The following is a 144,179-nucleotide window of genomic DNA, read 5'->3' as shown; positions in this document are numbered from 1 at the left end:
ATATAAGACATGTCTTATAATATGAGAAACACGGTACCTATTTATCTACTTGCACTGGTGTGCTTTCGAACTGCTATGTTGGCAGGAGCTGGGACAGAGCAATGGGAGCTCACCCCATTGTGTGGATTCAAACTGCCAACCTTGCGATGAGCAAGCCCAAGAGGCTCAGTGGTATAGACCATAGCGCCACCCATGTCCTGATAAGACTGGAGGGGTTGGTATAATCAGCAACTCATCCATTCTTAAGGTCTGGATCGAGAGCTCTTTATTGCTTGGGGAGTAAGGGGGGGCAGTGAGACTTGCATCATTTTATTCAGCACTCTCCTCATCTGCCAACTCAACAAAATGGTTACTTGCTTCCTCTGGAGTTCAAAGTGAGGAAGGTTTGCTGGTGTAGGGAAACAAATCGGGTCATATGCATTGAGGGAGAAGACATCCCTATTCCTGTCTGATGTGTACAGCAGCTTGAAATGCAGTGTGAAGGAAATGACCTTGGTGCGTCTTTAGCTGTTAATGTATTTAGCCTAACTCACCACTGACACTCCTCCAGCTCCAGGACAGAATTAAACTATTTTGTGTTTCCCTTTTTTTCTGTATGTAACATCCATTACGATTCTATCTATGCATATTTACTCATATTGTCCCATTACGGTCAATAGGGCTTACTTCCGAGTAGATGTATCAGTCCTCATTTTAGAATGGTTTTCTGCTGACAAAAATTTAGGCAGGCCGATTTCAGTTTGTGCCTGTGTCTGTAACACCCCAGGGCCAAACTGATATCTTTTCGAGAACCATCAAGGCCAGCATGCAACTCTCTGAGGCCCACAGACTTCTTCAAAAGATAAGCACACGCAGGTATGTCAGAAATCAGAACAACAGAGATGCAGCGAACACTGTTAATCAGAGAAATACTATTTTGGGACTGCGGTGACAGGCCAGACAAGTCCCACTCTCTTAACAGTCAGGAGAAATTCAGCAAACATAGAAGTTTTTGTTTTGTTTTAAAAGCACTCTGCTCAAACTCAGACTTCTTTAAAAGGCTGAAGAGGTTTTATCTTGTTGCATAGTTTCTTTTTCCCCCATTTTGATCGCTTGCATTTCCTTATCCTAACCCAAATGGAAATGCCAGACTCTCTCCACGAGCCCTGCCCTGACTGGAAGCAGAAGTTTAATGGAGCTGCTCTTGTCGAATGTTGCAAAGCTAAACATTTCAGATGTCTCAGATAAACTCCAGCCACAGCAAAGTAGTTAAGAATGTACATAATTCTTTTTTAAAAAAAAAAAAAAACCGTGAATGGTTCCTTTGACAGGGGGAACTCCTCAGGTGCTTAAATGTACACATGTGACTAAGTGCTTTGCTGGATCATGGCCCAAAACACCAGACTTTTTGAGGTTGATGCCAGCTCTATTTCAAATGACAGGATAGTTAGTCCCTTGATTATCAAAGGCAATGTGTACATATATGTGCAAGTCCTTCAGCACCAAACAGCCAGGCTTCTGCTATCCACCAGATTGCATGACTGCAATGGGGTTCCCAGATGTTCTCTGCATAAAAACAAGCTGACTTATGCCAGGAGAAAAACTACTGCAGGACTCTGTCCAACCTTATTTTGCAAAGGCTGTGCTGGGAAAGAGAGAGGGGGTTGCGCCTCAAAACCTTTCCATGCAAAATAATGAAGTTTCACAACAAATCTTCCTCCACCACCAGAAAGGAAAATACTTACATCTCACTTCCAAATTCAAATGGCCAGAATCCAAAGAACCATGCAAATAGTTCCATGATCTGCTTGCTTTTCTCACAACACAGTTTCTCACAGGTTCATGCAAGGCCCATGCAGAGCTTGTCTGAGGCCCAGGGGAGGTGCCTTGTCCATGAGATGCAACACCAGGGCACCGGCACCTAATCTAATCTGACACTACAAGGTATTATGCAGTAACTCAGGTCCAGATTTTCCCATCAAAGCCTTGCAGTGTGTACAGACAGGCAGGGTCATTTTACCCATTAAGTTCCCAGGCCCCTAGCAAGCCCCACCCCCAAGCTAGCTTCTCACTTCCCCCCTTCTGAGGTCCACAGTATGTGCACTCAACTCCCCCCCCAAGTGTGGTTCATGCCACCACAAGAAGGCAAAAAAGCTGGATGACTGCTGACAAGGAACAGCTTACTGAGGTCTAGGCTATCTCTCTCTCCCACTTTTCCTGGGACTCCGCTATACAGCTGCAAATAAAACATTTTAACTGTGTTGTAAAGTGCAGTATACAAATGTAGCACCAGATGGCAACAGTGAGCTATGTCAAATTCAATGTATTTTTCAAAACATTTTAAAGCATTTTCACAGTGTTTTTTTATGTGTGTGTAGATTCCACCCTGGTTTGTTTCTGGAGTGTTAATAATGCAATTGCACTTAAAAAAAGGAGGAGGAGGAAAAAATATAGGTGCCTCTCCCTCATTTGGGGCCATGTGGAATTATTATTGTTCAATCCCACTTACAACTGATAATGGACCACAAACATCTCAGCAACATGAAAAGGCTCTCGTCTGCAAGAAGGCCTAGCGTGGGAAGCTGCCATAGCCCTGTGTGATTGCTTGGCCAGTCACACCTAGTCTTAACCAACCCCCCCCCCCCCAAATGCCTGAATTTGTAATCTGGACTGAGCCAAACCATTCAGATTAGCATCAGTAAAGAGTTTAGGCATAGGCTTATTAGATAGAGCGGTATGGTATTGCATGTCTGTCTCCTGCCTTTTACTCTTTGCTCACCAATTCCGCCATGGCTCCAAGCCCATGGTTCTAACTGGAAGTCTGTCAGCTGCTCAAGTGTCTCTCATGCACCCCAAGGCTTTCTCCAATTGATGCAGATCTCCAACAATGCTTGAAAATGTTCCTGAAACCACATTCCGTTTCTAGCCTGAAACAAATCACCAATGTCCCAATCTGCTAAATCATTTAGAGATTAATTGTGCTAGTTAATATGTCTCCTGTGCTTTGCAAGCATTGTTTTGTTTTGTTTTTAACTGGTCAGATTTTCAGACTAGAATTCCATGGCCTTGATTGAGGAATGTGCATAAAATGTCAGACTTAAGGGGAAATGATCAAAAGGATCTCTAAGCTTAAACATTAAGGCAGGCATCCCCAAACTGCGGCCCTCCAGATGTTTTGGCCTACAACTCCCATGATCCCTAGCTAACAGGACCAGTGGTCAGGGATGATGGGAATTGTAGTCCAAAACATCTGGAGGGCCGAAGTTTGGGGATGCCTGCATTAAGGTAACTCTTCCTGCATTGCAGGGCGTTGGACTAGATGATCCTCAGGAGCCCTTCCAGTGCTACAATCTGATTCCCCCAAAGATAACATCCTTTCAAATAATAGGCAGAGTAATCCAAAGAATAGGTTGGCTTCTGGCTTGTGCAAAACAATCATTCTACGGTATGTGGCACTTGAAATCAAGTGCCGAAACTTCCTTTGCATCTTTTTACGTCTAAGTTGCAGATCCCTGGCATGCTAATGTACTTGAAACCAGGATCATGGTGATATTAGAACAGCCAGGCACGTGGCAAAAGTTGTCTCCTGCCTCCTGTCCCCATTCCCCATCTTGTAACACCTGCCTCCTTTAGCACCCTTAACTCCACAGTCCCCAAGGAGCAGCAAGCACTTCTTTTCTTTTCTGAAACCCTGTTCTACTAAAAAATTTATTTAAAAATGTCAATTGCCCAAGCTTACTATTATCTAGAATCCAGGTGCGCATGTCTTCCCTGTACAGAGGGAGCAGTATTCCCATGTATTGAAGAAAGAAAAACTTTATTTCTTCTCTGCCCAGAGGCAAGAAAATGTGAAGCTGACTTGTGCAGGGCCTTCCTCGCTCCAGCTGCATAGTATCTCTTTTCATTGGAGGCATTGCTGCTTTCTGAGACAGCAAGGCGAGGAGCTGCTGCCTTTCAAAACAGGAACATGGACACTACGGCACTGTTTAGTCCTGAAATGCTGTTTATTAGATAAATAGAATGCTGTTTATTAGACAAACATGACATTTAAATAGCAAGGAGGAAACCACAAAGGTTAGTTGTATTTTTTTTTACCACAACTTTGTCATTTATATTTCTTTGTCATTTATATTTCTTCTTCTTTTTTTAAAGGGTAGGGAGTTTGATTTTTTTCACACTGAAAATGAGCGCAGCTGTAATCCACTGAGCCAGTTATGTATATAATATTATTAGTTTTCAGGATAATTGAAGTTCTGTACAAAAGAAAAATGGCACACTCTACGCCAGGCATCCCCAAACTTCGGCCCTCCAGATGTTTTGGACTACAATTCCCATCATCCCTGACCACTGGTCCTGTTAGCTAGGGATCATGGGAGTTGTAGGCCAAAACATCTGGAGGGCCGCAGTTTGGGGTGCCTGCTCTACGCAAACATCTTTTTGCGGATTAGCCTATAGACAAGAAGGATACGGTAGAGAAACATACATTTCTCCCATTTTTCATAATACTGTACTGTATATCATATACATTAATTCAGTACAAATTAGGGGAGGGGGTATTACAAGATGTGTTCCTCACTTCCTTGCAAGTTTGTGACATGTATGTAACTGAAACTGAAGCAAATAACAAAACCTAAAGTTCCCTAGTCCAAGACAATGTGTTCCAGTCAATTACCATTTCAGTGGTACCTCGGGTTACAGACGCTTCAGGTTACAGACTCCGCTAACCCAGAAATAGTACCTCAGGTTAAGAACTTTCCTTCAGGGTGAGAACAGAAATCGCGCTCCAGCGGTGCGGCAGCAGCAGGAGGCCCTATTAGCTAAAGTGGTACCTCAGGTTAAGAACAGTTTCAGGTTAAGAACAGACCTCCAGAACAAATTAAGTTCTTAACCCGAGGTACCACTGTAATGCTATTATAGCCAAAGAAAAGCTTTATTTTATTTCTTAGCTTTATATACTACCTTTTTGCCAAGGCACCCAAAATGCTTTGAGAACAGACCTCTCATATTGCTGTCTATTAGCATAGAGAGCAAAGTTAAAGCAAATTGAGAAAAAATGAGTCCCATTTGCATAGTCCTCTCATTCATTTTAACCCATGACACCATTTCTTTATTAGGGAAAGTTGCCAAACCTTCTGGAACCTATTCTCCAGGAATAGTATTTTATTTCACCCCCTAAAAATTGCAATAGTAGTCCTGACTGCAAAGAGCAGGTGAGAAATCAATTCCTTTCCGAGCAACTCCATTTGCTGCTCCCAAAATAAATTAAGGCTGACCCAGTAGTGTAGTTTCTTTTAACTTCCTCACTTCCTAATATATGTCCTTTCAAATAACAGTCTTCCTGTTCCAGTTCTGCCTCTGCACTGCTGTTGACAACGGTCTCTCTGCTGCACCTTTGTATGATGTATAGAAGGACAGAGATCAGCTACAGGCCAAAATATAAATATCAGCCATTAAGTAAAAAAATATATGTTGTCCCCCTTCCTACTCCTGGGTTGAATTCGATTTCTATATTGCGTGCAAGTTTTGGCGTTCAAGAAAAATGGATTTGATAAAATTGCCTACATGAGTAAAAAAAGGCAATAATTTTGTAAGGTATCCCAGCTTTTATTTTTCTTCTCTTTACCTGTAGCATAGCCTCCTGAGAACAGCAGGTGGTATCTATACAGTTCCCAGCAGTCTCTATAAGAGAACTTGCATGGGATGTGGGTGGCACTGTGGTCTAAACCCTGCAACAGGGTGAGCTCCTGTTGCTCGGTCCCTGCTCCTGCCAACCTAGCAGTTCGAAAGCACGTCAAAGTGCAACTAGATAAATAGGTACCGCTACAGCGGGAAGGTAAACAGCATTTCCGTGTGCTGCTCTGGTTCGCCAGAAGCGGCTTTGTCATGCTGGCCACATGACCCGGAAGCTGTACGCCGGTTCCCTCGGCCAATAACGCGAGATGAGCACCACAACCCCAGAGTCGGTCACAACTGGACCTAATGGTCGGGGTCCCTTTACCTTTACCTTCATAAGGAAGTAAAGGATGCAAGGAAGAAGCATGGAGAAGTTAAGAAGGAAATGGATATCAGAACAGGAATAAAGAATAAAATATATGTCTAAATATATTTTATTCTTAGGCAAACCCCAAAGAGACACAATGATTTGGGGTCAGTGATGGGATCCTGGAACATTGTTAACAACACAGCTCATTCGGATCTTTTTAACCCACAGCCCCTTGTATGAATGGAGATGACCTAGATAAGGAGGGTGGTGTTTTATTTTTACATTTATATCCCATTTTTCCTCCAAAGACGCTAAGGTGGTTGTTACACTAGGGTCATTTTGTTCTCATGTGATTGTGATTTAGGATATATTGTTTCAGCAGATGGCATCAAGCTGTGCCCCAACACAGTAGTAAAGGTAAAGGGACCCCTGACCATTAGGTCCAGTCGTGACCGACTCTGGGGTTGTGGCGTTTATCTCGCATTATTGGCCAAGGGAGCCAGCGTACAGCTTCCAGGTCATGTGGCCAGCATGACAAAGCCGCTTCTGGCAAACCAGAGCAGCACACGGAAACGCTGTTTACCTTCCCGCTGTAGCAGTACCTATTTATCTACTTGCACTTTGACGTGCTTTCGAACTGCTACGTTGGCAGGAGCTGGGACCAAGCAATGGGAGCTCACCCCGTCGCAGGGATTCGAACAGCCGACCTTCTGATCGGCAAGCCCTAGGCTCTGTGCATGTATAGTTGCAGTGCTTGTATAGTTACAGTGGTAACTATCTTAGATGTTCCAAAACCTAAGAATGTGGATATCTTGTGGATATCTTTTGAAATTTGTTCCAGGTTATGCAGATATCTCCGAACCACTTTGTTTGCTAACTGCAAAACGCATTTCATTAAGCAACAGCTTTTCAACCTCTGAAAGCCATATTTACCAAGAGTCCTTGTCTGGATTATTATAACCTTGATGCATCAACTTTTGTGGGGATTAATGTCAGTCCTGTTGAACGACTCTTGTCAACAGACTCCACAAGATGGTTCTCAAAAACTAGTGGTCACTTTCTGCTCCAGAGAGGTGGCATTCCACAGTCGAACATGATATTCACACTAAATTTTCTGGGCCCTGTGACCAAGCTGAAGTGGATTGTCTTTCTTCTAGATACAGTCATGGGCAGTACCAAGATGAAATGGGGGGGGGTGAACATGCTGATACCAAACATTTAGAGCCAGTGCAAGACATGACATTGCTTGAGGTGAGGGGCTCCACCGCTACCCCTTTCTCCTCCTCATCTTCCTACAGGTCCTTCTGCTCTTCCCGTGCTTACTTGAAGAGGAGGAGGAGGAGGAGGAGGAGGAGGAGGAGGAGGAGGAGGAGGAGGAGGACTTGACATCCCGCCTTTCACTCCCCTTAAGGAGTCTCAAAGCGGTTCACAATCTTCTTTCCCTTCCTCCCCCACAACAAACACTCTGTGAGGTGAGTGAGGCTGAGAGACTTCAGAGAAGTGTGACTAGCCCAAGGTCACCCAGCAGCTGCATGTGGAAGAGCGGGGAAGCGAACCTGGTTCACCAGATGATGAGTCCACTGCTCTTACCCACTACACCATGCTGATTATTATTTTTTGCTAATGTGGCAGGTGGCAGTACTGGTGGCCTCTGCTTCTGCCTTTCGCTCTTCTCTACCTCTCTTGGGAAGCAGAAACTTCCTCAGAGCAAGGCATTCTGGGTGAGGTGCTGCCTCCATTACTACTAATCTGCAGTGGCTAGAAGTTAACATTTAAATAAAGTTAACAGTTTAAACAAATTTTTGGAGGCTGCTTTGACTTCAGGTGCCTTGTACAAATCCTGCTTCACCTTAGACCAAGCCCAGAATTCCCCACCCCTCCAAGGCACTCTGCTTTTCAGCTCATGATTAATCCAAAACTGCTGTGCACTCCCAATTTGTTGCTGTTTGTTTTAATCTAAGCAAGGGATGTAGTGGAGGCATTCATAAGTGAATGTGGAGGCCCCTGCTTTTGGAAGTCGTTTCTTTTCTTAAACAGAACAAAACGCAATGCAACTTTGAGACATTGTACAAAGCAAATAGGTTGTAAGTATTCAAAAAGGGAAGAGAAGAAACTGGAGACAGTGAGAAGTAATAATTTTGCCAAGCACTAAGACTCTTTTGAAGAAACGTGACACAAACTATAAACTGAAATCCAAAAGGGCAATTGAAATTATTGATTTCCACACCCTATTTTAAAGTGTATCCCCTAAACAGGACTTGCGGTGGATTTACTTTAAAGCAAATAGGAGTTCACAACAGCAGAAACCACTCAGAAATCTGATCTATTAAACAGACTTTCCAGTATATTCTACTGGAGCATCTTGGTGCTCTCTCTCTCTCTCTCTCTCTCTCTCTCTCTCTCTCTCTCTCTCTCTCTCTCTCTCTCTGTGTGTGTGTGTGTGTGTGTGTGTGTGTATTCTTAGCTATCTTGATTTTAATAAGATTTCATTTAATCTAACATCGCATACACCACATAAACTCTGGCTCCAAAAGAACTAGCACTTATATTAAAAAGAACTCTTTGTTGTTGCAATATTATATAGATCATATTTTTGGACTTGTTCATTGAGAAAGATATATTACACTGGCAGCAGGACAAAAAAACATTAGCATGTCGTCCATGGAATAAACCTTTTGCCAACTGAATTTTATCCAGGAAAAATCACACTGTTTAAACGTGAAACATATTGGGAAATTGGTTTTGAGCTATTGGCTTATAAGTCCCTCATCAATCAAGGTCATCTTGAAACTACTTAATTCTGTGACATTAATTCTGAAGTGCCTCAGGAGTTAACAAACAAAGGAAATTGGTCTTCTATAGAGAGTGATCTCACAGATGTAATACCATGATATATTATGACAAGGAGGGCTATGGGGTCACAGGTCAGAAGACCAAAGGAAACTCAGATGCATTCTTTAATTAGACATATTTGGGCAGTCTTTCTGTCAAAAGCTATAGCTTTGGTCCATATAAACTGATATCATATCCTTGTGTAGAGCAGAATGACACATTTTGCTTCAACCTTACATCAGTAAAATTTACCTGTGAAAATTCCCATTGAAATTTGCATTGGCTGACTGATTGAACATATAAAACCCACCCTTCACCAAGAGGTCCCAGGTTATACATATGATAATAATTATGTAATAATATTCTACATCAGGGACGTCCAACTCCCAAGAGACTGTGATCTACTCACAGAATGAAAAACTGACAGTGATCTACCCATTTTGGCAGGGGGGTGGGTGGGTGGCTGGTCAAAGTTGTTGAGCTTTTTTTAATTGCCGACCTTTTGGGGGGTGCAGGTCTAAATTGTCAACCTTTTTGTGGGGGTAGCGACAGAAATAGATGAAATAGCATAGTTCATCAATCAATCAAAGATCCACAATACTGTGTATGGCTAATATATCAGTAACATGGCCCCTTCCAAATTCCTATAAAAAGGTGCATTTTCAACACTTGCAAGAAAGACATCAATGATGCTACACAATGCTCAGGACCACAATACCTCAAGGACTGCCTCTTTCCATATGAACCTACCAGGACACTAAAATCATCTTCTGAGGCCCTTCTTCATGTGCTTCCTCCTCAAGAGGTGCGGAAGGTGGCAACACAAGAATAGGTCTTCTTTGTGGTGGCTCCCCGTCTGTGGAATGCTCTCCCCAGGGAAGTTCGCCTGGCGCTTTCATTATATACCTTTAGGCACCAGGCAAAAACGTTCCTTTTTAACCAAATAATTTATTTTAACCAAATAATTTATTATTTGGGCAGAGAATGTGAACGATGTACTTACTGGATGTTAACTGGAGTTGTGTTTTTGCTGCCTAGAATAAGACTGTGTACACACCCTGCATTTTAAGTTCATCTCCCCACCACTGTAGGTTACCGCTCACAGAGCTACAAATCCCAGCACCCTTAAATCCCAGCACCCTTGAAATAACAGCTAAAAATGTAAATTTGTTTGAAAATAATTATGAAAAGAAATGGAAAGAAATAGAAAAAGATTTAGAAAGGTGGAGCAATCTGCATCTGACCCTGTCCGCGAGAATAGCGGCAATCAAAATGACAATATTGCCTAAATTATTGTTCCTATTTCAGATGCTACCAATTATTGATAGGAAGGAATGTTTTGAGAAATGGAGGAAAAGCCTAAGTAAATTTATATGGGGGAAAAAAAAACACCAAGGATACAGTATAGATTATTAACGGACACAAAAGATAGAGGTGGATGGGGAGTACCGGACCTAAAACTTAATCATGATGCTGCGGGCTTGTGCTGGATAAAAGACTGGGTTGAATTGAGAAATAAAGAAATTCTAGATCTAGAGGGTTTCAATAACATGTGGGGCTGGCATAATTATTTATTAGAAGAAAGGAAAGGGGGATATAAAGAAATAACAAATCGTGTTTTTAAGAAATCTTTATTAAAAATATGGGCCCAACACAAAAACATTCTGGAGCCGAAAACGCCCTGGTGGGCATCTCCCATAGAAACGACCATGACGATCAAAGACAGCAGACAAAAAACCTGGCCGACTTACTTAGACATTCTGGAAAAAAATGGAGAACAAATAAAGTTAAAATCATACCAACAGATAAAACAGGAGTGTACAAGCTGGCTACATTATAATCAAATTCAAAGTATTTTCGAAAAACATAAGAAAATTGGCTTTCTGGGGAATAAATCAAAGCTGCAAGAATTATTATTGGGAAACGGGGATAAGGCAATGTCTAAATTATACAATTACCTTCTCGAATGGGAACTTAAGGATGAGGTGGTAAAGGTTACAATGGTGAGATGGGCCCAAGATATAGGAAGGCCCATATATAGTTGCCAATGGGAAAAAATGTGGAAAGAAGGGACGAGATTCACGGCGTGCTCAAGTATAAAAGAAAATATATTAAAGTTGTTTTACAGATGGCACCTAACACCAGCCAAAATTGCGAAAATTTGCAAAAAGAATTCCAACATATGCTGGAAATGTAATAAGGGAATTGGCACCTATTACCACTGCTGGTGGGAATGCGACGAAATTCGGAAGTTTTGGAACAATGTCTATGAAAAATTGAAAAAGATGCTGAAATTAACGTTTGAAAAAAAACCTGAACTATTCCTATTGAATATGGTCCCGAATAATATCCCAGAAGAGAAAAAGAATGTATTGTTGTATGCAATTGTAGCAGCTAGATTACTTATAGCCAGAAATTGGAAAGGAGGGAAAGTACTATCAATCTATGAATGGCAGGAAAAATTAGTAGAGCTTATGAATTTGGCCAAAATGACCGCGGTAATTAGAAACATCCCCAAACAAAAATATATGATTGAATGGAAATGTGTAGAGGAGTATTTTAAAAAAGAAAAATTTAATATCGATTTGGTGATTTGTCTAAATTGAAAAAGAAGCAGGAAATTTTATTAGATATAATGATGTAATTAATGAAATAAAGAGTGAGAAGTAAGTTAAAGCAAGAATAGAGGGAAAGAAAGAAGGAAAGTGATGCATGAATAGTAGGAAGTATTTTTGCTGTATTTTTATTTTCTTTTTTGTGTATTTTATGTATTATAAGTAAGTATTTTAGCTTTATTCTCGTTCCTTTACTACTTAAGTCTTATTTGAAATACCGAAATTATGGTTTGAGTCAAGGTTCGGGTTAAGTTAGGTTATATTATGTTATATTATGTTAATTTCTTTATTTTGTTAATTTTGCTAATTTGTTATTTGTTATTTTGCCAATTTATTTATTGATTTGTTAATTTGCTAATTGTTTATTTGATTTTGCCTTGTCTATTTTGTATCGTTTGTATAATTGAAATAAAGTTTAACTTTTAAATAAAAAAATATTATTATTTGGGCAGAGAATGTGAACGATGTACTTACTGGATGTTAACTGGAGTTGTGTTTTTGCTGCCTAGAATAAGACTGTGTACACACCCTGCATTTTAAGTTCATCTCCCCACCACTGTAGGTTACCGCTCACAGAGCTACAAATCCCAGCACCCTTAACATGCTCTAGTTACAAGGATTTTTGTTGGGGAAATGTGCTTCCAAAGAACTTTGAAGGTATGCTGTGTATGGTATGACCATGGGCTGTAAATGTGTCTTTGTGTGTGTATGTGTGTGTGTGTTGCAAAGTTTCTTCAGTGTGAGATATTGAGCTGAAATGGAGTATGGCCCTGTTTGGGTGAGAAATAGTGAAGCTGCACGGGAGTGATGATGTTAGTGTTTGTATGGTAGGGTGTTGCCCTAGATCAGGCATCCCCAAACTTCGGCCCTCCAGATGTTTTGGACTACAATTCCCATCTTCCCCAACCACTGGTCCTGTTAGCTAGGGATCATGGGAGTTGTAGGCCAAAACATCTGGAGGGCCGCAGTTTGGGGATGCCTGCCCTAGATGGTGGTGGGTGAATGAGTTAGTTGTAAATTTTGTTTCATGCTGCTGGGTGGTTTTTATTTTGGGGGTTTTTTTTTGTAGACAAGACAAAAGCTTTGCGACAAATGGTTGGCTGGGGGAATTAGCTGTTATCCACGTATGGTTGGCAAGTATGCTTGAGAGTGACGTCTGTATGTGGAAAATTGCTAAATATGCATGTGGGAGATGTTATTGGGGTGGGGAAAGTGTGGGCGCAGCTTCTACTCAGTGCTTTTGTTTAGCTGCTCAGTTGCTCAGTTGATGATGCTGTATATGTACTTTCACATTTGCTTTTATTTGTAATGTTTTTTTTATATTATACACATACACTCTCATGGTATAGAAATGATGCAAGTAAAGGTCCATAGAGTTAAAGCTATGGTTTTCCCAGTAGTGCTGTATGGAAGTGAGAGCTGGACCATAAAGAAGGCTGTCTGATCGCCGAAGAATTGATGCTTTTGAATTATGGTGCTGGAGGAGACTCTTGAGAGTCCCATGGACTGCAAGAAGATCAAACCTATGCATTCTGAAGAAAATCAGCCCTGAGTGCTCACTGGAAGGACAGATCCTGAAGCTGAGGCTCCAATACTTTGGCCACCTCATGAGAAGAGAAGACTCCCTGGAAAAGACCCTGAGGTTGGCAAAGATGGAGGGCACTAGGAGAAGGGGACGACAGAGGACGAGATGGTTGGACAGTGTTCTCGAAGCTACGAACATGAGTTTGACCAAACTGTGGGAGGCAGTGGAAGGCAGGAGTGCCTGGCGTGCTCTGGTCCATGGGGTCACGAAGAGTCGGACACGACTAAACAACAACAACAAATAAGCAAATAGATTGTTGTGCTATTAAATGTTCAAAAGGATAGTTGTCAGCAAAACTCCCATCATCCTTTGTCACTGGTCAGACTGACTAGGACTGATGGGAACTGGAGTCCAGCATCTGGAAGGCCACTGGTCCCTCACCCCTGTCCTACTGGGACACATAACCAAGTAAAAAAATAAGTTAATTCCTGGCAGTTCCATTATTCAAAGCTAGTGTTTAGCTAGTCTTCTACCACACGAGCAGGAAATCAGCAGAGTCTGAAGTTGAGTAGGGTCAGGAAATGGCAGACACAATGGAGTCTCTCATTGGTTCAAAGCAATTTATCACTGATCATCTTGGCTGTGAGTCCTGGAAGTCCTGCTCCCTGCCTTGCTGGCCTTCTTCTACCTGGCCTAGGAGGGTGGGCGCCTGGCTGACTCCAGCTACAAAAATAGAGGCTGCTGAACAGACCCTTGGGCTGGGGTATTGTTTAGGGCAGGCATGTCCAAAGTCCGTTTCGGGGGCCTAATTCAGCTCCTGTGGCAGTTTATTTCCTGGGGTAAAATTGTAAAAAAAAAAAAAAGCTCAACAACTTCAATCCTAAAAAAAGCTCAACAGCTTTGGTTGGCCCTCACGCATGTTCACTTCATCAAATCTGGCCCTCTTTGAAAAAAGTTTGGGCACACCTGGTTTAGGGTTTTAGCTGCGGGGTGGGGTGTTGTTGCTGTTATTATTGCTTTCATATCTTTGCATCTTTATTTTAGATATTACGATTTATGTGGAAATTTATGTGGTAATTGTTTTAATTTGGTTGTGTACTTTTGGACGTTTTTATTGTTTATAACTACTTCTTAATGTATTTTTTTTTCCATATTGCAGGCTGGCTTGAGCATGCTTTTAACTGTGGGGGAAGTGGCATACAAATAAAAGTATGTATGCATGGCCACGCCAAATGTTCCTTATGGAGAAGAGTAAATATGTGGCTCTTTGTAATTCGTATCAGCTGTCGAAGTTCTACTCATTGAATAAGTTACTCAACTGTCCTGATGCTTGCCCCAAAAGTTTTGGTAAATAACGTATTTCGTCAAATAGTATGATACTTCTGTTTGTCCGATATCTGTATGGTTTGTATGAGTTTATCTTGTTTTCCTTCAATTCTCCTGCCCCTTTTTTTTGTCAGAGATTGCTGGTGTGAATCTCTGCCGGAAAGCCCAAAAGCTCAGTTTTAGGTCCTGCTATCGACTCCAATCTTGACAGCTGGTATGAATCCATTGTGTACTGCTTCCAACAATACACTAGTCATCATTTGTACGTCAAAAGCTCTCAGCACAGTTGAGTGGGCTTTTTGGGCATGTGTCTTCATCATATTATTAAACTTGTGAAAGTTGCAAAGCTGGAACCTTTTGAAACGTGATTGTTGTTCTCACTCCCCTTTACTGTTTGTTTGTTATTTTATTTATTATTGTTGCATTATTACTTATTGTAAAGTATCCTGGAATTTATTTTTACCCTACAGTAAATTTGGCTCTCTAATTCCTTACCATTGTGCAAGATCCCAAGAGCTGAAACACATCAAGCAACAAAATGTATAGGAAACATCGTATTTCTTTACATATATGACTTTTGGGGTGAATGAAGAACTTTTAAGAAATCATTTTTAACACTTTTACCAATATATATATATTTACTAAATATGTTATGGTTTGTTCCCATTATCCATTGACTTTATATGGGGTGTGTGTACATGCACATCATATACATATATACATAAATAAATAAATACATGTATACATACACACTCTGGGAATCTCAGAAATATAGTGAATGCCTAGTGAGTAGAAGACTCTGACCTGTGAGTGAAAGTGAAATACAATATTTCAACATCAGGGCTGGCCCAACTATTAGACAGAGGGAGACAGCTACCTTAGAGAGAAGATGTTTAGAGCTAGCCTGCCTCACTATTAGTCTAGTTCAGCTCTGTATATCGAATGTGTGGTGCCCATTTTGTCCTTCACCTAAGGCAGCAAAATATTTTTGGGCCTTCTGTGCAGCCTGGTTTGGAATGGAAACCTAAAACTACAATTCCCGTCATCACCATTCAGGGAGATCTTGGAAGATGTAGTGAGGCAGGTGAGTGAAACCACACCAGTTGTCCAAAGGCAGTAGGGATGAACAAGCCCTCAGTATTTGGATGCCATTGTTCCCAGATGACTGATAGTTTGGCCCTCCTTCCATGTATTTATAGCAGTGTCGTTTTACGTACTGTAGCTATTGATAGGGCAATGAAGAATCTTGGCATAACAGACCCCCTGGGGTGGGATCTGAAAGACCCCAGGGCTTGCAGATAGCCTAAAGCCACATGGATTACTGCTAGCAACTAGTATCTGGCAACAAATGAGGGAATTGTGTTGTTGTAGGCCTTTTTAGTAAACAATTAGGAGTTGAAAATAGAGAAATGTCACTTCTTCTGTCCAGGATGGCTAAATAGCCAAGTGTAGCATTGTTCCCTTTTCTTAAGAACAACAGACATTCACTGGCAGGAACAATGAAGTTCTGGCACTAGTTCCTCAGTCCTTGCCAGCCGAGACCTCCCTCAGTTCCCTTTAGTACATACAACATTCCTGCGTAAATTGATTTACCAGTTCCCTGGGTAGAGGCTGCACAGTATCTGGCACACAGAGATCATCTTCCGTAATAGTAGAATTTATGGGACTCTTGCAATCCCCCTTTTCTCTCCTGTTTAAATTGTGCTGAGAGGCTCTCTAAACATTTCAGTGGCAATTCTCGTTATAGAATGCTAACACGTTTTCACCATATTGTAAGACTGTAGTAATTCTTCAAGCAAGAGTTATTATTGAACCTTAGAGAAATGGCTTTTATTTCCACTGAGCAATAATGGCAGCTGAAAAAGAAATTGAAAGTCTTTCTTTTTCTTTCAAGGAGAGTAAATTCTACTTGCAGGCCTTACATTATCTACGCCACTCGATCTCAGGACACAAGGGAGAAACGTGCTAAGAGGAAAGCGTGCTTGGCAAATCCACACCGTGATCAATTCCCGCCTGGAAACCAATGTCCCCACTGTGGAAGGATGTGTGGATCCAGAATTGGCCTCCATAGTCACTTACGGACCCATTGTTAAAACCGTGTTTATGGAAGACAATCTTATTCGGATACGAGTGATCGCCAAAGAAGAAGAATCTACGCCAGGCATCCCCAAACTCAGCCCTCCAGATGTTTTGGGACTACAACTCCCATCATCTCTAGCTAACAGGATCAGTGATCAGGGATTATGGGAATAATAGTCCCAAAACACCTGGAGGGCCGAGTTTGGGGGTGCCTGATCTATGACATGTAGGGGGTTGGGTGCAATGTTCTTAGCCCTTAAATTTTACCTCAGGGGGTTGCCCATATTTTGGAGGGCCCATGGGCTCATTTGCAAATGAGATAACCTGTTGTGGGCAACACGCAAATACCACAGCCACACAAATCCTTCCACTATGGCTTCAATCTCTTGGATGGTCAACCTCCACAACAATTAGGCCTCAAAAAGGCCTTCAGTTTTGATGGGGGAGAGAGGTAAACCATTCTCTCCTTAGTCACCATCTTCCATTGCAATTAGACTTGGGGAAAAGGCCTTAATGGTTCAAGCCTAATTGCAGTAGGGAACATTTTTGATGTGGGGGCAAGAGCTAGGAAGGGAAGGGGTATTCTTGCTATCCCAAGCTGCCCCCCCCAAAAAAACACCCCTTCTCCATTGCCCAATGGAACATTTCTTTATAACTCATTGTGGTGATTAATGTTTCCCTCCCAAACTATGACCCCCTTTCAAAAAAACAACCTTGTTCACTAAAATTTTCATCTTTATTTTAGCAGAAAGAGGGGCACGGCTTGGGAATGGGATGTTGCATTTTGCAGAGAAGGAATCCTGTACTCTCTGTCTTTACTTCCTACATAGCATCATGCCTGGCCCTCCCCATTCCTCCATCTTTCTCCTGTTTTCTGTGTTTCTCATAAGCAGGTGCCCAGAGGCTCCAAGGTACTACTGAAAGAGAAAGTCCCCACATCTACGGATGCCTGTGGTTGAATAGTGGCAAGGATGTTATTTGCCTTTTATCCCAACAATACCCAAGGCAAATGTAAAAAAGAACTAGCATGCGCATTCAAAAGAAGCTAGAGCAGTGGTTCCCAATTAGCTAAGTACTGTAGCCCTCCTGTTTTTCAAAAGCCAAGCCACGGACCCCCTGCTTTTGAAAATGTTGATATCTCTCTGGTAGTTTTTGTTATGTGAATGGGGCCATGGAACCCCTGGATGAGTTACAAGGGCCACCTGGGTTCTGCAGACCACCCATTGGGAACCCCTGAGCTAGAGCCTCACATTTTGTGCTGCCGTTATTCAACTGAGAATAATTTAAAGATAAAATAGTTGTATGCTATGCAAAAGATCGCTGGACAAAAAGTCTGCATCTTCCTGCATGGTGCAGGAAGTCATGCCAGTTGATCATAATATCCCCTTTTGGCCTTTGCAATCTAAGAATCTTGTGGCCTTCAGGTCAAACAGCAAAGTATATCTGTTTACAGTATCTCTTTTCCAAAGGCTGCTGAGCCCCAAGGTTTGGCTAATCAGGGACTTACTCTTGTTTGTTTTTTAGCTACTACAGTAATTACTTGGTGGTGTTTGATACTTCTGTTGTTGTTTATGCACTATGCATATAAGAGGGTGGTCTTCTCTCCCAAGAATGTTTTGAGGAATTCATTGCTCTTATGGAGATGTAAAAGAATATTAACAGGTTGCAAAATGTTAATTTTCCAAGAGCACCTTTTAGCACTTGGTGGTGCAATAGCTTATCCCCACTGGGATACAGAAGTTGGGAGTCCTGCTGCTTTTGTTTACTGGTTTTTATGTTGAAAAGGGAAATTTGTCCTCTAGCACTAAAGAGGGGGAGAACAACTTTTTTTCAAAAGCGGGGAAGACAAAGGATGTGAGGGAAAGGAAATGGCAGTGGCTGGTGTTTGCGGGCACAGGTGCTAAACCCCGTCTGTGGTGCCTACCCCTTCTCCACAAAGAATGAGACAAGAGACCAGAGTATGGGTTCAAATTGGGCACAACTTTATGGAGCTTCAGAAGTGGGAAACTTGGCACAGGCCTTGGCAGGTAACCCTCTCAGCCCGTCTGGCTGAGGATATGCAGGCTGATGAGGTGCAGTGAGAGGGGATTGCAAAGCACAAACTTACACAGCATGCCCTTCCACTAACCTTGGCCTGGGAATTTGACCTACATGCTGCCGCTCTAGGGCCAGGGACTCCCGGGTTTGCCCTTTAACGGACCCTGCAAGCGCCACCGCATGGGAAGGGAACATGAATGCACCCCCCCCCAACTTGATGATGGACTAAAGGATACCTTTGCCAAGGCCTAAAACCGCTAAAGTTGTGACGAAATGCTACAGGGAAGGCGAAACCTGACAATGCAGGGGAAATTCCTTCCCGGTTCCGAATACAGCAACCATCTTATGACCGCAGCAGCGCCCGCTGACCTGGAACGCAAAATATTAGTCTGTAAGGGAAAGTATAGTTAACTTGATGACTGCTGACCTAGGATGAAATTAATTGGAGGAAAGAAATTATTTGGGTGGGTGATCCTGGAAGGAAGGAAGACAACCAAGTGAGGCTTGGTTGAAAGGGTGAGCCACTTTTCTTTGGCCTTAGCCCCACCCCTGGCCTGCCGTCCATTGTCCACCCTGGCTAAGGGCGGGTTAAAGGCCAACCCAGGCAGGTGGGAGGCAACTGTCCAGGTGAGCCCCCACTTGGTCCCACAAAACCCGCCCACCTGTAGGGAAGGGAGGGCGGAAATTATTATGTTTTTGTCTGGTGTTAAGAGCACAGTTCTGAATCAACAGACATGGGAATTGCACTTTTAAGAGGTACAGAAGCACTTCCACTAGAGGGGGACTCACCTCAAGAGTTTAAAACAAGGGTAGCATTTTAATTAAATTATATTGGCATGGGCATTTATATTTACTTATATAAAAGTTTATATCCCATTATTTCCAGTCCAAAGGGCACCATACAAAATGAAAATTAAAAGGGGGGAGCTAAAAAGAGCCACTAAACCCCATTTCTCAATGATCTCTGAAAAAGACTAATTGTAACCAGTCTCTGGAAGGAAAACAAGACCAATACAACCAGTTAATCTAATGCAGGCATAGGCAACCTTGGCTCCAGATGTTTTGGAACTACAACTCCCATGATCCCTAGCTAACAGGGCCAGTGGTCAGGGATCATGGGAGCTGTAGTTCCAAAACATCTGGAGAGCCAAGGTTGCCTATGCCTGATCTAATGCAACAATCCCACACATATTTACTCAAAAACAAGGCCTGTCATGTTCAACAGGGCTTACACTCAGGTAAGTGTGCCTAGGATTGCAGCCGTAAGCACTTTTAAACCTGTTTTCAGGGACAGGGAACCGGCTCCCATCCAGATCTGGGTATCTCAAACTTGGGTCTCCAGCTGTTTTTGGACTACAACTCCCACCGTCCCATGTTAGCAAGACCAGTCAGTGGTCAGGGATAATGGGAATTGCAGTCCCAAAACAGCTGGAGACCCAAGCTTGGTAAACCCTGATCTAGATGCTATTGGACTCCAGCTCCCACCAGCCCCAGTCAGTATGGCCAATGGTGAGGGGACTTGTAGTCCAGGAAAATCTGGGGGACCACAGGTTCTTCAGCCCTGGCTAATTTATTGGAAGGTTCTTCAGCCCTGTCTGATTAAACTTTTAGCTGGAAGGTTAAGCATTTCTGTAACTGCCCCCCTAACATGAACAAGACTTTCACCATTAACCTACAACAGTATTAACAGGGGATACACATTGCAAAGAGACGTGTGTATTTACTGTTCCACATGAAGAGCATTTTGGATGGTCAGTCATAAATTGCTCAGAATCAATGCACAGGAGACAGAACTGTGTCTGCTATTTTCTTACCTTACTCAAGCTTCAGATTCTGCCTTTCACTCTACTGATGCGGTAAAAGCAATATCAATAGATAGGATACAAAAGGAAAAAAAGAATGGGGAGGGGAAAGGAAAGGAAAGCAAGCAATTCAGCTTCTGCTCCTTCACTGGCCATTGGATGCATATAATTGCACAGTTAAAGCAAAATTTAAAAAATTCCTTCCAGTAGCTCCTTAGAGACCAACTAAGTTTGTCATTGGTATGAGCTTTCATGTGCATGCACATGAAAGCTCATACCAATGACAAACTTAGCTAGTCTCTAAGTCTAAGGTGCTACTGGAAGGAATTTTTTTATTTTGTTTTGACTATGGCAGACCAACACGGCTACCTACCTATAACTGCTAAAGCAGTTAGCATTGATTGGGCCATATTGGAAGATGTAAGCTTAGTATAAATGAGGTGAAACAAAAAATATTGAAGCATCATTTGGTCACTCATGTCACCCCACATGTGCGAGGCCCCTTCGGGTTACACAGACTGAACTATCATTACTCAGTGCCTTCATCAAGCTGCTCGTGTCTAATTTCCATTTTTATATAATTGCAAGAATTGTGGCATAAAAGCAGATCACCATGGAATCCACTTATGGTCTGCCTTAATTGTCGTTCCTTTTTTTGTGGCATCCACTCCCATCCGAAGAACGGCGAATAAAGAATTTCACGATCTGCCACAATTAATCTGATGAATAATCAATGGCATTCAGTCAATTTGTTTAGCGATGCTGTTTAGCAATCTGCATGGAAACAAAAAAGATTACGATACCCTGTCTAGTTAATAAAGACTTCATTTTCAAGAACATTCAAGATTGCAGCATAAAGCGACAAAAACTAATCAAGGGGGAAATCAATGTTATGGCTTGCAATCCACTTTAAATATGTTTGATTCCAAACTTCTCTGTATGGGTTTTTTATGCAGGTCATTATCCTGCAAAGCAGCCTCATGGAAGCGGATCACACTCTTCTAGATTGTGTGATTTGAGGATTGTGGTCACATAAAATTAATTTTAGGCAAACGTAATGTATAGCAAAAGGGAGGGGGGAAGGTTTTATTGTAGAGTATAAATATTGTTTTGGTGGAAAATGCCTTTCTTCCCCTTTTATGGTGTCTGGAGGCATACTTATACAGTGTGTGAGATATGTGAGGAATGACTTTCCAGTTGAGACAGGTTCAGCGTGATTCCTACTGGCTTCTCCAAAAAAGAAAAGTCGCATTTTCTCTTTTCTCTGCCTACTTAACAACAATGCTCCAACAATTATATTTGCTAGCAAAATATGTTGCACGGGACTATATTACAGAGGATGCTGCTTTATACCAGATCAGCCTATTTGTCCATCCAAACCAAGAGTGGGGAGGTTGTTGGCCATCAGCTTCCATATGGCCAAGCTAGCATGCTCAGTGGTGAGATCATAGAATCGTAGAGCTGGAGGGGACCCAAAGGGTCATCTAGTCCAACCCCCTGCAGTGCAGGAATCTCAGCTAAAGCATCCATGACTGATGGAATCCAACCTCTGCTTAAAAACCTCCAAGGAAGGATAGTCCACAACCTCAAGAGGGAGACTGTTCCACTGTCCAACAGCTCTTAGTGTCAGAAAGTTCTACTTGATGTTTAGTCGGAATCTCCTTTCTTGTAACTTGAAGCCATTGGTTCGAGTCCTACCCTCCAGAGCAGGAGAAAACAAGCTTGTTCCTTCTTCCACGTGATAGCAATCTTCAGATATCTCAAGGGCTATCATATCTCCTCTCAGTCTCTTCTTTTCCAGGCTAAACGTACCCAGCTCCTTCAACCATTCCTCATAAGGCTTGGTTTCATCAGAGATGATGAATAAAGTTGTCTAACAATAGTAATCTGGAGGGCCACATGTCACCCATCCCTGATCTAATCTACCTGCTCAGACAGCGGTCTTCCCCATAACTTGCTACCTGATATATATGCAGTATATATAACTGGAGACACACGGGATTGACCCTGGGACCATCTGCATGCAAACCAGCTGCTCTGCCCCTGAGCTATGTCTCCTCTCTGTAGAACTCTCATAAATATAACAATGGAGGTAACAGCATAAAGTGGGCCTTTAAACATCAAGCGCTACGCTGTGCAATACAGCATCTGTGTTGAATTGATCTCACCTATCACCTATATAGAAAACGATACTTGGCAGTAGGAAAGGACCTCTGTGAATTGTTTTTTGAAGTAAGAGCCTGGCAATAGGGATACAGCTTGACACCAAACCATAAGGAAGCCAGTTTCAATACCAGAGCCCGGCCTCGGAACATGGAAAAGAAAAGATAAAAAGAAAATGAGACAAAGAAGAATGCATCTCCGAGCAAAGGAGATTCCTGAAGATTCCTGCCAAGGGGGAGAAGATTCCCTGCAGCTTTTGCTTGCCATGTGGCTGTTGGAGGCAGAGGAGCCTCTTGGAAAGGGAAGCCAAACATACGTCATACGTACGTATAGGCTACAGATACAGAAATAACAGCCCAGCAGCGGCTTACGAGGATGTGGAGCAATCGTTTTTCTCCTCGTCTCAGAATGAGAGGATACTGGACAACCTATTTGTTTGGGAATCATTTGGATTTGTTTGCAGGGAGCTTAGATGACCTTGCTTCAAAGCAAGGGTTATCCCACACTTTCCAGGCCACTTCCTCATCACTTTTGTTATCGCAAAAAGTTCAGTCTTTGGGGAATGTGGGTTTCCCAATCAACAATAATTGTGCAACTGGAATTTGCTGGTCTGTGATGGAATCCCACCTGAAAACGACGACAGTCTGGAAGTTCCTGAGACTCTAAGCCTTATTTATTTCCCATTGCCTGGAAATAAGTCCCACTGAATCCAATGGTCTCTTATTTCTGAATACATATGTGTAACCTTTCACTGTGGATCTTTAATGCTTTAACATTTGCTTCTGTCTCGAAGATTGCTGTTGCCCTTTCCACCATGAGCACCGGCTACTGAGCTGATTCAGTGCTCTGGTCCTGTGAAACCCCTTCCACAGCAATCCTAAATTGCTTCCAAGTCACCTTAACCCTTTACTTCCATAGTGCAGCATAACTGGAAGCATCAAACAGTATGACTAACTGGAGGCGTGGTACAAAAAAAAGTGGCCGTACTATCCGCTGAGATTGAACGCGATGCCATCTTTTTCTTGAGAGCTTCAAACTTCATGGGACTACATATCTGAATGAGTTAATCCTGTGTGGAGTGCAGTCTAAAAAGGTAAAGGGACCCCTGACCATTAGGTCCAGTCGTGACCGACTCTGGGGTTGCGCGCTCATCTCGCATTATTGGCCAAAGGAGCCGGCGTATAGCTTCCAGGTCATGTGGCCAGCATGACAAAGCCGCTTCTGGTGAACCAGAGCAGCACACGGAAACGCCTTTTACCTTCCTGCTGTAGTGGTTCCTATTCATCTACTTTCAAACTGCTAGGTTGGCAGGAGCTGGGACCGAGCAACGGGAGCTCACCCTGTCACAGGGATTCGAACCGCCGACCTTCTGATCAGCAAGCCCTAGGCTCAGTGGTTTAACCCACAGAGCCACCTGGGTCCCCTTACCAAAGGTAAATTCCACCGAGTCAATGGGGCTCTCTCTCAGGGAAATGGGTATCTTGCGGTGTTTCCCACATATTGCTTCCAGTAAAAAAAATATGGAAGGCATGTTTCCATGTGGAAAACTACGTATATGATATTGTGGGAGTATATTGCATTTATTCTCTAGAAAAAGGGGTTTCCAGCCCCACACCAAACAAATAACCAAATAACACATTTTTTTTTTTAAAAAAAGCAGACAATATACAGGCAACCCCCAATTTGTGTGGGAATTGCATTCTGGGTCATCGTGCACGACACTATTCACAACACTTTTAGTATGCTGTGGGGTTAAATGGAAGGTGAAGGTTTTTCATCATAATGAAATGCATTTTAGATAAAGAAATGTACAACTTAAAAACAGTAGCAAAGAACTATTTTAAGAGCAAGATAATCAAACACCCCAGAGATAAATCTCTCAATATGACTGGAAACAAAAGAACCTGTTCTTGTTTTCTTAAAAACATAAGCATCTAATTTCCTATATTAGCCAAGCCAAGATCAATATGGGCAGAAACAAGTGAAGGAAATAATACAGCAGTGTAGATCTGAAGGTGCCTAGATATTACTGTGATAAGAGTTTCAGAAATGCTTGAACAGACAGCACAAAAGAACAGAGCAAAATCTACATGGCATAAATTAGGAGCAAACAGAGCATAACAGTTCTGATAAGGTTTTCTGCGGTCTTCCTCCTCCTCCCCACCCACCATCTATTTCCCTTACTAGGTAATCCCTGAACCATTTTCATCTAGGGTATGATGTTTCAGGATATTAGCTGAAACTTTCATAATCTTTCAGTTCCGCCCCCCAAAAAATGCTAATTCTAGATCACAGTTATGGATGTTATTGATCTCACTGAATTTCAAATGAAGTGTACACCACCTCTTCCATTAGAAAATCTCAATGGAGGTGAGATTTGCCCAGGTTTATACCCTGTGATTGATAAAAAGTACTCTGCTCTATTTTGATGACCCAGATCCTGCATTTAAAAACTGGGAAACAAAGCATACTCTTCTACTGAAGAAAAGCTGTGCCTGATTGTTTTAATTAGTGCATTCATTTTCTGCATTTAATATACAGGAAGGTTATTAGACTATTATTTTAAATGATTGCACATACTTTTTGTTGTGGCAAACCACATGCAACTATGCTTGTGAGAGAAATCTTATCCATTTCCCCTCAAATCATGTCTGGCCTATTTTTGTCAAGGAAATAAAAAAGCATTCTGCAAATGATGCTAAGAAACTCATTTAAGCTCCATTCCTATACTAACTGAACTGGGTGGGACTTACTTCTGGTTGGAATATTTTTGTAGAATTGTAGAGTCCCTGAGGGTCATCTAGTCCAACCCCCTCCAATTTATACATATTAATGCCCTAACTCATAAGGCAGCTTCCTAGGCTCACTTCTGCGTTACATACATGATGTAGAAAGTGAAGTGAAGAATACATGCAGACTCATAGCTGAAAACTGTGTCGGTTTATTAAGAAGCCAGAGTTGTATACTGCTCATCTTTCCCTGCCCCAATGTTGCAGCAATATATGCCTGAAAAGCTCAGTATAACGTGCATATTGCTCAATTAACCCATCACTTTCCACATGTACAACATTGGTGAATGTTGACCATTAAACCAACTTAGCTGTTGACTGAAAAAATATTGAGCATAGCTTGCAACATTTGAAAATAATTTTGTTTTAGCATATTTATTTATTAACATTTGCGCGGGGGGGGGGTTGTCTTTACTCCACTTCCCTGAATGCAAATTCCATTGACTTCCGTAGGATTTGCTTCCAAGTAAACGGGCGTTACGAGCCATATGCTTCGCGGTTCATAGGAATACAACTGGCAGCACATCAAACGGTGAAATCAAATATTACGGTATCTCGACGCCTTTTTCTGGATGCCAGCGGGTGGGTCCGATATATACTTGTATGCATATTATGGCAGAATCCCAAAAACCTTGTCCACATCTGCGGAGAGATGCCTGGGGCAAATATAGAAACCGAATGGAGCGATCAACTGCCTCCCTCTCCCAAGATTAGTAGGTAGCAATTGTGTGTGGGGGGGGGAGAGAGAGCTAAGTGTCAATTTCATCGGAGGAAATTGGCAACGCCAGCTCTTCCGCCCCTTTCGTAGACGCATATCCATCAAGGGAAGCGTTTGAAACTTTTGCCATGCCTGGGCGAACTTCAATTGGCGTGCAAAAAGCTAATCACCAAATGACACAGTTGGTTAGAGCGTGGTGCTAATAATGCCAAAAGATGCAAGTTCGATTTCCCCTTATGGGACATTCCTGCATTGCAGGAGGGTGGACTAGATGACCCGCAGGTTCCCTTCCATGCTTCTATGGGACGTTGCCCTTTTATAGCGCGCTGCAGCAGTCTTGCGGGGCTCCTCCTCCTTCTCCCTCCCCCAACCCCCAAAACTTTTCCACGCGACACCAGGGGGAAGCGTCGCGTGCGCGCAAAAAAGTCCACCTTTCTCTATTGACGCGATCCACCCAACCGGGTTTTCCGGAGTGCCGACAAAACGAGGCCCTTCGGCGATTGGCTGGCGCGGCCAGCTGCAGCCAATGGACTGCGAGGAAGGCTTTCCTCATGGCAAGCGGGTGCCGGGCGCCGGAGTTCCAGTAGGGGAAGAGGGTCTGCCGCCGAGGGGTTCGCTGTTCGCTCTCTGCTGGCGCGGAGGCTCGACGCTTGCTCGCTCGCCGTCCCCGGAGGCGCCCTTCGCCGCGTTTCCGCTCGACATGCGCGGCTTCGGCGTGCGCTGATTTTCCGCGAGGGGTAGAGCCGCCGAGCGAGGCACCCGGCAGGCGCTGCTGCTGCTGCTGTCTCCAATGTGGGGATCGCCGTCCGGCGTACCGACGAGAGCACCTGGGCGGCTTCGTGGCCGGAGTCCTTCTCGTCGAGGGTGAGTCTGTGCTGCAGCAGAGACAGAACGGGGGGGGGGGGGTCAGGATTTGCTTTCTGTGGTGTGGGGCACTTTCCGTAGAATCCCTCAAAGGAGGTCGCAGGATCGCCGCCGCCCCCCTCCTCCCTCTTAGCATCTCCTGCTACTCTCCAAGAAAAGTCCCCAGAAACTGGTTACTGGAATAGGAAATCTAGCTAAAACAAGCACCCCCTCCCCTCCACAGACATTTAACTTCTACCAGTGATCTTCTTTTCAAATTCCTCAGTGGTAAGTTTTAGTCTGCACTTAATGAGGGACTTAAAACACCCACCCCAATTTACTTAAGAGTAAACCCCACTGTTTGTTTGTTTTTTAAAATGTTTTAATTGAATATTTTCTTGGGTTACAAAAGTACCATCGTCTCTGTTTTCAAATCATAAAGTCTTTTCTACGGATCGGTTATCTTCGATGTGAGACATTAATGTTGTATATAGTATAGGTTTGGGGAGGGAGAGGGGGGGAACCCCACTGTGGACTGCGTCTTGCGTGGAATGTTACTTCGCCTCTTTTATATACGTGCATTTTGATTCGGGCTGGTCAAGGTGAATTATGGAACCGAAACACGGAGTACTACGGTAGTTAACTCTCATTGGGGTAGAATAGCGAAAAGAGTGCTCTCCTTTCCCGGTGTAAGGGATACAGTATTCAGTTCAATCCGCCGTTGCTTCTGTTTGGAAAAGGGTGAGTGCTTTAGGGTTGAACCCCCTAACGCCGCAGACAGTCCACTTTTACTGGGAGTAAGCCCCTTTGAACTCTGTAGAGCCTACTTTTGAGTAAGCACCCATAGAGTTGGATCTGCAAGAAGAAAGGACTATGCGTGCATTGGTGTGTGGGTGTGCAAACCCAGAATTTGGAGAGTTTTTAGCTTGCAGAAGAATCGTGTCCAGAATGGGGCTGGTGCAACTTTTTGCTGTAACTTTCTCAAGTAGGATCTAAAGCAGCTTTTAATTTTTAACGTTGCATGGCTATGCCTTCTTCATCCCCCCCCCCAACCACCACGAAGAAATACAGTATAAGTATCAGAAATGGAACATAGCATTAGGAACTAGCGAAACTATTTTTTATATCAAGGTCAGGGTATGTGTGTAATTAAATCTCTTTGCACTTTTTTATTAAAAAAAGAAGCTATATTTATCTCCTATGCCTATAGCAATAAACTGTTTCGCTGCGATCAAAAGGATGCGTTTAAAGAGCACACAGCCAGTGTGGCAGTTGCTGCGGAATATCTGCCACTTTATATATTTATTTATGCAGTCCATGCAAGGAAAGCTCCCATCTGTCTTCCTAGCAGCGGGCCATGGCTATAGATGGGTGTGAGTTTCAGGGAGTCTGCCTGAATCAGGCTCCAGATGTGTGAGCTCAGCTGTTGTCTGTCACTTGGGTGACAACTGGCTCTCCCCCCCCCCCAGTACAAGCAAGGCTTTGCTTTCTCCATTATCCTCAGTCAAGTGTCAATGTTTCAACTCCCTCCTATTATTTTGTATATACAGGGCAGCCCCGCAGGAGTTCCTTTGGCAATCCCTAACAATATGTCTGGGTCTTGGTTCTTTAAAGTTGTGAAAGGATGGGAGGAAGGTTTTTAACTCTTGAAGGTGAAAACCATCTAAAATTCAGTTTTAAGGTACAGAGTTGGCCTTCGCTACTTTACTTAGAAAGTGCAAAGAACATTAATCTCCCCTCCCCTTTCCAAACAACATTGAGCCTTAGCTTGGAGATCTAAAACTTAAAGCAGTAACCATTTATTTTGGCTGACTTGGCTGGGGGGGGGGCACTCATCTTAAGGTGTATATGTGGCTATGTTTGGGCCTAGCTCAGAAATCTGTCACTGTTCCCACAGCTGGGGGTTAAGGAAAACAAAAATAAAGCTCTTTTTGTACTAGCTTTAGTGTTTTTAAATGCCATCAACTGGGAAGCTTGAAGCACAGTGGGGAAGATTTTACAACTCCTAGCGCAATCTTGATGCAGAAGATTTAAAGGCTCGCCCTGTGTATTTCCCACATACTAAAACAAAAAGGTGACAAAAATAAATGGCTATCATGCCTTTTTCCATAGCTTGAGGTGTGATTGAGAACACTGACCTTTAGCTAGCTGTTTCCCCACCCACTTTGCCTGCAGCAAATTTAGCAGAATCTAGGTTTTTAAGATTCATTTGGCTCTGCCATTTCCCAAGTATTTCAGTTCATGTAGAAGGTTCTGTTTTCAGTTGCTTGCTGGAGGAATCGTTTAGTTTTTATTTATGCTTAAGTTTTAAAAGTAAATACTCCAGCAACAGACATGGATTTTTCCCTGGGTATTTCCCCCAGCAAAAGCTGGTAGAAAGTTAAAAACAATTACAGCTTGATCCTGTGAATGTTTACTTGGAAAAAGTCCCACTGCACTAAAGGGGGGCTCATGACTGTGTAAGCCTAAAGCTTTAATCCTAGGCATCTTTAGTTGGGAATGAGTCCCATCGAACTCTGTAAGACATAAACTTCCAAGTTAACTTTGCTTAGGATCACAATGCAAGTTGTAGATTTTATAATTTGGGAGCCACATGGCTATTTTCTCTTTGTATTAACAGATATTGCAGTTGGGTCAGCCTTAGTTACCTAGGCAAACTTTAACATCAGCTGGGTGGTGGTGGAAACCTTACAGGGTTAATAGCTGAGCTATTAAGATTGAAGTCAGATGTGGCTAAAAGCAACAGGGGAGTCTGGATTTCCCTAATATCCTGTAGTATAACTGAAAAGGTAATTGTATTTTAAAGGTTTTTTAAATAATAATAAAAAAACCACACTGTTTCTATTTAGGACTTTAAAAAAGAAAAGCTGAATGGAACCCCAAAATGCTTTAATGCAGTGGTGAATTGAGAATTAGGTGAAGATGAGATTTTAAAATCATGCAGTATGTGAAGATTTTTGCACAGAAATGAAAGTAATCCCGGAAGTTTCTTGTTTAAATGACAAGGTTTGCCACTATAGAAAACCAGGATGTAGAATTGTTATATCCATGTGAGTAGAAAATGTTATTGGAGACTATTGATAATAAAATGTTTAGTCAAGAACATTATACTTGTCAGAGATGTTGAAATATTTTGTTTCTTGCTACATGGATAACTGAGGTGTACTTCAGCGAAACAAATGCTTCTCCCTCGGTTGTTAAATGTTTGGTCTGTCTCCCCCTATTGTTTGAGAAAATGCATGGGTTAAGTGTGTCTTAACTAAGTACATTGGAATCTCTTATTTGCTCATAACTGGCGTGGGGACTCTGGGGAGTTTTAAGTCTGGGGGAAAGAGGGCCTTGTGGTAATTGTGCCTGAACCTCAGCTCATTGCTGTACACGTGTGCTTGACTGAGCAACAGTCACCAAATGTCACGGGTAACCAACAGGGCTCCTTTCATGTGTTGTGGGATTCCAGCTCCCATCAGCCCCAACCTGCATGGCCAATGGCAAAGGGTGATAGAAGTTGTCATCCAACAGCATCTGTAGGGCACCATGTTTGCTACCCCTGCCATAATCAGTAGGAACAGCTTCATCTGCCAACACATACCCAGCCTTCAGTAGAAAGCTATGGTACTGAAAGTGACTCAAAGGCCTATGCCACATGTAGAACTGCCACCCTGTGCAGTAGGGTCAACATTTTCCAATAGTGGCATGGGAGTCAGCAAAAGAGAAATTCAAACCCCAGCCTGACACGCTGGAGGGGCTTTGGATGTTGTGGAGACATCCCTGCTGCTTGAGGCCCTCTGCCCCAGTGTGCCCATTGAAAGTATGGGCAGGCAGAACTAATGCCAGCTCAACCCCCTGAAATGAGGTCTTCCTGGGGAAGAGGTAGACCTGAACCAGCCAAGGTTCTGCTGAATCCTAAGTCAGTCTAGCTCAGGCATCCCCAAACTTCGGCCCTCCAGATGTTTTGGGCTACAATTCCCATCATCCCTGACCACTGGTCCTGTTAGCTAGGGATCATGGGAGTTGTAGGCCAAAACATCTGGAGGGCCGCGGTTTGGGGGTGCCTGGTCTAGCTACTGGTGATGGGCCCAGTTCTGACATAGCCACTCCAAAATGGAGGGGGATACCTACTATCCTCTGCCTTGACCAGTGTGAGCAGCAGAGCTTTGGGCAGGCATGTCAAACATGCGGCCCTCCAGATGTTTTGGCCTACAACTCCCATGATCCCTAGTTAGCAGGACCAGTGGTTGGGGAAGATGGGAATTGTAGTCCAAAACATCTGGAGGGCCGCATGTTTGACATGCCTGGCTTTGGGTGTAGTGGTGGCTTCTCCAGTTCATTCGACCATGCTGCTCCCCAGCCAGAAGTTGGGTTTGCTATTTCACATTATGCCTATACATACCAATTTGTACCTGACTAACAGCTGTAGCAAGGGGAAAGGAGGTAAGAGGACAGGCTTTGTATGCAAAAGGCAGTAGCATTTTCTGGTTAGGCTGGGGAAAATCCTTGCCTGCAGTCTTAGAGAAGTGGGGGACCTTTAGCCCTCCATAAGTTACTGAACTTCAACTCCCATCAGCCCTAGTAAGCATGGCCAATGGCTAGGTATGATGGGAGTTGTAATTTAGCAATATCTAGAGGACCGAAGATTTCCCAAGCCTACCTGCCCCAGAGAGCTGCTACCATTACAGTAATTGTAGGCAATACTGAGCTAGAAGAACCAGTGGTCCGAAGGAATGTTCTGTGTTTTGGTGAGCATACCTAGTCTCACCATTTGACCAAAATGATTGTAACCTTAAAACTAAACTGTAGATTATGATTATTATTGTTGTTTTTTGCTCTTATTGTGCCTTGATATAAATGAGCCTTTTGTCTGCTCTCAGTTTTGTCTGAAGCAAGTAACTTTGCCTACTATTCAGATTCCTAAACCAGCTGCAGCCTTTGGTTTTTATACTTCTATGTTACTCTGAAGCAGTTGACCATAGTTTCATGTGTCAGATAAAACAGACAGCTACAGTCAGAGGTTTCCTGGTTTAAACACATGCGTAGAGGAAAGGCTTGTCCATGTCTCAGTTTAATAAGCAGAACTATGCTTGTCTGAATGCAACCAAAAACTTGGCTAGTTGCTTCACATCACATTTTCAGGGCCCCTTCACACTAGCAACATACAGCCATTCCAGTTTCTAGATAACATATCAAGGTATATGAGTGTGTGCTTGCCCTTTTCTCACCTTTTATTGTCTTTACTATCTACAGTCTTTGTTTGCTTTTTATCTTAGCCAGACTGACTTATCATTCCCCTCACAGTGATTATTACCTTTTCCTCCTCAGAAGTTGGAATATTCACAGATGTTCTGTGACACTACAACACTATTAAGGCACTAGTGTTTTAAGATGTACTTGTGGCATCATTTTAAGATTAAACTTTGAACAATAAGGCTAATGTGAGCAGTTGCTTTGACGATGGCACCTAGAGGTTCGTTCATGTATAATTTGTCATTGTTTCCAAACAAACTTTTCAGTAGCAAATGTGAGAACGCCTTTCTCCTTGTCTTGTACAGTAGTGGAATTTCTAGTTTAACCATATAATTGAGACATCTGACGTTGTAGCTGCCATGAATATTGTGGGATAGCTGTTGGATATGTGTTCTCTAAATGTGAACAGAATTTAACCATGTGAAACAATTTGTGAAACACTTTTATTTTATGTAAGGACAAGTTCGTTAACTCGGCCAGCTTTAATTGTTCGGTTTAATGTAAAAGGTAACCTGAAGTTACCTGTTTGGGGCATCAGTCTTCTAGGTATACAGAGGTGAGTACCTTCCCCCACTTGCTTATGGGTTTGCCATAACAGGAACTGGAGGGAGGGCATTTCTTTTCTTCATCAAGCTGAAGAATGGTGAGAAGCAACATGTTTTACAACTTATAGCACACTGATGTCATGACATTTCTGGCAGCAAGTACTCAGACTAATCAGATCATTTTCCTCCTTGCCAAAATGACAGTCTTTCCAGATGCGGTTTCCTTCGTTCTTGGTCCATTGTCAAAGGGTATTTCCAGTTCTTGAGATAAATTTCTCAAGGGCCCTGTAATAACTCTAACTTTGTTTTTCTATTACATTCATGTTTAGACTTTGTTCTAACTGAATTAATTATCTTAGGAAGACTCCAGGAACATGGTATGGCCATGCAGTGTGTTTTCATTACAGCTTTTTTTTTTTATCTGCAGAGAGATTTCCCACAATATGCACAATAATTAAGATGCATCAAACACTTAAAGCTGTCTTTAATAATAATAATAATAATAATAATAATAATAATAATATGCTACAAAGGTGCTGTCATTTACCACTTTCTCTTCCCACTTCCCCCTTTCTTCCTTTTTTTTGGGAGACGCAACATTAGCTACAAGTCCTTACAGACTTAAATGTACTTGAACACATTGAAATGTCTGGCCCAAGTGCAACTAACCCTGTTGGATTGTGGCCACAATTTGAATTACTGATGACCAAAGGCAAGATAATACCATAAAGTTAACCTGCAGGATATTTCCCTACAAACTTTGCTGGTTCATAAAAATTATTTTCTTAGGACACTTCTCTCTTGCTGACCAAGCTGTTTAGAGGCTGGCGTTTTCTACCCAGAAGCCCCTCTCCATGCCGACACTGCAAGCAGCAGTGAAGACTTTATGTGCTGTAGTGGTTAAGAGACTGAGCTGCAAATAAGGAAATCCCTGGTTTGGATTTTGCCTCTTCCATATACTCACTAGATGGCCTTTGGCATGGTACCCTCAGTCTCGTATTGGCAATTTAGAAATAATACTAGTTTTACTTACTTTTCAGGGATGTTATAAATTGGATGATCCATATAAAGCACTGTGAACAGTTGAAAATGCAGCTGTTGGCAGGTTACTTTGTCAAAATGAAAGGAGATGCCCCACAGGTTTCCCTGCCACTTCTTATACTGGGATGGAACTTGCAGATTACACTTGGAAACTGAACGGAATCTGTTCCGGAAGTCCATTCAACTTCCAAACGTTCAGAAACCAAAGCGTGGCTTCTGATTGGCTGCAGGAAGCTCCTGCGGCCAATGGGAAACCCCGTTGGATGTTTGAGTTCCAAAGAACGTTCGCAAACCGGAACACACACTCCCTGGTTTTCGGTGTTTGGGAGCAAAACATCCGAGTACCAAGCCGTTTGGGATCCAAGGTACCACTGTATTCCCTGCCCAGACAAAAACAACAACAACAACACATGAAATACCTATGCTTTTCTTCTAAGCTGGTAATGACTCTCCCAACACCTAATTTGAAGTCTTTCAGAAGCTTCTGGAATGATCTTTCTTCGGATGTTAGATGGAATGTCTTCTGGTGCAGGTCTAGCTTCTAACTTAGTGCAGGTCAGGCCAGAGGCAAGATGAAGTCCATTACCTGTCAGTTGGCTATGTCTGCTTGGAATACATGCATTAAATCTTGCCATCAAAGGTATAGAAGCTTTTTGAGCTGTTCTGCTCTGTTCTACCTCACTTTACTGCTCTTCTTTTGGTCTGTAAGCCAGAATGTCTGGGATATGCCCAGGAATGCAAGCAAATCTATGAAGACATTAGCATGCTTACATTGCATTCAGCGGTGTCTTTTTTTTTAGCAAAAAAAAAAGCATGAGCTGCAGATCTCCCACTTTACAGTTGTGGTCTTTGCCTTCAGTAACAACTCTTGTTTTGAACTACTGCCAATTATGCACAATATTGGCAGCATGAAGCAGCTGTGTATTTTAAAAAAAGAAAGCTTCTCTAACAACCTTCTGAGAATGCAATTATGATTGTATTTAATTTGAATAAGGATTCTTGGTTTCCTGTTACTTCCTTCTTTTTTTGGTAAGCAACTTTCCCAATAGCTCCAATAGGCAACATCCAACTTAAAGCCCATTGCTTTCAGTGGGTCCATTATTGAGTATGACATAGTGTTAGATATCACCCATTGCCTTTTAAATCTTACAGAAAATGGCCCCACAATGCCCATTTGCTGTAAGACTTGTTGAAACTCAGGACAGATCTTCCTATGGGCAAAAATATTTTTTTGCCCATAGGAACGCATTAATTGAATTTCAATGCATTCCTATTCCATTCCTATTCAATGCATTTGTCTTGCGAGGTACCACTGTACTGAATTTAGGCAGCATGCCAAACTATGGTTAAGGAAGCTTGGTGTGGTCTGATTTACAACAGACCATGGTTGTGATCTATCAACAAAGCAGAACTGGGTACTGTAATTTGAAATGTGTTTGCAAACCATGGTTTCAGTGACCTCTTCAATGTAGGAAGGAGAGGTAGTACAGCTCGTTTAGATGCATAATTAAGACTTTTTAATTTAGCAGAACCTTTTCAGAACGAAAGTTTAATTGTCTTGTAGCACTGAATTGTAAATTTAACTCTGTTAGTTTTGATGTTGTCTTTGTCCATGGAGTTTTCTTGGCAGGGATACTGGAGTGGCTTGCCAGTTCCTTCTCCAGGTGGCTCATGTTTAGTCAAAACTCTCCACTATGACCTGTCCATCTTGGGTGGCCCTGCATGGCATAGCTCATAGCTTCTCTGAGTTATTCAAGCCCCTTCGCCACGACAAGGCATTGATCCATGAAGTGGGAGGCAGTGCAAGACAGGAGTGCCTGGCGTGCTATGGTCCATGGGGTCACAAAGAGTCGGACATGACTAAATGACTAAACAACAACAACAACAAAAGTTTTGGTGTATCTTTTATATTCTATTTTAGTTACCTGTGCCCCAAGGAACTATAGTTGATAATGGGTATAACTCTAGGGATGGAAGGAAGAGACAAGAGTGTGGAAACATAGCATGGCAGGCATGTAGACTCTAGAGTTTGGCGTTTGCCCTGGCCTTCTATTCCTATTGCCATGAACTTTTTAACCAAATCATCTATAGTTCTGCTAAGATAGTAGACCTCATAGGCTCAGTGAGTCTTCTGGAAAGTTAAGTACCGGTATGTGCTGGATCGCAGTGCTATTTGGAATAGCAGCCAATCCTTCCAACAAGCCAAGCTTCTTGCCTTCTGAGACTTTGATGGGCTTTGGAGGATAAATATCTGAAGTCCAAGAATAGAAACATGAGACAGGCCCTTGCTCAGCACCTGTGATCTGCAGCAGAAGTACCCAGCCAATCTAGTTAGCTTTAGCCAATGCCAGCCCTTCATCTGTTCAAGAGCTTAGCTTCTCTTTGTTTCAGCCAAAAATGCTCAGTATAGCTTATTGGTGCTTTCGATGACCTGCATGTCTAGAACATTTTCATTTTGTTTAATTCGTAAGATTGATTATGGTCCCCTGGTGTTCTGATGGTCAGCCTAGTCAGTACCTGCTGATTCCTAAGATATCTGTAGGGAGTGTTGGATTAAGTGGAGCCTCTTAAGAAGCAATATACTTATTATGCTCAGAAGCAAGAGTGCATGCCTGGGATCCCTTAACGCTGATTAGTTATGCCTTGCCTGTTAAGAGTAGATACTTGGGATCTCTTGCTTTGTAAAATTTGAAACACTTGGTGGACCACAGGGAAACAATTGGTTTTAAAAAAAAACCCAAAGTGGCCCACACACATATGAATGGGTCCTCCTCTTGCCTTCGAAGAAATAATTAATGTGTCTGTGTCGACTTATAATATACATACACTGTACTCATTTCTAAATGGAATTAAGTTTGGCATGAAACCCTGTCTTGTGTTTTTGCAGATGTTTCCTGAAATGTGTGGATTGTGTAATAAAACATAAGAATTTTGGAAGGCTTTCTGTTTCTTTTGTTTGTCATGATTATCTTATGGAGAACTTCATTGTGAGATCTTTCTGCCTGTGTTCAAGGCACAAAGAGAGGCTCTGAAGTGATAAATATAGTTTTCATTTATGGCTGATCACTGAAGTGATTTAGATCTTTGTTTCTTGTGCATGTGGAAGAAAGGAATGATATAATATTGTACATTTGTTTGTTTTAGTAAAATGTAATCCTATAAATTCCTTTGTGCTCTTTCTGTAAGTCTAGACAGCTTGGTGGGCTAAAAGCCAACAAAACGTCCTTGCTCACTGCCCAGTGTGCTTGAAAGAACAAGACAACTGGCCGCCTATGCTGGAAATAAATTCTTTATTTACAAAAGAGGTTAAACCAGAAGCTGCTTTGCTCAGAAGAGTAAAGTCTTAACGGCTAAGAAGTCCAGATCTCAATAGGCTTCACTTGTGCTTTCAAAAGGCTTGTTCTGAGCTCCTGATTTATTGGAGTGGGGAATACTATTGAAGATCAAATGATGTTGCCATTTGATTGATTGACATACTGTTCTAATGCTTTGTGGTAGGTTGTTGAGAAACAATCATGTCTCCAAGCTGGCTCTAACAACTACAATATAGAAATTGCTGCCAACATCCTTGGATCCCGCTACTGACAACTGGGGGGGAAATGGGCAGGGATACTCCTGGAGGAGAAAGGCTGCTCCCAAACACTTCCAGCCTCTTCCTTTTTAAGGTTATGCATTGTAGCTCTGTGAGGGGGTAAAAACTACAGTTCCCAGGATTCTTTTGGGGAAGTAATGCCCTTGAAATGCATGGTGTGCTGCCATTTCAGTGGTTTATAACATTGGATCATTTTTGGTAAAGTCTTTCCGCCTCCACCCTCTTTAGATCAAAGCAGAGCTTTCAGTTGAAACCGTCTAAAGACTGCTAAATACACATCTTGTTGATGAATACTGAGACTAAGCATGGGTAACCTTCTCTAGATTTAGCCAGCATTGTAATCTTCCTCCTCCTCCCCCCACGACAACAAAATGTAATAATATATTTAACAGACACACACAAACAAAATGGACTCTATTACACTTTGGACTTGCATTAATTTGGAATCCTTTTGACATGTTGTGTTACCATTTGGGACTGAGGTTTTGTCAGCACTGTAATTGTTCTTGGCATTATTGTATTTATGGTCTTATGGATTCAGTTGGTAATGAGTAGTGTAAGAGCTGATTATCTAAATTGTGGAGTCAGTCTTTTAGAATTAGCAGTGCTTATCATCTGACGCTCCTTAATGTAACTAGGAGCAGTTTTCTCCTTTTCTGACTTTTCAGAGGCATGTGGTTTAGATAGGATTTTTTCTACTTACGAATTTTTAGTTAGGGTTGCTTCAACTTACGATTTTTTTTCTCCCAATGCATTCCTATGGGATTCGACTTACAATTTTCTTCGACTTACAAATGTGCATTCAGAACGCATTAAATTCGTAAGTAGAGGTACCACTGTAAATGCTTTCTTTATCTGAGCCCAGCTAATAGTGTTGCAGTCAGTCAGTCAGTCACTCAGATAATGTTGCAGTAAACCAGGCATAGGCAAACTCTGCCCTCCAGATGTTTTGAGACTACAATTCCCATCATCCCTGACCACTGGTTCTGTTAGCTGTAGTCCCAAAACTTATGGTGGGCCGAATTTGCCTATGCATACAGTAAACGGTGATAGTGGGGAGCTGAACGTCCCACTTTGCAGCATGCACTGACTACAAATGGTTAGCCGTGCAGGATCTCAAAGTTTAAGTGGAAGGAAGCTTCTTGGTTACAAAGTCCCTCTTTATGCTTGCTTGGAAGATTTTCCTTGTTAAACTAGAGTCCTACAAATGATAACTACACAAGGGATCCTTGGTCAAATTGTACTTCCGGAGCATAGATGTTGCAACCCAACTCAAGGTGTTGTAAGCCTTTATATTAAAGAGGTGATTGAGTGCCAATATCTGTCTCTCTCAAAGAGTTGTATACAGAAATTTCCATTCCTGTCCTGCACCACTGGAAATATGGTTGACCTCCAACTTGTGGAAATCTGCTAACTGGTCACTACCAAGCTGGACCTTGAATAACTCAAGACAGATAACTGCTATGACATAAGTTGTTGAAAAAAGAAAGAACTATTATGCATTGTATTTGTTAGCTGCTTTTCTTACAGAGGTCACTGAAAGTGACTTACCTTAAAACCAGTTTAAAAATCGACAATGAATGCTAACACTCAAGATACAGTAGTTGGCCCCAGAGTTAGACATGTAAAATCCAGGGATATGGACAAGGAGTAAGATCATTTAGTCTTTTATGAAGCCACAGAGAGAGGTGGCTACGGTATGTGAATTAGACTGCCACGATGCACCCATAAAATAGTTAATGTGGGAGCAAGGCCAGCACAAAGCAGTTTATTTGCCTAACAATGTTCTTTTTTGCTCTCCTTTACCATTGCATGTCATGGGGTCGCTAGATGGGTTTCTCATGGTTCAGCTATACCAAGGTTTCCCCAATCTTTGGACTACAACTCCCTTCATCCCTCGCTAGCAGGAGCAGAGTTCAGGGATGATTGCAACTGGAGTCCAAAAACAGCAGGAAGACCAAGTTTGGGAAACCCTGAGCTATACCAATGAGACTAGGTGCATCCTTTTAAAAAAGAACCCTAAAAGTGTTACATTTTTGCATTTACTGTACAGTACATTACAAATCATGCACTCTTGAAGCGACAAATGTATTCATATAATTATGTGTTCAGTGTCTAAACTGTATTGACTTGGCTGTGTATGCGATTCTAACTCTTTACACTGTAACTAGAAAATTCTGGGCTTATAGTTTGCATGAACTCTGCATCCTTTCAAGCTCCAGTTTGGGGATTTTACATTAACAGTATGTGAGTAGTACTTTGTAACTTCTTTTTAAAATGTCATTTTGTTTGTAGGCTTGGCTCTTTAAAGGAGGTTCAACTAATGGTGATGAAGAATTAATCTTCCAGGGGGGGAAACCTGTCTCAATTTGCTGTCTCCATACTGTCGGCCGCCCGCCCTTTCTAGCCACAAGTTTTTCCATAAATGGAAAACTTGTTCTTTTCTCTCTCTTTTTTCAGACTCTCTCTGAATAGTTAATCCTGGGGAAGTGTCTGCTGAACAGCTACATAAAAACCTCAGTATTGCTACAAGTCTTGCTTGGATACTGGTACATGTGTACTTCTTGGCAATATATGGAGGTACTTAATTGGCATCTGTGCTCAAATCACTGACTCTGATTATACAGCAATGCTATAAAAAATATCCACACTAGGTCTGAGTTTGTTTTCCCACCCCCAAACAGTCCCCTTATTCATCAGAAGCAAGCTCTTCACCACTAGCTAGTGGAGTTTTAAAAACAACCACCTCTAAACACGATTCCCAACTGAACTTTTTTCTTATTTGAACAGTTCAAAAAATAACTTTGCCCAATTGGCTAATCTGAATCTTTTGGGGGGGGGGTACATAGAAAGATTTCTCTCAGTCACTTGAAATAAACTGAATCACGCTGGTTCCTGCAGTAGCCAATCAGATGGTCGTGGAAAGACTGCAAGCAAAATCTGAATGCAGCAGCGACTTCCCCACTTGAGATTCTCAACAACTGGTATTCAGAGAGACACTACTGAATTGCATACCATATTCCAGGCAATTATTTCTTGATATGTTATGATTCTATATTAAAAACTATTATTTCACTTGTTTGTAGTTGGGGAAAAAAAGCTTTACTCATTCAGTTCCAAGAGATTAGACCTGTTGCTGCTTGAGTTTTTGCCAATGCAATGTGTTCTCACACTCTAACTTCTTGTGTTGAGAAAAAGCACATGGTTCAGAAATAGATCTAGAAGTAGTTTGTAAGCAGTTGCTTGCTTCATGCAACACCAAACTACAGTGGTACCTCTACTTACGAATAACTCTACTTACAAATGTTTCTACTTACGAATGGAGCTCCGTCCGCCATCTTGGATGCGGTTTAGATAGGATTTTTTCTACTTAGGAATTTTTAGATAGGGTTGCTTCTACTTACGAATATTTTCTCCCAATGCATTCCTATGGGATTCGACTTACAATTTTTTTTGACTTACAAATGTGTGTTCGGAACACATTAAATTCGTAAGTAGAGGTACCACTGTATAGCTTAGCAGAGCGGCAGAGGCATCTCTGAGAGAAACTCTGATCCACTTTGCTTCTCCCCAGTCTTTTTTTTACTCCCATTTTAGAGAAGCCAAGGTTTGGCTTACTGTATCATGCAAACCAGGCTAGTGAGGGGAAATTTCAACTGGAGCCTTTTGCAAAACAGAACTACCGTAACTTTTGCCTTGTGCTGAAGTTTAATACTGTATACCAGTCATTAGCATAATTAGAAATGGGTTATTGGCTGCAGGGTTTATTTTTGTGTGAACTTATCAGATTTCCATGGAAAGGGTATACAGTATTTGGATTATATGGCAAAACCAGGGCTGGCATTTTGATGACAACAATGTCATGTGGGAGCTGCAAAAAAACATGTATTTGCAAGAGCACCAATCCTACCATAAACTTGCCTTGGTCTTTGGTTTGTCCTGTCCCATCACTGTTAGGCTGCCCTTGGAAATGTTTATTCATGAGGAAGTACTTACAGCAATCTCTACATGTGGCCCATTATTTATTTATTTTTTAAAGGTAAAAATGCTGACAGAATTTAGTGCGAAGGGGGAAAAAACCCCTAATTAATAGAGCCGAACTCCTAAAGGCACATGAAAGCTTTGTTTGCCTCTTAGATTTTCCTTTGTTTTACTATAATAGCTTACTAGTTTGCTGTGGAGTAGCCCTGAGTTCATTCTCCAAAGGGAAGAGTATATTCTTCACACATATGCTGTCTGCCACATTTCTTTGGCTCACACTGTGGAGGAAGATCATAAAAGCTTCAGTTTAACTTTTTAAAGTTAAAACCTTGGATTGCCCTCTGTTTGCAGATACATATTTGAAAAGATGAATGCAAGGAAGTGTCTTGCTGTGTTTAAAAATGGCTCTGCTCCCTGAAATCAGTGTAACGCTGTGATTTTTGTCTGTTGCACTGCTTCTTTCTGGTGTTTTTGCCTCGTGCCTTTGTACCTCGTTCTAGCAAGCAGTGTTGGCAACTGAATATGCACACTTGAGAGCAAGCCCAGTGAATTCAGCAGGACTGACTCCTGGGTAAACATTCATAAGATTATGCTGTTAATCTCAGGAATAGCCAGTTTTTGCTTTCCACAACTTGGCTCTCTCCAGATGTAGCCTTAAACATCTGGAGGGCATCAGGTTGGGAAAAACTGTCCTATCTTAATTTTTAAATGGAACACCTCTCTGCTCTGTGCATGCAACAAAGGAAACTGTTGGGAGTGAATATATATGCACTCTCTAATGATGTAACAACTTCTGTCTAAATCTTTCACCCTTCCACATTTGTTTTGCTTTCTTCATGGCATTGGGACCCTGTGAAATTGTGTTTCTGGTTATCTTTGACATTTAAGAAGTTTGAAATGTTTTGGAGGATAAGACTTAAGTTGTCCTGCTGTTGGGGTGGCAGAATGTCTCTGAATACCAGTTGCTGTGAATCACAAGTGGAGAGAATGGTGTTGCCTTTGGTTCCTTTTTGCAGGCCTTGCTAGAGGCATTTAGTTGTCCATTGTGAGAACAAGATGCTGAGTTGGATAGGCCTTTGACCTGATCTAGCAGGGATCTCCTTATGTACTTATGAGTTGAGAACTACTGTTGAATATGCAGCACTGTTTTAATAATAATGTTATGGATGGGGTTCTGGGTGTCCTGGGTGCCGAATAACCACCTCCATACTCGTGAAGGGGGCTTTACTCTAAACATTTTTAAAGCTGATATTTCCTGGAAATCTCTTTGCCCTATGCTCTAATGCAGGCACGTCCAACAGGTAGATCGTGATTTACCAATAGATCACTGGACATCTGTGATAGATCACTGGTAGATCACTGGCTCCCCCCAAAGAAGCTCAACAATTTTGGCTCCCCTGAAGAAAAGCTCAACACTTTTGCCCTGCACCCTCCAAAATGTGGGTTTCCTCCTCCCTAAAAAGCTCAACAACTTTGACCTGAACCCCCCCCAAAAAAACAGGGCTTTCCTTCCTAAACAAAAGCTCAACAACCTTGACCTGAACCCCAAAGGGGGGGGTAGATTACTGCCAATTTTTAACTGTGAGTAGATTGCAGTCTCTTGGGAGTTGGCCACCCCTGCTCTAATGTATTATTTGTATTATTATTTTATTATTTATACCCTGCCCATCTGGCTGGGCTTTCCCAGCCACTCTGGGCGGCTTACATTAAAAATTTCCCAATACAGGGCTGCCTTCAGATGTCTTCTAAAAGTCAGATAGTTGTTTATTTCCTTGACATCTGATGGGAGGGTGTTCCACAGGGCAGGCGCCACTACCGAGAAGGCCCTCTGCCTGGTTCCCTGTAACCTCACTTCTCACAGTGAGAGAACCGCCAGAAGGCTCTCAGAGCTGGCCCTCTGTGTCCAGGCTGAACGATGAGGGTATGGACGCTTCTTCAGGTATACTGGGCCAAGGCCGTTTAGGGCTTTAAAGGTCAGCACCAACACTTTGAATTGTGCTCAGAAACGTACTGGGAGCCAGTGAAGAACCTTTAGGACTAGTGTTATATGGTCTTGGCGGCCAGTCACCAGTCTAGCTGCTGCATTCTGGGTTAGTTGTAGTTTCCGAGTCACCTTCAAAGGTAGCCCCACATAGAGTGCATTGCAGTAGTCCAAGTGGGAGATAACCAGGGCATGCAACACTCTGGCTAGACAGTCTGCAGGCAGGTAGGGTCTCAGCCTGTGTACCAGATGGAGCTGCTACACAGCCACCCTGGACACAGAATTGACCTGCGCCTCCATGGACAGCTGCGAGTCAAAGATGTAGCCATTGATGCTGAGTATTTATGCAATAATTGCATTCTGTTAGGCAAACTGGATGTATAGAAGTGGAAACACAGATGGGGTGGGGAGAATAACCCAGTGAGCATAAGAACATGCTAAAGCTCTTAACTAGCTAGCTAGCAGAAATCTGTTTGAGATGCTTATATAAAAGAAAATGCCTCTTGACAAAGAGAACTGGCTTGTTGCACAGGGGCGACCTTTTTTAAAAAAAATCACATAATGTAAAAAAGGTGGCCTGCCACTTTGATCTTTAGCTTCTTGGACAGGATGTGTAAGTAAATAACTTAAAAGGGGAACAGCCTGCCAATAAGATGATTACATTCCCACATTCATTTTACCTGACATGAAACTGGTGCCTTTTGCAAGCATGCAGATCTTAACAAATTAATTAACGACCTGTTGTCTCTGTGGCATCAGAGTACCGTAGGAAAAAGCAAAGCATAATAACGCTGAATCCAATTTTAATCTCCAGCCAACACAAAAGTGATGGCTGCATTGCTGGTTCTTCTTGGCGCCAAACCAAGTAAGCTTGAACCAAGGAACCTTACAAATGGAATGATCTGTGGGAAGTGTTTTTATGTTTAAAAACCACATTTAATCATCAGTGCGAAAACCCAATCGAGATCAGTAAGGGGGGGAAAGCCAGAGGCAGCAAGAAAACAGATGGAAGGCACTCACTTTGTGACTGGGCCAGGGCCAGTTTTGCTGGTGATTTGGCATTGCTCATGTGTGGATGAGAATCTGTTTAGAAAGTAAGCATAGCTCATTGGCAGAGCATCTACTTTGCATGCAGAGGAGCCCTGGGTTCAACCCCTGGCATCTCCAGATAGGCCTGTCACAGACTGATGTTTGAAATGTTCTGGGGCTGCCGCCAGTGGTTCCAGCTGCTTTTGGACTACAATTCCCATGATCCCTGAGCACTGGTCCTGCCAGCTAGGGATGATAGGAGTTGTAGTCCAAAAGCAGCAGAAAGTCTCAAGGCTGGGAAACACTGGTGTGGACCAAGGCAGCCTCCTTTGTTAGGTAAACATACAAACTGACACCCACCCACCCAAAAAAAGTCTTATTGCTGCCGTTGAAAGGAAGGTTATGTTTTTAAAAATCAGAATAGCAAAGAACTGGGGCCCGTTTGAACAGTTTGTGACAATGCTTCTTTTTATTTAAACAAAAAAATCTGAAGAATTAACTACTTGACTTTGGCTTGACTCAAAGGAGCCCTTCCCAAATGTTAATTGTCTAGAGCCGTTTCCCCACCCCCACCCAAGCTAAACACTGATAATGGGTTAAGGAAAGGCTTCAGGGCTGGGAGTATCCTAGCATCTGTATGCCATGATTTCTGCAAGTCACTGCACTGGGCTTCTTTCTCAGAGCCACAGTTGTGTGCCTAAACTGTGGCCCTCCAGATGTTGTGATTCACATCTGCTATCACCCCTGACCACAGGCTATGTTGGCTGGAGCTGATGGGGAGTTGTCTAAAATATCTGGAGGACACCTGGTTAAAGAAGGCTGCCTTACAAGCTTCCAAGAATACATTTAGATTAATGCTGGGGCAATCGTTTTTTGTATCAAATATATGCGCTCACATGTGCGCTGCAGCACTGAATTTGGTCCAGAAATAAGTTTACTTCTGAGAGTGGTAGGCACCTTCTAATGATTGTATTGGAATTTTGCGAATCTTGGATTATCAAGTTTAATTCCCCCCCCCCCTTTTAACACTTGAGATGAGGTCATAGTGAGAGCTGGCTGCTGTGATGTTCTTTGCTTTGAGAGCTTTGCTTAATTGCAGGGGATAATTAATTTTAAGCTTTGTAGATTAGCGGTTACAAGTGTGTTAGGTTTCTTTTTACCATCCTCGTGGTTGCACAACTATCCAGTAGTTCTGCTACTTAACTGCCATTGCGACTAAAGCTACCAGTGAGATCTTTGACAAAGGGCTGTTACTGTTTGGTTTTTAAAAATAAAGTCAAGGAATGCCTTTGAGGCTGAAGAAAATGCATATATAATTTTATCAAAGTTTTCCTTAAGGGAGGAGGAAAGGGAGTCACTAGATGGCACTCTTAAAACGTGAAGCAATAATGATGACTCCTGGTGTGTGTTTTTTCTCCCTTTCTACTTGAACTAAGAAGAGAACTCTAAAAATTAAAAAGCTCAGTTCAGGGATTTTGTACCTTAAGGAAACAGTTTCAGAACGGATAATAATCAAAGCCCTTGTTCTCCCATGTCCAGTGCCAATAATATTATGGCATGTTTTTAAAGGTGAGGGATGTGAAAATGCAGTGAAGAAATAATCAAAAGCGGATTCCCTAAAAGTATTTGATAAACAAAATATATTGTGCAGGGTGCATTTCAACCCACATTCCTTAGTGTCAAATGTGTTGAAAGCACAACACTTGCTGCATATAGTTTCCCAATTGGACAAAGCGGGTTGTCTGTGTGAAATAATTTTATTAAAAACTTTCTGTAATAGATCCATAATACAACAAGCAACTCTACAAACAGAAACCGTAGGACATCCTTGCCAAACAGATGCGCCTGCCCTCTGGAACGCCATCCCATCAAATGTCAAGGAAATAAATAACTATCTGACTTTTAGAAGACATCTGAAGGCAGCCCTGTTTATCGAAGTTTTTAATGTTTGATGTTTATTGTATTTTTTATATTTTGTTGGAAGCTGCCCAGAGTGGCTGGGGTATAAATAACACGTTTCATTCATTCATTCATTCATTCATTCATTCATTCATGATTGCATTGTCACCTATACAGATAGCCTTCAGTCTTTCAGCTGTGGGCATATGCCTTCTCAGAAAGATTTCTGGGAGCTCAGAGGAATGGGTTCAGACCAGGCATGTCCAAAGTCTGTTTCGGGGGCCTAATCCGGACCACTGGTCGATTTAATCTGCTCCCCCGTGGGAGTATATATCTTGGGGTAAAATCCTTTAAAAAGCTCAACAGTTTGCTTCAATTCTAAAAAAAAAAAGCTCAACAATTTGCTTCAATCCTGGAAAAAACTCAACAACCTTGGTCGGCCCTCACACAAGTTCACTTCATCAAATCTGGCCCTCTTTGAAAAAAGTTTGGGCACACCTGGTTCAGACACTCCCATGGCTTACCTGCAAGATGAATGGGTGTCCAGGGTTTCACAGCTCTGCTTTTGTGCTACTTACCATCTATGGAACCAACAAGGGCGAGTGAGCTTCTCAAGTAGAGCTGGCCTCCCAAGCACATTTTTACAAAGAGAGCAACATTATGGAGTTAGTGCCATGTTGGCATCGAATCGTGACACCCACCCATCCTGCAGCTGATTCCTCCTTGAGAGCTGAACTTGGTTCATGGTAGCTGTGCCGCTAACTTCCTTCTTGGTCCAAACGTGGCGCGTTTCTTTTTTTAACATGGTTTTTCTCAGTGAAAGAAGGTAATGAGCTAATAAAGAGGATAATAGTTTCAGTGCCCCCCCCTTTGCTTTTCTCCAATTTAAAACAATGTTATGTTTATAGCAGAATGCATGGCAGGAGGGTGTGTCTTGGTAACGTACAGGTGGAAATTATTGCCTATGACTTCATCTGCCGCTGCCCAAGGGTATTTCCGAACCCAGCTATGAGGGGAACCAGCTCAATCTGCTTAACTTGGTTTTAACGGCGCCTTCATTTCTGGAATTTGAAGTCTGCACAATATGGCTGTGGGCAGAGTTCTGGAATGTCATCTTCCTCTGCCTTCCCATCATATCTGCCTCTTTTATTGAATAAAATGCCATTGTTCTTTTCAAAGATTCACATACTGATCTTGGGTTGTCCTATCATTCATCTCCTGTTCTGTCCTGAAATCAATAATTGATTTAGCTTGATCCTAGATGTTTATGGGATGTGCCCTTGCCCTTGAACACAAGTGGCTCTTCCTTGCCCCACCCGATCATGGAGAGATGAAATTTTATAAGGGGGTTTCAGTGTAAAAGCTGTTCATGTGAGCACAAGGACTCAAAATTTAATTCGCCTAATACTGAGTTAAACAACAGTAAATTAATACTTTGAAATTTAGCAACTTCCATGTGTGAACAAGGGAGTGTTTATTGCAAACAAATGGAACTAAAACTTGCATCTAATTGAAGTGAGTTCTCTCCCTCTGTATTCTTTTATTTATAATTTTGGTTACTGTATAGTTAAATTGTTGACAGCTGTAAGGCTTGCATTGGTGGGGGCATAATTAAATTACTTGAATCATTACTTTTCCAGATGTAAAAGCTCACTGATGCATCCTTTGCCAAAACTGAGTAACATAATAAAAGTGTGTGTCTGGTTGTTTTTTAAAAAACTGTTGTTGCCTTTCATATTTCCCCAGCACTTACTGTAAGTCCCCCCCCTGCCCATCCTCCCCCTCCTTACTCCCTTCTTTGGTGGCACCTTCATTGTGCTATTAAATGGATATAGGAAAATGTTTCCTAAACCTTTAAATTTCATCCTGCTTGAAGGCATTCTCTTTGCAAAGCCCAATGTTCTTGGAATATAATTTCTTGTATGTCCCAGTGACCTTACTTGGGATTCCTCTACTTGCAGACAGATTACCGCCATCTGCATAACCTCAGATCTCATGCTGAATAGAAGGAAGGTCTGCTTGAAATTCAGTGGGTGAGTTTAGATTCTCTTGAGGCTTCTTTCTGCTATATAAAGCAGCCCTTAGCATAGAAAAAAAGAATGGCCCAAACAAGGTGAAACTCAACCACTGAATTTGTTTCTAAAACAGGGTGCCCTTTCCCTCCTGCAAAAGCAGTGAGCTGGGTTAAAAAAAAATCCTAGGCAAATTAGGCACATTTGTGTAGAATTATTTGCACTGGGAAATTTGCAGTTTGCATTGGAAATTTTTCTAATGCCCTGGGGAGCGAGCCAACTCTTAGTACTGTGGATCCTCTGGATACGAATTTAATTCATTCTGGGGATCTGTGCACACCCCAAACATTTCGTAAGAAGAGACACTGCTTCTGCGCATCCGCGCAGCATGATAGAGCACTTCTGCCACGTTCGCAACCCGAAAGTTACGTTACCCGAGGGTCCACTGTATGTTCATTCTACTTGTAGTTGGTAAGCAAGAGTGTTAAAAAAGTACCCAGTGTTGATATTTTGTTCCAATATGCTACAAGTATTTGACCTGAAATATCTGAGAGGAAAAATTAAAGCACATTTTTAATGGTTTATATTGGAGATAGCCCTTCAGCTTCTTTTGGACTCTATGACTCCCATCAGCCCTAGCCATTATAGCTAAGGGTGATGGGAGTTGGAGTCTAGCAGCATTTTGAAGGAACACATGCTGCTCTCCTCTGTTATAAGCAGTGCAGGATATTGGATGGTGATGACTTAGTGGAGAAAGGAATATATATTTTATAGAGATGCAGGGGAGCAAGAAGCAGAAAAGTCTCATCTCCTTGCTTCATGGTCATGTCAAAAACAACCTTTAACACTTGCTCTGTAAGGAAAGTAGTAAACCATGTCTGTGTCTAAGCCAGACTGTAAAGGAATCAGATTTTTTTTCCCTGAAACAATTGGAGATACTTATGGAAGATCATTGTACAGATTCTGCAGTTTGTTTGTTTTTAATGTGGTAGCATGAAAAGCTTCTGTAGAGGTGGTCTTAGTCCAGAGAGGGCCTCTTCCTCTTAAAATACTTCCTGCATGCTGGCAATTAAAATTTTAAGAGTTGGAACGCCTTAAATTCAATCCAGATTTGCCAATGTATATAAAAACGTTTGCTTTGTTGTTTGTGCACAAGCGATGAGGGCACGTGCAGTCACATATGTTCTGTAAAAGGATAGCACCAGTTCTCTGAATAGTTAGTTACAAGAAACATTAACACTATTTCTAAGTTCATAGCAGAAGCAAAGGATAGACGAGTCAAATAAAATTGAGACGGGTGTGTGTGCGTGTCCATGAAATCACTGTCATTTTTAAATTTAACCTGTATGTAATTTCAGCTGCAGGAAGTATATCTAGAGAGACAGTGCAATTTAGATGGAATTGCTTCTTAAAGTTTTGGCAATACATATGAGAAGCAGTCCCACCTATAAGAAGCTTGTTCTCAAGATAGAATTAGGAGAAATAAAAATGACCCTCATTTCAAGCAAATGTACAGTTTATTGAAGACTCAACATTTTTGGAGATAATAACAACCAAAGAAATGCTTTTGCATAGGCTTCATAAAATAAATCTGGCACAAACTGCCCAGTGTTGAGCACTTTGGAGCGCTGCAGAGTTAGGGGTGGGCTGGGGAGCATAGCACATCCATAATGCCACATGGCTTGCCTTAAAGAATCCTGCAAACTGTAGTTTGCAAAGAGTACTGGGAACTGTGCCTCTGTGGAATGAAACTGTATTTGCCAGGATCCTTTGTGGAAGGTCCATGGGGTCACGAAGAGTCGGACATGACTAAACGACTAACCAACAACATGTGCTTTGAACATGCACTTTAAATGTCTGGTATAGTTATGCGCTAAGTATTTCTTCTTGAAATCAGAGGGGCTACTTTAAGTTAAATGCATTATCACATCTTTCTTTTTTAAAAAAACTACAGCTATGGGATCTCCAATATGAATCCAAATGACCCTTTCCCTTTGTGCTGTTTTGACAAATATCCCCCTCCCTCAAGCTGCTGTTTGCTCTGGAACAGAAACAGGGGCATAGCATGGGGGTGCCAGGGGTGCCATGGTCCTGGGTGTATTCAGACTCCACTTGCCAAATTCTACATCAGTGGGGCGGGCAGGCAGCTTAGCGTGGCCCCGCTTTGTTCCGGTGGGGGTGGGGTCCCTCTAGTGGCATCGGCAGTGAAGGCTGGGACTTCCGGAACGGATTAAGTTTGAGAACCATTTCCATTTGCCAATTCCGTATCTTTATTTATATCCCGGGTACAGTGGTGCCTTGGTTCTCAAGCTTAATCCGTTCCGGAAGTCCAAAACCAAAGCATTCCAAAACCAAGTTGAGCTTTCCCATAGAAAGTAATGCAAAATAGATTAATCCTTTCCAGACTTTTAAAAACAACCCCTAAAACAGCAATTTAAACATGGATTTTACTCTCTAATGAGACCATGGATTCATAAAATGAAAGCAGTAAACAATGTACTGCAGTCACACAATCAATCAATCAGTAGCTGAACTGGGTTCCACACAGTCACGAAAACAAAAACAAAAAGGGCCGCAAAAACAAAAATGCAAAATAAATAGCAAAAACTGACAGACCTCAGCATAACACTCAAAACTGAGCTCGTTCGCCTCCCAATATTTTTTTTTGCAAACCAGAACACTTACTTCCAGGTTTGCAGTGTTTGGGTTCCAAGTTGTTTGAGTACCAAGGCGTTTGAGAACCAAGGTACTTTACTAGGACAAGTCTGCACATAACTACACATTCTTTAGACAACCATATGTTTAGAAAACTAGATGGTTTAAAATGCTGTTAATGCTATGGATTTGGAGAGTGTCATTTGATATGGTATATAGACCTTAAAAAACCCCTTTTACATTAACCTTTTTATGTATTCAAGAAGCCGCCACCCCTTTCCTACCCAACTTCTCAACCTAATTTTGTCTGGCAGTATGACATGCCTTGAGGGACACTGCAAGCTTTCCAAATACTTATACCTATGTAGCAGTTTCACATCTCTGTAAATGCCATTATATGACACATACCTTTGTGAACACATGTCTTGTGTGACATATCTTTTGAGAACACATGCACACAATTAACCAATATGTTTGTTGAACCTTTCAAGAACCGTAATGCATTTTGATTCACATGCTCATTCAAAAGATTCCAGGCAGAGCTCAAGTGTGGCTTTTTGACAGGTTTGCAAGAAGTTAGTGGGATTTTAAATTTTAGCTTTCATTGCTTTTATCCTGAATTTTTCTTTGAACTGGAAGCATTCCACATGTAATTGGGGGAGAAGGATAAAAATACACACGACAAAATACAGCTGGGTAAGGTGCTGAGAGGAAATTCTCCAACTAAAACTAACTCCTGAAAATTGCCTTTCAGGCCAATTAGTTTTTTGGGTTCATTTTTAAATTGCCAATGTGGTACCTCGGTTTATGAACACAATTGGTTCCGGAAGTCTGTTCATAAACTGAAGCGTTCATAAACTGAAGCAAACTTTCCCATTGAAAGTAATGGAAAGTGGATTAATCCGTTCCAGATGGGTCCACGGAGTACTCAACCTGAAGCGTACTTAACCCGAAGCATGGGTGTAATTGGTTCCGGAAGTCTGTTCATAAACTGAAGCATTCATAAACTAAAGCGAACTTTCCCATTGAAAGTAATGGAAAGTGAATTAATCCGTTCCAGATGGGTCCGCGTCGTTCGTAAACCGAAAATTCGTAAGCCGAAAATTCGTAAACCGAGGTGTTCATAAACCGAGGTTCCACTGTACTAACCTTTGAAGCCCTTAAAGTCAGAGGTGCTTGAAGGACAGCCTTCATCCTAATGAACTTGTCTGAACCTTTCAAATGGCAACAAAAAAGCCTACTCTTTGGCCACCTTTAGCGGATACCTGGTTGGTTGGTGCAGTAACTAGAGAAAGCGCTTTTTCAATAGTGCTGCTACAGCTCTTGGATTTTCCTCTTCAGAAACATCAGACAGACTCTCCCCCCACCTTTCACGTGTTTATTCCAGAAAGCATTTTTTTTATTGACCTCCTAATGCTCTTGTACATAAATCATAATATTCTAGATTTACTACTGCTGTTTAGTGACAGAAACTCGCATCCTTCCCCACCAGCACTGCCAATGGCCAAGGGTTATGGGAGTTTTAGCCCAACATATTTGGATAGCAACAGATGGAGATGAAGGCACTTCTGCAGCTGTTTTGTTCAACTGATAACAATAAAAGACTTGGAGCTATTTCAGCTATGCCATTTTTAGTCCACTCTCTGATGACGTAGGTTCATAACCACATTTAGAAGCTTCAGGGAAACTCCAGGTAGAAAGACCTCCCAGTATTGGGAAGCTGACCTCAGTTTTACACCTGTACTTTGGTCAGAATAAAGGTTCACATCATACTTCATGCATGACATCAGACGTAGCTTTATCTTCCATAGCCGCTATTAACATGGGCGTATAGGTTGGAATGAACCATGTGAATTGGCTCTTGGTACAGGAAGCTTGTGATCTGGAGTCTGGACACTTGAAGGTGGATTTATGTTCTTAAATTAAACAAAGATGTGATCTGATCTTAACATCAGTAGGGCAGAGCTATGAGATGTATTAGTATGATAAATGTTTTGTGGTAGCCGAAGACTTTGAGGCAGAATTTGATCGTGGGTGTTGTAATGTCCACGCAAATACATTTCTAGAACTCCTGAAGGTGTATTAGCATGACTCATTCATGCTTGTGTTCAAACCTGCTAGTGTACGCAACCCCGAGCTACATGCAGGAAAGACCAAAGTGTGAGACATCTGCCTTGCAGTAGCAATACCATTTCTGTTAACAGATCAGTGTGAACTTACTTGAGGGAGTTTTAGTGGTTTGTTTAGAGGATGCCACCTTCTAAATTGCCAATAAAAAAAATAGCAATTTAAACTAAAAGTTCCCATTTCCTGAACAAGTCTTCCTGCTAATTGCTTGCGAGAACAATTAAACACATTAGTTTGCAACTTAAGTATGAGCTTTTTATTATCTAGAATCATAGCCCCAAACCAGTTGTCATTCTGTCTGGTTCAAATGCTTTCTCCTCCCTCTCCAAATGATTTCCAGTATTTCCACACTTCCATTTTTTCCAGGTCACTGTCTTCACTTTCCCGTGTGCATAGGGATATAAATTGTTGTCCTGTCCCAGTGGCGGGTGGTGTCCATTGGGACTGGTGGGGCAGAAGACTGGGTGGCAACTGTAGCTGGAACAGATCCCATGACTGGTGGACCCAGCTAATTCTGTTTTTGTCCCCATCCTCCTCTCTGCTGAATTCTACCAAGGCAACACAGGCAAAGAGCAAAAAAGCTGATGGCTGGACTAACTGTAAATACCGTAAGGAGGAAGGCAAGAGCAGACTGAGATTGGTGTGGCAATGCTCCATGCGCATTTGAAAGCTCATACGCACATGTAAAGGTGCTCCTTGTATTGGGAGTTGTGCAGGTGAGTAGTGAATGTGCTATAGCATTTCCATGACACAAGACACTTTCCCCAAAAGTTGTTGTAACAGAAGTGGCTGATAAAGTCAGTCAATAGCTCTGCAAAGGAAATCAACAGAATAATCAGGCAAATAAAGGTTCTGTTTGGAAATAGTCAAATGCTGCAGTTTGTGCAAGAGAAAATGCTACTGGAATTTTCCTGAGGCAATTTTAGCATCTGGAGTTTTACAGAAAGCCTAGTCTTCAGGAAAAAAGGGTAGTAAATCTTAAGGGAAGCATTGTACCTTTTATACTTAATTAAATTTGCATTTCTTAAATAAGTTATTACCATGCTCTTATGCCTTTTTTCCATTTTAAAGCAGCAGAATGGATAAAGAGGAATTATTAAGCAGGCTTGTTTTTATTAAGCTAAGGTGTCATGTGAGCATAAACTAATTGTAAGCAAAGTGTGCATAAAATACTTTTTTGCTACATAACTTTCTGGTTACAAAGACTCCATTGACTATATTTGAGCCTATTGCATTTATGATTTGACCTTCACATTTCCTTAAGAATATTCTCTTAAAACTTTTTACTCGTAGGTAGATTCTCTCCCTCCCTCCTAGTTTATTACCCTTCCAAACCAAAACATGTTTACCGAGGGGAGGGTTTCAAATCACGACCAAACTTACTTCCAAGCAACTGTACTTGAATCAAAGATTCGTGGTGATTCTAAGGCTGTAAAGCTATGGTTTTCCCAGTAGTGATGTATGGAAATGAGAGCTGGACCATAAAGAAGGCTGATCGCCGAAGAATTGATGCTTTTGAATTATGGTGCTGGAGGAGACTCTTGAGAGTCCCATGGACTGCAAGAAGATCAAACCTATCCATTCTGAAGGAAATCAGCCCTGAGTGCTCACTGGAAGGACAGATCCTGAAGCTGAGGCTCCAATACTTTGGCCACCTCATGAGAAGAGAAGACTCCCTGGAAAAGACCCTGATGTTGGGAAAGATGGAGGGCACAAGGAGAAGGGGACGACAGAGGACGAGATGGTTCAACAGCGTTCTCGAAGCTACGAACATGAGTCTGACCAAACTGCGGGTGGCAGTGGAAGACAGGAGTGCCTGGCGTCCTCTGGTCCATGGGGTCACGAAGAGTCGGACAGGACTAAACGACTAAACAACAACATAGAAAGCCGCTGTCAGATTACGGTGCAAGTCTTTCCTGATTTCAGCAATGGTATCAACTGGATACAAATTACAAAGAGGCATGAATTTGCTGCTGCACATGAGCATCTGATGTGGCCAATCATATATTGTTGCTCTGAGCCAATAGGAGGCTGAACTGGTGCCTGCCATTTGCTCAACCTACTCCTAGCTTCAGACTCTGCCGTAGGCCTCCCACTCTTCTCCCTGCTCTTGCGCAAGAAACCTAGTTTGATGTCTTTGGTCATACCAGCTGGGGCTGTTGAGATTTCATCACTAAGCAGTTTTCAAGGGCATTATCGAAGTGCTATCCCCCCCCCAAGTGTTCATTCATGAAAGTATGAGCCGCTGTGTTTTAATTAGCTACTCAGATTCTTCATATGACTTCATAATGTGTGAAAGCTGTTTGTTCTATTTGTGTTATGTGTAATGCAATCTAGAGTTTATGATGTATTCCAATTCACCTCCTCACAGAGAATGTGGTGGGTAGCTGTACTGACTGATGCCATACTAAGTCATTCTCCTATTTCAGTTCTGAGGTGAAACTCTGTACTCTGAGAAGACACAGGGCAGCTGCTTGCATGGACCATTCCATGCATCTTCAAACTGATGGACACTCGATAGGAAGGGTCAAGTGTCTACAGGAGGCAGGAATTGCAAGAACATTCTCTAGGAAGTGATCAGTGGTTTCATGGGAATAGCTTGCACACAAAGTATTTAACATAACCTTGTTTGGCCCTGGATTGGCTCAGTGACATTTGCCCTTGGCACTGGTTTTCTGGTGTATATATTAAAATTCATTAAATGCGCAACAAGGTGAAAGTTGAGTGGCTGCCAAGTACGGTTGAATTCTGTATATGGATGGACTCCATATTCAATGAACAAATGTCAAACATGCAATGTAACCTCAAAATATTCTTTAACTGGGGGCCACATAATTTAACCTCGAAATATTCTTTAACTGGGGGCCACATGCACCTGTTCAGTGAGAGTAAATCTCACGAGTTCATACTTTGCTGTAGGTAGATCTGCTCAGCTGTAGCAAAGCTGGAGAAGTAGCACATTCTGCAGCCTCTGTTGCATGAAAAAAGGTAACATCTGAAGGTACCCTGTTAGCCCAGATTAGCCGTAATAGCTGCTTTTGACTCTGTTCAGTACTGTTTTCTGTTTTTACTTCTTTGTCAAGTAGGGGCTTTGAGGAGGTATTAATAGCAACCTGTTGTGAACAATAGGAAACCTTAATGCAAGTGCTCTGATCATAATGTAACTAATTTGGACTATAGCAAACAAATGACAAGAAGTTGGTGGGTGTTTACGTTGGTTGTTACAAGTATGCCTTTCTCCCGCTTCTACGAAATTAGCTACAAGTATGCCTGAACCATATTTTGCATCTTTGTGTCTATGCCTCATCCTTATAAAGTTTACAGGTGGGTCAATATTGACAGCCATCAGGATAATAGATGTTTCTCACTGCTGAGAACCAACAAAGAGCTCAAAACCTGCTTATTTTTCTCTGACCCCTTCACATCTGCTTAGAAGTCCTGAATGTTAGTTTAGCTAAGATTCCAGAGAGAGTCCTAGTTCAAAGAGAAGGGCGAGTTGGAAATGTTTGTGGTTCTTTTCTTTCTCAAAAAGGAGCATTTATGCCAAACATGGATATTTGGTTTAGGATTGCAGATAATTTACGCAGAGAGTGACATACGTATCTGAAAAGAAGGGCTTTAAATATATTCAGTGTGTTATATCTCTGCAATTATAGTTTCTAAACATAATATAACTATAAAATTGAAGGGTGTGAAGGCATACATTATCAAGAATAGTGTTTGATAAATTTGGACAAAAAACTCAAAGGCAGCTGATAAGAAATCAAAACAGCCCTTTAAGATTAATGAATGCTATTGATTTAGGGGTGGGTTTCGGGTTTTTTGTCTGTCGTGTTTCCTCCCTGGTGCTATTTTGCATTCTCTCCCTCTAGCAATAGAAGTAATTACAGAGCTTGCTTATCATTAAACAGATGGGTTCTATTAATTCTGAATGAAAGTAAATAGTTGGAATTAACCATTTTACTTCAGACTCAGAAAGGTTCTGCTGCTCCAGCACTGCAGACTGGCAGTCTGCTGGGTGGGTTGTCATCCACACTGGCTCTGTTAAATTGTGCAGTTCGGTTGGCTTGTGTGTTTTTATGTGAATGCTACAATTCTAGGAAGACTTGACATAAAGAGCAATATTGCCATGGTGTCAAGAATAGGGCTGTGAGAAGTACAACTGGGCTTGCTATTTCCTGTTCCTAGAAGACACTTGAGAAGAAGTCTTAATGAAACACAGAAATCTGCCTTATACCGAGGCAGACCATTGGTCCGTCTTGCTCAGTAATGTCTACAATGATTGGCCACAATTTTCAGAGCTTCAGTTAGGAGTCTCTCCACACACACCCCAGCCCTGCCTGGGGCCTTCTGCATGCAAAATAGATGTCCGCCCACTGTGCTTTGTGACCCTGTCCCAATGAAACTCTAGATTTTATTTCCTGCCAGCAACTCCATTTTCCTTCAATTTCTGTACCATTGTGCAGTTAATGCCTTCCACTCAGCTGGGTAACTTACCTTTACTGATGCTGAACAGAAAATTGCACTTGCTGCTTAGCAGCCATCTTGTTCTAATTGCAAAATACTTAACAGTTTTTTACCTTTTGTTGATCCTGCTAGACTGGGAGGCAGAGACCATGTTACTTGCTCAGGGCTGCTACACAAAGTTCAGCTGTGCACATTTATTTGTTAAAACCTTTAAATGGTAGCTGTTGGGAGGGAGCACTAGGAATAGGGACTGTGGTAAAAAGGAAGGAGTTTTCTCCTACTCCCCGTACCATGTTTCCTAAAAGAATTCCCCTTCCTATTGGATATGGAAGGGAAGCTCTCCTCTGGACCAACAGCTGCTCTCCTTCCATGCTAAATATTGTAGGGTGGGGCTGATTTTTCGTCAGGACCACAGTGTGGGAAGAAGAGTTAAAATCCATCTTCCTATTTGCTGCAATCCTGATCAAGTCTTCCCTTTGCCCACTTCCCGGCAGTCACTATTTAACCCCCCCCCACACACACACACACAAAACTAAATGTACGTGTCTAAATTACATGTTTGAAATGTACTGTTTTTTGACTACCAGAAATCTACAATGCAGGTGGTAGGTTCTCCATCTTATCTCTCTGGGATTTTTCTTGCCACACCAGGACAGTGTGTTGTGTGACTATACACAGCTCCTCTGTAGGGATGCGGGTAGAGCTGTGGTCTAAACCACTGAGCCTCTAAGGCAGGAGTCAGCAACCTTTTCTAGCCATGGGCCGGTCTACAGTCCCTCAGACCATGTGGTGGGCCAGACTATATTTTGAAGAGAACAAATGAACGGATTCCTATGCCCCACAAATAACCCAGAGATGCATTTTAAATAAAAGCACACATTCTACTCATGTAAAAACATGCTGATTCCCAGACTGTCCGTGGGCCGGATTGAGAAGGCGATTGGGCCGCATCCGGCCCACGGGCCTGAGGTTGCCTACCCCTGGAATAGTCACTTGTTTGTCAGATATAGACTTTCCATATTTCCTCAAAATGAGAAAATGAGTTGGACAGTATTCAAGGGTGGGGTCTGGGCCAACTTGTTTAGCACTACAGAGGTAAAAAAGAGGTCAAGGTAAAGGCCCCCTGGATGGTTAAGTCCAGTCAAAGGCGACTATGGGGGCGCTCATCTTGCTTTCAGGCCGAAGGAGCCAGCGTTTGTCCACAAACAGCTTTCTGGGTCATGTGGCCAGCATGACTAAACCGCTTCTGGTGCAACAGAACACCGTGACGGAAACCAGAGCGCACGGAAATGCCGTTTACCTTCCTGCCACAGCAGTACCTATTTATCTACTTGCACTGGCATGCTTTCAAATTGCTAGGTTGGCAGAAGCTGGGACAGAGCAAAGGGAGCACACCCCGTCTCAGGGATTCGAACTGTTGACCTTCTGATTGGCAAGCCCTTAGAGCAGGGGTAGGCAACCTAAGGCCGGGGGGGGGCGGATGTGGCCGAATTGCCTTCTAAATCCGGCCCGTGACCAGCGATCAGCACGCGATCAGCGTGTTTTTACATGAGTAGAATGTGTCCTTTTATTTAAAATGCATCTCTGGGTTATTTGTGGGGCATAGGAATTTGTTCAACCCCCCCCCCCAAAAAAAAATATAATCCGGCCCACCACATGGTCTGAGGGACAGTGGACTGGCCCACGGCTGAAAAAGGTTGCTGACCCCTGGACAATTCTCACTCACCACTGACTCTTATAAGGGACCTAACCATAGTAATTTTGAGTTGAGTATGTAAAATATTACCAGTTGCCAGTTTTAAACCTCTACCACACATAGCGTTCTTCTACTGGACAGCCTGTAAGTGTGCAAAAACAGGTTTAACTGGGCAATTAAGGCTGTGGCAAACGTTTCCTGTGGAACACTCTAATTACAAGTAAAACCTTGAATATTTTAATGCCAAAAGATCGTGTTCATTAAGTTCTTTTGTTTCTACTGCAATTTATTCCAACATCCACATGGTAAATGTGTTCCATGTGGGAACCTAAGATTTTCAGAATGAATTGCTCTGCTTAAGGTACTATACAATTCTGCTTAGATGGTTCTTGCTTCCAGTTGAGGCCAAGTGAAACAACTGGGTTGTCTACCTCTTTCTTGGCCACACATCAGGAAAGCAGGGTTCCCATTCCCCACAAGCAAGTTCAGAAAGTGCTAGAAAGTCATTAGTCAGAAATGATGGTTTATTATGACAAAACAATGGCTACGCTTCCTCTGCCTCTGCCCAAACAGTTGGTATGATCTGTTATATAGTCCTAAAATCTTGGAACACTCCTATATTTGAATCACTGAGTAAACTTATATTTCACCTTTCCTCCATGGCGATCAAGGTGAACATTGACAATGGGAAACCTGTGTCTCCTCAGAATGCTGTTCAAACTACACCTCCCACTACCATGTATCATTGGCTATACTGACTGTGGCTGAAGAGAGTTTAGATTATATGCCTCCATTTTTGGGGTGTTTTCTCTGCTACCAGAGCTCAACCCAAACCATTTATGTTCAATAGTACCTTATAGATGCTTTAACTTTGATACTGCAGATGTAAAAGCACTTTGTCCAGATGTAAAACTATTTGTCATAATACAGCAGGGCATATATTTTCCAGCCTTCATCTGTTTCAGTTCCAAAACCCTAAAATGGCCCAAAAGTAAAGCACTTAAAAGAGTAGAGCACTGGCAAGCTTTATTACTATATATAAATTTACCAAATTCCAAGTCAGATCTTTTTTTAAAAAAATAAATAAATCTCAATACAAATGTGATTATGACGATAATGAAAAGTTTTGACTGAGGTGAGAAGAATTTTAAGCGTCAAGCTGCCCATTGTAAGTTTTCCTAATTCATGTTTCTGGGAGAAGGAATGTGTCATGTGCATAATGCTATTTGTCTGCTGGTGTTTGAGCTTAAGTTGGAAAACCAGGGAGTGGTTAAGAAAAAGGGAGCAGAATGGCATTCTTCCTGGTGCTTAAGGCTCTGAAGCAAACAAACAAACAGGAGCCTCCTGTTCAAACAAAGCAAGTAAACAGGCAGTGAAATAGCCAAGCTCTGGCACTTACTTTTTATAGATGCTTTGCATCTCTCTTAAGTGTCCTACTCTGGAGAGATCAAGGGGTGTTTACTGCAGCAGTTACAATGGGGAAGGGGGGTGTCATGATTTGATTTTTTAGGGGAGGGTGGAGAGGGCATGGTCCTGATCTATAAAGCAGCAACAAAGCATCATTTTATGAACACCTGAGGGCAGTTAACCTGCATTGCCTGCTAATGTGACTGGATGCTGCATATTTAAAGCTTATGAGAAGATGTGAGGGTGATTTTGTTACTGTGATCACATCCTGAGAGCTGCTTATGGGGAGAGGATGAGGTGACAAGGCTGGGTGAGCTTGGTTATAGCTGGTGGGTGGCTCTGTGTGTCTTCTACTCTTTTTGCATAACTAAGTTTTATTTGGGCTATTTCTGCATAACTAAAAGTTTACTTGTGCAGGTGGGCAAGATCTGGCTGGGGGCTTCATTTTTTTTCTTTCTACCTGCTGCAGTTCCCAGAGGTGTCTACTAGTAGTAAGACAATGGACTTTTAATGTGCAAAAAAGGACCTATTTACTGCTAATCACTATCGCCTTTATATGCTAATACTCAGTTTGCATTTCACTACCAAGACTATGTACCAATGGCTGGGTGTGTATATATAGATAGATAGGTTCCTTGTGTCCAATTTGACACAGCTTTGTGACATTGACTTTTCACATTCTTCTATATATAGTCCTGAAGTTCAGATTTCTTCATGAAGAAAGCCTCTTGGAATTTAGCATGAAGACTGTGGTCAATTCAACACTATATCTTTTGAAGTGCCTGTTTGATTGTGCCATTGTCAGAGCAGTTGAAGGCAACACTTCTCTTTACAATTATGAGGCCCCTGGTGGAGAGTAGGCTGATAAATACTGGTATCCTGGTGTGAAATTGACCCTTTGAACTGGGAAGAATGCTTCAGATAAGCGGCAAGTGATGTGATAAAAATGCCTAAACTTTCATTGTTTAGTGTGTTCAGCATTTAAAAGTTCAGTCTGGTTGCTAAATAAGTGTCTTTCTCTCACCTCTGCTGGGATGCAGATAACACAATATACATCTTTCAGGATCTGCCACTTCCTTATGATCCTTGGAGTTTGTTCAGACCTAGTAGGACAATGGAAATGCTTCTTGCCTCAATCCTGTCTTGATAGTGCTAGGTTAGTGCAAATCTCATTGGGAGTAGATAGGCTTTCTGGAGGAGGGTCCCTTTGTTGTTGGATCTCACTCCCTGATCAGCCCTAACCAGGATGGTCAATGGTAGGAAATGGTGAGAGTTGTAGTCCAACAACATCTGGGGGGCCACAGGTCTGTAATCCCTCTCCTAGAGATGGGGTTTTCCTGTGCCAAACACTCCTTGTGTTGCCTCCCTCTGGACGTCTCATGGTGATGATTACAAGGTCTGTTCATATGGGGAGAGGTGGTCCTTTGAGGTTTTGCACTATAAAATGCTCCAGCTGTTTTATACTGGAGCATCCACACATTATTCTGCTTTAGCAACAGTTCTGTTCTGCTTCCCCAGTTTGCCACATTATTGCTGTCTGGAGAGGCACCCTTGAACTATAGCACAGTGAAAGTCTGACCCAAACAAACAAACAAACAAACAAACAAACATAACCTATGGAACATTTGTGGTATGAAAAGTTACAGGATTTTAGCAGGAAACTACTACAGGACACGTGCCTATTGCAAACAAACCTGAAACCTTGGCAGGACCAACGGTGTTGAAAGTGTGATCACATATAACCACTCAAATAATATAATGACCACAAATCATGATGAATGCTCAGCTACAAGGGATATCTGGAGGGGTTGCGTCCACCTCTCCTCCTATCATCCTTAGCAGAGGTAGTTACCATTGAGAGAGCAATGGCTTAGCATCCTTTGTAATGGTATAGCTCAGGCATGTCCAACTTCCAAGAGATAGCGATCTACTCCCACTGTAAATAAACTGGCAGTGATCTACAGATTGGATTGACCCTCTTTTTTGTTGTTGTTCATTTGGGGCAATCAATCAGGATCTTGCGATCGACCATGATCGACCACAGACACCCCACGATCGACCTGTAAATCACAATTGACCAGTTGGACATCCCTGGTATAACTGATGTAGCAGCTTCTGCATTCCCTAATCAGGAGTGTCGGCTGGATGCTCACTCAGCTATTCGCTTGACATTAGGCGGTGGAGCATGACAGCGATTCCAACACACACATTCTCACACGCATGTCAATACTCATGCTCCCTAATCAAGAGTTCTTGGAATAAGAAGTTCCATTATTTCAGCAGCAACACTCCCAAGTTTCCTCCCTGCTGCCTACCATGACAGCAATTGCTTCCTTCCTAAGGAGGAGGAATCTCAGGTGTGTGTCTGTGGAGGAGCTGGAAATGATGTGAAGAACTTCCGTACACAGTCTTGGCGCAGGAGAGGTTTTGTGCCATTAGAGTGGGCACAACAGGGAGATTTTGGAGGAGGAAGGATTTTGGACCAGGAAGCCCAAGGCAGTAGATTACATTATGGTGGGGGACTAAATGGAACATATTGGTTGGAGTTTCCCAAGCAATTATTTGCTGCAGACCTCTTGGAATTCCGCCACACCCCATTAGTTTTCTATTGAAACAGAAGCCTCAGTTTTTTGGCCAAGGATCATAGTGCGGTGTGTAGAGCACATGCTTTTCATTTGCAATGCCCCAGATTCAATCCCTGACATATTTACAGTTAAATCAGTTAGCGGGTGATGGGTAAAGACTGCCTGAGGCTCTGGGGAGCCACTGTCAATCAAGAGTGGACAACACTGGGCTTAGAATTAGGAGGGCAACTGTTTTCGCCTGGTATAAGGCACAGGTTCTCTGTACTGGTGAGAGCTCCTATGTCTGTTGCTTCAGGTTATTTTCTTTATCTTTTCCAGTCGCCCTTTCAAGATTAAGCTTAGAGGAGGAGATGAACCCTAAGCTATGCATGCCAATTTATCCAGGAGTGCCCTGCCTTTGAGACGGCTGTCACTGCATATGACAGAACTCCCCCCCCCATCTTAACGCATTCCAGTGTAGCCTTGGGAAATGTTCCCTGAGCTAATAATTTGAATCTTGTTTCAACTTACTCAAAAGGGCGTTGTTCTGATAGAGGATAATTGGGAGGACTTAAGAAATATATAAAATTTCAGATTAGGGGCTGGGTGCCTTTGGAATGACTAGCTTTGAGGAAATTGAAAAACATGTTACTTAAAAAAAATTGGAAGTGGCTCAAAATGAGAATGATGCATTAATTTAATTATACTGAACTATAAGTATATAATATGGGAAGAAATATGGTCTGTGCCTGGAAGCAGTTTAGTAGAATGAAACTACTGTATCAGCACTCATTTTTTTTTGGAAAGAGTGTCAGTTTTTGAAAACAGCAAACTGCTTCTGTGCATGGAAGCAGGGGAACATATCCCACCCACAATATATAATATAGGTAAATGTGTTAGAAGTCAGAATGTGCTTTTTGAATCTAGGGATCAATTCTAGGGATCTGTCAGGACTACTGCATCACTTTTGTACAGGTAAGAAAAATGTTTCTCAGATTTTGAAATGGTTGTGGATGGGAACATAGGAATTTTTCTTAATCCTGAGTCATACCTTTGGTCTTTATAGCTCCATCAGCCATGTATTTTACAAAGAGTAAGTGCAGTGTTCCTGTCTGCTCGTATCAAATGGAATACTGAGATACCTTTAGCATTTAATTGGAAGTTAATATTGTTAAAACCACATAAGAGTGTGCTCAGATCATAGCCATCCTTGTACAAATACTAAAAAAACTAGGGTTGCAAACCAAAGACTGTTTTGAAAGATTAAGGAAAACAAATGATTAATTTTTTTTACTGGTGCACAACTAGCAATAGCGTCACTGCAACCTACACAACAGTGGATTAAAGGTCTCATTGTAGGAGGTAACAGAAATTGACATCCAAGAACAGGCCATCTGACCTTGAGTAACACTGAATATAGTCTGTCTGGTTTGGAGAAGAGACTAAGATAACAAAATTTCAACCAGGCTTTGATGCTTCTGTGCTAGTATAGTAGTGTTGCGCACCAAACAACAACTTCCTTGTTCATCTCTGCTGCTTTTGCATCCAAGAAGTTGCTAGTCACTTTTGGAGTGGGAGGGAGAGCAGATAGGGGTGTAGGATCTGCTACAGTTGCCCACCTGCATTCTTCTTATCATGTGGAGTCTTATTCATTGACGCCCATGTGAACCTCGACTCCCCGGATCCAGACCTATGTCTGATTGAGAAAATTAAAGCATGGCTAACCTGTTGCATTGTTTTTAATGAAACTTGTGTTCTGCTGCAACCTTATACTCCTTTACCTGGGAGTATGACTCGTTGAGGGGACCCAGGTGGTGCTGTGGGTTAAACCACTGAGCCTAGGGCTTGCTGATCAGAAGGTCGGCGGTTCGAATCCCTGTGATGGGGTGAGCTCCCGTTGCTCGGTCCCAGCTCCTGCCAACCTAGCAGTTCGAAAGCACGTCAAAGTGCAAGTAGATAAATAGGAACCACTACAGCGGGAAGGTAAACAGTGTTTCCATGTGCTGCTCTGGTTTGCCAGAAGCGGCTTTGTCATGCTGGCCACATGACCTGGAAGCTATACGCCGGCTCCCTCGGCCAATAATGCGAGATGAGCGCCACAATTCCAGAGTCTGTTATGACTGGACCTAATGGTCAGGGTCCCTTTACCTTTACCTTTTATGACTCGTTGAACTTGGGGCTTTCTTTTGCGTAGAGTTGCATTGCACTGTTAGTCTGCATCCAACCTGTTGTTTGTTCAGCATAAATATGAGGTGAGGTGGTAATGCAAGAAAATAAGTTCCTGGAGTTGTACCCAGAGTTCTTCCTGCTCATGACTACTTTAGGTCCATTAATTACATTTAGTCTACTTGAAGTACAACTTGGTTGGCTACCACCTTCGATCCAGCTCTCACGCCTGACCAAGTAAGCATGGAGGAAGTTCCCTTGCTGATTAGTGAGGGAAAAGAAGATGGAACTAACTAGGAAGCATGTTTTAGACTGGCCACTGAGTAACTCGTGATAGAATAAATGTCAGCTTGTCAGCACAATTGCGTATTTCTTAGAATTTGGCTCTGGATAGATAGCAGTTCTGTTCCTAGCAATTGTGTTTTGCTTGCCTTGAATTTCGAAAAAACCCAAGTGGCTCAAAGCCCATGCTTTACTTACCAGGGCATGGTTGCGTTGCGGCTCCCTTACACACATGTATGGGTGTGGTTAGGGCCTGGATGGGAGACTGCTTGGGAACTCCCATGTATGCTGCCTCAAGCTCCATGATAGAAGGAAGGCAGAATATAAGTGCACTTAATCCTGTAGCCTTCAGTTCAGACTCTTTTTGAACTACAGCAGTAAAACACGTCCCCGCAACAGACAGCATGAATGTTTTGGAAATAAAGGTTTGAGTTCAGACTTTTTCCTGCAGTTCCTGACAAATGACCTCCTCCTGTTATGGAAACTTCAAGGAAAAAAACCCCCAGGAAAGATGTGAGTGAATAACTATTCTTTACTCATAACAGGATCCAGACAGCTATGTAAGCTAAATTGACAAGCAGAAAGTTGGTCATCCCCCTGTTAAGGTGGAACTCAAGTTTAGCTTTCAGATTTTTTTGTTGGTAGACTCTTTCTTGGATTTCTTCACAACCTTATGCAACTATGTGATACCCGTGAAACTCGTCTTAAACATAATATAGTTACTTGGCTACCAGCAATTGTGTATGGAAAAAGTTCAAGGAAAAGTATTTTGTGTGTGATGCATTTTGGAAATTTCTGCTCAGCATGGGGCCAAGATGGCTTATAACTGTTATCTCGGTATAACTGACACCCCTTATGTATTATCTCTGCAATACAATATCTTCTTGTATTTGGGCCGGATAACACCAGAGTTTTAATTATTCTGACTGAACCTTACTAGTGGTTCAGTCCAATAAGTTTGGGTTTTTTTAATGAGCTAGGATAGCTCAGTCAGTAAAGCATGAGACTCTTAATCTCAGGGTCATTGGTTGAAGCCCCACATTGAGCAAAAGATACCTGGATTGCAAGGGGTTGGGCCACATGACTGCCAGGATTCCTCCCCACTCTACAATTCTGTGATTCTATGCGTGTCTAGGTTTGATCTGAGTTTAATAGTAGGGAGTGAGTGTTGTTAGCACTCAACCAGCCATAAACAGACCTGCAGTTTCACTGGGTCCTGCCCTAGGGGGCCAAAAACCCAGCACCGCCAGCTGTTCCATTGTGGGAAGGACACTTCCTGCTATAATAATCACTTTAACAGCAGCTGAGAGTCCAAAGAAAATTTGGCAACCAGTTGAAAGTTTTCTAGCGCTCTTTTAACCACTTCCCACACACCCACCTGCCAATCTAGTGTGTGTGTTTTGCTGTGAAAAGAGTGGGGAGAAGTGAGTGGGTAGCAACAAGGTATTTGAAGCGGCATCAGCAAAGCTTCAAGGTGAGACTAGTGAAAAGCAGCAAGAGGGAAGTGGCAGCGCATCATCAACAAGAAGTGGCCACAAGAGGCTTCCATTGATCAACTGCGCAGAGCATGTTTTCTGAATGGAATTTATTCTTCACCTTGAAGGGCTGTAGTTCCATGGGGAGAATGCATGCTTGCTTTGCATGGAAACAGTCCCTGGCATCTCCAGGTAAGGCTGAGAGAGACTCGTCTGTTGTTGTAGACACCATTGTGCTATATGGGCCAGAAAATGGCCACTTCCTATGTTAAATAAACTAACCTGGTTAAGAAACAGACTGAAGGTATTTCAGCCAAGTCCTATGAATAGCATGTATGTGAGTACTCTGGCATAATATCTCTGTATGCTCAAAGTTTGCATTTAGAACTGCCTCTTTGCCAAATACGTGAGTTATGATTTCAAACAGGCAGAGTGTAAATATAATACCTAGTCAGAGATTGGTAGTAGATGGGTCGTCCCCCCCCCCAAAAAAAAGAGCAGAATGTACTGAGCCATTTTAAAAAGAAACTTAAATGGCAGTGACTTTTAATCACCTTGATGTCTGGATTCAATCTTTTTCCATGTAGAAAAAAGTCCATAGACCACTATTTATAAACAGATCATTGTTTTTATTTATTTCCCTGTTAAGTTCATTCAATGAGTACACACAGTTTCAGGGAATGGGAAGTTTCAGTATCCCTGCCCAGTGCCTCCCCTCTCCTTGTTTAATAAGAGAGTTGCTCATATTCCTTGACACTGAGTGCAGGGCAGAAGATGAAGGGAAATACAGAGATCCTTTTCTCCCCTTTTATGCTCAGCTTTTAGTGAGGTGGTTTTTGTTTTCTTAAACCACAGTTTCCCATGACATCTGAAATGGGAAACTGTGTCTTAAGGGCTCCCCGCAAACCAGGTTATGAATTTGGATTAAATTCAAAGAACAAGGTCACAAGTCAATATTTTGTCAAGATCTGGAAATACAGTGTACACACACACCCTTGCAATGCACTGAGTTAAAGGGAATTATTAAATTAATTACCAATACAGTGGTGCCTCACTAGACAAAATTAATTCGTTCCACGGGTCTTTTCTTATAGCGAAAAAATTTGTCTAGTGAATCCCATAGGAATGCATTGAATTTTTTTTGAATTTCTTTTTGCCCATAGGAACGCATTAATTGAATTTCAATGCATTCCTATGGGAAACCGCGATTCGCTAGACGAACTTTTCGTAAAACGCATTCGTCTAGCGAGGCAAGCTTCGCTCGAAAAATCCTTTTGTTAAGCGGAAATTTCGTTAAGCAGGGCATTCGTTAAGCGAGGCACCACTGTAAGTATATTACTGCTAAGCGATTACATGTGATGATGGAAACTACAATTCTGTATGTTGCAGATGTGGACCAGATGTAGAAACTTTCTTTGTTTAATGATGTGTCCTAGAGCAAACTGTTGGCAGGAGGAGAATAAATGGGTTTATAGGACCACAGCTAATGTTGTATCATCTCCTGTTTGTGTACATACACATAAAAAGTGTCGCCTTTTTAGCTGGTGTTTGTTGAATATTGGAAGGCAAATAAAATCCCCCCCAAAAGAAGAAGAAATAATTTGCCTATGGTAGTTTTATTATAAAAGGGTAGAAGTGTGAAGATTGAAAATAAATATATTTGAGAAATATTTGTTCAAAGTGACTATTCAGGTTTCATTTCCACAAGTAGTTACATATTGTATTAACATTTATAATGTTTATGGTGCATTCTGGTTATCTTTACAGTTTTCAGCTTGTTAATTTGGTTTACTCTTCACTGGACCTAAAACCCATACATTGCCATCTACCAACTTCATTTCCTGTGCCTAATTTTGAGAAATTTGTGCCAGAATAATTTGGTAGTTCATTACAGTACTTTGCTGCATGTCAGAATCAGTACAAAAATCAGTGTGGAAAAACCGAGCCTAAACAAAACTTAGTAGTTACTTTATGTGAATTACTAGAACTGAATGAGAATTTGGGCCAGAACTTTTGTTTTTTGCTGTCTAGTGTTCTGTACTCCCTGCATATGCAGATTTGTTTCACAACACTTATCCAAAACATTCTTTTCCTATGATAACCCACTGAGGCAATAACTTCACCATCTTTTTCAGAAGAACATTTTAAACTTAGCAGCAGCATGTGACATGTCCCACAATCAAAGCATTTCCATTGTCATTGAAAACAAGTTTTAAAAGAAAACAGCAATGCTAAAACTTGTTTACAAGTGTAGCTATTTCACCCCAGGGTGTCCAGTCATCCCTTAGGAAGTGATCTGCAATACACATTTTGCACCTGGATAATGTGTATGTGATGTTTCAACTGGTCATCAATGATGTAGGCTGATTGCTATCAAGAGAGAGATCCTCTAGCCTGAAGGTATATGTCTAATAGTGGAGTGATTAGTCTAGATAAGGATGTTTATACAATGTTTATTCCATGCCTCTGCCATGTACTGAGAGACAAGAGAGTCTCCTCATGACCTGGATGTGCTTCAGCAGCCAGAACCAAAAGTAACATTATTATGACAACAACTAAAAGCAGTAGTAGTCATTATTGTTATTTTGTACCCTGCCCATCTGACTGGGTTACCCCAGCAACTCTAGGTGGATTCCAACATATATAAAAACACAATGCATGTATGTATAAACTCTCATTCCATTGTCATTTAAAAATTAACAATGCAAAGAAATACGAAAGAGGAATTCTTCCCCGCAGCGGCAAAGATGCTAGCTGTTCCTTCATAGTGCTGTACAAAATAGAGAGGAATGGAGTCCCATTAAACCATTAGATTGAGACATGATTAAATCATCCTTCTAATGTAAGATAGAAAGAGAATCGTGGTGAGCAGCAAGCCATCAATTTAATGTATCAAAGCACCATCAATGTACAAGGCGCTTAACAGAGTAAGGGAAGTTTAAAAAAAATCAACCCCAAAACAGGAGAAGCTTTCAATCTAAAGGGGGGGGAAAAGATGATATAGTACAGGGGTCAGCAAACGTTTCAGCAGGGGGCTGGACTATCTATTTTTGGTGGGGGGATGAATGATTTTTGCCCGCCCGCAAAGAGGCCTGAAGATGCTTCGCTTTACCTGTCTCAGTTGTCATCCCAATAGCCGCAGTTGGGCTTCTCCAGCCAGCCAGGTGCCATGGTGGGGTGGGAGGCTGCATTGGCTGGCGAAGACAGAAGCGGTAGCCCTGGCGGAGGAGCAGCGGATGGAGGTAGGGGAACCAAGGCATCGCCGGAGCTTTTACCCACCACCTGCTGTTGCTGCCTCCCAAGAGGCATAGCGGAGAAGAAGACCGAGCTGCCTGCCAACCCACAAGCGGCGCCTGCGGCCACCGCAACACCCCACCTGAACACCATGGGAGGAATGAAGAAGGGAGGCAGACAGCGACAAAATGTGCAAGGAAGCAGAGTGGAAAAGAGGCACAGAGAAGGAAGGAAGGGCGGACTGAGGGAGAGGGAGGAGGAGGAAAACACAGCAGCAGCCGGCGTCACATGCCCCCTTCACAGTGCCTGCTGAGGCGGGCAGGCAGGCAAGCCGACTCCCGCCGTCGATTGCACCCAGTGTGGGACAAGATTGCTCCGCCCCTGAGGAGAAAAGTGTCACCGAGGGAGGGAGAGGGAAAGAATGTGCACGCTGGCGATCCATGCGCCGATTCCCGGACCGTCCACGGGGCGGATCTAGAAGGCAATTGGGCCTGTTCCGGCCCGCAGGCCTTATATATAGTAGAAGTGTTGTCACAAGCCTACCTGTTTCTCCATTACTCGGAAATGGGCATTTTATTACTCCAGCCAGGAGTGGTCAGCTCAACACCATTACAGCCGTACCTTGGAAGTCGAATGGAATCTGTTCCGGAAGTCCATTTGACTTCCAAAATGTTTGGAAACCAAAGCGCAGCTTCTGATTGGCTGCAGGAAGCTCCTGCAGCCAATCGAAAGCCGTGGAAGCCATGTCGGATGTTCGGATTCCAATAAGCTTGCAAACCGGAACACTCACTTCCGGGGTTGCGGTGTTCAGGAGTCAAAACTTTTGAGACCAAAGCTGTTTGAAAACCAAGGTGTGACTGTATTATCTCTCTCTAAAGAGGCATGGAGATCACTATTGATGTTTCAAGGGAACTTAATGTGTAGCAATACTTCTGGGAGCAGAACTGTACTGATGAGCCAGATTTTGTCATGTTTTCTGAGTTAGAAAATACTTTTCCAGTTGGAGCTGCTCATGTTTCTTTCCGACACTCTTTAAGAACAACAAAAAACTTGGGGAAGTCCCTTTTAAGAGTTCTAGTGCACATTTTTTCTCCTGTCATCTAGAACTTTGCCTCTACATTTTGCCACAGTTCCGGGTGGTGATATCTACATGAGGAACCTCTGGAATAGAAGCATCTCTGTCTGGCCCTTGGGGGCTCCTCCCAGGCTGCACACTGCACTCCAAACCCTCGACTACCTTTGTCCATCTATGGTGCCCCTGAAATGTGGCGATTCCTTTTTGCTGACCTTGGTGGAGGACGGACACATTTTCTAAGCAGGAACTCTCTGCCATTTGCATGGGTGGAATGTAGATTAATGTGCAAAGTAAGAGTAACATCTGTTTCTCCAACTGTGCTTTGCGTTTGTCTCCTGGGATGCTGCACCCAGAAGCTTACCCACAAAGAAGAAATGTTCCCTGCCTGATCGACCTGCTCCCCCCACCCCCCAGGTTCTTGAGCTCAATTAGCTGACTACTCTTTTTGCCGCAAATGTGGGAGAGCTCTTCCATCAGCAACTTGTTCCAAATAATTCAAACAAGACGAGTGTGGGCTGCAATATGGTGTATTTGCAACTGTGCCACAAACTCCTGTATAGCCTCCTACTTTACTTGGAACCTGGCAATAATAGCAACAAACAGGAGATGATAGGGGTTGGGTTCTGCCCCAGTGTTATCACACTGGGTTCACAATTGCTAAGAGAGACCTTGAGGTGGGGATTCCGAGTAGAAATTGGCTTCATATAGATCAAATTTTATAAATAGGTGTAATATCTTACAGCATAAGCAGCAATTAATTTTGTAGGCGGGGAGTGCTTGCCAAGCTGCATGGAATTTGGCTTAATGTCGCTTGTAACAACAGTCTTTCTATGTGCTCTTAAATCTGTTCTGCCTGACAAGTGTCATCTACCAGTAGTTTACTTCATGATACTCTTCTTGGACAATTTATGAGGCAAACAGTTTTATCTTTATTGATGAAGGCTCCAAGGATGGGAGGGGGGGATGGGTGGAGCTGGATAAAACAGAATTCATTCTGCTGAGCTGCCAACTCTGGGACAGCTAAACTTCCCCACTGAAATAAGCCTGGGCCTTGATGGACCTTGTGACGCACAACCTTTTCCTTTTAAGAATGGAGAAAAACAAAACAAACCCAAAAAGAATGGATTCACCCTTGGCAATAACAACACATTTGAGACATGATTAACTCCATTTAGCATCCTGTGGATAAATTTGCCTCATTCAAATTTCGAATCTTGTAGGAAGTTTCTGCAGACTTCTTCATCCCACCCAAAATAGCAGGCTGTAAAATTGTAGTGCCATTGCACATGGAACAGATTTAAGTTGCCCCCAATTCCTTGTACACATTAGCCATTTTTTAATATACCTCTAACAAAACATTCCCCTTCTGCCTCCCTGCTGTCACTTTTCAAATTATTGACTGGAAGTAAGAAAATGGTGTCCTGCCTGGGATCAGTCACCTGAATGAATCATATGCAAAGACCAGCCCTGAGTCCATCTTTGTTTCCTTCCATTAACTTTCCATTGTAACAGTTTCCAGAGGGATAGCTGTGCTGTTGATTTGAGTTACAATTAGCTTGGTGTTCTTTGTTACAAGAAACAAAAACAAAAAACCCTTCACATTTAATTAAAATAGACTCCCCACCCCACCCCCCACTCCCGTACCCAAATGATGTTTCATGTGTGGATTTAGATCAGACATAGGGAAACTCTGCCCTCCAGGCGTTTTGAGACTACAGTTCCCATCATCCCTGACCACTGGTCCTGTTAGCTATGGATGATGGGAGTTGTAGTCCGAAAACATCTGGAGGGCCGAGTTTGCCTATGCCTGATTTAGATGAATTGTTTTAAATAACTATACATTCTTGTTTAAGGTACATAAACTCCTTCCTTGAGAGGAATAAAAAACAAATCACCTGTATATAAAACATAGCCACATAATGTAAGTGTGTGTGGTCAGTCACATTTGGGATTAGTTAGCAGCTGTGTTTGTCTTACGGATAATGCTGCAATATATGTTGTGCACTACATACTTTTGAAAATGCATTCATACAGGGAATTTGAAGTTGAGAAATCACTTCATATTCCCTCTAAGAAATTTGGTATCCCAAAGGGGGGGGGGGTTAGTATGTATCAAAGACTATTATCCATAAACTTCCTGAATAACAAACATGAACAGCTTTTACAATATGTTTGGGATTCTTTTAAGTTTTAATATAAAGGTAAAGGGACCCCTGACCATTAGGTCCAGTCGTGACCGACTCTGGGGTTGCGCGCTCATCTCGCATTATTGGCCGAGGGAGCCGGCGTACAGCTTCCAGGTCATGTGGCCAGCATGACAAAGCCGCTTCTGGTGAACCAGAACAGCACATGGAAACGCCGTTTACCTTCCCGCTGTAGCGGTTCCTATTTATTTACTTGCATTTTGATGTGCTTTTGAACTGCTAGGTGGGCAGGAGCTGGGACCAAGCAACGGGAGCTCACCCCGTCACAGGGATTCGAACCGCCGACCTTCTGATCAGCAAGCCCTAGGCTCAGTGGTTTAACCACAGCGCCACCTGGGTCCCTAAGTTTTAATATATATTGTTTTAAAATGCTTTTTTTAAAAAAAAATCCTGGACAAATCTCTTCCATCTTGGGCTGAAAAGTTGCAGCTACAGAAGAAATGGATGGTTGGAAAAAGTATTGACCTTCAGATGTTAACACTTTTTGGGGGGTAATAATTCTATTGTAAATTGGAGATCCCAGGGAGTAATACGGCTAAATAGTTGCCATCATGCAGGTATCGGGAGTGATTAATCATCACAGAGATATGCCTGCAAGCTTTGTTATCTTCTGCTCTGGCAGCATCTGTTTGTCCCATTCTCCCCCAAGTGATCGTTTGTTTGCTGTGCACAATTTTAAGTTGCGTGTGACATAAAGTATCATTTAAAGAACAATGCAGATTAACTGAATTCAATAAAATGTTTTGGTTTCTGACCAACAAACAAACAGAGGCTAAACAGAAAAATAAATAAATTGGATCTTATTTGAGTAGAGTAGGATGAATCTGCATGTTATTTAATTTATTATTTTTTAAAAAAAATCTGCACTGAAAGCCATTTAAACACGTACAGTTGAACATATATGATCTCACAATAGTGTCAATTAAAAATCACTGTTATGAAGTTTGCGACCTGAAAATTGTTGCACTGTGTAGAGAAGCGCAAAAATAAGGCGAACAGCTCTGTTCCAGTGCACAAATTATTGTGGATCCACTTCTATACTGGAATTGGTAAAGAAAGATTGAGCTGGAAAAAAGGTTCCACTTTAAAATGTAAAAAGGAGCAGCCGTTTCATTAGTTCATCCCGTTTTGAAAGTTCATCAAGTTGATTCAGTGCTGGCTGCTGGCCAAGCATGTCTGAATTATAAATACTGTTGTCTGACCAGGGCCAAGTCTTGCTAGCTGTTGCACTTACAAACTTAACCTTCAGCTATCTGTGCTCAAATACCGACATTCTTCGCGGGTGTCCCTGTTACTTGGCACTGGAAACCCAATTCTACTTCTGAGCTGTTAAGCTTTGCTAAACTTTTCACTGCTAAGTGTGCAATGTTACACTGAGGTCTGTTGTTTGGCTGACTGGAAATGTTTGTTTAGACAGCTTTTGCACCCAAGTTCTTAGATAACACATGTTTAAACTCCTATATTGTAGGTAGTTCAGTCATTTCACAATCAGTAGTTTATAGGTTCAGATGTTGCAGAGGCTTGTTCAAGTAGTAATACAAATTAATCACTGGCGACATCTGGAAGGCCACCGTTTCCTCACTGCTGATATAAACCTTTGACAACTTGCTGCAGCAGACTAATAATATGCCTGGTTTTTCAGGAACTATAACCCTCCCATCTTCCTTACCTTGTTCACTTTACAGATGTTCACCTACACTACATTTATTCATACCCATTGTTAGCCACTGAAGTATAGATTGAAATCCTATACACACTTAAGTCCCATTGAACTTCATAAGTTTCTGAGTAGACATGCAAAAGACTGCGCTGTTAAGTATCTTAATGCGGCAAACACCTTTGCAATGTTTAAGGCAGCAATCCAGACTGGGGCAGAGGGAGCATGGCATGGCAGATTCACCACTGGATCAGGCAGAAGGTGGTAGCATAGTGTTTGCACCTATCTTGCTATGGCAGCTCTGGACTGGCACAGCACAGGGGCCCAAACTGTCAGTTTACAGAACCTGCTGCCACCAGTGTCCCATTTTGAGACATTCTGTTGGCTGCTTCAGAATGCAGGTGCAGAAGGGGCCTGCCACCACTGAATCCTACTCTTTGCCAGCAGCACTGATCAAGGAATAGGATTGCTCCAGAGTTAAATAAGAGTGAGCTGTCTGTGTTAAACACAAGCAAGCACCAGAGTTCTATCTGCAGCCCAGCTAAACCAGGCTATTTGGCTATACTAGAGTTTAGTTCTACCAAAGTTAATGGGACAAAAACGGGGCTAAAATGAAATACCTGGGTTCCTGGAGTTGTGCAGTAAGCTGCTTATGCCACCTGCCCACAAACTGAGGATTTTGTGACTTCACAAATTGGTTGTGAGGCTAATACTTGAGCTTTGAAAGAGAATTACTTAATCACTTTTGACTATAATTTTTAAAGGGATCAAAGGTTCATAGAGACCTGAAAAAGCAGTGAGGCATGCTCCTATATTTCTACCGCAAGGTGTATAATTATTAGGCGGTATAGTTTTAACACATAAATCCAGACTTTTAATGGGATGTGCAGATACATTTTGAATTAGGAGAGATCTTGAACCTTGCTGTGCATGGCCAATGCACAGAGAGATGAGAAGCGGACAAACATGAAGTTCCAAGCCATTGTTGCTTCTTGTTGTCTGGTGGGGAGCAATGCTTTTCCTTCCAGAAGGACCTAACCTTACTTGGCTTACATGGTAGGGAATGCTTAGGCGATTCATATGGAAATGCTTCCCTTCTCAGAATAGCCATATGCTTGTTAATTTCTGACCCAGTGGCATCCTCTTGCTGACTTCCTTGTTGTGTGATGATGAAGGGAGTGCCTGGGAAGAAAAGGGAAATTGATGAGGCCTCCCCTCTTTTTGGTTTTACGCACCCATGTGTTTCGGGACTGACTTGGCTGCTCCTCTCCCCAGCTTTTATGGCCACTTGTAGTTCATACTGGGTCACCAGTGATTGATTGGTAGCGTTGACTGGCGCTTAAGGAATTAGAAACTGCACAGGGGTCAGCTCAGATATGTAGCCAGGAGGGCTTTTAGGCACAATGGAGGGTGGAGTTAGGGTGACATAGACTGAAAACTTAACATGAACACCATTAAAAAAAAACCCCACTTTTGTCCACCACGTCCCCACCCTCAGGATGTGAGCTGCCTCCTGTGTCTGAAAATATCCTGCCTCGGACTCAGTTGCCTGACATGAGAGAGGAAATTGAGAGTCTCCTCCCTGAGGAAACGCGATGCCCCCGTCTCCCTCTCAGGCGGGGCAATTGATCTTCAAGCGGGCAAAGACTGACAGCAGAAAGTGAAGGAATTTCCTTAGCTTCTTCACAGTGGAAGAAGAGCTGAACTTGGCGTTAAAGAGGGCCGTTTCCCGCCCCATTCAACTGCGTGTCCTGCTCTGAGTTAAAACCCCCTTGAGGAATGATTTTGTGTCTGTGTGCGGAGGCGACTGACTGAAGACGCTCCTTCGGCGGGATTTGTCAGGCCCCTTGAGAGGATTGCGCGGCGAGCTCGGCGGCGAAGGGGGGGGTGGGCGGCTGTGAAGTGGGGGGGGGCGTCGGGGAGGAGCGAAGCCCGCCGCGGACTCCGGTCTCGCGAAGAAATGGGCAGGAGCGGCGGGGGCGCACAGGGAGCCGGAGAGGAAGGGGGCTGACTGGAAGCGCCGTCGAAGGGGGACAGCAGGAAGGCTTCTTCCTCCGGGAAGTTTTTTTCCGTGTGGAGGCGGCCGCTTCCGATGCAGTGGATAGACGAGCCACCCCCCTCCTCCCCGCGGTAGGTATGCCTGCCTACCTGCCTGCGCGCCGTGTGCGTTGACTGCGGTGCTTCGCGAGGGGGTGCAATGGCCATCCGTTTCAGAGCGATGGTAGCTTCGAAGGGGGCGGGAATCGGGGTCTGAGGAAGAGGCTGCGGAATTTTGTGTTAGCGGGTAGGTTTGAGAGGGGGGAGCCGAAATAAACGCTCTCTCCTTCTTTTATTATTATTATTGATTAATGCTTTTTCGGCTCCCCTGAGGCGTTTTGTACGGGACCGGAGCGGGAGAAGCCCTCCGCCCCGCCCGGGCCGCAGAGCAGCGCGCCCTGCCTGTGGCGTTTGCGGCGGTGCTTCGGGCTTGCGGAGACTGCGCGCTCTTTTCATTGGTCGCGAGGAGTCCCGCGCTGCAGTCCTTAGCGAGCCCAGCGGAGCGAAGGAGGAGCGCGCGCGGGGAGAGCGAGCAAGAAGTGAAGGGGAGGCAAAGCAGTTGACGTAGGAAGGGCAGCCTCCTGCCTCACCGAAAAAGGGGGCGACCTTCCCTATCCTGAGGAAGCCTGAGCTACTTCGGGTTTTGAGCTGCATTTCCCTTCCGCGTCCCGCACAAGTTCCCCATTCATAAGCTCCAGCTTTATAAGTAAAGCCACCCATCAATGTCATTGCGGGGGGGGGGGGGTATTGTCTGGGTCCCAAACAGAGATGAGTACTTTTGGGGGGAGGGTTTCCCCCCCTCTTTTGTAATGAAGATGCATTTTTCCGGGGGGGGGCTTCTGCTTCCGCGCCCCTCCTTTTTAACAAGAGGCTTATCGTTTTCCCTAACCAACATTTAATTCCATTGTGGCAGAAAGTTGGGATAGAAATGTCACACAGATGTAATTTACTTCTTGGGCACCTTTTCTCTTTTTTGCCTGCACCTCTGAGGAAGAAGGGCACCCTGGCATTTCTGCCCCAGAGCCCTGAGCATTTTTGTTGTGCCAATTTCTCTACTCTTGCTCCTGTAGACATACCACAGATGGAGGACCTTTAATTCATCAGACCTGCCTGCTGACTACCTTTTTTTTTAGGCAGGCAGCTTTGACCAAAATGTAGCAAAGACCTTCCAAGTTTAAAGCCAAAATCTTCAAGCCATCAAAAAATTTTTTAAAGAGGAAGTCATTCATAAGTAAGGTTGGGTAGAGGGAGTCTTGAACACTTCAGAGAGACTATTGCTGACTGAAGTAGTTTGTACAGGCTGCATCCTGTGGACTTTTGGGAGTAAGGCCCCCACTGGGTCGTCTTAGTAGACACAAATAAGATTCCCCTTTAAAGTGAAGTTAAAGCATTCTCTCCCCACTCCAAATAAAGCCTCACACGTTGACCTTTATTTTTATTTTTTAAAGATAATCAGGGCTAATTTATATGCAAATCTACTGCTTACTTTACTACTTCCTTGAACAGTTTTCTTTGTAAATGCTTTCCCTCCCCAAACTTAAGAGTGGTAAGTTTTAACAAAGAAGTATGGTGTTCAAGAGCCAACAGGTGATGGGAGTGAAACCTGAGTACATATTTACACTGGAGTAAAATCTGGCTGCTGTTTCCTATGGCGGCTGTTTAAAGAGAAGTGTAAAGCATATATCAAAAGGGGTATTTTAAAAAGTTAGGAAAAAACGACGACTTTGGGATATTGCTTTCCTACCCTAAACTGTTTTGTTGAGCTTAATTGCCATTGAGACAAAGCCTTTTGTGTGTTTCCATCCTAATTAATATGTCAGTGCTTTTCCTCTGCAAGTTAAGCATTTCTAAAATCTCAAAAAAAAAAAAATCCAGTGGGAGCCTACTCTCATTTTCCTGGGAGTAAATCCCATTGACCTCAATGGGACTTACTTCTGAGTAGATATAGAATTATGCCATTGAATCTATTCCAGTGGCACTTTGGATCATGCCTATAGAGATTTAGAGGGACAAATATAACGTGTTTTGTGATATCTGAAGATAAAGAGAAACTGAAATATTTTAATCAACATCTTAAGATCTTTTTGCTATTTTTTGTTTTGTTTCTCAAGTGTTACTAAAGTGTAAATGATTTCAGTATAGAACTTAATAAGTCTGGTTCCCTATCACTCCGCCCTCTTGCACTTGAAATGTATGTACCTTAATATCCAGCTTTGGTAATATTTCCACTCCTTGCTCTCTTAATATCATGCACATTAGAACAGCAACAAAGACACCTGCTTTTTAACCTCAAGTTCTGACCCTTTTGGGTTATAGTTGCAGTGTACTGTGAGTTAGGGGTGTGATATGCATCTTGAATTCCCCATAGCCTTGTTAACAAGCAGTTTAACAAAAAGTTGTTAAACAATTTGCCCTGCAGGACAGAGTTAAACAGCAGGGGGCAGGGAAGGATGTTTGTGTAACTGGCCTTATGAATTGTGACCCCTTACGATCTGGTCAGAGGTGACCACAGAGCATACATACTCTGGGAGCTGGAAATCTTAACATAAAGGCTAGTTTCACACATGGCTTCAACTGTTGCCCAGAGAACAAGGATACATCTATCTTTTAGAAACTGGGTGTGTCTGGTAGCTTTTATGCAAAGGGTTCTGTCTTTAGAACAGTTTTTTATTAAATGACAATAGGTGAAATTTACACTGGTGTATATCTAAACATCATAATCAAATTACCCTTTAATCCAATTACATAGTTAATAATTGCTCATTCACCAGTACAAGGATTCTCTTTGTGAGCTTTAGTAGTTAGTCAGTACTTGTACTGAGGTGGCACTTAAGGTCATTTATGTTCTGCAGAACAGAGCAGGAAGATGTCACACAGTGTTTTCTTCTGTTCTTCATCACAACAGTAGATGTAGATGTGTAACACAATCTACAATGGTATCATGAGCTGAGAACTTACTTCAATCATAAAGACTTTCAGCCTGTTTTTCACTCATATATTAAATACAGGGTTTGGGGTTTTTTTCTTTTTAATGGATATAGTTAGTTCTAAAACTTGATTAAAAATTAACTTACAAGTACCTAGCATTGTTGCTGCTTAAGCAGAAACAGTACCTGGAACGTGTGCAAAGTTGTTTTCCCCCCCCTTTTCTTATTAAAAAAAACCCCACCACATTTTAATAAAGCAATTTTATACGTTAGCCTTCTGTTCCTCTAGTGAAGAAGAAGAAGAGAGTCTCAAAGCGGCTAACATTCTCCTTTCCCTTCCTTCCCCACAACAAACACTCTGTGAGGTGAGTGGGGCTGAGAGACTTCAAAGAAGTGTGACTAGCCCAAGGTCACCCAGCAGCTGCATGTGGAGGAGCGGAGACACGAACCCGGTTCCCCAGATTAGGAGTCTACCGCTCTTAACCACTACACCACACTGGCTCTCTAGTGCAGAGAAATATACCCTTTAAGACTATATTTATTTTGTTAATTTATTTTTCTCCCACCCTTTTCTATGTATATACTCAGGGCAACATAACAATCATATAAATAGATAAATACAATAATGTCTATCAAAGCAAAAGGCAACAACAGTTAAAACAAACATAATAGTAAAATCTGAGGGTTGCAATGCAGCCTAAAATTAACTTATCCATCATTTATAACCGGGGGGGGGGGGGGAGAGCCTAGGATGCTCCAAATGCTGCCGGACTGCAGCTCCAAATGATGGCTGGAACTGATGGAAATGTCAGCAACCACCTGGATGGCCTTTATGTTCTCCACCCCTGTTAATAAAAGTTAGCAGAAATGGAGAGATCCTGATGCTGGGAACCGAATATATGATGGCGGCTTCCAGGCAAGCTAAGCTGCCTTGGAAGAGCATTACATAGGTTAGCTGGGAAAGCCCTTTGCTCAGTTCCCAGTTTCCTCACTGCAGAACGTGGGGGTACCCAAAGGAGGGATTCCAAACATGGAAATTGTGAATGGGCTGGTTCATGTGGCACTTAAGCATGCTTTTACTTTTTAAAAATATTCTCCTATTTAATGTTGCTTGTTGAACAAGATTGGTGAAGGAGGCTGAGCAAGTTCTCAGTCTTTTACATTGGGATTGTCTAACCTAGCTGAATGGCAATGCTGGCCAAAATGTGTGTTGTGTCCAGAGAGGCAGCAAGGTAACGAATGGAAGATTAACTTAATTAGTCTTATTTAGTGTTATAATTTTCTTTCCCTGCAAAGAGAGGCTTTTTCTCTATCTTTTTTTTACTCTGCCGCATTTGCAGACTGCTCGATAAATAATTTTTAAACGTATAATTTTGGTTGGTATTGAGTTTACTTAATCTTTGTGAGGTTGTTTTGTATGGCTTTTCTTTCCATTGACCATTTCTTCAGTGCTCTGCAGTTCCCTGCAGCTGCCCACATTGGAGGGGAGGTACCTTATGATAAGGGACACGGGTGGCGCTGTGGGTTAAACCACAGAGCCTAGGGCTTGCCAATCAGAAGGTCAGTGGTTCGAATCCCCGCACCGGGTGAGCTCCCGTTGCTCAGTCCCAGATCCTGCCAACCTAGCAGTTCAAAAGCACGACAAAGTGCAAGTAGATAAATAGGTACCACTACAGCGGGAAGGTAAACGGCGTTTCTGTGTGCTGCTCTGGTTTGCCAGAAGCTGCTTTGTCATGCTGGCCACATGACCTGGAAGCTGTACGCCAGCTCCCTCGGCCAATAATGTGAGATGAGGGCCGCAACCCCAGAGTTGGTCACGACTGGATCTAATGGTCAGGGGTCCCTTTACCTTTACCTTATGATATCTTCCTCTGGGATTAAGAGTGAGAACCTGGGGAGACTGGCTACCAAGTTCCTAAATTTCTGTGAATTTGGCAATTTTCTCTTTAGTATTATTATACCCCCTTGAAAAGTTAAAAATTATTCACAGGAAAAACAACAAGAAATCAGTAGCTGTCAAAAGAGCATGTTAGGCAGCCCTCCCGAGTTTCCTGTGCTAACAGGAAAGCCCAGCTGTGGGTTTGGGGGAAAGACCCCTGGGAAGGCTATATAATGTAAATACTAGAGAGATAATATATGTAGAGTGACACAGTGCTTCCCCCCCAAAAAAGAAAATGTTTAGGGGGGGGGAAGCACTGACTCACACGCATTGACTCAAGAAAATCACCATTTTATAGTTCAAATCGGGAAAAAGAAATACAGTAAATGGACAAAACTACACAAAATGTCTAGTGGTATGTGTACCCCTGCGTAACCCTCCCCCCTAAAAAAAAAAAAGCACTGGAGTGAAGGAATGGCCAGTCACCAAAAACAGTGGCCATTTTGATAGTAAGGTAAATGCCTTGTACTTCATCCATAAGAATTTTTCTCTCCTTAGAAAATTATAAAATCCAGGGCTTCCCCCCCCCCCTAATTAATTGATAGAGAATGGTTAAAAACTGTGCAGAAGAAATTTTCAGCATGATGCAGTTAAGCTTCCTAGTGAAGAAGAAGAAGAAATACATAGAATTATTTAAGTGCCATTTTTGAAATTGTGGGTTGGGTCAAAGAAACTGAGCAGCAGGGAAGTAACATTTTGTTTGTTAAGTGCTGGAATTGGTTAGCTCTGTAGTATTGAAGCTAATACAGTCTTTGGATGCTTAAATAGAAACATTGTGTCTAGATTGCAAAAAAAGTCATAGTTCTGGTCTATTATGCCAGGGGTCTCCAAGCTTTCCTTGCCTCGGGCCGGTGTCTTGAGAAATGATCACTTGGAGGGCGGGGGAGCGTGTACCCATACGCGCGCACACACGCTATTTCTGGCGCACTTCCGGGTTGAAGGAGGCCCGTGCGCATGCGCACAAGCTATTTCTGGTGCTCCTCCAACCCAGAAGTGTGTCCTCGCACTGCGCTGCTAAGAACAGGCGGCGGTGTCTCCGTGGGCTGGATAAACAAGTCCCTCAGGCCTTATCCGTCCCCCGGGCCATAGGTTGGTGACCCCTGTATTATGCACTTGCTGGTCAGGCTTCATGTGGGGGTGGCCAGTTCTGGCTACTGCATTATGGCAAAACCCATAATGGTAAGGTCTCTCTCAAGTCCCACTAGGAATGGCTGAAAGAGATAAGCATGCTTGGAAAAGACTAATGGGAGACATCTGATATCTGAAGGGCTGTTGTGCAGAAGATGGAGCAAGCTTTTTCTCTAGTTTCAGAGGACAGCATTGGCGCTAATGGGTGGAAACCTAATTTTGGTTAAACATAGGAAGCTTTCCCCAATCGGTAAGAGCCTCAGTAGTGGAACAGGCCGCCTCTTGAGATGGTGGTCTATTTCTTCATTGGTGGCTTTTAAGCAGAGGCTGTATTGTAGAGTTACTGTGGAGCATGGAGTTGACCTCCAAATTTATTTCCAGTGCTTGTAACTGTCTTTGAGTTCTCTTGCTTCAGAATACACAAGCAGAATATTATTTGGGTTTTGCTTCAGTTTACTCTTAGAAAACTCTTAGGCAAAATGTAAAAGGTGCTCATCTATGGATAATATATAGTATGATTGCAAGTGCATCTTTGGGATCCAAACCAATGCCTGTATATTTCATCATAATTTGAACCATCAGTGTGCTCCATATTCTTGGAATGGCTCCTTTCCAGTTACTGTATAATATATCAATAAAATGGCAAAACTATCTTCAGTATATAAATTAAAGTGTTACTGTAATTAGGACTTTTTTTTGAGACTGCATTCCTAATACACAGCTTCCTTGGAGTAAGTCCAATTGAACTCAGCCTGGTTTACTTCTGTAATTTTTTGTTTTAGAACTGATTAATATTTTCCATGTGCTTAAACTCTGTAATGAAACTTGACACTGTGCCACACTGAGTTTAAAAATGGGGTTTTGATCAGCGCAGTAAAATGGGTATTATTCTTACCAGCGTCAAAAGCAGTTTCATGAAGATAACTAGTGTGGCCTAAATGTCACCAGCAAATTATTTTTGCTATCAGCAATGTGCTGCATAAAATTAAACTTACTGTGAAGATTTGTTGCATATAACATTGATCTCTTTTCATTTAGCATTTTGCATTCAAGGAATAGAGACAGATTTGAATGCTCAAGAGACTGTAGTATTACTTGTTGTTTCCCATCTTACATTTTTGCAAATGACACCAAGAGATAAGAGTTAGCAAAATCTGTTCTACTAACATGAAACTGAAGGAGATAAACTGTTCAAATGTAAGATGGTCCCTCTACCACACACAGCTATCGGATTGCATAGGAAGGACAGGAAGTTCATTCAAGACAACAAAAGGAAAAGGAGGGGCAGAGGTGAGAGAACAATAGGGGGTATATTTGTAGCGCACACATGGACCAAATTTAATCTTGGCAAACCTATTGAGTTTGACTTATTTTCACTGTCCAAAATGTGCAGTTCACTGCCTAAAAAAGCATGCACAGGGTTAAAACAAATTTGTACGGTACTTTAAACCACATTGAGTTGCCCCTTGTAATAATTCCAACAGTTGTCTCTCTGTGCTATAGATTTAACTTGCAGAAGTTATCTGATGGGAGGGGATGAGTCACCTTCCACAGTGATAACCCTATTTATAAGTAGTTAGTGATGGTTCTTATTGATCTCAAAATTCGTGTATGAGAGGAATTCAACATTGTGCTAAGGCAAACAAGCTTACTCAACACAGCCTTTCCCGTCTGCTTGCCTGCCTGTGCCCTGTTTTAGGAGTTCTCCCAACCCCAACTAAGCCAATTTTGGAAGGGGCAAGGGGAAGTCTTTGTGTGGGCTTCTGCTAGTGGGACTAACTAGTTTAATACAGCCCTGTGTTTTTCAAATTAGCTTGGGGTCCGGTATATTGACACATATTTCAGGGTCTAACTCAGCATGATTATTAAAGAATTGCAGTCTGTAACTTTTTTGTAAGTAGTTACAAAAGTAGTTTTTTTGTAAGTAGCTATCACTACCACCATAGAACCCCAAAGCATATTTTTGCTTTGGGAAGTTCATTTTAGTGGTTTAAATAGTGACACTTCTTTCCAATAGTGTGCTTGTGTTTCTGATGAAAAGCTAAAAGTTGTGTCTCGTCTGGTGCATTTTACAAGTTGAAATCATGCAGCCAGAAGTAAGCAGTTCAGTGAAGCACAATGTGCTTCTGCACTTCAATATTTATCATTATGCCACTGAGCATGAGATGCTGCTTACAAGCATCTAAAATGCCCCAGAGTATATGTAAGAATTGCCTTGGGATCGTTTATGATGACACAACCACATCATACATTTCTCCTTGACATTTTTTCCTCCCCATTTGCTAATTCTGTATCTTTATTTATATTCCAGGTATATAGATTATAGAAGCATTTTCTCCATTATACCACTGCTCAGTCTGTAGAGTTTTTGTGGGTTTGGGCTTTAAATTTTTAGAGAGACACAATTAAAAAACCTCAACTGTTTATTTGAAAAACAGGTTTGTTTGTTTTTAACCCCCTTGGGCTGTTATCACGTAATATATATGCACACCAGCAAGTTTGACATTTCTTTGTTTTGAAAACGGCAACCAAGATGTTTTGTTGTAACATTTGACTTTCCAACTTGTTTTCAGAGCTCTTAATTGATGAACTGCGACTGAGTATCCTGACACTTCCCCACTGACTGTGTGTGTTTTAGAAATGGAGCCAAAGGGGGGCAACCTGACATTTGGCTTCCAGCGAAGCTCGACATCTGATGATGACTCTGGTTGTGCCCTAGAAGAATATGCATGGGTTCCTCCAGGTCTTAGACCTGAACAGGTAAGAGCAGAAACTATTCATTTCAAGCTTACAAACAGAGGCAGTTCTTTTGTTTGTTAATTTGATTTAAAACATTTTCTACAGCAAGTTATTTGTCAGACTTAATATCTTTGACCTTTAAGTGTCCTTCTACGCTGACATGCATAGTCAGTGGTCCAAAAGCAAAAGATTAACCCAATTTCCCCTCACTTAGGCAGCACTATTCTCATTATTTTCTGCAGGAAATGATAATCAAACTTTGAACTCCTTAACCTTAACTGTGTAGATGATGCAAAAGACCTTATTTTATATTGGGGATTTGTCAGTAGTTTTGTTAATCTTAACTTAAAAAACAATATTACCCATAGAGCAAAATAAACTTTTGGTGGAATAATTTTATTTTTTGAGACCTACACTGAGAAAAAGGACAAATTCTTAGTGGATTTCCATTTTTATCAGATGGGAAATGGAGTTTCTTCCAACCTTCTCCAAAGATAAAAATTCAACAGTTTCTAGCAAAGTTCACATGGAAAGAATTAATTTACAAAACAATGTTTGTTTGTTTGTTTGTTTCTTTATTTAACCTGTAAGATTAAAGCCTGTCAATTATAACTGTTATTTTTTCTGGCTATCTTCACACGTTGGGTGATAAAATGCAGAAAGAAAATGTGGAATTTTAACAGACTTGCTGACAATCCTTGAAGGATGTGGAAATTAGATGTGCATAATTTATGGCACCCCTAAATGTCACTGCAAATAGCATTCCAAAACAGCAATTCAACAGCTGGGTGCTGGCTATCTGAGGCAATCCAGCTTTGCAGAGTTGGCTCACCTGCTCTTCTTAGCAAGAGGAATGCAAACCTTGCCAAACATCTAAAGAAGAAAATCCTAGTGTCTTTTGTTAAAAAGCAACAAAACCCTAAGATAACAGCAGTAGATAAGACTGAGTGCATGGGTCATTATGTATATTCTGGTCTCTGTTCAGGTACAGCTCTACTTTGCTTGCTTGTCTGAGGAGAAGATCCCTTATGTTAACAGTCCTGGGGAGAAACACCGAATCAAGCAGCTTCTATATCAGCTACCACCCCACGATAATGAGGTAGATATGGTCAAGTAGATGTTTCAGCTGGTACAGAATATAGCTGTCATCATTTTGACTGTAGAGTTTATTTGCATAGTATCTTATTTTGTGTTAAGGGTTCCACTTCTTGTTCACTTCCAAGGCCAACTCAGGGCACTGATACTTTGAATGACTTGAGACATAGCTACCTGAAGTGCCTTCCTCCAGCTCCCACACCCTTATGTCTACATTTCTGCTTCTTCCTCTGTTAGGGGTGTAGGTGACACTTGAATTTATGGGAAGATTACCTGGCACAAGTATTGCTATCTTTTCGGCACCAGGCTATTAAATAAAACACCCTAGGCTTTTGAAATGCATTTGGCATTTTATAATCTTGCTGGCTGTTAGTATGTGCTGGTTGCTTTACTCTGTGGCTTATGATATTTTAACTTTGTCAAAAGCCCGTCACCAGATAATGTTGTATAGCTTTAGTAAATAAAAGTGTGTTGCAAGAGATCACGAGATTCCCCTCTACAGAGGAATCTACCTTCTGTGTATTTGCATGTTTACCTGCTCTGGTGTGCCAGCGAACTACTCTGAGAACAGGTAAATACTGCTGTATCTCTGGATCTGTTGTAATTGTCATTCCTGCTGCAAAGATGCAGAGACACAGCAGAATGACCTGAAAAGGAGTACACTAGGAAGGCCAACTCGCACAGAAACATAGGAGGAGAGGTTCTCTGGGGCGAGTAGCTCTCTTATACACTGAATGCAAATGTCTTTGGATGTAAGTAACCAAACTTCTCAGCTTTTTCCTTTGAAAAGTACTTGCTTAATGATATCTAACTGTTATGTTAATACAGTGAGTGTAGGTGCTGGATGCAGTAGAGGTTTGGGCTGGGCAGGTTGGGTCTGTAGTATCTCATTAAAGGTTCTAGACAAGAAGCTACTGTCAAGACTTGGGGCAAGTACTGTTTGCTAAGTCTCAGTGGTGTATCCATCGAGTGTATTGTGTTAACCGTGCTGATATAAGTAATGTTTTCCCAAACAGTCCTAAATTACACAAGCCTGAGGCTCATACAAGGTATATACCTAATCAGGTTATAATCTATTCCATCCCTTTACTTCACTGTTATGGTCTAAAGAAAAGAAAAACCTGGAAGGAACTCTGCTTAAAGCATATTGTAACTTGTAAAACTAAATAGCCTTATACCAGGCATCCCCAAACTTCGGCCCTCCAGATGTTTTGGACTACAGTTCCCATCTTCCCCGACCACTGGTCCTGTTAGCTAGGGATCATGGGAGTTGTAGGCCAAAACATCTGGAGGGCCACAGTTTGGGGATGCCTGGTATAAGGTTATTTAGTTTTACAAGTTACAATATCTCCAAAAAGCAATGTCTGCATATAGGGTAGAACTGCACTCACATCTTGTGATGGTTGTCTCATGTCACTGTACCAGTTCCCATTACCAAAGACCTGAATCATTGAACAGGAGTGAAAATTTCAGAAGGAATCTGTTTTCAGCTGTCTTCCATTTTGATGGACATAGTCACTTCTGAGATAGATTTCTGAGGAAGGACAGGCATGTGTGTGTGTGTGTGTGTGTGTGTGTGTGTGTGTGTGTAAAAGTGCATTTCTTTCCAATATAACTAGCATAGATTTTAAAGTTCTTATGCTTTCCTTTTGGTGAAGGTGAGATACTGTCAGTCTCTAAGTGAAGAAGAGAAGAAGGAACTTCAAATATTTAGTTCACAACGAAAGAAGGAAGCTCTGGGACGAGGCACGGTTAAGTTGCTCTCAAGGGGAGTGATGCATGCACTTTGTGAGCAGGTAATGTTCTTATTACCCAAATTAAAAATAGTGTTGGACCTGTGTGAAGCTCAACTATGGATATTTAAATCTACATAAGAACCAAAGTTAATGGACTAAAGCTTGAAAACTGTACAAATTTAATAAGGCTGCATAAAAGGTATGCGGTTCAGCTCTGTTAAAATGGAAATAGCAAGTAAATATTGAACTAGAATAAACAGTTAATTATGTTAATTGGAAAAAAGCAGGATGGAATTAGGCTATAAAGTATGGTGAAGATTCAACATTCATACAATGGAAAACTAATTTGAACTTGCCTGTTCATTTGTATTTTATTTTCAGTGTGGTACAAAGATCAGTGGAGGTGAAGTTGCAGTATTTGCCTCAAGAGCTGGGCCTGGAGTCTGCTGGCATCCATCCTGCTTTGTGTGTTTCACATGCAATGAACTACTTGTTGACTTAATCTATTTCTACCAAGATGGAAAAATTCATTGTGGAAGGCACCATGCTGAACTACTCAAGCCGCGTTGCTCGGCATGTGATGAGGTAATACCACATTCCCATAACACTTAAAAGCCGGAGGTCGAAATGAGAATTGTGTTCTTTGCTCAGTTAAGCAGCTAGCTTCCTGAAGACAACTGAAAACATGAGGGTAGTATTCTACTAACTTTTGCTCAGGACTAAGACCCATTGAAATAAACACATTGAATACCACCCTGAGATTCTCTTGACTTTTTACACATTAACTTCTCCAGTAAATTGAAGAAAAGTTCCTTGCAAAAAAAAAAAAATATTGTTAAATATAGTGGCTGCAACTGTGCTATCCACATCTTTGCCTAAACTATTTCTTCCCTCCTAGATTATTTTTGCTGATGAATGCACAGAAGCGGAAGGTCGCCACTGGCACATGAAACACTTTTGTTGCCTTGAGTGTGAAACCATCCTTGGAGGACAGAGATACATTATGAAGGATGGGCGCCCATTCTGTTGCGGCTGCTTTGAGTCCCTCTACGCAGAGTATTGTGAGACTTGTGGGGAACACATAGGTAAGTGTATGTTAACACAGGAAAAAGTGGGTACACTACAAACTAAGCTAGAAGCTCAAGTTTCTAATCTGTAGGTGAAGGGGTCTCTGAAAATGAATGATAAAAATGTTGCCTGTTTGGGGGGGGGACAGCTGGCACCTAGGGTTTTGTTTTTTTGGGGGGGCAGGGCTTAATCGCCCAAGTTTGTGTCTGTTAAGTTAAAAAAATAAACATTTAGTAGCAATCTCAGAATGATGACCTCAAAGTCACCATACTCTATGAAAGGCTCCAGCATGTTTGCTAAACTAGTCTGCCGGCAATTTCAATTTGATTTAATTTGAAGTATGAGTTTCTTTTATTACTTCAGCTGTGTTAAATTAGCAAAGAACAGCTAGTTCTGAAAACTGGTATACCGCCAAGTGAAAACTTTTCATCCATCCCGTTGTGAAGTGGGTTCTGGTGCCACAAAAAGCTTTGTTGCAACAGATCTGTTAGTCTTCAGTGTGGCTCCGATTTTTTTCTTTTTTAATTGACACCAGCATGCTTCTCGCAGACACACACACAAACTCAACTACTCCTTTTCTTAACAGGGGTTGACCACGCTCAGATGACTTACGATGGACAACATTGGCATGCCACAGAAACATGTTTTTCTTGCGCTCACTGCAAAGTTTCCTTACTTGGCTGCCCTTTCCTTCCCAAGCAAGGACAGATTTATTGTTCCAAGTCATGCAGCCTGGGAGAGGATGTTCATGCTTCGGACTCTTCCGACTCCGCTTTCCAGTCTGCCCGCTCGAGAGACTCCAGGAGAAGTGTTCGCATGGGGAAAAGCAGCCGGTCAGCAGATCAGTGCAGGCAGTCTCTCCTCTTGTCCCCAGCCCTGAACTACAAATTCCCTGGCCTTTCCAGCACTGCTGATGATACACTCTCACGGAAACTGGATGACCTAAGTCTTTCAAGGCAAGGAGTAGGCTTTGTTGATGAAGACCTCTGGAAAGGAAGGCGGGAGGAAATGCCTGATGATCCAGAAGAATGGGCTGAGCATGAAGACTACATGACTCAGCTGCTCCTCAAGTTTGGCGACAAAGGCCTTTTTCAGCAGCCAGTGGAAGCAGACGTTAGATCAAACGAGCAGTGGATTTGCGAGAGCATGGTGAAAGGCAGATCAGAGATGAAGAAAAATAGTCAGAGCCTAGCGAGCAAGAAATACCAGTCAAATATGTACTGGGCACAGTCCCAAGATGGCCTAGGCGACTCTGCATATGGTAGCCACCCAGGCCCTGCCAGCAGCAGGAAAATCCAAGAGTTGGACATGGAACATGCCGCAACTAGATACAAACATGACCAAAAGCAATGGTATGATGATTCGCTGGAGCGATTGTCAAACCTGAAACAAGAGCAGTGTGTTCGGGATTCAATGGATTCCCTGGCTTTATCTAATATCACAGGTAAGAGGATCAAGAGAATGTAATATTGTGACTTGCACTTCATTTGGACAGCACTAATGATGCCTAATCTATAGTTAGCATTCATCCTGACAGATTTGCTTCTTACTAGCAGCCTGCAAGAGGTATGCTCTGTGCAAGGCTTTCTTTCTTTCTTTCTCTCTCTCTTGTGCTCGTTGTGCAGATACCACCCATATCGAGGCTTGGGAATTTAAGATTACGGAAGAGGGACTTTATGAGAGACGAGTCTTTAATACAGGTTTCTTCTCTCTCCATTACTAGCCAGCTGAACACTGCATATAAGTTTCCGCTGCTGTTTTCCTCCTCCCTTTTGACTTAGCTGAGCCTGACAAAGGGGAAACGGGGTAGGGGAGATAAGGGCATACAATTTCTACTAACTATAGGGCAGTGGTGTCCAAACTTTTCAAAGAGGGCCAGATTTGATGAAGTGAAGGGCCGTGAGGGCTGACCAAAGTTGTTAACATTTTTTTAAGGATTGAAGTTGTTGAGCTTTTTGTAGGATTGAAGTTATAAACTGCCACAGGAGTCAGATTAAACCAACCGTTCATATTTCGCTATCTTTCATAATCCACACTTGAGTAATTTAGCAAGAGCTGGAAATGTATAAACATTTGCATCTGAACTGTGGGAAATAATGGCGGTGGATTCGTTAAACATACTTCATTATAATGTATTCCTCTTAGGTGCTTCAGTGGATGGAGAAGTCAAACCAAGACCTTCCTTGTATTCCTTACAAACCTTCCCAGAGCTGGAAGTAGAGGATTGTGAGAAAATGAGCAACATGGGCACTCTGAACTCCTCAATGCTTCATAGGAGTACAGAGTCTTTAAAAAGTTTAAGTTCTGAATTATGCCAAGGCAAAACACTGCCAGAGGAAAAGCCAATGCACGTGCCAGTACTGAGAAGATCCAAATCGCAGACTAGACCTCAGCAAGTCAAGTTTTCAGATGATGTCATTGACAATGGAAGTTACGAGAATCTCGAAATCCGCCAGCCTCCTATGAGTGAAAGGACTCGTAGGCGTGTTTATAAGTTTGAAGACCCTGGGAAGAGGCACCAACATCGCCGCAGGAGGAGTCGGAAGTCTAGGTCCGATAATGCGCTTCACTTGGTTGCAGAAAGAAAATCTCCACCAAAGGAAAGACTTAATTTTTATTCTCCTCAGGATTATGACAAGTTTGTTCAGAATAAAGGTCATGCCGTTCGAGCATACACTCCAAACCCATACAGCCAATATACTCATATTGCCTCCGACTACACAATGAGCAACCAGAGGGACCAGTTTCTTGGATTTTTTGGAGAGGAGGAAGACTCTTGGTGCTCGTCTTCATCCTCCTCGTCCGATTCTGAAGAAGAAGGGTACTTCTTAGGACAGCCCATTCCACAGCCCCGACCAGTCAGATACCCCTACTATACAGATATCCTTTCCAGCCCAACTGCTGAACTCCCCAGTTCTCAGTTTGGACAGAGGGTAACCAAATCTAAAAAGAGAAAACCTCCCAAAGGCAAAAACTGTATAATTTCTTAATTTTGAACTGTTTCTTCACTGTTCTTCAAATGTTATGTACATAAATGGTTAAAACAACTTGTGTAACCTGTAACGGGGCAGTCTCTTGTCCATGTTCTCTATAAAGGTCTTGCAATCAGTAATCAGTTGAATCAGGAGGGAGTGGTAGAAAAATAAATTGAAAGAGTTTATAATACTGTTCTCATGTGGTTTTAGAGGGCCTTACCAGCAAGAATGCCAGTCAGTATCTTAGGTTTAGACCTTGCCTGCTACTTCTGTTGCCTAGCTAAGACACAGTATCTCAATTATAGTGTGCAACCCTATTCATCCTATAGATATTACTGTAGCCCAGCCATTTTGATGCTAAGCGAGAATGTTGTTTCTGTACAGGGCAAAAGGCATATCAGATTGACTAATAATTCTATTTGCTTTGCATTGTATCTGAGTGACCCTCAAGTAAATTAATTTAAATATATGATGTTGCTTGCCCTTAAAAATATGGTGTAAGCTACAGCCCCTACTTATGAAGTTAATTGCATTAAGTCAGTGAGTCTGCTTATATTAAACTTTTGTGAAAATAAGTCTGAGAATCCTGTATATTTGAAACACTGCCCCAAATTCCAAATGTAGCATATAAGCAAAAAATTAGAGCCATCTGATATTTATAATGTAGTATTTCATAGCTAAATCTGTATTTGTAACTTAACAGTGCAAATAATGTACATATTGTAAAGTTGAGATTTAACAGACTATTTTTATATCCCTGAATTGCAAGACATTTGTTTAAAATACCATTAGTTTTGTTTGAGGGTTTAACAGCAGTTTGAGTCAGGCAGGGGGTTTGTTAAATGTTCATAAGTTTATAGTAGTGAAATGTTTAATTTTTGACGGAAAAGCTCTGTTTTGCATGGTAGGAGCTATGTAAATACTGTTTAAGCTATGGTACGTAATATTAAAGGAATTATTTATGGGTTAAGACAACTAAGTGTAAAGCAACATTACAACAAAACACTTCATTTTCACTGTTTCCATATGATTTCTGACCAGGTGAAATGCCACATGTTGTATAGAAGTAGTTGAAAAATAAATCAGCTACACGGTAGTGTTGAAAGCTGCTTGATAGCTGGGCTATAGAGTCCCACTTTCTACCAACCAAGCTACCCCACAGGCAGTAAACATGGTCCCTATGCTGTCAAAGGAAGAGTGTGTGTGTGTGTGTGTGAGAGAGAGAGAGAGAGAGAGAGAGAGAGAATGCATATGTGCTTCCTACGAAAGGCATTGACATCCTTCAGCTCATTGTCCAATACCCAAGGAGAGTCTGTGTCTTAGCATTTGCAATGTGTTATTTGCTGTTGATCCACCACAACCATGTCATAATTCATAAGCATATGCTCAACCTGCCTATACTGATTATGTGGACAACTACCCTGTTTCTCATATTTTAAGACATACCCATAAAATAAGACATAGCAGGATTTTTAAGCATTCAAGGAATATAAGCCATACCCTGAAAATAAGACATAGTGATAGGCGCAGCAGCAATGCTGGCCGCAGCAGGAGGAGGAGGAAAAAAATCCCTTGAAAATAAGCCATAGTGTGTTTTTTTGAGGAAAAAATAAATATAAGACATGTCTTATAATATGAGAAACACGGTATTATGTTGTCCACTTTGGAGATACTCAGGCAGATTATGACTTAATTGATCCTAATGTGATGCCATCCACACTTGTGTCACACTGGTGAATCCTTTGAGGTAGTTTACTTAATCCCATATCGCAGGTGAAAGCTATGAGCAAGGTAACACATGTTCACACTCTCCCTTATCGGTGGAGGGGAGAAATACACATATTAAGCATCATTGATACTTTTGGAAATAGTTAAGACTTTTGTCAGTACAATACCACTTCTAGAGTGATTATGCTACCTCCAATTACCTCATTTTAGTGTGTGTGTGTGTGTGTGTGTGTGTGTGTATACACACACACACACACATACTATGCTTTTATGTACACAAATGAAAACACTGGAAGGGGAACAGCATACCTTTTCTTCCATTCCTTTTAGGATTAAATAATTTTTTTAAAAAAATGCAAATTGTCAAAACTTATTCAGAAGTATTTCATTTAATTTCAGTTTACAAAAGGCTTAGTTTAGTTTTACAACATAACAAAAAACTACCCTAAACACATATGTAAATTTACTCCACCATTACTGCTGTATGTAGCCAGCTTGGGTAATGGGGCATGTTACTTCGTTAAGCATATTCTAATGCAGGCACCCCCAAACTGCGGCCCTCCAGATGTTTTGGCCTACAACTCCCATAATCCCTAGCTAACAGACCAGTGGTCGGGGAAGATGGGAATTGTAGTCCAAAACATCTGGAGGGCCGCAGTTTGGGGGTGCCTGTTCTAATGTATATACTGCATACATGGAATGTACATCCGCACTGAAATTCATAAATGACCATAACAATACCTCAAATATGTTTTCGCTGCCTTCAGGAATTTACTTAAAGGTTAACAATAATAAAATAGACTACTACGAAGGAAGAATTCTGCTGTCAAGTGTGCAGATGCTGATGGGAAATCTTTTTTAAATAGTTTCCAATTTACATATGGACAATCCCAAGTTGATCTTACGGCTCTTCAAATTCGTGCCTGACGGTGTCGTATTCTGCAATGAAGTGCTTAAGTTCTTCAATACATCTCTCACCAATCTCGTGCAAATTCTGTCTCAAGGAAAACTGGATGGGTTTTTCTAACGCAGGGTCTTTTTCAATCAGCATTTTCACTACAGCACCAAAGGTTTCGCAATCCTGTCTGTACACCTAGAAATGATTTTTTTAAAAAAATAATTCATGAAATAAAGCAATATTAATGTATCCTCCACTAAAGAACAGTAGGCTAACTGGTACAACAGACTTTCTACAGAAAAGTACAGAACTTTATCTCAATTTCCAAAAACTGGCAGCTGTCATTCTGTGCCCTTTCCCCTAAGGTAGGAGTAATGGCTGGAGTTTCCCCAAAGATCTTCTCTCAAACAGTACAACTCAATGATAAAGTATTTTCCCATTACATACAGAAAATCGCAGCATCAGACTAAAACCCAAGAGATCGATTTGTAATTTTCAAAGACCTGAGAAAACAAAAGCCTAACATCTAGCCTTAAAAAAACAACTAGGTGTCAGCATCAGGCCACTTTGAGGACTTCGCTGAGCCACCTCCTCTGGTTACTACCAGCAGCTTAACTTCTGAAGACAGAAAGGGGCTCCCAAAGAGTGTCATAGTTTGGTGGGAGAATAATCTTCATCTAGCTACCTAGGGCCCAGCAAAAAAAGGCAAATACTGATAAGTTGCACGGAGAAAGAGACCAGCAACCACTGAAGAGATCTGAACTGGTGAGAGATTTCCTATAGCTGTTTCCAGTCTGCAACCCTGCAACCGTATTTTGAACTAACAAGTTTCCAAACTTGTAGAAGTCATGATGTACAACACATTGCAATAGTTTAATATGAACCTCTACCCAGGAGCAGCCGATTAAGTCCATGGCACAGAAGCTGCTTAGGCCTCCTGTGACAAGTTGCATCTCAGCACCCAGGCTGCAAACTTGATCAGAAGGAATGCAAATACATCTTCCTGGCCAGATAAACTCGCAATCAAACGCTGGGTGGTCAGGATTTAGTTTGTTTATTGGCCTTCATCCTGTCTGATTCACTACTTGCCCATTTCCAGAAACACAACATCTCAACTATCCCACCTGCTTACTATTGAGGCATACAACAGAATTTGAATATGTGAAATGGGAATGCATGCAATCTGCATGTATTTAGTACAGCAGTTGAATTTATTTGACCTGGTTAAAAATAAATAAAAAGAACACAGTTCTGCAGAAACTGCAAGCTGAATGGAAGGTGATTTCAGATTCAAGAACCTGTTGTGCTGACTAGTCTTTTTAAGTGCAAGTCCAACTTTCAAACATCTATAAAGACCGATAGTACAAGTTACATAAATAGCTCATGAAGTTTGCAGCTAATTAACCTGAAGGAGCATCTCCACCTCCATCATTCTGCCCGGACACTGAGGTCCAGCACCAAGGGCCTTCTGGCGGTTCCCTCGTTGCGAGAAGCCAAGTTGCAGGAAACTAGGCAGAGGGCCTTCTCGGTGGTGGCGCCTACCCCGTGGAACGCCCTCCCAACAGATGTCAAAAAGGAAAACAACTACCAGACTTTTAGAAGACATCTGAAGGCAGCCCTGTTCAGGGAGGCTTTTAATGTTTAATAGATTATTGTGTTTTATTTTGTTGGAAGCCGCCCAGAGTGGCTGGGGAGACCCGGCCAGATGGGCAGGGTATAAATAATAAATTATTATTATTATTATTATTATTATTATTATTATTATTAACTGTATGTCACACAAATAAAAGGTGCCTAGCCACAAAATGTTGCAATGTGCCCTGACACACTGCCTAAAAACTCAAATGTTAGTCCCTGCTCTTTGTACACAGTTTCCTCCCTATTTTAGTACATGTAAAAAAGTGAGACAATGGAGTACAAGGTTTCTGTATGTAACTTGAGTGCTGGATTTGTCTGGGGAGAACTGATATTTGCTGCAAGCTGAGAGACGTGGAAGACTGGAATTAGGAATTCAAACCAGCCTCCGCTTCAGTTTCTCCTGACTTGCAATATTTAACTTTGGTCTATATTTGCTCTTCAAGCTACACTCAGCTCAAGCTGAAATGTGGAGGTCTGAAACTTGGAGGGCAAAAGCAATGAATAACTGCAGGGTGGTTGGTAAGCTAGGATGGACAGACTTCAGGCTTCTGGGATCTACAAAGATCTAATTAGAGCTGGCTCTACAAGGCGAATCATGGCTGTTTTAAAATTTTGATTTCTCCGTTGATTCTACTAAGATCCACCAACAGGAGCTTGGCGGAAAATACAAAACACTTTGAGTTAAAGAATTCAGAGCCTGAACAGTGCAGTGTTCAGCGACAAGGCAGCTTCACAGTTGTTACAGATATCATGAACTTGGGGTTGTCCAAAACAACACCCAAGACCACCTCAGCCAGGGAAACAGGAAGGGAAGCGCACCAATAGCAGCCCCAATCTCTCCCTCTGGCCAAATACTAGGCATAGGCCTTCTATCCCAGCCCAGAAAAGAGGGGTTTCCTGACCTTTATGTACCATCTCTCCAGTCTGGATTTCTGCTGCACCAAGTAGCTGAGTAGGTCAAATCTACTCTGCTCAGGTCATCCACCTATGTTTTGGTAACACACCTTGCATACACAAAAGTGTTTCACGCTACCACGAAGCAATCCTTGAGCCAACCGTTTAAAACGTTAATTAAACCGCTTCCAGTGATTTCCAAAGATTTTTAAAAGGATAAACCGCTTTACTCAAAACATTTCAAAATACAACTAGGGAGTAATAAACTTTTGACTGCAGGAAGGACCCCACCCTTCAATGGTTTATTTTAAAAGTAGCAAACTGACCAACGCTGTTTCCTAGTAAAATTTGCTTCTCTGTGAAAACAGGAAGGGTGGCGTTTATCTACAAAAATTGTTTGCTTAGTATTGATTTGATAGCTAGAAATGCATTAATGATTCTGGTTTCAATTTATAGCCCCCTCACAGGAAGAAAATTTAATTTAGGCTTCATCTAAAGGAGAACAAAGGTTAAGTGAGGGTGGGGTTTGTTGTGCTTGTATGGAACAAAAGCAGCCCATTTTTAACAGACATGGAGAAATGCAATTTGCTGCTGAGAACATATATTCATTCTAGCATGTATTTATGAGGCCTACTGTTACACGTATGCCATAGAGACTTACAATGATTAGCTTTTAATATACTCTGTATTTTTCCTTCCTCATTTCACCCACTCTTGACTCCACTTTAGGTGGCAAGCCACCTCAAATACCAGGTTAGAACTAAAAAGAGCAAAATATAAATGTAATGTTTGTGAAAGCTAGTTTAATTTTCTGTAATGAACTGCATCATTTCCTTAATTCTGATGCATTTAAGGATTCAGAATAGGCACCTGCATATGCTGACCAGTCTGGACTTGACTGGGCAAGAACTGGGGTGCAAGAGTAACGTCTTATTGTTCTAGAAGCGTAAATATCTGAGGTTTGCAGCTTCACTCCTATGATAAAGAGATTGTATCACACTGTATATACACTCTGAGAAGTTTCTAGTCTTTGGAATGGAAACCGTTTTCCCCACGATTAACAGAAGCAATAACATCCAATCATTTACATTCTTAGCTAGCAAAACTATGGAGAAACATTATGAGATACCGTAGACAGAGTCATTGAGCATGTGTGTTTTGTAACACCAGAGCAATGGCAGATGTGATTGCATTCCATAGACTTCCTTGTCTTAGTAGCCCATGGGAAAAGTAATACCACTGTTGTTGGGTAAAGCTAACTGCACAAATTAACCTGTCTTTAATAACCAGTATTTTGGAGGGGGGCATAACTGTTACCATGTTTCTCCGGAAAATAAGCCATACCCCGAAAATAAGCCATAGTGATAGGCAGTTTAACCTTGTAGGTTAAACTGTACCATACTTAATAAATAAAAAAAGACATCCCCTGAAAATAAGCCACCGTGTGTTTTTTTGAGGAAAAATAAATATAAAACGGTGTCTTATTTTTGGAGAAACACGGTATAATTTTGTCCAGCAAATGCAAATGTGTGCTAAAGAAAACCAGGAATATTGGAAAAGCTTAATTTATAAAGTGGAGTAGACGAGACCCAAAGTACATTGATTGAAAAGCAACTTTGAATCAACGACAGATTTCTTTTTTGTCCATATTCTTTAATGTGAATGGAAATATTTTAAGTTCATTTTATCAATGAAACTACTGAAAATGTTAAGCAATAGGAGTAGCCTTCAGACCTTATTGTGCAAGTATTCCCTATGAATGAAGCAGCACATTCTCAAGAATGATCATTTTCATCGCAGTCTAAAAAAAGATGCGGCTTCCAAGCAGCTGCTGCCGCAGCTTCATAGAAACATCGAACACCCTGATCTAGATCTACAATGCTTTATTCTGTAGCTTACTGTAAGAGCATCTGCACCAAGTCTACACTTAACTTTTAAACTCTCATTAGCTTGCTATGCTGCAATAAGCCTCATCTGACGGCTGACAATCTGCTTTATTTTAAAAGATAAAATACCAGCTGGCAGAAACCACAGAAGCACATGGCAGCACCCATGTTTGTCCCACTACAGTGACTCATTTAGTCATATATATATATATATATATATATACACACACACACACACACACACACACACACACACACACACACACACACTGAGACTTGCCTTCATGCAAGTACTTTTGTTTTAAAGTACTTGCAGCCACCATGCAAGTCTTTTTGCAAAGGATTTTTTCTTCTTATGGATTTTCAGGATTCCATCCTAAATAAACTTAATAATGAAATAAACAATAATTACAAAGAATTACAAAGAGAACAGCAACTACCAGAGGTGAGGTTTACCTGTTCAATCTCCTTTGTCTTTGCTGCAATTGCCTTGGAACGACTAACATGCGAGCTGTCTTCAAATAATTCATTATTGTCTGGTATGCTGGCGCCAGTTTCTTCGTGGTGTTCTGCATATAACGGTTCTGTGGACGCAGCCTTTAAGAAAGGTACAGTAATTTTATGCAGTTAATGTACAATCTGTGTAAGGGCAGGAATGAGAGAATAAGGAAAACATGTAATTGACACAATGCAGCAAAAAGCCAGTTGAATCTAGGGTGCAAACAAAGATTTATAGTCTTGTGCCTGCTATGGGGGAGCACTCTCAGCATTTGACATTTTCTCTCCTATATAAATCTCAGAGAAACCAGTTTTTCAGATGAGGATGGATTTGTGTTTTGGACCTGATGCAGTGGGAGCTGAGAAACAGTGTTAGTTGAGAGGCTGCACATGGAATATGACAGGAAAGTCTCTCTTTGAAATTCCTTTACTGCAGAAAAGGAACAAGTGTGAAACAGCTGAATCAGAACTATCAAGAAGTCTGACTCACTATTCAGGCAATGGTTTCCAGGCCTAAATTTGTAGAACAGTGTTAATTCCCGAAGGTAGTTATAGTATAAAGTTGGCAAATTAAGCCACTTAACTTAGGTCCATTAATTTCAATAGGTCTATTCTGAGTAGAACTTACTTGAATACTGGGTACATGGCTCTGCTATCAGACAAGTTTGGAGTTTTGCTCAGCCACAAATTTGGACGTACATGAAAATTTAAGACAGCCAAATACTGCACAATGGCAAATTATTACTTTTAACTTACTTCATAATCTGAAATTTCAGGTACGCTGCTTGTGTCTGTCTTCTCTGCTTTTTCAGCCGCCCACCTACTTGCAGCCTCCGCAAGCTCCTTTTCTGACAAGCGGCTACTTTTGTCCAAGGCCTGGTGAGAAAAAAGAAACCCCAGAGTCAGTGGCAGAACTTCATGCTCTGGCACCGGGGGGGGGGGGGGCGGAGCTGGTGTGTGTCCCGGGGGCGGGGCATGCCGCCTGCAGGGGTGTGGTGACCGGCGCGGGCAGGAGGGCAGCCATGATGGCACCCTACTGGGATGGCGGTGCGCTTCCCCCGCCCTCCTCTTCCTCCACCAGTGCCCAGAGTGTGGCTGTTAATGTAATTGGTTGTAGAGAGGGGCAGCAAAATAGGATACAGCTGTGGGCAGCCTGAGGAAGTTCCACCGGCCTGCCCATAAAAAGCAAGTCTCGAGTGAGAGACTAGGGTGATATCTGCTGTTTCTAGGAACTTTCCTCTTTGTGAGACTTTGCAGGTAAGCGGAGAATTTGTTTGGATCCTGGGTGAGAGGGTGTGTCAGAAGGAAGATAAACATATGTAATAATAATAATACACCAACATCAAATGCACTGAAATACACAGAGAAGCTTAAAGGAGCAGTTTTAAAGAACCAATACTTGCAAAACGTTACTGTTACGAAAACTAGCTTCTATATTAACACTCTGAAAAATAAAAAGGAAAGGAAATTTACAGCTGAAGGGACTCTTATGAAAGATACAAAAGGTCCAATTTTTCAGAGATAAAACTATGCTTTTCAAGGACAGCCCACGAGCAATAAATTAAATGTAATTAAATAATGGTTCAGAGTTGACATAATATTCCGAATCTCCTGAACAGTTAAGAGCTCAGGAGCATCCAGCTGGCTTGCATGCTCCTTCCCCTTATTACTCCTAATAATAATAATTTTATTATTTATACCTCAGCCAATTGGTTCCCCAGCCAATCTTGGGCTGCTTTCTGCAAAATATAAAAATGTATTGCTGACTATGGTTAATGCCAGCAAGTTGCCTTCATAACCAGAATTTGAATTTGGAAGTTGGTTTCAAATTCACATTAAGAGGGCAATCTCGGACAGCAAGAGAAAGATGTAAAGCAAACCAATGAAGGGAAGGACAAGAGTACAGGAGACATGGGAGGGACTAGGCCTCCTGCATGATCCATCTACTCATCATGTTTAGGAGACTGAGAACAGTACATTTTAATTATTTCAAAATTTATATACTACTCTACATTTACAGAATGGCTGAGTGAGATAGAGAAATAAAATATAAAAGAAAACCAATAATAAAAACACTACTGTATTTAAAACATAAAAACCAGCAAAAAAAATTTAAAAAATGGCAGAGAGAGAGGGGGGAAGGACTAATTGAGGAAGGCTTTGGAGAAAAGAAATGTTTTCAACAACTATTGAAATATGAAGCCTGCTTCATTTCATTTATGACTCACTTCCGATGAAACATCCTAAAGCAATTTAACAATAAAAAACATCAGCAATAAAAACAATTTCAAATCCAACAGACTTGGATAAAAATCTCCACTTAAGAGGGCTTGTTGAGGCCCTCTCCTGCAGAATGCAGCAATCAGCTCAGTATAAAATGGGTGAGATTATATTTTAGCTATCCTAGTCCCAGGTTGTAGAGGGCTTTTGCAAACGCTTTGAACTTAAACCACTGCAAAAGGATAGGACCAGGGAGAGAGCTTAATCAAACTTTTGCACATCTGCTAAGAGCTGTGAAGGAATTCACCCTCCCTTAGCACACCAACAAACTTACACCTTGAGAACCCACACTATAGACTTGTAGAAATATGAACTTTAAAAGGCAAAAACAAATGCAGGTCTCCCTAGTATTTTTAAAAAAGAGGCCAGGATGTAACAGAGACTTCCTGCATTCAATTTACTATCTTTTACTATTGAAGTCTACTAATGAATTCACCTTTGATGGTGGCCCTGCTGCTGTTCCTGTGGGAGAGACATCTCTTGACGTTTTCAAGGACTGAGAGGAGCTTTTCTCTTTACCTAAATGGACAACAACATAAATGTTTTATTAGTCATATGAAGAAAAGCATTTGAAAATGAAACTGTTACACAGCTGCTTAATGGCAATGGGTTCTGTTTGAGTTATATGGTGGATTATTAGACTGTCTAACAACTGTTTGATGACATCTCTCCTTCCTCAGTAAAAACCTGAAATGGACTTCTCTCCATCCAAGCCCACTTATCAGATTTTGGGGTGGGGTGAGGACAGAACTTTGGACCTCCAGACTTAATCATCTAAAATACTGGAGACTTGTGCTGTTAATGTACATGATTGTTCCTTTATTTTAAATAAACGTATGGTAAATTAATATTTCTGAATCACCTTTTCACCAGCTGGGTAATACTAGACCCACTTATGTGTGAGTAAGCCTTAATGAATTCGGTGACACTTGCATCTGGCTAAGCCAGCAGAGGAGTTTACTTTTAGGCACGCAAAGCAATTTCAGTGTAAACCCAAAGCAAATGAAGGATCTCAAAATTTCCCTTACTTGAGGCTTCCAGACTTTGAATGCTTTCCTGTGATCACCTCTTCCGCTATCAAGCGATTCTTTAATGCATTCCACTGCCTTTATAAATCACATGATCACACATAATAAAATACTAGCAAAATTGGTTGGTTCAATCAGCATAAACCCAAAGCTTCCATGATTTACAGACATGTCCTTTTATCCTGTGCTGTTTTTGCACACGAGTCAGACAGACTTCACTCATACAATGGGACTTCATCTTCCTCGCCTTCCCACTGCAGTCCCCCAAGCACCAGCCCAAAATCTGTTCTAGGGAAAGAGGAGATCCCGTTGCACACATAGAAGTCTGCTTCTCATGCAACCTTCAATTCTGCCCACTGTGCTTCTCTTTATGTGATCAGAAGAGGCAAGGGGAGGCCATTTTTGCCCGTTTCTCCTTGGGCTGACCATGCAACAGCCCAAAATTTGCTGAAAGGAGTTTGAGGAGCCTTTGTAATGATATAATACATGGCAAGTGCAGAAGAAAGGTGGAACTGGGCAAAAATCAACTCCTGCCTGATTTTGGACTCATAGAAACTTATGGATCAAAGAGCCTTCTCAAAAAGTGCAAGAATGCAACTAACTACAAACCTTAGAGCGAGGAGCTGAATTCCCTCAAGCACTTAGCATTGCGACCTTGTATATAGGGGAAGTCAGTGCCAGCTCACTAATGTTAGATTCCATCCATCCTCTATTACCTGGTTGAGAAATATTTCTTTTAGGTAAAGATGACATACTTCTGCTATGCTGGGACTGGTGGTAGGCATAGGCTTTGCTTCTGTCGGGAGAGTAACTTCTGCTGCTGACGCTGGACCCAGATCTGCTGTGGGGGGAATCCCTTCGGCTGACCGGCGATTCCCTGAAGTAAGGAGAATCTCTCTTATGCGGGGATCGATCTCTCGCATAGTGAGGGTAGACGGGTTTCCGGCGCATGCCGTCTCTCAGGTCCCTTTCAAAGTCCCATAAAAAGAAATTAAAATGACTTAATAAATGTCAAAATTTTAGGAGCACACAACTAAATACCTGAAGCAAGTACCCATCTTCTATTGAATCTTTCCTCCGAGACAAATCAGTTTATTAGTATTATCTGAGAAGGAAAAGTGTCGGTGTAAAATACATGGCGATTGTTGCCAACTTGGATGGCATTAGAAGAGGACGGGATACATGCGTGGGAGGTAGGGCTACCAATGGTGATTGGGAACGATGGCTATGCTCAACCTCCACTGTCAGAGGCAGTATGCCTCTGCATATCAGTTGCTGAGGGAAACAAGTGGGGAGAATGTTGTTGCACTCAGCTCCTGCATCTGGTTGGCCACTGTGAGAAAAAGATGGGACTTTGATCAGATCCGGCAGAGCTGTTCCTCCAACTTCCTCTAATGTCTTATACATCTCTACTTGTGATTTTCTTCAGCTAAAAATTATTCTCAGTGAGCCAAGAGGCTGATTCAAGTGCAGTGCGCAGAGTAAAGAGATACAGTGCCTAAAAACATTCTGAATGGGCAGCCTGAGACGTAAGCACTGATCATTCTGTAGATCACATCTTCAGGGGTTTCATCTCCATACTGTATTCACTTTACCTTTCTAAGGATAAATAGCAACCTTCATTGGGTTGCAATGAATGCTGGTCCTGTTCAGAGCAGACCGAATGAAATTAATGGACACAACTAACATGAGGGTCTGGTAACTTCTGTTTCAGTGTATCTGAAGAAGTGTGCATGCACACGAAAGCTCATACCTATGACAAACTTAGTTGGTCTCTAAGGTGCTACTGGAAGGATTTTTTTAATTTTTTGTTTTGACAACTAACTTAGGTTTATTAATTTCAATGCCAGGGATGTGGGTGGCACTGTGGTCTAAGCCACTGAGCCTCTTGGGCTTGCCGATCAGGAGGTCAGCGGTTTGAATCCCCGCAACCAAGTGAGTTCCCGTTGCTCCGTCCCAGCTCCTGCCAACCTAACAGTTTGAAAGCACACCAGTGCAAGTAGATAAATAGGTACCACTGTGGCGGGAAGGTAAACGGTGTTTCCGTGCGCTCTGGGACTTGTCACAGTGTTCCATTGTGCCAGAAGCAGTTTAGTCATGCTGGTTACATGACCCGGAAAGCTGTCTGTGGACAAACACCGGCTCCCTCGGCCTGAAAGTGAGAGGAGCGCCACAACCCCATAGTCGCCTTTGACTGGACTCAACTGTCCAGGAGTCCTTTACCTTTTTACCTTTACCTTATTAATTTCAATGGGTCTATTCAGAGTAGAACTACAGCCCATGCTCTGTCATAGCTGCAAATCTTTCCTTTCAAATTCATGGATATTTTCACATTGTCAAGTTGAAATAGACATTCATCTTCTCATACGGCTAAATTGACAACATCCAGCGTGAGATCAACATTTGGCATAGGTTGGTGTAGCTTTGTTGGCTACCAATAGGGAAATCTAATGTATCCCTCCTAGAAATAAGGTACCTTGGGAAGAAACATGAAATTTTCATATCTTATAAGATATGGGTCTCCAGCTGTTTTTGGACTACAACTCCCACCATCCCTAAGCTAGCAAGACCAGTGGTCAGGGATGATGGCAGTTGTAGTCCAACAACAGCTGGAGACCCAAGTTTGGGAAACACTAGTTTAGATCAATGATCATTAAAAAAAAAAGAAAAAAGATATGAAAACACAATTCCATCAAAAGATCCGATAGCCAACATTTGGGGTGTACTTGGGCAAAAACTCAACCGTACAGGAAAAAAACCTGCATTAAAACTAGAGTCAAGTTTCAAACCGTGAAGATTCACATAAAGTTAAGAAGTGTGGAAACCAACACCAACTAGATCTAGATTAGGAATGTCCATGGACCAGCCAGGAAATACATTAAAGTGACCTGAAATTTTTCACATCTTCACTGGGCTTTTACAACCGTTATATTGCATTGCAATAAAAGGGAGATATTTAAAGCAAACTGAAACATGGGTTATTTTATTGCTTTACTTCAGTCTCTTTGTAAGTTTGTGCTTTAAGTGTATGATCCACAGAGAGCCACACATAGATGCAGCAGTTAAAATAATGGTAAATGGGGGGAAAGAGCCCTCTAGTGTACACTTTGCAGAGCACCTTCAATGCTGAAAACAAGCATTAGGCTCTTGGGAGGAATGCAATGAACAGTTTGCACCACCACTAATACAAAAATAATTTATCAATTTCAGTTTCAGGTATGCATGCACTTCCCAATGTGCTCTAAAAGACCTGAAAGCCTGGTCACTATTTTGTGACGTTTTGGTTGCTTCTAATGGTTGCATTCTCTTGCTGCCAAGACAGCAATAGGGAGACAAAGTGAAGTCTCCTCCCATCCGTCCATTTTCTGCTAACATCCTGCTGTCCCTTGCTCATAGGAGCATTTTCTTCACACTTCCATGCCTTATCACTTCTGTCTTTTGTCTTCACCCCCTTAGAATCTTGGTTTTATTTCCTACTAAACTAATTTCTCACTTTCCTCAAGAGGAAATTGCCTACGAACCTTCCACACAGTCTGCTTCATTCTCTCACAAGAGTTATAAGGTGTAGATGAGAGCCATATGCGTTATCTCAGATACCAGAAACACCTCTTAGCGTATGACAAATCTGGTTGGCAAATAAACAACAACAAAAAGTAGTTAAAGGGGCAAGCATCAATTAGCAAAGGAAGCTTGGCATTAAAAAAAAGGCAACTAAGCTCTTGGAGCAAATAGTTGGGACCTAGGTTTCAGAACATCAATAAACTCATTTTATGACAAAGCTCAAGCCCTAATCACATGCTTGCTCTAATAAGTAAAGCAGAATGGAATGCCAGCAAGCTGGCTGAAGACAAGACAAATGATGGCCCCACTTTCTAGGAAGTAACTTCCACTGTATTCAAATAGGACCTACTTCTGAGTAAACACACTGTGGATTGCATTTTAAGTCACTGGCAGGGTGGGAAGAGCTTTACCTAGATGTTCAACATCCCCTCCTTAGCTGCTTAAACTTACAGGCTTGTGGTGCTGAAAGTGTTGTTCTTTCCCTCATTCCACAAAGAGGGTTTGTGTTTCCCAGAGCCAATGCTCTGGAGGCAGTGACAGTCTCTTTAAAGAAGTCACTTGGATCTCCAAATGTTTGCTCACTCTCTTGTTTTTTCAGCTGCTGATGGCGGCAGTGAAAACGATCCCTTTTGTTGGAAGAGGAGCAGTGCTACTTTTAAATGCACTGCATTAAAACATTCTACATGAACAAGTTTTTTGTTATGAAGCACCTAATGTGGCAGCAGGAGTATGCCAAATTCTAAATAAAAGTACCTAGTAGGATCTAATATTCTCTCCCCCCCCCAAATCCAGTGTGAACTTCAACTTTGCAGATCCTGTATGTCCATCTTTAGGATTGTAAAACTGAGTCAACCATGGAATAGGAATACTAAACAATATGCCTATTTCTTCAGTTCTAGCCTTCAAACATAAAAATACTATTAGTGGCCTTGGATTAATAAAGAGCAGAATCCATATCTTGTACTGTAATTCTCACCAGCTAAACACTACCAAAATAAAATCTACATACGCTAGCTCTTTGCCTAAAAACAGAACTGCTTTAAGAGTCTTTAAACCACATCAAGTAATCCAGAAAAAAAAACAAAAAGAAGAGAAGTAACTGCTTATAGGCTCTTACTCCACTGCTAACAAAGCAAGCCTCATGCGATCACATCTTTTAAGAGCAAGGTTATGGAATAGACCCAAGGAATACACCCAGACATTGTGACAGTATGTGAAAGATGGAAAAGAAGTGCTGGTTTTCCGAAACAATTTTTGGCATAAATGTGTGCAAACACACACAAAAACTCCTTTCTCTCAGAAAGTTTCAGACACAAAAACACTTCTCCAAGACTTGTTAAAACTGTTTATCTGATGAGAGAGCAGGCCAATCCACATGCCAATAAATCACACAATGGCATTTATTAGCCACCCTTTCCCTTAAGATCCTAATCAGCTCCATCCCAATTTCTCCCTGCTAAGAGCATACAGTACTGTGCTATTACAGATGTAAATAAAATGCACCTGGAATGAGTGACCCTCATCTGAACTCATGATGTGTGTGGGGGGGGGAGATTGTCGTGTCATTGCTTACGACTGAGAAATATAGTAGTCAAAACTGAGGTAGCTGCACTGTTAACATGAAGCAGCAGAAATGCATCAGGTTTACGGAATCGAAAGTGTAACTTCACAGTCACTGATTCAAAGTTGGTTTGTATTTATTTATTTATTTGATCCTGTAATCAAGGGAAGGTCAAATGTAATATTTATTCTGTTTGGCCATTGGAGGTCACTACTGCACTTTAAACACTGTCTACCATTTGATCCAGTTTTAAGTTAGAAAAGACAAAAGATTTAAAGTGCATGCCATTTTTTTTCTTTAAACACTCAAGTCTATGACATTTAATGAAGTGGCAGGTTTTAGGAAATAGATAATGATGTTAAATCCTTAAAGTTTTGGTGCATTGTTTTGATCACTTTGATCACCAGGCAGAAAAGCAAACAGGGGTATCATTAAAGGAATGGACATCGGATTAAGTCCAAGAGGGTAATCCATCCAATACAGTCATGGATAAAATGTCTGGAATGAATTTAGAAGCAAACCACATCCCACCACCAATGCAGTTTCTTACAACTAATTTATTCAGATAAGCAATAAAACCTATTAAATGTTTGTCAGATTGTTAAATTTCAATACCGCACTCATCTGAAGATCAAAAGGCAGTTTATAACACAAAAAATACCAAAATACATAATATTAACAAACAAAAACACTACTCCCTACAGTTTAACAGGCCATGTTTACAAACTAAATGCTGCTTAATGTCACTTCAGGGTAATTCTAATTAATTCATACCTCTCCTAAAATTTCAAAATACAATTTCAATGTATACGTCAAAAATCTGTAATATTCTAACCGTAATACATGAAATAAAATCAGAAATCAAAGTTAGTTGGGAAAAACACTTAAATACCAAGAAAGACAACAACATTATACAGATGTGGCAGCAATAGAAAACTTTTACAATTTTTTTTAGATTGAAGTAATTAGGAAGACAGATGAAATCAGAAATTTGAATTAAACCCTACTGTTATTCTACTGGGAAACCTATGAGAGAGGGCTTTAAAACGATAGAACTATGGTGATAGAAAGAATATACTGGTGGCAGCAATAATTTTAATATGGGGGTGGGAACAGAAGGCACCATCCATAAAAGAAAGGCAACAAGCTAACCAACACAGGATTCTAATGCAGAAGGACAGCTTGGCATAAGTTTATTAATTATCTCCATAGTAAAACAATATACAAATACTGGTAAAGCTGTTGTAGAGATAATTACTTTAGAAATCAAAGAACAGAACAGTTTTTATTTAAACACCAATAACTGTTAATATTCTCTAGAATATGTATAATAAATGTTTTTCTTTCATCTTTTGAATAAATAGTTCATTTATTTTTCTGTATTTTAGAATCATGATCATGAGCAATGGATGTTTGTTGTACAAAATGTTCTATTTCTTATTTTAAATATATATGATATTGATGCATTTTAGTAAAATTGTTATTGATAGATTTCTTCCTTAATTTTTCAGCAATCCTAACAGCATGCATTTCAACATGGGGCTCACAGGCAGCCACTTCTACCTACCCTCGAGTTATAAAGCATTGTAGACACACACTGATGCAGATACTGTATATTAAAACTGACAGAACAGAACTGCCCCTCTGTTAGTCAACCACTGCCCTCCACAGGTTGAAGTCTGAACTACAAACCAAACACACTTTGAAGATCTGAAGATAAAAATAGCACACCACACTTGCTGAAATCTCTTGGCAAGCTATTAAAACAAAGTGAAGTTTTATCTACACACGGATTTGATCTAAGCTGTGGCCCCTCTCATGGTTGTTCAACTACACTTCCTGCCCAATGACCAAGAGCAACTCTGCCAAATGCTTTGCTGAAATCTAGATAAATTACATCCACAGCACTCCAATAATCCACTGAGCTAAGAACCCAATAAAATAAAAGACGTCCTGGCAGGATTTATTCTTAACAAATTCATACTGCCATCAACTAATCGCTGCACTGGGATCAAAATGCTTGCAAACTGATTTATAATTTATTCTAGTATCTTTGGACTTGGAAGTCAATGGTTAGTTACCCATTGTCAAAGATGTTGTAGTGATCGTGCAAGAGACAGCCCCCTTGCTCCAGCCCCATTCGTCCAAGGAGCCACTCGACCCCGCAAGGGCAAGCCAAGGTTCTCTCTCACTCGATCACGTTTTACACAAAACTTAATCAAGTAGTTCACTGCCACCACTGAGTTACGCCCAGCCATTCAAACGAACATTTACTGGTAGGGTCAAGCAGCCAGGTACCAGAATTAGCTTTGCAGCCGGAAATATCCAAACTCAGACAAATTGTTCCTTTTTAGAATTTGTGAAAGAAAAAGGGATAAGTAATAACCCCCCCCCAAAAAAAAATACAGTTCTCAACAAAAAGGGTTACAGATTATTCAGACACAAAAACATTGTATAATATTTTTCTGGCTAAACTTATGTACTCACACAGTATAAGCAATCTTGAAAAATAACAAAGTGTTGATCTCCTGCCTCTCCAGGCAGGGGCATGGCTTTCTTTCCAGGAGAAAAGGCATTGAGCAATTAATATTTGAAAACCCCAAATTCTTATGGATTCAGGGCACGTAGACTTCCAATACTGACCTATCAGATTAGCTCCTTAATTGTGTATTGACCAATCAATTTAAATCTCTAATTGCGCTTTGGCCAATGGGATTAGGAAAACCATTCATCTGATGGTTGTCAAAAGACCAAACCCAAAAGCTCTCACTTAATACTTCAAAGTAAGAATTCAGGGAAACTCCCCAATAATTCCCAGGCCCCTCTTGCCACGTCTGGAGACACTAAACCAATTAGGCAGATAACCTTCTGTGATTTTAAAGGTAAAGGTAAAGGGACCCCTGACCATTAGGTCCAGTCGTAACAGACTCTGGGGTTGCGGCGCTCATCTCACATTATTGAGCCAGTGTACAGCTTCCAGGTCATGTGGCCAGCATGACAAAGCCGCTTCTGGCAAACCAGAGCAGCACACGGAAACGCCGTTTACCTTCCCGCTGTAGCGGTACCTATTTATCTATTTATACTTTGACGTGCTTTCGAACTGCTAGGTTGGCAGGAGCTGGGACCAAGCAACGGGAGCTCACACCGTCGCAGGGATTCGAACCGCGGACCTTCTGATCGACAAGCCCTAGGCTCTGTGGTTTAACTCACAGCTCCACCCACGTCTGTGATCTTACCCCTTCCCAAATAAACATCCTCTTCACAGCTAAAGCACATCAGCACATTCCACTAGAACAGGCACCCCCAAATTCGGCCCGCCAGATGTTTTGGACTACAATTCCCATCTTCCCCAACCACTGGTCCTGGTAGCAAGGGATCATGGGAGTTGTAGGCCAAAACATCTGGAGGGCCGCAGTTTGGAGGTGCCTGCACTAGAATAATAGAACTGTAAGTTGGAAAGGGCCCTGAGGACGAGCATCTCGCTTAACCCTCTGCAATGCAGGGATATGCAGTTTTCCCATATGGGGATCGAAACTGCAACTCTGGTATTATTAGCACCATGCTCTAACCAACTGGGAATCCTAGAACTTGAACATAAGGCAGATAGGTAGGTATTACCTGACCAACCTTGAACTACAATCCTGATTTCTCACCAGTCATACCGGCTTATAGGAGATCCCCCTTTCTCTTTGTACCTGTTAATATTTCATCATCCTTACGAAGAACACAAGAGCAGCTTGCTGGATCAGGCCAATGGCCCACCTAGTCCAGCATCTGGTTCTCAAGAATGACCAACCAGATGCCTGTGGGAAACCTGCAAGCACTCCTGTGGCTTCCAGCAATGGATAATCATATAATGCCATTCCAATAATATTGTTACTGAGCGGAATAACTACCATTTCCTTCCTCTCCCTTTGAACATACCTTTTTAATGCTTTTACCAACTCTTGAAGCCACAGCTGGCATGCATAGCTTTCAGCATCAAGGTTCTAGGCAGCATAAGAGCTTATGCATTCATAGGTCCTAGAACCCGGTGAATTGGGTGACATGGTAGGTAGGTATTTTACCATGCAATGGCATCCAGGCCATATTGCACCACACAATATGGCCTGGGAGTATGTTCAATCTTATCTGGTCCTCCCCATCATCCGCTATGCAGAGTCCAATCAAGTACAGCAGCAACAGGACCAATACAGTCATTTCCCCCATCAGATTAGAAGTTCCCATCCTATCAAAACAAACATTGGATTCAGATCCAGAAAGCTCTGTGGCTGGGAAGCAAACATCAAAAATAGCTCTCACTACTCATGCCTGGTACACCAACAATCAAAATAGTAAAAAAAATACTATCAGAGACACAGAAACATGGGTAGAATTCAAGGTAAAGGTAAAAGGACCCCTGATTGTTAGGTCCAGTCACAGACAACTCTGGGGTTGTGGTGCTCATGTACAGCTTCCAGGTCATGTGGCCAGCATGACTAAGCCGCTTCTGGCGAACCAGAGCAGCGCACAGAAACACCGTTTACGTTCCTGCCAGAGCGGTACCTATTTATCTACTAGGTTGGCAGGAGCAGGGACCGAGCAACGGGAGCTCACCCGATCGCGGGGATTCGAACCGCCAACCTTCTGATCGGCAAGCCCTAGGCTCTGTGGTTTAGACCACAACACCACCTGCGTCCCAATAAATTCAAGGTATTTAGCGGTAAAGACGTTTCAGGAACTTATAGCGTCAATGCAGAACAGCATGAACACTACCACTCTTACTTTAAAGTTCCAATGAGAGAGAGAGAGAGAGAGAGAGAGAGAGAGAGAGAGAGAGAGAGAGAGAGAGAGAGAGAGAGAGAGAGAGAGAGATGTGTGTAAACCTGGCATTCAAATTGCTAGGCACAAATTGATCTTTAATATCTACAAAATAATTCTTAAAAATTCAGAAGTGTATGCAATTAAAACACCATTATTTTATGTTAAAAACACGGTTACCTATAATCAGGCTGACGACTAGCAGGATGGTCGTCCCTTTGCCATCTACCGGTATATCCAGGATCATCCTATAAAAGTGAAATTGTAAAATGCAAAATCGAGTATAATGCAAGATACAGTTTGAAGATTTAAAACTTCACTATTTTTTTACCTTACTTTAAACACAATCCACATAGTAGAAGGGCTCTCAGTTTCACCATACCTCTCACAAATATTTGGAGCAGTTCTCTGTTGAGAATCTCTTTCTCAACAATATATAGAACACTATAGGTCTTTCAGAGACACTGAAGTTACTAAGTATTATGTAACCAAAATTATTTTCCCCAAAGGGGCAAGGAGCAGAATGCACTGATCAAATGTTAAATCCAGAAATTATATCTTAATTTGCATGTTGCTGATGAGCTTGTTTCATTAGGCAAACAGAATGATATACTGATGAGACCAAGACAATACTTCTACAACAGCAATAGCCATCCTCCAAACAACATACCCTGGGAACTATGAAAATCTACTATAGAAATGAGCAAAAAGGAGGCTAGTCAGATTTGATGCACCATTTTTAAAGGTAACCTAGTGTGTTACATTTTAGGAAATAGAATCAAAGCATTGTGGTTGCTTTCCTATTGTGATTACATAACAGGTTTCATGGTAGTTGAGGTGCAAATTTAGGTATGATTTCTTTGAGCTGGTTAATTTAAGATAGAAGCCCAAAAAACCCATTAGGAACATGCAATTTCTAGCTGTGTGCCACGAGGGGCAAAAATTTAACTTACCATTCTGTGTGGTGGTCCACTTCTTCTTTCGTGGACAAAACCGCGGCCCTCTCCGTAATCTCTATAGCCAACATGAGCATGACTATATTCATATCTACTGTAGCTTCCTTCCCCAGGTCTCTCTGGAAGTGGTGGTTTCTTGTTTGCAAAGTTGACTTCTCGAGCATAGTCATCCTAAAAAGGTGAAATGGTGTTTTATTTATTAGGGGAGTGATAGCCCACCCAAGGCAACTCACATGAATTTCCACTTCCTCTGCTCCTCACACACACACGTGCACACACACACATACTTGATCAGGATAAAGAGTAGTTATGCCAAAATAGCCCAGTTTCTTCCACCATTCTTCCACCATTAAGATTTCACCACTACTTAATTTACAGTTGCCTTCCCATAAATATTTAGGGCAATGCCCAATTATATCTATCTGCTTGCCCTACGGAAATCCAGTGGTACAATAAGACTTCCAGCGTCACTTCTTCCCCCTTCTGCCTTCCCAATACCATCCAAAATCTACTCTAGAGGGGTGAAGGATTCTCCAGAGCAGAGCGGATTTTGAGGGCACGGGGGACATTGTGGGCAGATTTAGAATGTCACTGCTCACATGATACTGGAACTCACACCATGAGATCTAAAATTACACATTTCTTCCATTACGTTTCCTTTTCAATAACTCAAAGTTACTATATACTTGTTCTGTTTGTTTGTTTGTTTAATTTACTGCCCTTCCTCCGAAGATAAATGAGAACACAAAATACATAATAAAACAAAAACAAAACAAATAAATCACAAGCCCACAAACACATTTAAAAGACCATAGAACGTCAATCAGCCAAAGGCTTGGTTATACAGAAATGTTCTCACCTGGTGCCTAAAGATATGTAATGAAGGCACCAGGCAAACCCCCCTGGGGAGAGCATTCCACAAACAGGGAGCCACTGTAGAAAAGGCCCACACTCATATTGACACCCTCCAGACCTTGCATGGGGGAAGCACACAAAGAAGGACTTCAGATGATGATTGCAAGGTTTGAGTTGGTTCATATAGGGAGAGACTGTCCTTGAAGTATTGTGGTCCTGATCTGCTGAAGGTTTTATAAGTCAAAACCAGCACTTTGAATTGGACTCAGAAACCGTCTGGCAGCCAGTGCAGTGGAGCCAGGTTCCAACTGACTTGCCCCGGTGAGCAGCCTGGTCGCCAAATTCTGCACCAGCTGAAGTTTCCGAACAGTCTTAAGAGGCAGCCCTATATATAACACATTGCAGTAATCCAATCTAGAGGTTACAAGAGCGCAGACCACAGAAGTTAAAGTTATTCCTGTTCTGGTTTGCAAGTGTTTTTAGGAAGCCATTTGTCCAATGCGGCTTCCACTTGAGTGCAGGAAGCTCCTGCAGCCAATTGGAAGCCGTGCCTTGGTTTTCAAATGGTTTTGGGAGTTGAACGGACTCCTGCAATGGATTAAGTTTGAGAATCAAGGTACCACTGTATTGGAAACATAAAACCATTTAAAGGACCTAAAGCAGTTCTCTCAAAATCACTTAATAATTATTGAAATGCACTGATCCTTAGCTAAAACATGCTTCTGTAAACTATTACTGTCATTATTGAATTAGTAATTGTTAGTTAAAGAGCAGTTCTGCCTATTTTTACATCCTACTGCTGCTTAGCTATTAAAAAAAACAACTGACTGACTAGATATATGTCGTTCAATCTCATCCAATATCCAGCCTGTTGAAAATGGGAAGAGCATTCTTACTCCTGTAAAAGGAATTAAGAAGCATCACAAACCAGAAGAAACTTCAGCGAGTTTGATTTATTTTTCCCTAATGTGTTGCAATTATATAGTCTCCACAAAATTCCCACTCCAGCTACTGCTGATGGGGCAGCTTCTCTGCCCTTGGGGGCTATCAGGAATTAGTCTCACTACAGGATCCTTAAGTTTATGCACCCTCCCCTATGTATAAGGAGGAGGGAGAGACTGAAGTCAGAAGCAGCTCTTCCAGGTATGGGCCTTCCTACGCTGCTCACCCCTGGCCAATTGTCACAAGATGCAGATATATTGGACAGTTGCAGAGGAACCTTAGTGCCCCGTTCTCCCAGAGTAACACACCTGACAAAGTAGTTACCGGTGCAAACAGTGCAATATGTGAAAGCCAGAAAAAGGTACACAAAAGTAAAAACCATCAAGATTTACCAAAAGCCAGCTTAAAAACTTAAAAAGAAGGACAACCTAGTACTAATACCTTGTATTCTACGCTGTCAAACACATACGGCAAACACTGCAAATGGAAAAAAATTAGAAAGTTTTCTTTTTTAAAACAAATCCCATTTGTTATCACTAAGGCTTAAAGGAATTCGTATATTTAGGATATTTCTATACCACATTTTCAACAACAGTTCTCAGAACGGGAATTCTGGGAATTGTAATTCTGGGAATTATAACATATAAACAATGATAAAACAGGAAATTGAAGCAACATGTAAATAACTAAATGATTTGAGAGGCATGGGGAACTGAAATGATAATGTAAGAACCAGACAAACCTTCCTGTAGATGGAATTACAAAGGCAGGGTGCCACAACCAAGAGGTCTTACATCAGAGGTCAAATGTTCTTGAACACGGACATCTATAGATGACCTCATGGCATGGGCAGGTGTCAGAACAGAGACTCCTTTGTTCAGCTAGATAAGCCATGTAGGGCATTAAAAAGGAAGCACCACCACTCTGAATTGTCATTGGAAATGGGCTGGGGTTTGCTTAACAATGCCCTTTTAATTTAATTTTAATTTATTCATAGAAGAAATTCATACTGAACAGTTTTGACATTTTATTAAAGTCTAAGATATAGTATGTCAAAACTGTATCTTGACTAGGGGTAAAACATGCAAATATTCTAAGTTTCCATTGCTGCTCAGATTTCTCTCCCTATAAAGGCCAATCCTGATATTACTTTTTTTCTACACAGATAAAGATGTAACTGGGGAGACAAGTGATGTCTTAAGGCAGGAGTCTTTGTACCATTCAAATGTTCAAGTCTGCCATATAAAACTGGCAAGGTTCCTAGACCATCACACATGGTTTTTTTTTAATAAAAAAACAGACTTGTATTTTGCATCTAAGATATTGTTTTGCTCCCTTGGGTTACATAGCCAGTTTACATTTAAGGCACCAGAGAAAACCAACCAAGAAATGGATTGGGTAGTACTGAAGTATTTCAGAACTCTATTGATCCAGTATGAGTTCTGCAGCTCTGCTAGGCTGTATTTGTCCTCAGGACAGAACTAGTAAAAGACCTCTGCTTCTGCAAAGGATTTGAGCCTGAGGAGCAAAAATACTTATGTGTCATTTCATGGAAATCAGTGGGATTTATTTCTGAATGAACTTGCCGGGGTTTGGGATGCAAATGTGATTTTAATTGGCTTTTTGAAGAGCCAATATCTACTCTCTGAATTCTTCAATCCAATATGGCAAACCATGTTTTCAAATAGAAAGGTAATAATGACTTTGTAAACTGCTTACAGTGTTTCAAGTTTTTACAACTCTCAATAATTCTCTCTCTCTCTCTCTCTCTCTCTCTCTCTCTCTCTCTCTCACACACACACACACACACACACACACACACACACACACACAAAAACCTATACAATGTTGCCTTTAACTGTCTGAAATGTAAACTTCTCAGTTCACATACTTTCTTCCAGGTTACAAACGTATCATTAAAAGAGTGGGGTGTGAAGAAAGCTTCACACACCAGCAGATAGCGGGAGAACCTAAACGCATGGCTATTATTAGGTGGTAGCTTCACTACCATTTGAAAGTCTCGCAATGCCCAACACAGGTATTTGGGAATGAACTTAACTAAAACTCTGATCTTTGCAATTTAACAAAATCTAGCCACATTTTTAGCACTTTGCCCCCAAAACAATTCATTTCTGACTACTCAATGTCCACCGAAAGGTAGACTGAGGTAGAAAAGGTAAAGTATTCCCCAGTGATCCAATATAGTCCAATAAAGGGCATTTTACCTAAAACCTAGTGTTCCCTATGTGGTACCCTCAGTCACCTCCTTTGGCGCCTTTCTTTCTATGGTGTGGGATTGCCTGCCTCCTGTTTTTGATGGCAAGTTGTGAGAATTAAAAGTCTAAATAAATATTCTGTGGTGCTCGCGAGAGTTTCTAAGATTTCCAAATGTGTCCCTGAGCCCGAAAAGGAGGCTCCTGCATTAAATTAACCCGACTACTGAATTTCCAAATACATGGGGAAAATTTACACTGAACTGTCATCAAGATTCCTATTCCAATTTTCATAACATCACTCTATATAACCCTGCTTGAGTTTGACTCACATCCCCTGGTTACATGTTCGGTGTCTTTAATAGAATTCCTCAGTGTATAGTCCAAGATAAAAGATCTGGGAAAAGAAAACGATAAAGACAGGAAATACGTAATGCAGATTAATGGCACTATACTTACATCAGGACGTGGAGGAAGCCGCTCTCGTGGAAGTCTATCATAATCATATCGTTCATCAGACCACACATCATCTCTTCTGTATGCCACTAAAGATAAAGATTTTATTAGCTAAAGTCAAAACTTGGTGATGGTACAAGTACCTGAATACGTCTTCTACTTTTCATGAGCTACATTGTCATATACTGGGGAAAATCCAAGATTCTAATACACCAAATTGACCCTTTTTTATCTGGAAGAAAACCCAATGCCATTAGCATTTTTTTGTTTTATTTGCCTGTAAATATTCTTCAAGGCTTCTTTTTTGACATGGTTTTGTGGTGCAGAATTTTAAGACAATTTATATATTTGACGTATGCCAGTTTTTTTCATTTTGCATTTTACACATAATTAACTCAAAGCTTCTTTGGCCTGGTTTGCATAATACATTAAATTACAGCTTAAAACAAACTACGATTTCATGTGAACGAGCAGAGTGCTAGTGTATGCTCCTCAAAAGTTCTCACGCAGCTCCTCTCCTGCTGCTGCTGCTATGGATGAAAACAAGCCAGATTCTGGCTCGGGGGTTACTTCCCCTAAACATGTCACGAGCAGTAAGCAAAGAAAAAACTTCAGTTCCTATGTGAGGTATGTTTGCAACGCAAATAAGCCGGAAGATCAATTCTGGAAAACACAACAAGCTCCACTGTGGTTTGTTTCCTCCTTGGTGCAGCAGTGGCAAGGACACGAGCTTAAGATTTGTTGAACTCCACTAAAAGTGTCATGAGGCAAAGGAGGGAGCTTGTAAAACTAAAGCCTGCTCACATACTGTGATACTAAAGCATGGTCTGCTATTTGCACAAGCCATAATTTTCTCATTTATGACAAAAAATGCAAGCTAGGATTTGTCAAAGGTGTGAAAGATGAGGGCATGCAATTATCTGTGCCTTGGAGAACTGATAATATTCCTTGGGGCACATCCGCATTTTCCTGCAATGTGACTAATCAGTATGCTCTCATGGAAACAAGTGGACTGGTTTTAATTTACAGATAGCTAAATTAAATTGGGCTCACCAAATGTAACGAGAGAAGCTGACACGCCACAACCTCCGTATTTAAATTATCACCTGCTATTCAGTCTAGGTGAGGTAAACTCCAAGGGTCAAATAACTTTACCTATTTTAAAAGTGTTATTATACACTACATAGGCTTGTTCATTTTCTCTGCAATGACTCAATTACCTTTTACTAAATCCACCTTTACCTTTTGATAAGCTGTCAGTAGGCTCAAAAAATAAAACCCCACTCTTCAAGCTGTCCTGTAGAACTACTGTTGTACCTGTTGTATCCATTCTTATAGTAAAACGCTGAATCAAAGCTCACTGACTGAACTTGCAGCCTTGTGGCTAGTCCAAATCTAGCTGTTTTGTCCAGGTTGGCACTACCGTATGGGAAAAGAGAGAAGGCGGCATGAAAAAGCCAAACAATTATTTTGGTTTGTTCATTATTATGGCTTATCTCATCTTAATTTCAATGCTTACAGTGAAATTCTAATATTACATTTTCAGTTATGTTCACTGCTCTTCTATTTCAGCACACAAAGGTGATTTAAATAATTTCAGAACATTGTACAGGCAACTCCCCACTTGTGCATGTTTCCGCTGACACACACGTCAAAAGTGAACAGGGAGAGCAGAACAGGGGAATCCTGGCTTGCAGTGTCCCACTGATGCACTGCAGTGCTGCATGCCCAGAACAGAACCCCCACGCAAGTGGGACATTGCCCTGTAATTACATAGGTTTTATTCAAAGCACCTGTGAGAAGAGTTCTCAGTCCCTGCTAAAGAAAGGTGAGAGGGAATCAGTTTTCACTCACTTATCTTTTAAACCAAAGGCTTTCTCCCAAGGGCTTGGGGGTCCTCTGAAACATGTGGGTGGTTCACAAGAGAGGCAGAACTGGTTAAAATTACCTCCTTCCTGTGAGTAGATGCCCCCACTGGATCATAGGCCCTTGAATTCACAGAAGGACTTCTTCCTTCCATGGATTCACCTCCGTCTGAATCTAGCCACATAAACGTTTTGACCTGGTGTGCATAATAGTTTATGTAATAATTAAAGCACATCTGTTTGCAATGGCCAAATACTATATACATCTGACATGTAAGATGGTTGATCGGGTAAACAGATATTATATTCGCTTGTAAATTCTAAATGACCTATTGTGTCATTGTATTTACTAAGGTTGTTACATATTTTACATAGAAGAGCAGCATTTAACTCATTTTTTGATGGCTAATACATCAATTCAGTTAACAGATGAGAGCACACATGTTTGTGTTTGGGTATGATTTAATTTTACTTAACATATTTTTAAGAGGCCGTGGGTTGCTTCCAATGCTATCTATGTGCGAGTAGAATGGATTTCCATTGACATAACAGAACTTCCCCTTCCTCTTCTCCCTGCACCCCCAGAATCTGTCCTGGATGGTCCCCAACTCTTCACTTAAGATTAGCAGAACTTTAAAAAATCTGAAATACATCACAATTATAGCTTTTATTTTTTTAAAAAAAACCTTTTTGGCCACTGTGTAAAATAAAGAGCTTTGTTATCAGAACTAATTTTAGGTCAACAGACATAGCATTTGTAATCACTTACTTTTGTTCTTTCTTCAACAATGCTTTAAATCCCAATAAATTCGTTCCTGTGTATTTTAAAAACAAATGTAAAGGCGGAATGAATCTATCTCAATTAAAAGCAAAATAACATTAAGTTGGAGCCAAAGAACTATGAACATGGAGACAGTTGTGCAAGGGGACTCTTCCACTCTCCCTCACCTTCTACAATACTTCTGAAAAGCTACTACTGACAGTCAGGAGACAGAACCCTCTAGGGTAATATGAAATGGGTCACTGGGAAATGCAGGGGTGGTGGTAATCTACTGAAATTGTCCAAATAAAAGCTTTCCCAGTCTAAGAAGTTGCTTTTTGTGTGGGGAAAGTGCCTTGTTAGAACATCTATACAGACAAACTTCTGAGGATCCAACTCATTATTTAGAAGCAAAATATTTTGTACAATAGTTTATTTACAAGACTGACAATGAGGGGTTTTTTTAAGGGGGTGCACTTTATCATTTAGTCAACTAGAATGATTAAGAACCTTTTGACTTATAAACAAGATGCTACCATTTATCATCATCACCACCAATTCATTTGTATGCTACCTTCTCATAGTTAAAACCATGCTCAAAGCAGCTTACAACATGAAAAGATTTGCATAATTACAAACATAACAAAAGTAGTCAAAAACAATAAATAAAACATATCAGAAAGTACACAACAAAATTAAACTATTTCCACATAAACCGTAAGGTAGAAAAATTACTGTCAATAACAGGAACAAAAATTCCCAACAAAGCACCCTAAACAATACCCCAGCCCAAGACTCTGTTCAGCAGCCTCAGCTTTTGTAGCTGGAGTCAGTCAAGGCCCTACCCTCCCAGGTCAGGTGGGAAATGGCAAGTAATTAAACAAGCATCAGAGCTTAAAAAAAAATACTTTTCATACATACACCTACAAAGCCATAGGTGGCAGGTACCTTCTTCCTTCTATCAAGCACCAGTAGGGATACCTTTTCTAATATGGTGCCTGCTTCAACACATACACCAACACATATATGTCATTTAGAACCAAGACAAAAATGACTTCATTTCCAGAATTCCTCAAAAGTAATTCTCTACAGTCATCTGTCTCTTGGGAGTCAGTTTCCAGGAATTTGAGGAGCTGATGATGGGGGTGGGTGGACGATAACACTGATTACCCCATGCAGGAAAAGAAGACATCTGAGGAGCAGAGTCCTTTGGTCAGTAGTATCACTCCCCTAATAGTAACATGACACATATAATGTCCAAAAAAGCTCCAAGAGAATAGGCTCCTACAAGGGCAAGGAGGCTGAGGTATGCAGGAAAAGCACCCCTTGTCTCTCACACACAAAGCGGAAGACAAAGGCTAGAAGCCAATTTGCTGGCTCCATGGAGCAGGGTACCATGAGAAGATAATGCATGCACGTTCATCTATTTTACCTCTGGTTTCTGATTTGTGTGTGGATTCCCTTAGTTAGATAGGGTGAGGGCTTGTGGGTGGTCCACATTTATTATCCAACACAAAATAAGAAATTGTGTTTAATTTACAACAAGTGTGTTCAGTTTGCAGCAAGGCAGAAAAGGAGGAGGGTGGCAACTGGAAGCAACTTGGTCACTGTTAAGAGTAACGCACTTCCACTTCTGTTGTCATATGCAAGGCACGTTTCATGTATTTTTGCTGGGCAGCTTATAAATAAAAAATCATTACTATTATTGCAACTCTGCACGGACGCGCCTGCAACAGAAGTTCATCGGGTGGAACATTTCTCACCCCTTGGCTGTCTCATCAGAACTTCGAGGCGTCGGGTTCCTGTTAAAGAGACCCAGGAACGGAATCAGCAGCAAAGGAACTCAACAAGCAGCCGACGTGTTTTTTTTAAGGCGTGCTGCTAGTAGACGTGCAGTACTGCTCCCCTGTCTGAGCTAGGGACGCGTGAATCCCCTCGCCCGCAGGCGGCTCCCTAAGTGCCACGCTGCCCCAAGAGGAAATCCCATTCCCCTCAACGGGGCTTCCTTCCGTGGACACGTGCACAGCGCTGCGACCGACTGGCTCAAGCCTATAACCTCAGCCGAACTGGCACTTGTCTCCCGAGGCGCCCTTGGAGGAATGAGCTCCGAGGAATGCCCAAGGGCCGGGCAACGCCCTTCTGCACGTGCGCCTCCCAAAAAAGAACGAGGCCGGCCATGGGAAATTGGGAGTGGGGCTCCTTTCCTCTCTCTCCCGCCTACCCCTCACCCACCCGTCCTCGGTCCATAATCCCTTGTACCGTACCAACCGACTCACCCGCCGCCAGTCAAAACCGCCACAACATGGAGCTTGTCTTAACCCACTTCCGGCGCGTTAGGTGACGTTACCGGAAATGCGTCAATTGCGCGTCCCTCCAACGCCCGTCCCAAACCGAGAAGTTTACCATAGAGACGCGGGCCCAGCCAATAGACCTCCCGCAATAGAGCTTTGCAAAGAGGAGCGCCATAGAGTTGTGGGAAAGGAGGGGCTGCCCCGCATATGGCGGCGTTCAAAGGGGACCCGGAAATTAGGGTCCTTTAATTAAAACGAATAGACTTGGTTTAGCCGAGTTTGTTCGCTTCCCCCACCCCCACCCCCAGGTAACCCTAACAGGGAGTCTCGTGCTTACTACGTCATCAAAAAGGCGCCCAGGCGTGAGGCGTCCTAGAGGGAGGGCGACGCTGGGGACCACAGGAGTGGGAGGCGGCTCCAGAGGAAACGAGCGCGATGGTTTGGCCCGACTGAGCGGCTTCTCTTGGCTGCAGTGAGTCCCTCAGTTCCTGCCTTCAGAGGTGTGCGGCGTCCTTAACCCTTTGCATTTCCAGTGGGTGCTTCGGACCCTCCTGTTTCTGGGTTTACTTGGTGTAGAGACCAGTTGTCCCATCTCTTAAAAGCCCTTCAAGCGCAGTAGCCCTGCAGAGCGCGTCACCCTGGAGTAGTTGGGCCCTCCTCCCTCAAGTCTTCATTCCCATCGAAATCCCTGCGAGTGACTTGACATCTGAGGAAGCAAGACCTAATCGAGCTGTCAATTCCACTTCGTGACAGCATTGTGAAGCCTGCCGTCCAATGAAGCAGAGATTAATGAAGCCCGTCTATCATTTCCAGGGGTAGGGTTCAGACTTTTAACTACTCACTTAAAACTGCTGAAATATGTAACAAAATCAAAAGCCGTTCGATTTACCCATGATATTGCCAAACGGTACTGCTCATATCTTTGAATGGACTTTGTTAACAGATCAGTTGCACACTGTTCGTGGCATAAATGAGGGTGAATATTTACTTGCCGCGTGCTCTCGTGTTGTCTTCACAAAGCTGTGAAAAAGGTTCTCCTTGGTGGATGATATCGATTTCCCACAGTGGTCACCCAGATGCCTATGGGAACCCAACCACTGAACATAAGTGTAGTTTCCCAGCAACTAGTATTTAGAGGCATGCTTATAGCAATTTTGACTACTTCCATAAGTTTGTCTAATCCACTTTTAAAGCCAACTAAGTTGGTGACCATCAGAAATTTTAACAGCATAGCAATATGTTGTGTGCAGAAATATTTCCTTTCTACCACTTGGCTTTATTGAACAACTCAAGGTTCTAGAACAGGTTTTTTTTTTAAACTTGGCCAAGCTTCTAGGGACTGCATCCTAACAGTGGGCATGGTCACCCAAAGTCTGCAGGCACACTATGCATACAAATTGGTCAAAACACAATCCTCCTTCAGGGTGGAGAGATTACAGTGATCATCTCCCTGTGATTTCTTTCCCACCCAGCTGAAGCAGAGGCCATCGTCTTTCCCAACAGAGTGTTAGGGACACCAAGCTGACCTACCAGGCCCCTCAAACAGGGGGGGAAAGGCGGGGTTGGACAGAACACAATCTCCAATGTTGGCCGAGCTCTCTGATGTTCTCCAAGTAGTGACACTGGTGTCTATTCATTTCAGAAGATTCCTTGTATGTCTTAATTTAGACGGCTGAGAACACTGGAAGTTGCCAACCATTGAACATTCCCTGTTGACTGGAGAGGATTTTTTATTTTATTTTTTAAAAAGTTTTTATATTGCCACTGCTGCTCATAAAGGCGGGAAAAAGAGGAGTTGCAGAGAATGTTGGATACTGGTTTGTGTAGGTGGGTGGGTGTTTATGTTGCTGCCACCCAGAAAAACAGTAGATTATTGATGGGCTGTTCAGAATGGATTGGTGCATCATTGGTTCCCCACCCCTGTTCTAGTATTATGGGAGGGAGAAAAACTTCCCTCTATCCACTTTCTTTATGCTCTTCATAATTTCATAAGCTTTCATCACATCCCCACCACTTGGCTTCTTTCTAAACTACCGGTAAGAAGCCCAAATCTTTCCTCATAGCACCATAGTGAAAATAAATAAATAAACTGCTTTGTTACCTTTCTGCTCCTAGATGTTGCTGCAGCCAGAATTGTAGTTGGCTTGCTGGGGAGCAGGATTCTAACATGGAGGTGTCTGGACAGGATAGATGCCTATCTCCTACCTCCTTTCCTGACCACTTTCTGGAATGATAGTTGGTCTGGATGGTTAAGCATGTAAATATAAATGAAAAAAACCCGAAGTCTTTGCTGTCTAGAATTTTGTACATGACCATAGTTTATAAAATGGTGTGTTAATTAGCTAAGTTAAAGTTAACTAATTTTTCTTTTTTCTTTTTTGTCTCTAGGAAAAAATGAGTGGAGGGTTAGCACCAAGCAAAAGCACAGTTTATGTGTCCAATTTGCCCTTCTCATTGACAAACAGTGACTTATACAGAGTAAGCAAGAATACTTTGAAATTACGTATGAATATTAAGTATGACATATAAAGCCTTAAGCAGCTCAGGACCACAGTACCTAAAGGACTGCCTCTACCCATATGAACTGACCTGGACCCTGTGATCATCATCTGAAGTCCTCCTTTGTGTGTCTCCTCTGCAAGAGGTCCAGAGGGTGGCAACACAAGAACAGGGCTTTTCTGCAGTGGTTCCCTATTTGTGGAATGCTCTCCCCAAGGATGCTTGCCTGGCTCCTTCATTACATATCTTTAGGCATTTCTCTATAATGAGGCCTTTGGCCAATTAAACAATCTGTGGCATTTTAAATGTGTTTGTAGGAGGGGGGGTTATTGATTCGTTTTTGGTTTTCATGTATTTTGTCTTCACATTTTGTATTTCTATGTTGTGAGCCACCCTGTGGATCTTTGGATGAAGGGTGGTATAGAGATTTAATAAATAAATATCAAGTTGTTTCTCTTGGCTTACGGAAAAACATTTATTTGCATTCTTGTATGCCTTACCTAAACAGCTAAAATCCCTTTTTATGTCTCTTTCAGATTTTTTCCAAATATGGCAAAGTGGTTAAGTGAGTAAAGATATGACATATATTTGCATATTTTTAATTATGGTTTGTGACAATTATCATAGGGAGCTGGTTCACATGTAACATTTAGAGTAGAACATTTAAAATATACAAGCCAGCAGCATTATTTCTGAATAGGAATGGGAATTTATGCATTCAAGAGCAATCTGATAATGATTTTGTTTTGGTCCTGCTAGAGAAACATGAGCAGTTCTATTTCTCATCCAGACATATTTTAAATGGCTAGAATTCTTTTTTTCTTTTTTCTTTTTGCATATGGAAACTGTGATACTTCAAGTGGTGATGGACCCTGACTCCCATCATCTCTGACCATTGGCTATGCTTGCTGGGGCTGATGGGAGTTCAACAACATCTGGGGGGGCCACAGATTTCCTCTCCCTGCTTTAAAGCTTCAGACGGCTGATACTATTGAAGGTGATCCTTCATATAACCTGGTCTCAAACCACTTAGGACTTCAATGAAATATGAACTGTTAACAAGCTTTGTATTGTAATAATCGATACATATAAAATGAGTCAAAGAGCAAATAATTCAAAAAGTGCAGTTTTATGCTGAGTGATATGTAAACACACTGTTCTTTTGTTCATATTAGTAACTTGCTTGTGTTTCAGAGTGACAATTATGAAAGACAAAGACACACGAAAGAGCAAAGGGGTTGCTTTTATTTTGTTCTTGGATAAAGAATCAGCACAGAACTGTTCTCGGACGCTTAACAATAAACAAGTGAGTGACAACAGCATACATTGTTATGAGGAAGCTTTTGATTCGTTCGGAAAACTTAAGGTTGTATTTGCTTTTCTTGCCACTTGCATTTAGCTGTTTGGAAGAGTAATAAAAGCAAGTATTGCTATTGACAATGGAAGAGCTGCAGAATTCATCCGCAGGCGAAACTACTACGACAAATCAAAGTGCTATGAATGTGGAGTGAGTATATTTATAAGGCCTCTAGCAGAAGTATCTATTTTTGGTCCCGCTCTTATTCTTTAACCAGTTCAGCTTGAAGCACACTTCTGGATTACCAATTAAGTTGATAGATAAATTGTTAGAATTATTTTCCAGCAGTGACTATAACTTTCAAAAGTCAGCTTGCAGATGGCAATTCCTTCTTGCTTTATCACAGTTTATATGCTAATATTCACATGCACTCTAGTTCATGCTTCTGTTTTTAAATGTTTGCAAATACTATACTGTCTCTTCCAAAGAATAACACATACCTGAGGTATAGGCCCACTTTCTCAAAATATGCATTTGTGCGGTGAGGAATATTAAAGGTCACAGTCCTTCACACTTTTGCTGCATGAGTATACTCGTGTGTAGGCACCTCGTTAGAAGCTTTCCATTTAGCAGAGTTTCTGGAAGCAATGGTCAGCAATTGAAGCTACACTTTGAGAAGAAATACAGACATAAAACTCAGTCAAGTGATTTATTGCTTGACTGGTCATAAACACATCATGGTAGCACTATTTTTAATCATTCTAGCAATAGCTGTAACGACATACTTAAGTTTCAGTTCCTGTTTCTTTTTGGCAATGACATAGGCAAACACAGTCTATAGGCAGTCATGACGCATCAGTTTGCAGACAGCATTTGGTGGTCAGTCGTCTGAAAAAAGTGAAAATGAAAGTTCTCCTTTTATCGACCCTTCCAGCTGAAGCTGCACATGCTCAGAGTGCCTTTCCCACTTATATACAACTGTTCTGGAATCTTCTCTCTGTTTCTGGATGAATGACTCCCTAACAGAGAAACCCTAGAACCTCTTTGCACTTCAAGAATTAATAAATAATTAGTTAGCATAATGGTTTGTTTGTTGATTCTCAAAGCCGTTGTGCTTTTCTGTGAATTCTGTTCACAAATATATATACCTTTTCTCTTAAGGAAACGGGGCATTTAAGCTATGCATGTCCTAAGAACATGCTAGGGGAGCGTGAGCCACCGAAAAAGAAAGAAAAGAAGAAAAGAAAGAAAGCAATTGAAGAAGAAGAAGAAGAGGAAGAAGAAGAAATGTAAGTGCAAGGAGATGTATGAAGCAGCTTTCATTTCCCCATTTTCTTCTTGTGAGTTTATAAGATGTATTTGGGTGTCTCCCCTCTCCTTCTTTTCTTTCTTTGCTGCTCAGTGAGGGAGAACCAGAAAGTGAAGAAGAGGGAGAAGACCCTGCCCTTGATAGCCTCAGTCAAGCTATAGCTTTCCAGGTACTAAAAATGCCTATTTTGATTCTAATTAAATGTTAGCATTCTAATTTTTAAAGGAAAGCTGGAGAGATCCAGAATGTTACAGGAAGGGATTGTTCTGCTCGCTTCTGTTCAGTGTCATAATTGGTGCTCGTCTCTTTTCCAAAGCTGTGCTCTCCAGGATGATCTGTGCATATAGCCAACGGACAACTGGGGATTTATCATGATTCACACCATGATGCTCATCTTGTCCCTGGTTAAATGGCTAGTTACACGAAAAAACGCAAAAAGAATGCTAAAAGGGAGAAACTATTTTGGAAAAGTGCCAGCTATTAAGGTTTCTTGTAGTTCTCAACATGTTTTGGAACCGAACTTCTTTCTTTGGGAGCAATCCTGGACTTCCTGAAGCAGATTTTTTCCCCCTGAAATTCTTTCTCAGGGTGCAAACTGCTTCAGATATTTGTGCAGGCCACTACAGAAAGTCTAAGATAGCTTCTGAAAAAGGAACTTCAGTTCCATAATTCCACGAGGTGCAATAAAACATAATAGCTGGCACTCCTTGAGAACTAGTTTCTCCTTCTTCTTTTCTCTCTCTTTCCCATTGGAGGTCAACAATTCTTACGCATCAGCAGTTGCCTGGGACTAGATTTTGATCAAGTGCCCTGACTCTATCCTATGGTTTTATAACTTCACATTTGAGTGTAATGGAGTTTTGTTTAGTTCAGTGTGGGTTGTTGTTTTAGAAAACACTGTATTCTGCTTCATTGGGTTCCCAGAGAAACCATTATCATTATAGTGTTAGCAATGAAGATTCAGAAACCAAGATGCAAATCCCATACTTCTGTTAAACTGTGTGACTTCAGAACAGCGATTTGAGTCCAAATATCCTGCTGTGCAAGTGAGAGATGCTTCTACTCACATAGCAAGTGGAGTAGCATCTTCCTTCATCATCTCCTGAAAAGCAACTCCAAATGGCCAAGGGACCATCTTCAGGGTGGGAAGTAAACGACAGACATTCATCATGTACAAGCAGGAGGCCATCTGCCTTCATAGTGGGATCTATTTTGTGTTAGTTATTTACATTACTTGTCAACAGTAATTCATCTTGCACTGAAAATCTTTCCATGGCCAGGGAAGTAATTTTTCTAATCCTTCCAAAAGGAAGATTTCATAAGAGGGAGTGGCTCAGTGTTGCAGGCGAGGCAATGGCGCAGATTGAAGCAATGTAGTACCAAGAAAAGGACTGGCCCGTCAATAAGTATATTTCGCATTACATAATTTCATGTAACTCTCTGTCTTCAATTGTCATGCAGCAAGCCAAAATTGAGGAAGAACAGCAAAAATTGGTGCAGGCAGAAGAGGAGGCCTCAACCTCTGATTCAAGACGACCGCGGATCAAAAAAAGTGCATATTTTAGTGATGAGGAAGAACTTAGTGATTGATTCATATACCATGTACATTTATAAAATGTAGGCTTCTTTTATTCTACACACGTTTGTAATGCTATGAAGACTTCTCTCCTATTGTAAATAAAAGTAACAGTAATTTGAGGACATCAGATATTTCTTGTTTTGTAAACTCTGATGAAAAGCACAGCATTTTATCAATTTTTGTAATCTTATTTTAAAATCATGAACTAAATTGTTTCCATGTCATCCTCAATCATACTACAGTAAACACGGCGTTTATTTCTAGAAGAAGCAGCTCTAAGCTCTTAAACAGGGGTAGGCAACCTAAGGCCCGTTGGCGGATGCGGCCCAATCGCCTTCTCAATCTGGGAATCAGCGTCTTTTTACATGAGTAGAATGTGTCCTTTTATTTAAAATGCATCTCTGGGTTATTTATGGGGCATAGGAATTCGTTCATTTCCCCCCCAAAAAAATATAGCTCGGCCCACCACATGGTCTGAGGGATGGTGGACCGGCCCACGGCTGGAAAAGGTTGCTGACCCCTGCTCTTAAGGCATACCTAGAGAATTTCACTCTTGGAGACATAATGTAAATAGCAGTTGTACTCCAGTTGCATCCAATCTTAGTCCTATTCGGAGTAGACCTGTTGACATAAATCAACACAACTAAGTTAGGCTCATTAATTTCAGTAGGTCTGCTCTGAGTAGGGCTTAGTTGGCTACAACCACATAACTCTGAAATTATGCTGAAGATATGTGTTGCAATATACATCTTCAGTGGTACCTCTACTTACGAATAACTCTACTTATGAATGTTTCTATTTGCGAACGGAGCTCCGTCCGCCATCTTGGATGCGGTTTAGATAGGATTTTTTTCTACTTACGAATTTTTAGATAGGGTTGCTTCGACTTACGAATTTTTTCTCCCAGTGCATTCCTATGGGATTCGACTTACAATTTTTTTCGACTTACGAATGTGCGTTCGGAACGCATTAAATTCGTAAGTAGAGGTACCACTGTAAATCAGTTCTTTGTTATAGTTTGGACATGGTACATAAAATCTGAGGGCCGAACTAAATATGACAGGTGGGATGGATGTCAGTGTCTTCCTCTTTGAAAATAAAACCAGCCATGTGTCTTTCTCCCCTTTGCCCCTCCTTCCCCATATCTAAAGCTAATAGCACCAGGTGGGAGACAACTAGGAACAGAGCCACAGCCTGGGGCAAAGGGTTAACCATCACTCCTGTACCCTTATTGGTACAGCCATAAACCAAGTGGGCAACTCATGGTTGGTTTTACAAACTCCCCCCCCCCAAAAAAAAAAAGACATGAGGAGTTTCAGTCACTGTTTTCCCCAACCCATCCTTTGGCCTTGAGAGTGGTGTTCTGTAAACCTAGAATTTAATTCTTGGGGGAACTCCCCCCTACCCCGCCGACTGTAGTACAATAAGTTAACACATGGTTGACCACCCAGCTGTTGGAAGCATCAAATTAAAAAGGAAATCTAACAAGGAAGGGTTGTGATGACACAAGGTGAGCAGAAAGATCAGTTTATTTTTCATAGCCCTGGATTTCTACAGGACAATAACCCATTGACTTATTTTGCCTTGAACAATTATCAGTATTTTACAATACCTCTTTAATATAGGGCAAGGATGTCAGAATTTTTGGTCTTAAAAAAATCTGTGGATTTTGTGCATGGTGTGCTAAACGGCCCATGTATCTTGTGGCATTGCTAAAGCAGATTTAAATGTTCGTGGTCATATTGAGAACCTGCTTTCACTTTTAAAAAAGAATCCTCGTAGTTATTCACAAAAACCAGAAACATGAGTGTGTGTGGTGAATGATATAGAAATCTTCAAGCGAGCTGGGCATTGTTTTAAAGAAGCAGAGTCAGAATTTCACATTTTTTCTAAATCCTGTTTTTAAAGCAGAATGTACAGTATAATTCTGCAAACAGTATGCAGGCTCCTTGTGGTGTGAGAGTGAAAGCCGCTCTGAAAGCAGTTGCCCCTGAAATCAGTGAGGAGATATGGTTGGTGGAGACAGAGTAAAAATACACTGAAGGAAGAAAAAGTAGGCAATGGAGATGCATAAGAAGGTAACGGGGTGCAGAGGCAAAGGATATCTGGTGGTGAAATGAAAGGGGGGAAACAGGAACTTGGCATTATAGAATAAAGAATGCAAGCTAAGAAGTACAAGAGCACTGGGGATGGGATGAGAGAAAAGGCAAGAGGATTAAGGGAGGAATTTGGGAGATCTTTCGTATAAAGGGAAGAGTGAACTGCAGAGAGAAAAGAGGTCAATAGAAGTTGACACTGTGAAAGTGGTCCTCAGATTGATTTGGCTTGTGTGCACCCTTGATTTAAAATAAATGTGCAGAGACATGGGTCCTTACCCAAGCAAGCTGTTAGCCAGGAAGCTCTTTGCAGCGTGCAAATTTTTCTGCTGATGAGATTTATACCCCTTGCGCATATAGCTTGAAATATGAAGATTTAGTAGGAGACAGTGCTTCTGAATCGGGGCATTTAAAATAAGATCCAAATTATTATTTTTATATCTTAGCCAATTTTTTTATTGCTTTTCAAAAATTTTAAATGATTATCAAATTAATTCCAATTCAGTACTCTACTTCTGTGATCAGCAAAGCTTGTACTTTTGTAGATGTTGCATAATACTTGTCCCCCATCTGTGAGAAGCCAACATTTAGAAGTGGCAGTACCTATGCATTGGAACTTCCTGCCTATTAACAATACTGTCTTAAATGCCTGCTGAAAACTTTTTTGTTCTAGCAAGTCTATCCAGGCATTTAGTTGTGTATATTTGCTTTTGCTGATTTTTATCTTTGTTTACCCCTTACAGTTTTGTTGTTGTTGTTGGGGTTGCTCGGCATACAAACCCCTCTCTTGTGGAAGTTGACCCCTGTCACTTTGGCAAGCTTCTCCTAAATGGGGAAGGGGTTGGAAGTGGCCTTCGGTAGCGTAAGGAGACAGGGATAGGAAGAGAACTGAAAAGGAGGTGGACATTAATTCACATACTGAGTAGTTTGCCATACTTGTGCATTGTTTGGATCCCAGCCAAAGTGAAGGAGGTGTTTCGAGTTGATCCTAGATCAACTGTAATGGGAAATAAAAGAGATCAAAGGGCCCAAGTCAAACTTCTGTTGTGCTGTGACTAAGTATGTGAGTTGTAAGCCAAAAAGGCTTCAGCCTGATGCCCTCGAATTTACTGCTCCATAAACCCCCATTTACACCTGGATGGCCCCAGATTCCATACTCCTAATAGAAGGCAACAGAAAACAAGAAAAAGAAGGCTCAGGACTGATATCTAGATAACTTGCACAACTGTAAAATGACCACATTCTATTGGGTTTCCCATATTCTCCTCTGTAGGTATCAGCAGTGGTACCAAGAGTGGCTCCTGCTTCATAAAATTATAGTAGCTTGAAAACTAATATTCTACTATGGCAAATTGTTACATACTCTGGCTCTCTGATGTATTCTTAGCAGCTGTGTTTTTGCACAGGTGTATTTCTCCTGTCCCCCCCCCCCCAAAAAAGAGAGAGATAGATGAAGTCAGTAAACCAGCAAGCAACGAGTTATAGCAATTAGGTCAACAGGATGAGATAAAAGCATATATGAAAGGCTTAGTCCCTGGTGAGACATAGAGGTCATACTAGCTTGAAGCAATTCCTGAGACATCAATGTAGGAATCTTCCTGTCTGATTAATATGATGGTTCCTCGGGAGAGTTTCAGATCAAATGTATCACCAAGGTTATAAGACCATCAAAGGCAACTGTTTGGAAGTGGGGAGTGGGGAAAGAATCCTGCACCACAGTGAACCAATCCCCTGTAGCCCTTTCTTATCAGTATGCAGCTAAGGGAAGTTAGAGGACATCCAAGTTTAGACATCATAGCAACAGTGATACGTTGGCAAGCGGTCACATGACTTCCTGGAACTAACTGCGTTTATTATAATTCACAAGGCAGCAGATAAAAGATTCAGTTCTGCAAGCTGCTGCACTTTGGAATAATCCATCGGGGGCTAAATAAATGCATAAGCCCTGTACTGCTTATGTAAGCAAATGATTAGGGCCAATTTTTTAAGGCAGGGATGGGGAACTTCCAGATGTTGTTGAAATCCATCTCACACCATCCCTGACCATTGGCCGTACTGGCTGGGACTGATGGGAGTTGGAGTCCTAATGAATGCTGGAGAACTACAAGTCACCCCTGTGTGTGTATGTACTGTATGTATGTATGTATGTATGTATGTATGTATGTATGTATGTATGTAAATGTGTGGTTTTTTATAACTCTTCTCCTGTGTTGCCACTAGGGATGCCAAGAGCACTGGGCATATTGTGCACCATCCAAAAATATACCAATACTAGTGTATTTCAGCCCGTTCAATAACGGGCGCTAGAACATCCCAGGGTTCGGAGAAGCGCTTGCACAGCGCTTCTCCGAACCCTGGGACCTGTCCTTGCTGTCGGCGGCAGGGGGACAGGAACGAAGGAGGAGAAAGGGCTGCTTTCTCCTCCTTCCTTCCTCTCCCCCCCCCACCGCCGACAGAAAGCACAGATCCCGGGGTTGCCGGCTCTGTCGGGTGGGGGAGGGAGAAGCAATCCGATCCTCTGCTTCTCCCTCCCCCTGCCTGACAGAGCCAAATGCCGGCTCTGTTAGGCGAGGGGAGGGAGAAGCCGAAGACCGATCGGATCTTCTGCTTCTCCCTCCCCCCCTCCACCCGACAGAGCCGGCAACCCCGGGATCTGTGCTTTCTGTCGGCGGTGGGGGGAGGCAAACGGCGAAAAACCCTGCCGCGCCATACTTCGGCTCCGGGACTGGCTTGGCGGTGGCAGGAATAAGGGGAGGAATTCCTCCCCTTTTTCCCGCCGCCGCCAAGCCAGTCCCCCAGCCAAATTGCCTGCTGCCGCTTTGACTTCCTCGGCTACGGCAAGCAGGCAGACAGCTCGCCTGCTTGCCTTCACCGAGGAAGCGCTGTCCCATGCCGGCGGTGCGTGGCAAGGTGGCAGGGGGGAGGAGCGCTTCTCTCCCCCGCCGCCTCGCAGCACACCTCCAGCATGAGACGGGGCTTCGGAGCGGCGGTTGGCGGTTGTTTCTGCCTCCAATCCCTGTGTCCCTGGGGCACATGCGCAGTAACCCAGGGACACACGGAATCTGGACGCAGGGACACAGGGACTTTATTATATAGGATTAGTTTGCCAGAGGTGCTGAAGCTATTCCAGAAAACCCTTTTAGGCCAGCTTTCTAGGCTACTACATTGCCACTCCTTATGCTAAGTGGAAGCCCGGTTTCTGCTAAATAGGCAGCTATTTGGCCTTGCAGACAATTTCATTGTCCAAAAAGTGAGAGAAGCAGCAAGAGGATCAGCCATTTTAGATCTGGTCCTAACCAATAGTGATAACCTGGTTAGTGGGGTAGAAGTGGCAGGATCATTAGGTGGGAGTGATCATGCTCTTCTGGAGTTTATTATTCAGCGGAAAGGAGCAACCAAGCATACTAAGACTCAAATCCTAGACTTTAAGAAAGCTGACTTCAGAAAACTTAGGGAAACGCTGGGTGAGGTCCCATGGACAGAAATACTAAAAGGGAAGGGAGTTCATGATGGTTGTGAGTTTGTTAAAAGGGAGATATTAAAAGCACAACTTCAGGCAATACCAATGAGACGGAAACATGGAAGGTGCCTAAAGAATCCAGGGTGGCTATCTAAAGAACTTTTAACGGAGTTAAGATTTAAAAGGGATACATACAAAAAATGGAAAAAGGGGGAAATCACCAGAGAGGAATTCAAACATATAGCCAGCATGTGTAGAGACAAAGTCAGAAAAGCTAAAGCACAGAATGAACTCAGGCTTGCTAGAGAGGTTAAAAGCAACAAAAAGGGCTTTCATGGGTATGTCCATAGCAAAAGGAAGAACAAGGAAACAGTGGGGTCACTTAGAGGAGAAGATGGTGAAATGCTAACAGGATAGAGAGAGGGCAGAACTCCTCAATGCCTTCAATGCCTCAGTCTTCTCCAAAAAAGAAAACAATGCCCAACCTGAAGAATATGGAGCAGATGATTCAGCAGGGGAAACACAGCCCAGAATAAGTAAGGAGGTACTTATTCTTTTATTCTTATAGACAGCATTTTCAATGTACGATTCTCCCATATTTCCCCCCAGCTTTGACTATCTGCCCTGCCACAAGTGCTGAAGTGATATAACTGGGTTTAAAATACCTGTTGTGGATGTGAGCCTAGTTTAATGCTCTAGTCACCATATTGTTTCTAGCTGTGTGTTTTGGCCAGCCCTGGCCAGCCACCAAGTCCTGGCTAACCAAACTCTGTGGGTTGGACACCTTTATCACTTTCCTTATCCCAGGTTATTCATTCAAGAGGAGGCATGCTTGATTGGAAATGCTTGCATTGGCCTTGGAGCTGCTCGTGACATATAGAGAGCTCTCCTAACATCTGGCTTCCTCACAGGGTTTTGCACAGAGCAATCTTATTCTCATCAGTATTTCCAAGATGTAATTCACAGCTGACTTCCTGAAAATGAACCTGTGGCAGTATTCGTTCCATTAAGGGTCGATAAGATTTTTCACCCTAAAGTAGAGATGGCTAACCCGTGTCTCTCCAGATGCTACTGCAGACTCCAACTCCCTGACCATGGGCCATGCTGGTTGGGGCTGATGGGAGATGGAGTTCAACAACATCTGGGAGGCTGCATGCTAGCCACCCCTTACTCTAAAGCAGGCATCCACAAACTCCAGCCCTCCAGATGTTTTGGCCTACAACTCCTATGATCCCTAGCTAACAGGACCAGTGGTCGGGGAAGATGGGAATTGTAGTCCAAAACATCTGGAGGGCCGGAGTGTGCCGCGAGACGCTGGCTGGTGTGCCGCGACGTGCGGCGACGAGAAGGGCGATTTGCATTGTCACGTGCCTGGCGGCCGCCAATAAGCAGCGCTGACCCGCCGGAAAGCAATATTTCTCCTCCTCTTTCCCAAAGCTCAGTGCAAACGAGCCTGGCGGCCGCCAATACACAACGCTAACCCGCCGGAAAGCAATATTTGGCAAGTGTTTCTTACAGTCATAATTATAATATAGGGCGGCACAGAGTTAAATTTTTTAACTCTTTTAATGGTGGTGTGCCTCGTGATTTTTTTCACGGAACAAGTGTGCCGTGGCCCAAAAAAGGTTGAGAAACACTGAAGTAGAGCATCATATACCGTGTTTCCCCTTTTTTAAGACACCGTCTTATAACTTTTTTCTCTCAAAAAAACACAGGGTGGCTTATTTTCAGTGGGATGTCTTATTTTTTATTATGGTTTTTACTTTACGGTCTCCTCGGCCGGGCCGCTGGCTCGGGTCACTGCTGGGCTCTCTGAGTGCTCGGCGCTGCAGCAGCCGCCAGTTCCACTCACCATTGTCCACAGATACCAGATTCCCATGCCCTGGCCCAAATGGCAAATGCTGCTTATTCGAAGGGTTGTCAGAATTGTGTTTTTATCTTTTGGAAATCCAGCCATTAGGCTAGCTTGTGTCTTAAATTTCAACTTCAGAATGATTTGGCTAGAGACCTGTTCTGAGGAAGGAGAAGGGCATCAGCATAATTTTATGAGCAATTGTTAGATATGTTCACTTACGGGATACTGTATGGGATTGCAGACTTTTGTTTTGAAAAACAATAGCCCTCGAGACAGGGCTGGAAGACAGAGCCAGGGCAGATAGAGCAGAAGCAGTCTGGAAGTATCCCACTGACTGAAAAAGAGCAAGTTTAGAATCTACCAGATCAGAATGCAGCTGCCTACAGAAGGTCAGGTAGCTCTGTAAATTGGAGGTTTTAAAAGACACCCCAGTTGTCACCAGAACTGGGTATCTCAATACAGGAATGCCTGAGCAGGGACCACAGAAATACTGGGCTAGCAAGCCACACTTGGCCCTCGTCAGGGGCAAACTCATCCTTTGAAGCAGACACACTCTGCTGTGGTATGGATGAGTGCCCCCATGGCACTTTCTGCTGGGGAAAACAACAGAGGCTGGAGTGCCGTGAAGCACACTTGTCTGCAGCAAGAGCCTTACAAGCCAAGGGAAAGCATGCGCTTGTTTTGCTCTGGGCGGCGGGATGGCAGGCGTCCTCGGCTGGGTGGAGGCGAGGCCGTTGGCTCCGGCGCTCCGCCCGGCGCTGCTGGGTTCTCCGAGCTGCTGGGCGCTCCGCGCGCTCCAGCAGCCGGTTCAGGGCGGCGGGATGGCGGGCGTCCTTGGCTGGGCGGAGGCGGGGCCGTTGGCTCCGGCGCTCCGCCCGGCGCTGCTGGGTTCTCCGAGCTGCTGGGCGCTCTGCGCACTCCAGCAGCCGGTTCAGGGCGGCGGGATGGCGGGCGTCCTTGGCTGGGCGGAGGCGGGGCCGTTGGCTCCGGCGCTCCGCCCGGCGCTGCTGGGTTCTCCGAGCTGCTGGGCGCTCTGCGCACTCCAGCAGCCGGTTCAGGGCGGCGGGATGGCGGGCGTCCTCGGCTGGGCGGAGGCGAGGCCGTTGGCTCCGGCACTCCGCCCGGCGCTGCTGGGTTCTCCGAGCTGCTGGGCGCTCCGCGCGCTCCAGCAGCCGGTTCAGGGCGGCGGGATGGCGGGCGTCCTCGGCTGGGCGGAGGCGGGGCCGTTGGCTCCGGCGCTCCGCCCGGCGCTGCTGGGTTCTCCGAGCTGCTGGGCGCTCCGCGCGCTCCAGCAGCCGGTTCAGGGTGGCGGGATGGCAGGCTTCCTCGGCCGGGTGGAGGCGAGTCCGCTGGCTCCGGCGCTCCGCTCGGCACTGCTGGATCCTCCAAGCTGCTGGGCGCTCTGTGCACTCCAGCAGCTGGTTCAGCGCCGTGGGATGGCAGGCCTCCTTGGCCGGGTGGAGGTGAGGCCGCTGGCTCCGGCACTCCGCCCGGCGCTCTGAGTTGCTGGGCGCTCCGCGCTCCAGCAGCCAGTTCCGGGCGGCGGGACAGCATGCAGGCCTCACCCTCCTGCTGCTGCCACAGCTGGCGTGCTAGGTCCCGCTGGCTGGCTGGGGCGCTCGGCGGTCTCGCTCCACATGTCATGGGTGTATGTCTTATTTTCGGGGTATGTCTTATGTTTTGCAAAAGCTTAAAAATCCTGCCATGGCTTACTTTATGACTACGTCTTAAAAAAGGGGAAACACGGTACAAGCAGAGAGAAACAAATGGTCAGAGTTCTTAAAGAGGCATTTGTTGTGGCAACTCCCTAGCTCCTTATACAGTAGTTCTATCCTGAGCATCTTCCAGGGGAATAGGGAAAATTACTATTTTTTTAGGCAGGGTGTTAGTGGCAGAGACAAAGAACGTGTAAGAACCCCAGATGCTGTTGGCGTTCCATCAATGTAGGCAGCACAGCCAATGCTTAGGGGTGATGGTTTTCTGGCCCCACCCTGGGTTGGAGGTAAGGATGAGGTGGCGCTGGGGTCTAAACCACTGGGCCCCTTGGGCTTGCCGATCAGGAGGTCGGCGATTCGAATCTCCGCGACGGGGTGAGCCCCCGTTGCTCTGTCCCAGCTCCTGCCAACCTAGCAGTTCGAAAACACGTCAAAGTGCAAGTAGATAAATAGGTACCGTTGCGGCAGGGGAAGGTAAACAGCGTTTCTGTTCTGTCACTGTCCCACCCATTGTGCCAGAAGCGGTTTAGTCATGCTGGCCACATGACCCAGAAAGCTGTCTGTGGACAAAAACAGGCTCCCTCGGCCTGAAAGCAAGATAGCACTGCAACCCCATAGCCGCCTTTGTCTAAACTTAACCATCCAGGGGTCCTTTACCTTTTACCTATCTGTAGCTGTCAATTTCCATTTATATGCTGGCTAATTTTAATATTGCATACAATTTATTTATTGATTCAAACAGAAACTAAATCAAGTCTAGCGCAATATGTAATTGTTGAAGGAGGTGCAGATTAATAAAAAAAACATCAATGCAGCTTACTTGACTTAAAGATGTTGCCTTTTGTACAATCAGACCACAGTTTTCCCTACAAGGTCAAGGTCTGTAACATTAGAAGGTGGACGGATTATTACTGTTCCTTGTTCAAATAAGACCAGCAGTCATTCTCAAATCCATTCCTTCTAGTCCTATTGGTATGCCATCAATTCTGTCTGGAGGCAAAGATATGAGATAATGCGGTGTGACTGATGGGTGTTTTGTTTCTTTTAATTAATAAGGCTGCATGTTTGGACAACTGGAAACAGCGTTTCATTCTGAGAATAGCACGTAAAAACTGGGAATGCATTCTCTTCTAGCAACGCTGATGACTCCGTTGAAACCCTCCTCTAGGAACTGAAGTTTCAGAGAGGCTTGGGAAATATCATATTTGTTTTCTTTCTTTTGCTGTGGCTTGCAATTTAGCTGATGACATGCTATGAAAGGATGGATGCAGCTTAAAATGCCTTGCTGAATAATTGATCATCATCGCTTCAGGCTACATCAGAGGATGAATGGATGTGTGAGATGCAAAGACGATGTCTCCCTGCTGATGTACTTAATTGGTAAACAGATCATTTCAACTAAATAATAGATAAAAAAATAAATTTCATTTATGCTAAATACAATTTTATGTTTTCCACATCAGTTTTGTGGATAAAAAAAATGCAGCATCTTCCACTTTAGTGTAAATTATGCAATCCCATATTTCCACCAAAATGCAAGTCTCTCTATATATCCTTTTGAAGATGGAAAACCGGCGCAAGCAATCCCACAATCACCAACTCATTCATAGACTGCCTATCATTCTGTAGAATATCAACCTGCCACAATAGATAAGACAGGAAGGAACTTAAAAGAGGCTTCCTTGATTCCCTTTGCTCTCTTGGGTTTATGTAAGTGCAGGATAGTCTGGGCTAATTATTGTCATCAAAGGAAGTGGCGACAACTTAAATTTTAGCAGGGGGGGAAAGTGCTTGAAACTATCTTTTGTCTATATGACAATGGCAGAAATAATGGACTTGTAGAGTGTATTGTTTCCTGACAATGAGATCCAAATACTATATTTCAGACTGGATGAGATTTTCAAAGCTGGCCATGGAACTGTAAGGCCCCATATGTGCAGTAAGAAACGTTTGTCTCTCAGACCTGTCCAGAAGGAAACCTCAGTTGTGTGGGGAAGCTAATGTGATAGCTTTGATGAGGCTGACTTTTCTTGGTGGCATGGTATGCAGGCTTTGGTATCTTCACAAGGCAGAAATGAAATGCTGAAATAATAGCAAACCCAGACTGCTTTCCAAAAGCATACAAAGATACGGCAAGAATGAGAATGAGCCGACATTTGTCTCAAACATTAAGATCCCATAATACATCTTGTTGCTTTTACAAATGATTTTACCAGAGAACTTAAAAGCTATGACACTTTTATTATAAAAAATGATAAGTGCATTCTTTTTTTGAATTTAATAATACAGATATACTTGCCTGCTTTTATAGTAGAGCCAATTCATTATTTTGCCTGTGCAGGGGGTGCTACTTCTGTAAAATGTTTAAGGAGAATTCATTTGATAATATTTGCAAAACAGAACGGCACAATATTAAGTTATATTATCAGGAGATACCTGCATTTTATTCTGTCTGTATCCTCATTCACTGTTTCATTCATTGGATGCGTTCCTCCTTCACACTAAGCCAAATTTTGGCTTTTTTCAAACATGCTAGCTTCCCAGGAGATTGCATGGCAACAAAGCCAAAATTTGGCTTAGCATGTTGTCCGAACTTTGGATTGTGGTTAAAGTCTCTACTCCTTAATCACACACTATAGCCAAGCTTTGCCCTACGGTTACAGGCCATGGTTAAATAGGAAAGACCTTAACCATGATTTTGGGTTCACACAAGACGCCAAATCAAACTTTGGCATAGCTACCATCCTGCATTGACCTTGAAAGCCCAGGAAGAAACAAAATTGGTGCAAGCACAATCACGTTAAGCCAGGGGTCCCCAGATTTACCCGGCTTTGGGCTGGATGCCCGCCGCACCAATTGCGTGGTGGGTTGGATTGTGGAGGAGCGCACGCAGCTGTGTGCGCCCATGCACATGCGCAAACGCTATTTCTGGCACACTCCCGATCTGGAAAGCACCGGAAATAGCTTGTGCACATGTGCAGAAGCCTCCTCCGACCCGGAAGTACACCAGAAATGACGCTTGCGCGTGTACACAAGCTATTTTCGTTGCTTTTCCGGGTCGGAATTCGGCAGCCGCACCGCACCGGTAAGAGCGGGTGGCGGCAGCGGGACTCGGGGGTCCCCGGGGGCCACATAAAAGAGCCTCGGGGGCCGTATGTGGCCCCCGGGCCGTAGTTTGGAGACCCCTGCGTTAAGCCATATTGTGGCTTAACATGATGTGTGGACCAGCCAAGCCATTGTTATAATGGCTAAAACCAAAGTAATAACAAGCAAAATCAACAAAGAGTCTCGTGCGCCTTAAAGACTAAACATATTTATTATGGCATAAGGTTTTGTGGACTTCATTAGCCGCATGAAGTGTTATCATGAGATGTTGCTATGCCCATTTTCAAAGGTGCTGTAAATAATGTGGCATCTTCTTTGAAGGAGGCATGCACACACACAGTAATGGGACCATCCTATGTTTTAAGCTCAAACCCTAGCTTGACACCTATGTTCATTTTCAACGGGTTCAGGAAACATATAAAACATACCGCATTGCAATGTGCCCTTTGATTATTCTCATTGTGGAGCTATAGTGTGCATGCTTAGAATACCGTTCTATGTTTTATGCTTGAACCTATTTGCAAGAAAGCCAGGAATGAAAGAGAGAGGAAAAATCCCTACAATATAATCCACGAGCATTGACAGGTGGGTGTGGGGTTTCAGGGCAAAAACCTACAAAGTACATTGCATTGCAATAAAACAGGAGTCACAACAAGGCAGCCATAGGGGTGTGGAATGACGCAAAATGGCTGCCATGGAAGGGAAGAGCAATTGTTTGCAGACCCTTTGTTTAATTTCCAAGCAAAGGGTCTGCTGGTTTCTCTTTAAGGTTTCCAGACTCAAAAGAATGCAGGGCAATTAAAGGCACAGAAGGCCTGTCCTCTATTGAGTCTGGCAACCCTAAAAGTCGCAGAGAAGAGGTCCACATCCTTGCTCTTTTGCCGCTGACCAGCAGAAAGGGAAATGGTGATACTGCAAGGAAATGCCAGCAACTGGGATGTGAGGCAGAGAAACAGCTTAGGCAGAAAGAATGCAAAGTGGAAGGAGTGCAGAGTAGGATGAAAGAAACCATAGTTACTTTGATCATCGTTGGCTTAAGCATTGTTCGTTCAATAAATCCATGGTTTAAGATTGGCGTGATGTGATGTGAGAACTGGGTCAATATATACTTGTACTGAATTCTGAATATCTCCCACATTTAGGCGTATTTTGCAGGTTAAAACAGGAGCCACTTTTTGTGGTCTAACCCAGTGTTTCTCAACCTTTTTTGGGCCACGGCACACTTGTTCCATGAAAAAAATCACGAGGCACACCACCATTAAAAAAGTTAAAAAATTTAACTCTGTGCCGCCCTATATTATAATTATGACTGTAAGAAACACTTGCCAAATATTGCTTTCCAGCGGGTCAGTGTGTTGTATTGGCGGCCGCCAGGCTCGTTTGCATTGAGCTTTGGGAAAGAGGAGGAGAAATATTGCTTTCCGGCGGGTTAGCGCTGTTAATTGGCGGCCGCCAGGCACGTGACAATGCAAATCGCCCTTCTCGTCGC

The 144,179-nt window shown here is 42.3% G+C and overlaps 3 protein-coding genes and 1 long non-coding RNA gene across 33 annotated transcripts; 2 read left to right on the top strand and 2 right to left on the bottom strand.

Moving 5' to 3' along the window:
* The first annotated feature begins 26,425 nt into the window (after window positions 1-26,425).
* On the top strand, window positions 26,426-93,681 carry PRICKLE1 (prickle planar cell polarity protein 1). Of its 4 annotated transcripts, none has more exons than XM_035126537.3 (8): window positions 26,426-26,712; window positions 85,626-85,812; window positions 86,777-86,890; window positions 88,545-88,682; window positions 89,004-89,207; window positions 89,521-89,707; window positions 90,277-91,134; window positions 91,836-93,681. In XM_035126537.3, exons 2-8 carry the CDS (start codon window positions 85,693-85,695, stop codon window positions 92,678-92,680), a joined length of 2,466 nt encoding a protein of 821 aa, XP_034982428.1. In that variant the 5' UTR covers window positions 26,426-26,712; window positions 85,626-85,692; the 3' UTR covers window positions 92,681-93,681. The 4 variants fall into 4 exon arrangements, with proteins under 4 accessions (XP_034982428.1, XP_034982429.1, XP_060135587.1 ...); XM_035126538.3 differs by lacking the exon at window positions 26,426-26,712 and adding an exon at window positions 76,559-77,151; XM_060279604.2 differs by lacking the exon at window positions 26,426-26,712 and adding an exon at window positions 76,940-77,155.
* On the bottom strand, window positions 75,870-77,482 carry LOC148684566 (uncharacterized). Its single transcript, XR_015945797.1, has 2 exons — window positions 77,170-77,482; window positions 75,870-76,203 (listed from the first exon to the last, which is right to left on the bottom strand). It is a non-coding gene; the product is annotated as an uncharacterized LOC148684566 (long non-coding RNA).
* A 1,085-nt stretch (window positions 93,682-94,766) lies between the features above and the next one.
* On the bottom strand, window positions 94,767-123,810 carry PPHLN1 (periphilin 1). 26 transcript variants are annotated; one of them, XM_088677024.1, is made up of 12 exons: window positions 123,248-123,810; window positions 121,494-121,539; window positions 120,102-120,278; window positions 118,863-118,948; window positions 116,632-116,667; window positions 114,391-114,564; window positions 113,618-113,685; window positions 104,232-104,482; window positions 102,924-103,006; window positions 100,964-101,083; window positions 100,166-100,306; window positions 94,767-95,486 (listed from the first exon to the last, which is right to left on the bottom strand). In XM_088677024.1, the coding sequence occupies exons 3-12, from the start codon at window positions 120,187-120,189 to the stop codon at window positions 95,295-95,297; spliced, it is 1,239 nt and encodes a 412-aa protein (XP_088533150.1). In that variant the 5' UTR covers window positions 120,190-120,278; window positions 121,494-121,539; window positions 123,248-123,810; the 3' UTR covers window positions 94,767-95,294. The 26 variants fall into 26 exon arrangements, with proteins under 26 accessions (XP_088533150.1, XP_060135590.1, XP_060135588.1 ...); XM_060279607.2 differs by having other exon boundaries at window positions 123,749-123,810; XM_060279605.2 differs by having other exon boundaries at window positions 123,761-123,810.
* A 339-nt stretch (window positions 123,811-124,149) lies between these two features.
* Window positions 124,150-130,586, top strand: ZCRB1 (zinc finger CCHC-type and RNA binding motif containing 1). Of its 2 annotated transcripts, none has more exons than XM_088677046.1 (8): window positions 124,150-124,275; window positions 126,164-126,253; window positions 126,811-126,839; window positions 127,469-127,580; window positions 127,674-127,781; window positions 128,733-128,860; window positions 128,974-129,049; window positions 130,342-130,586. In XM_088677046.1, exons 2-8 carry the CDS (start codon window positions 126,170-126,172, stop codon window positions 130,468-130,470), a joined length of 666 nt encoding a protein of 221 aa, XP_088533172.1. In that variant the 5' UTR covers window positions 124,150-124,275; window positions 126,164-126,169; the 3' UTR covers window positions 130,471-130,586. The 2 variants fall into 2 exon arrangements, with proteins under 2 accessions (XP_088533172.1, XP_034983371.1); XM_035127480.3 differs by having other exon boundaries at window positions 124,150-124,590.
* Window positions 130,587-144,179: the final 13,593 nt, after the last annotated feature.

The sequence above is a fragment of the Zootoca vivipara genome, chromosome 9 (assembly GCF_965207765.1).
Source record: "Zootoca vivipara chromosome 9, rZooViv2.hap1.1, whole genome shotgun sequence".
NCBI classification, from domain to species: Eukaryota; Metazoa; Chordata; class Lepidosauria; order Squamata; family Lacertidae; genus Zootoca; species Zootoca vivipara.
Note: the sequence above shows the minus strand (reverse complement) of the source record. Positions and strands in the feature narration are given on the sequence as shown.

Bases quoted from the DNA above. Each gene is read 5' to 3' on its own strand.
- PRICKLE1 (XM_035126537.3), top strand. From the start codon at position 85,693: ATGGAGCCAAAGGGGGGCAACCTGACATTTGGCTTCCAGCGAAGCTCG. The intron at 88,683-89,003 runs GTAATGTTCTTA...TTTTATTTTCAG, and splicing joins TGCATGCACTTTGTGAGCAG to TGTGGTACAAAGATCAGTGG. The intron at 89,708-90,276 runs GTAAGTGTATGT...TTTTCTTAACAG, and splicing joins GACTTGTGGGGAACACATAG to GGGTTGACCACGCTCAGATG.
- PPHLN1 (XM_088677024.1), bottom strand. From the start codon at position 120,189: ATGGATACAACAGGTACAACAGTAGTTCTACAGGACAGCTTGAAGAGT. The intron at 118,949-120,101 runs GTAAAGGTGGAT...CTTTATCTTTAG, and splicing joins TACTGACAGCTTATCAAAAG to TGGCATACAGAAGAGATGAT. The intron at 113,686-114,390 runs GTAAGTTAAATT...TCACTTTTATAG, and splicing joins GTGGACCACCACACAGAATG to GATGATCCTGGATATACCGG.
- ZCRB1 (XM_088677046.1), top strand. From the start codon at position 126,170: ATGAGTGGAGGGTTAGCACCAAGCAAAAGCACAGTTTATGTGTCCAAT. The intron at 127,782-128,732 runs GTGAGTATATTT...TTTTCTCTTAAG, and splicing joins CAAAGTGCTATGAATGTGGA to GAAACGGGGCATTTAAGCTA. The intron at 128,861-128,973 runs GTAAGTGCAAGG...TTTGCTGCTCAG, and splicing joins GAAGAGGAAGAAGAAGAAAT to TGAGGGAGAACCAGAAAGTG.